We start from the raw sequence: 142,315 nt of genomic DNA, 5'->3' as shown, positions 1-142,315 counted from the left end.
TCTTTATTTAAAAATATATCTTCGGGGCGCCTGGGTGGCTCAGTCGGTTAAGCGTCCGACTTCGGCTCAGGTCACGATCTCACAGTATGTGAGTTCGAGCCCCGCGTCGGGCTCTGTGCTGACTGCTCAGAGCCTGGAGCCTGTTTCAGATTCTGTGTCTCCCTCTCTCTCTGACCCTCCCCCATTCATGCTCTGTCTCTCTCTGTCTCAAAAATAAATAAACGTTAAAAAAAAAATTAAAAAAAATAAAAAAATAAAAAAAATAAAAATATATCTCATTCAGGGGCGTCTAGGTGGCTCAGTTGGTTAAGCGTCCGACTTCAGCTCAGGTCATCTCACAGTTCATGAGTTCAAGTCCCGCATCAGGCTCTGTGCTGACAGCTCAGAGCCTGGAGCCCGCTTGGGATTCTGTGTCTCCCTCTCTCTCTGCCCCTCCCCCGCTTGTGCGCTCACGCTCTCTCAAAAATAAATAAAAGTTAAAAAAATTTAAAAAATGTATATAACTCATTCATTTAAAAATATATATACAGCACCTTGTTTACAGTTTTAAATTTTGTTTTTCATTGACAGGAACATTATTATCCATTTTTCCATAGCACTTTCTTTTTGCTATAAACCAAGTATGTTTAACATGTGAATACTCAAAACACATTGAAGATTCTCTAAATTCTTTAAAAAAAAAAATTCTCCAAATAGTTTTCACAGCATACAGTTAAGCTTAATTTAAAAGTACATCTGTTGCAGTTAAAAAAGCATCCAACCAGCACTTTCCTGACAAAGTCCTACAGTAAGCTATACAGGTTACAACTATGTTCAGTGCACTTTTACTTTGCTTTGGAGTCATTATGAGCTGAATTTGCATACTATTCAAAGTAGTTCCTGGTTCCCCATCTCATTTGTCCCTCCCCGTAGCCCCCTAATTGGGGGTGTGGCATCCAGGAGAGTTCCCATTTCCATTTTAAAGATGTGGAAACCAAGCTAGTTACCTAAGCTAGTTACCATGATGGGCCTCGAATTCAAGACTCTGCATTCTGCTTAACTGTCACTTTGTCCCTTAGGCTATCTAGCAGGGCAAAGTGAACTCTAATTAAAGGATGCAACAGCACGATTGCCAAAACGGCAGCAACAGCCTCTGCCCAGACGTTTACCTCTCATGGTTCTTGGAAGATAACCTGTTAGTTGAACTGTCTGTCCTGTTAAGATAAGTTAGGTGGAGACGGATGAGAACACCCATTTTCAGATAGGTCAGAAAATCTGTTGTTGTGGGGCACATTCACTCCAACACACAGTTCACTCTGGGCTTCTCATGATCCAGTCACTAGGCTTCTTGGCTTATGTACCCTGGCTGGTGCAAAGGAGAACTCCCACACAGTGCTTTACCTCTGTTCCAAGTCCACTCTAAGTACAATTACAGCAAGTGTACAACATGCCAGTGATTCTATTCAAGACCCTCAAAAAAATTTTTTTTAATGCTGGAAGAGCTAAGATACAGAATGATTTCAAAAATCAATACAATTCTTCCCTTAAAAACAACCAGCAACAAAACCCAAAAAACTCTACTCGTTAAAAAATTAAAATGTTCCATTTCCTAAATTAGAGGTAAAGAGACTTAACCTTGGCTCACCTTAGTCCTCAGTTTAACTTCCCTCAATCACCATTCACTTGTGCCATGCCCTGCAGTTAACTCTCTAGATCCAGTTCCCCCCCCCCCCCCCCATTGCTAAAAATGTAACTTCAGGTACTGGGAAACAGGACTTAACCAATTCAAACAGCAGGATGTCAGTGTAGTGGACCAACAGCATTCCGACTGTAATAATTTATTGCAATCATTATTTATCTGGCAGTTAATATAGGGTTATCAATGTGTCTTCTCTGTCTTATTTTACACACATCTCAATTTAACAACTCCATCAGGTACTATTATGCCCATTATTTGGGGAGAACTGGGGCACAAAGGGTAAGTAAATTGCCCAAGTTCACACAGCAGCAAAGGGTCCATAAAAGACTTGAACCAGGGCCTTAACCTTAAGCACTACACCAAAACTGCCCTGCCCTCAACTATAATCCCAAACGTGATCATAAAATTAATGGCATGACCTTGGGCCAGTCATTTCATACCTCTGGGTCTGTTTCCTCCACTATAATACGACCTACCATAATTAAAAGCAGGGGCTTTCCTGCTTTTAATGTCCGGTGAATTTCCGACTGGATTACTCCCCACCCCCAAATAGGTGTGTATGTTAAGACTGAAGTTCTTCAACCATGGCGTGTTCTAGCACATTCTCCATAGTCTTCGGGGTGCTAGGGTTCAGTCTTCGCTTTGCGGCTTTATTTTCCAGTATTGAACCTGTAATGCTAATCCTAAACATTCTCTCTCGTTCTGGTACTACATTTTCCCACTGCTAGGAGTACCGACTAGGCCTGATCCCACCCCAGACCTTTACCGGCTATTCCAACCCACCCCGCGGCTTCCCAGGTAGCCAGGAAAGGCCTTAGAAAGCCCTAGAAATAAAGCCATAGGAAGAAGTTGGCTACCCAGAGGTCAAGGGAGGCTTCAGGGCACCTGCCACGCCTCCCGACCCCGGCAGCGCGGCCTCGGCCTGGCTCCCCAAACCAAACGGCCCCGGTTAGGGCCTCGTCCCTCACGACTAGCGCGTCTGCCGAGGCCTGGGCCCTAGAAACCCAGCCCGACCCCCATGGCCCCGGCCACGCCCGGCCCTTCGGCGCCGCACCGCGCACCCGGGCCCCCCGGGGTCCTCATAGGCCGGAGGACACGCGCAGGCCTCCTGTCTCACCTCGAGTTTTACGGGGACCGCCGGCGGCGCCCGCGCCTCCACCCGCCCGCACACCTGGCCCCGCGCTGCAGTGGAGACAGCGGCAGAGACGGCCCAACCGTCACGTGCCGCAGAACCAAGAGGCCTCGGCTACCGCTGCTGCCGCGCGAGCGAGCCCCACCGCGCAAAGCCCGGCCCTGCGCCCGCCCCTCGCTCCTGAGTAGCTACGGACGGCACCAAGTCCCGCCCCCCCGCGCAAGCTCCAGGGTTCGGTTGGTCGGTGCGGCCATCGCTCTAGGCACCTTCCCATACGCCCCCTAGGGCTATTCTTCGTGGAGTGTGGGGATTGGCTAGGAGTGAGGCAGGAAGTGGCTGTTGGTTGGGTAGGAGAGAAGGGGGAGGAACAGCAGCGGAATAGGGAACCTCGGGCGCGCGCACCCTGGGGCGGGGATGGTCTGGCACGCGTTCCCGCGCCCGGTTGTCCTGGTGCCTTAGTGGGCCAGTTGCCCGATGTTTCATTCCCATGTCTTTGGCTTCTTCCCCGCTGGTGCCTGGACCTAGAACCCAGGATGGGCATCCCGTTCACTTTGCTTAGGGGGCAAATGACAGCCGGCAGAAGCAGTGGGAGATCGGCTGAGCCTTTGGGAAGGGCTAGTTCCCAGAGCCAGCATGTGCGGGGATCAGATGGAACCCCTCACCGGCTTCTTTGGCCCGGCCTGAAGTTGACTGCACAGCTCTGGGTAACCAGGCACCACCGTTCCTGCAGAGTCATCTCTCTGGGCGCAGCAGCCTGCGGCCGCCTCCTTACCCAACACACAGTCCAGAATACTATAATCCAAGGTTATTTCCACTTTCAGTTTGTGATGTTTCCTTAAATAAGATTAAACATAAGGGCACAGAGACTGACGGCAGGATTGAGAGAAAAGGATAGTGCAATGGAAAGATTTCAGACACACCACAATTTTTATAACCCACTTTAATATGTTGAAGAAATGGAAATGGCTAATGGCTTTTCTAGACCTTTTTGGGTCCTGGTCTCTGACTTCCATTTGTTTGGATACCCAAAGGCTGAATCTTAGGATGGAAAAAAATTGGAATCAGTAGATGTATCACCTATCCCAAGAACCAGCATTATTTCCTCTTGCCACTTTTAAGGAGAAGAGAAGGGTCAGAGTTTGGTGTTTGCATAAACTTAATATTCTCCAATTCTTCACCCCCCAAATCTATGTAAGAGAATTTTATAATATAAATTATAATTTGTGCTCTGTCTCTCTCTCAAAAATAAATAAACACTAAAAATTTTTTTCAAAAAAAGGAGTGTGCAGGGAGATGGTTTAGGTTTTAGATCTGGATTTTAGATTTAGTATGATTCCAGGGAGATCTGAAAGACTATGAGGCCAGTTGGGAAACCAATTTTTGCGGTTGATTTAAGAGCAGGATTAGGGAATGGCAGGGTGTGTAGAAACACAAGCATTGAATGTTTGTTTGTTTTAATGTTTATTTATTTATTTTGAGAGAGAGGGGGGGGGGGGGGAGAATCCCAAGCAGGCTCCACGCTTGGGAGACTGACACAGGGCTTGAGCTCAGGAGCTGTGAGATCAGGACCTAAAAATCAAGATTCAGACGCTTAATGCTCTGAGCCACCCAGGCACCCCAAGCATTTAATGTTAATGCTGAAAAATGGCCCAGTGGACTCAGGAGGCTAGGGAAAGAGAAGAATCAAAGCTAACGCTGAAAGTCTGAGCTTGGGTGACTGGAGGTGAACTGTAAAGGCCCTCAGAAGAGGGAATTCAAGCTTGGCTGAGCCTGAGGATCCTGTCTGGGCCCAAGACAGAGCGGGACAGGAGATCCTGCTAAGAGTCCTGATGTGGATTTTTTTTTTTTTTTTTTTTTTTTTTTTTTTTTTTTGCCAAAGCCTAATGTTCTTCAAAGGACGAAGCAAAGGGCAAAACACTGAGGAATGAGATTTTTTTTTTCCAATTTGAAAGCAGTCACTATTGATTAACTGACCAGATTACACAAATCATCACTGTAGACACCTCAGTTCATCCTTCTACTAAGTTTGCCAATCTGGTCCTCCCTGTTGCCAACATCTCCATCTTCTACAAAGTGGGTGGTCTTTCTCTTCATCCCACTCATGAAAAAGATAATTTGAAGGGCCACAAGGAGTTGTTTGCTTCTTTGAAGTGTTTTCCAACAGTATATATAGATCACCCGAATCAGAGTCTGCCAAGCAGATGATGCCATATTTACCAAGAGATGGAGCAATCCAAGTGTTATCTGTCAGGGTAATTTGCTCCTTGTTGATCTTTCCATAACACTTGTGGATCCATTCATTTTCTGACTTAAGGCTCATGTACTTCATATGCCAATATATGGTCCCACAAATGAAAGGTGAAAAGGAAGCTTTTATTTTTATTTTAATTGTTTTAATGTTAATTTATTTTTGACACAGAGAGAGACAGAGACAGAGCCCAAGCCAGGGAGGAGCAGAGAGGGAGCCACAGAATCTGAACCAGGCTCCAGGATCCGAGCTATCAGCAGACCCCAACGTGGGGCTTGAACTCGTGGGGCTTGAACTCGTGGGGCTTGAACTCACCAACCTCGAGATCATGACCTGAGCCAAAGTCAGACGCTTAACTGACTGAGCCATCCAGGCGCCCCAAAAAGGAAGGCTTTAAATAACATATGTATATTAGTTTTCAAAAAAGAATCATATAAATGTGGGTACCTGGCTGGCTCAGTCAGTACAGCGTGTGACGCTTGATCTCGGGGTTGTGAGTTCAAGCCCCACATTGGGTATAGAACTTCTTAAAAAATCACATAAAAGTCTGCTTTTGTGTTTCATTTTTAAAAATAAAATATATGTTTGGGGAGCCTGGGTAGCTCAGTTGGTTGAGCATCAGACTTCGGCCCAGGTCATGATCTCACAGTTCGCGAATTCGAGCCCCGCGTGGGGCTCTGTGCTGACAGCTCAGAGCCTAGAGCCTGCTTCGAATTCTGTGTTTCCCTCTCTCTCTCTGCCCCTCCCCTGCTCATGCATGCTCTGTCTTCTCTCTCTCTCCCAAAAGTAAGCATTAAAAAAAATAGTTTTAAAAATAATAAAAATAAAAATAAATAAAATATATGTTTATGAGGCGCTTGGGTGGCTCAGTCAGTTAAGCGTCCGACTCTTTATTTCAGCTCACGTCATGATCTCATGGTTCCTGAAATCAAGCGCCGCCAGTGGGGCTCTGCACTGACAGTGTGGAACCTGCTTAGGATTCTCTCTCTCCTTCTCCCTCTGCTCCCCACCCAGCTCACAGTCTCTCTCTAAAACTTAAAACAGCTAAAAATAAAAATAAAAAAATATGTTTCAAATGCACCATAAACAAAATTGTTGAAAACTTCTGTCCTTCTGTGCTTCTTATGACTTAACTTGCCTCTCTACCTTACCTGCGAAGCCGCCCTCACCCTTGCTTACCCCCACCTTCCTTTGCCGGAAAGAGAAAGGGGGCACATAGCCAGAAGGAGCACTCTCCATTCCCATCCTGTTCTGTCTTGCTGGTTAGGCTAGTAATGACCATTTCTGTGCACCTACACTAATCTAGCAGTGTCAAATTGAGAGGGAAAAAAAAAGTACATAAATGGAGTGCCTGGCTGACTAAGCCCATAGTGCATGCCACTCTTGATCTGGCAGTCATGAGTTCAAGTCCCACGTTGGGCATAGAGTTTACTTTAAAAAAAAAAAAAGTGGGGTGTCTGGGTGGCTCAGTCCGACTTCAGCTCTGGTCATGATCTTGCAGTTTGAGAGTTCGAGCCCCACATTGAGCTTTGTGCTGACAGCTCAGAGGCTAGAGCCTGCTTCGGATTCTGTGTCTCCCTCTCTCTCCTTCACAAATAAATAAACATTAAAAAAAATGAAAAGAAAAAAAAGTACTGGGGTGCCTGGGTGGCTCAGTTGGTTAAGCCTCTGACTCTCGATTTCTGCTCAGGTCATGATCTCACAGTTTCATGAGTTCGAGCCCTGCATCGGGCTCTGCACTGACAGTGTGGAGCCTGCTTAGGATTCTGTCTCTGCCCACCCCACCCCCCCCCCACCCCCGCCTCTCCCCTGCTTATGCTCTCTCTCTCAAAAGAAATAAATTAAAAATAAATAAAAAATTAAAATTCAACTTTATTGTACAGTTTCGTGATTTTGAGAAATGTACAGAACCATGTAACTACTATCATAGTGGAGATCTAGAACATTTCCATTACCCCAAAATGTTCCTCTGAAGCTTTTTCTTTTCCCCTTACACCAAATGTGGGGTGTCCTCTTCTGACACTAATTGTGATGTCTTTTTCTGACAACACTTCAGTCAATTCAATTCAATTCTGACATCAACTACCCAGAGTTAGTGTCAGACTTCACAGGTTTAAGGGTTCAGTCCCACAAGACTGCCCCCATTTCAGATGCCAGCTGCAAATAGGGTGCCCAGACTGCCACATGTCTGCCTGGTTGGCTACAAATTTAGGGGTTCCCATGATCACTCCTTGCTCAGGTTCAATAATTCACTAGAACAATTCACAGAACTCAGGACAGCATTTTTTTAAGTTGTTTTGTTTTGTTTTGTTTTTGGAATCTCTACACCCAATATGGGGGCTCAAACTCGCGATTCTGAGATCGAGAGTTACCTGCTTTTCCGACTGAGCCAGCCAGGTGTCCCCAGTACTACTACTGGTTTAGTAAAAAGGATTCAACTCAGGCACAGCCAAATGGAGGAGATACAGGGGACAAGGTATGGGGAGATAGAGTGTGTGTGGAGTTTCCATGCTCTCTCTAGGGGAAGCTCCCTCTAGGCATGCCAACCCCCCTGCCCTTGGATGTGTTAACCTAGCCACAAGCACCCTGAACACCATTACTTAAGGTTTTTTATGGAGGTCCCGTAACACAGGCATGATTATTGAAATCATTGACCATCGATGACTGCACTCGATCTCCAGTCCTTCTTCCCTTCCTAGAGGTCCAGAGTGGAGTTGAAAACTCCAACCCTTGGGGCCCCTGGGTGGCTCAGTTGGTTAAGCATCTGACTCTTGATTTTGGGTCAGATCATGATCTCACGTTTAATGGGACCAAGCCCCACATCAGGCTCTGTGCTGACGGTGCAGAGCCTGCTTGGGATAATCTGTCTCCCTCTCTCTCTGCCCCTCGTCTACTTATGCACGCGCTTTCTCACATGCACATGCACTCAAATAAACTTAAAAAAAAAAAATTAAAAAGAAAATTCCCAGCCTCTAATCTCTTGGTTTTGTTCTTCTAGCAACCAGCCTCTAACCTGAAGCTGTCTAGGGGTCCACCAATAATCACCATATTAGCATAACCTCAGGTGTGGTTATGAGGATTATTAAGGGGTTATTATGAATAACAAAAGACACTCCTATCACTCAGGAAGCTCCAAGGGTTTTAGGAGCTCTGTACCAGGAATCCAGAACAAGCACTAATTTTTCACTATACTACCTTTCCCACGTACCTATTCCCAGTCCATCCCTACACCAGCTTCAGGCAAAAGCTGATTTGATTTCAGTTACTATAGATTTGTCTTTTCTAGAGCTTCATATAAATAGAATCATATGGTATATAGTGCTTTGTGTCCGGCTTCTTTCACTCAACAGATTGTCTTGAGATCTTCATGTATACAGTTAACAATTATCACTACTTTGTTCCTTTTAATTGCTGAGTAGTATTCCATTGTATGAGCATGCCACAGTTCATTTATTCACTCACCAAGTAACAGACAGGTGGGCTGTTTCCAATTTGGGGCTAGAGTGTCTAAATGGCTATGGACTCTTTGTACAGATGTATGTTTTAATGTTCTCTTACTAACCTAACATCTTCATTTTTTCTTGGGTTACTACCACAATTCGTACTTTCATCTACCTGTTGCCTCCTGAGAAAGACTGTGAGGTAAAGTTTTGTTGAAATCTTGCACATCAAAAATGTCTTATAGGGGCACCTGGGTGGCTTAGTCAGTTGAGTGTCTGACTTTGGCTCAGGTCATGATCTCATGGCTCATGAGTTTGAGCCCCATGTCAAGCTCTGTGCTGACAGCTCAGAGCCAGGAGCCTGCTTGGGATTCTGTGTCTCCCTCTTTCTCTGCCTCTCCCCCACTCGTGCTCTGTCTCTGTCTCTCAAAAATAAATAAACGTTAAAAAATTTTAAGTCATATAAAAAATAATAAATGAAAAAAGTAAAAATGTCTTTATTCTACCATTACATTATTTTTTTAAACTTGATTGAAGTATAATTCACACACGATAAAGATTATCCAATGTAAATAAATGATTTTTAGTAAATTTATAGAACTATAAAACCATTATCATAATCCAATTTTAGGATATCTCAGCCACCAAAAACTGCCCTTGTGCCTGTTTGCCCAGCCAATCCCAGGTAGCCACTGAACTGCTTTCTCCCTCTATTGATTTCCCTTTTCAAGATATTTCATACAAGTGGAATCACACAACATGTAGTTTTTTTGTATCTGACTTCTTTCTCATAGCATAATGTTTTTGCAGTTCATTTGCCTAGTAGCGTGTATCAGGAATTCATTCCTTTTCGTTGCTGAATAATATTCCATTGCATGGATATACCACCTTTTGTCTCTCCGTCGAACAGTTCATGTGCATTTAGATTTCTTCCAGGTTTGAGCTATAATGAGTAATGCTACCATGAATGTTTGTATATAAGTTTTTATACACACATTTCTTTTTCTCTTGGGTACTACATAGAACTGCTAGCTTAAGTGGTAAATGTATACTGAACTTTTGAAGAAATTGCCAAATTGCTTTCCAAAGTAGCTGTTCTTTTTCACAGTCCCATGTAGGAGGGCTTCAGTTCTTCACATCATTGCCAACATGTGCTATTGTCTGTCTTTTTTATTATAGCCGTTCTCGTGGGTGTGTGGTAGTGTCTCACTGTGGTTTGTTCCAAATCCAGTGAGCCCCCTCTGGCAGTGAAGCTGTTGGATGGTATAGCCTGACCAGTCATGGGCTGCTGCTGAGCTGACAAGTGTGGGGGAATGTGAGCAGCCCCAGGCCAGAGTGCCACAGACTCTTACTGTTCTCACCCAGAGTTCAGTGGCTTTTCATGGATAAATTCTTCTCAATTTCTCATTTGCTTTTGGTCAATTTCCAGAACCCTAACTGGTTTTTTAGATTTCTTTTTTTTCTCCAGTTATTTTAAAAATTTATTTAAATTTTTTATTTAATTTAACTTATTTTTTAAATTTACATCCAAGTTAGTTAGCATATAGTGCAACAATGATTTCTGGAGTAGATTCCTTAATGCCCCTTCCCCATTTAGCCCATCCCCCCTCCCACAATCCTCCAGTGACCCTCTGTTTGTTCTCCATATAAATCTCCTATATTTTGTCCCCTTCCCTGTTTTTATATTATTTTTCCTTCCCTTGTGTTCATCTGTTCTGTGCCTTAAAGTCCTCATATGAGTGTAGTCATATGATATTTGTCTTTCTCTGGCTAATTTCACTTAGCATAATACCCTCCACATAGTTGAAAATGGCAAGATTTCATTCTTTTTGATTGCTGAGTAATACTCCATTGCATATATATACCACATCTTCTTTATCCATTCATCCATCAATGGACATTTGAGCTCTTTCCATACTTTGGCTATTGTTGATAGTGCTGTTATAAACATTGGGGTGCATGTGCCCCTTTGAAACAGCATACCTGTATCCCTTGGATAAATACCTAGTAGTACAATTGCTGGGTTGTAGGGTAGTTCCATTTTTAACTTTTTGAGAAACCGCCATACTGTTTTCCAGAGTGGCTGCACCAGTTTGCATTCCCACCAGCAATACAAAAGAGGTCCTCTCTCTCCGTATCCTAGCCAACATCTATTGTTGCCTGAGTTGTTAATGTGAGTCATTCTGACAGGTGTAAGGTGGTATATCATTGTGGTTTTGATTTGTATTTCCTGGATGATGAGCGATGCTGTGCATTTTTTCATGTGTCAATTGGTCATCTGGATGTCTTCTTTGGAGAAGTGTCTATTCATGTCTTTTGCCCATTTCTTCACTGGATTATTTGTTTTTTGGGTGTTGAGTTTGATAAGTTCTTTATAGATCTTGGATACTAACCCTTTATCTGATATGTCGTTTGCAAGTTTCTTCTCCTATTCCGTCACTTGCCTTTTAGTTTTGCTGATTGTTTCCTTCGCTGTGCAGAAGCTTTTATTTTGAAGAGGTCCCAATAGTTCATTTTTGCTTTTGTTTCCCTTGCCTCTGGAGATGTGTTGAGTAAGAAGTTGCTGCGGCTTAGGTCAAAGAGGTTTTTGCCTGCTGTCTCCTTGAGGATTTTGATAGCTTCCTGTCTTACATTTAGGTCTTTCATTCATTTTGAGTTTGTTTTTGTGTCTGGTGTAAGAAAGTGGTCCAGGTTCATTCTTCTGCCTGTCACTGTCCAGTTTTCCCACCACTTGCTGAAGAGACTGTCTTTATTCCATTGAATATTCTTTCCTGCTTTGTCAAAGATTAGTTGGTCATACGTTTGTGGGTCCATTTCTGGGTTCTTATTCTGTTTTTTTTTTCCCTCCAGTTTCATCACTGTTTGGTGGGGGAGAGAATTTGCTGATCTCCTCACTTCACTGGAATGCCACCCTCATAGACTTTTAGTTGAATATTTTTTCCTCTGTATGTCTTCTCCAGACATTTGTTTATTTCTGTTTGCTTGTGTTGGTCTCTATGTTCTACGTTGCAAGGGACATTTGCCTTGTCTGCACATTGGAATCACTTGGGCATCTTTTCAAATCCCAGTGCCCAACTGCAGCCCCAGAAGATTACATCAGAATCAGATGGCTAGACATCTGAGATTCAAAATAGTTATAAGCCATTGAAAAATAAAAACATCAACAAAATTTTAAAAAGAAAAAATAGAAATTAATAAAGTATAAAGAAAAAAAACCTAGAGGTGCCCAGCTGGCTCAGTTGAAAGAGTATGTGGCTCTTGATCTCAGGGTCATGAGTGCAAGCCATGGGTGTAGAGGTTACTTAAAAATAGATAGACCTTTGGGGCACATGGATGGCTCAGTCGGTTAAGCTCTTGACTTCGGCTCAGGTCATGATCTCAAAGTTCCTGAGTTTGAGCCCTACATCAGGCTCTCTGCTGTCAGCATGGAGCCCACTTCAGATCCTCTGTCTCCTTCTCTCCCTGCTCCTCCCCCCACTCCTGCACGTGTGCTGTCTCTCTTTCAAAAATAAACATTAAAAAATAATGCGCCCGGGTGGCTCAGTAGGTTAAGCATCTGACTCTTGATTTCGGCTCAGGTCATGATCTCATGGTTGGTGAGTGTGAGCCCTGCATTAGGCTCTATGCTGGCAGTGCTGAGACTGGTTGGGATTCTCCCTCTCTCCCTCTCTCTGCCCCTCCCCTGCTCATGCTCTCTTTCTCTCAGAGTAAATAAACTTAAAAAAATTTAAGCTTTTTAAAATAAAATAATAAAATTAATAAATAAACTTTTTTTTTTTTTTGGAGAGCACAAGCGGGGGAGGGGGACAGAGAGGGAGGACAAAGGATCTGAAGCCTCCTCCACACTGACAGGCTGACAGCAGTGAGTCTGATATGGGGCTCAAACCCACGAACTGCGAGATCATGACCTGACACTCAACCAACTCAGCCATCCAGGTGTCCCAATAAATAAACTTTTAAAATAAAAACAACCCCTACTCTCTCCTATGTTTCTTCTTTACTCACACCACTGCCATGCTCACACTTCTGACACTAGATGTGTGGGAGTTTTCCCCATACCACACAATTCTGCGACATTAGCTGGCTGTCCTACAATTTAATTCAATTCTGACACCATCTACCTGGAGATCGCTACTGTCAGATCCCACTGGTTAAGAGCTCAGTCCATGAGACTGACCACACTTCAGATGCCAATCACAAGGAGTAGGTCCCCAGGTTACCCACAATGCCTGTCCAACTTGGCTCCAGATCAGGGGTTCTCATGATCCCCTCCCCTTGGATTTGGTTATTTGCTACAACAGCTCCCAGAACTCAGGGAAACCCTTATTTATGTTTATCAGCTTATTAAAGGATATGATGAAGGATATAGATGAACAGCCAGATGAAAGGATACATTGGCTGAGGTCTAGGAGGGCTCAGAGCAAAGGCATTTCCATCCTATGCCATTGCGGGGGAGTCATCCTTCTGGCACATGGATGAGTTCACCAACCTGAATCCCACATTTTGGGGATTTTTATAGAGGTTTCATCACGTAGGCATGATCCATCATTAACTCCATATCCAGGCCTTCTTCCCTTTCTGGAGAATGGCGATGCAGCTGAAAATTCCAAGCTTCTAATCATGGCTTGGTCTTTCTGGTGACCAGCCTCCACACAGGGGCCCACCAAGAGTCATCTCAGTAGAACAAAAGACATTGCTATTACCAGGAAATTTCAAGGGATTTGGAAGCTCTGTATCAAGAATAAGGGTCAGGGTACCTCCTGGCTCAGAGGTTTAAGCGTCCAACTCTTGATTTCAGCTTAGGTCATGACCCCATAATCCTGGGATCGAGCCCCATGTCAGGCTCCACACTGAGCAGGCAGACTGCTTAAGATTCTCTCTCTCTCCCTCTGCCCCCCTCTGCCCCACTCACATGCATCATGCATGCACACACACTCTCTCTCAAATAAAAAAATGTTCTTAATTAAATAAATTAAAAAAATAAGGGTCAAAGACCAAATATTAGAGCAAAGCATACTTAGTGGTACTCTTATCACTTAGGAAATTAAAAGGGTTTTATTATTTTTTTTAATGTTTATTTATTTGAGAGAGAGAGAGAGAGAGAGAGAGAGAGAGAACATGAGTAGGGTGAGGGCAGAGAGAGAGGAGAGAGAGAGAATCCCAAATAGGCTCTGCAGCTGTCAGTAAGGAGCCCGATGTGGGGCTTGAACTCATGAACTGTGAGATCGTGACCTGAGTCAATGTCGAGTCAGACGCTTAACCCACTGAGCCACCCAAGTGCCCCTAGAAGGTTTTTAGAAGTCCTGTGTCAGGAACTTGGGGGGTGGGGTACAGACAGTATATACATTTTCTATTATTTCATGATACCAACAGAAGAGAAGGAACACCTCTTGCTTATAACAGAATGCTTAGGGCCTACTGACAGATATGAAGTGAGCCCTAGGCTCCATGCTGTCAGCACAGAGCCCGAAGCAGGGCTCAAACTTAGGAACATGACATCATGACCTGAGCTGAGATCAAGTGTTGGACACTCAACCAACTGAGCTACCCAGGCGCCCCCTCAAATTAACATTTAAATAGGACAACAAAAAATGTTTTTTTTTTCTGCTGAAAATAAGCACTATGTGGCCTGTGATCTGGTCCCAATTGCCCTCAAGACATGTTTTAAATAAAGCTCAGCTAGCACATGTTCTGTGCAATGATATGATGCACATTCTCAGTCTACTTTTGACTCTTCAGAAAGACTTTGAAATCTTCCACTCCCCAGTGGAGCTCAGCGTTCCCATGCCTGCCTGCTTGCCTTGCCCACTCCTTAGCCTCCTCCACTCAGGCCTAGATGCAGACTCAGGTTTGGTGGTGCTTCCTGGTTACAATGCAGTTATCTAGAGCAGATAGAACATGCATTAGCATTTTTCCAGTTTTTTTTTATTAAAACAGAAAATTCAAACATTTTTTCATATAGAGGACTTGCAGATTCCAAAGAACATGCGTGATGGGGTGCCTGGGTGGCTCAGTCATTTGTGTCCAACTCTTGGTTTCGGCTCAGGTCTTGATCTCACAGTTTGTGGTTTCAAGCCCCGCATGGGGCTCCGTGCTGACAGCTCAGAGCCTGGAGTCTGCTTCAGATTCTGTGTCTCCTTCTCTCTCTGACCCTCCCCTGCTCTCTCTCTCTCTCTCTTGAAAATAAATCTTGAAAACAAAAACAAAGACCATGGATGAGACTAATTTTAAGGCACAATGGCTTCAGACCAGCATGGGAAAGAGGGCAGGAGTATAGCCACCTTTAAACCACTACCCTGGCCTGCCCTGCATGCTACACCCCACCCCACAGCTGTCACCACCAAGCCCAAGAGGACGAGTGAAGAAACTAAAGAAGAAAAAGCCTGGGGCGCCTGGGTGGCTCAGTCAGTTAAGCGTCCAACTTCAGGTCAGGTCATGATCTCACAGTTTGTGGGGTTGAGCCCTGCGTTGGGCTCTCTGCTGCCAGCACAGAGCATGCTTTGGATCCTCTGTCCTCCCCTCCGTCTGCCCCTCCCCTGCTCACTCACTCCCTCTCAAAAATAAATAAACATTAAAAAAAAAAAAGATGAAAAAGCCCAAGGGAAGGATAAGCCACAGAGCAGATGGGCATTCTTTCCTGCTTAATTTGCTCTTCCATAAAAAGGCACCTTGCAGAATAACCAAATATAACCAAATATACAAATAACCAAAGGGAGCAAATAACCAAATATATAAAAGGGAGCAAATAACCAAATATACAAAAAATGGAGGTGCCAAATAAAGCTTGTGCATTCTTTATAACGGTGTTCTTGTGTTCTGTACCATCTGAATGACTTTTATCAAGTTTTATACAGATGCAGAATTCTTTTTTTGTACGGTATGTTGGCACAGAGAACGCCTCATTGTCTTGGGGAAGGGCAAATGTCACACTAACAGAGTTATCTCAGGAACCAAGTGAAATAGCCACAGGGCTGAAAACAAGAGTTTGTGTCCTTGGTTTTGGGAGTATTCTTCTCAGTTGCCAAGAGAAGGGATTCACTGACATTCACAGCCACTGTGGCATTTGCCTGTGGTGTGAGGAAACAAAAATTCATTTTTTAGGTCCTCTTCTCCATTCCTTTGTGCCCTTAGAATGAACTTTATGTCCTTAAACTCAGACGTGTTGGTACCTAGCACTCCTTTCCTTGGGGGCTCCAGGTCTGGTCTTTTCAGGGATGACATGGGCACTGAGTTCCCTAAAAAAGCCAGGAAGCAATGTTTTTTTTTATTGTGGACCTTAAATTCTGCAGTTTTCATGACATTTCCTCAAAATCAAGGTCTGCTTGTGAAAGGAGTTAACATGTTAATTGTTCCTCATTTACCTAAACTTCTCCCATTTAAATAATCAAGTAAAAATGTCCTTGGGTTTTAGGGTACCTTGGTGGCTCAGTTGGTTGAACATCTGACTCTTGATTTTGGCTCAGGTCATGATCTCATGGTTCCTGAGATGAAGCTCTGAGCTGAGCTATGCGCTGACAGCATGGAGCCTACCTAGATTCTCTCTCCCTCTCTCTGCCCCTGCCCCTCCTCTCTCTGCCCTTCCCCTGTGCACGCGTGTGGGCACACTCTCAAAATAAACATTAAAAACAATAATAAAAATAAAAGGTATCATGGGGCGCCTGGGTGACTCAGTCAGTTAAGCGGCCCACTTTGGCTCAGGTCATGATCTTGCGGCCCATGGTTTTGAGCCCTGCGTCGGGCTCTGTGCTGACAGCTGGGAGCCTGTAGCCTGCTTCAGATTCTGTGTCTCCCTCTCTCTCTGCTCCTCCCCTACTCATGCTCTGTCTCTCTCTCTGAAAGATGAATAAATGTTAAAAAAAAGTATTAAAGCCCATTTGTTTTAGGAAAAACATTACTTAAACCTTTTCAACTTTCAGAAAAATCTACATGTTTCTGAATATGGGCTCAATTTTAAGTTCTACCTTAGTGTGATATTTGTTTCAGAAGTGAGACAATGAATATGTTATTGAGCCACAGGGGGTAAAAACCTCCTGATATTAATGTGTATCAACAGCTATCAAACACGTTCATATTCGGGGCCCCTGGGTGACTCAGTTGGTTAAGCATCAGACTCTTGAACTGTGAGATCAAGCCCTGAGTCGGGGTCTGAGATAACAGTCTGATAGGGATTCTTGGGATCCTCTCTGGGGATTCTCTCTCCCTCTCTCTCTGTCCCTCCCCTGCTCTCTATCAGTCTCTCTCTCAAAATAAATAAATAAACTTAAAGAGAAGACTTCCTTGGGTTTTATAGCTTTCCCTTTTTTGTAAGGAAATAAGGGAAATTGAAAGTTTCTGTATACCATGGCCACCCATGACCTGCATGAAATGCTGAGATTGTTAATGAAAATTAGCCTTAATAATATCGATACAATTTGGAGAGAGATACAGAGAGAATGAATCACTGGCTTGATTAAAATATTCCTGGGCTCTGATTCCATGTCCATCAGACAACCTTCTGAGGGCTGATTTGAGCTCTCAAGTGTCCTCGTGATAGGAAGAGAGAGCTTTGAACAGTGAGCATGAGGGTTTATTTGTGGAAACTGACATTCTAATTCTAAAATTAGGATGGAAATTCAATTATATAGAATTCCAAAGGACCTAGAAAACCAAAGCGATCTTTAAAGAACATTGTTGGAAGATATATACTACCAGATATGAAGACTTACAATAACTAAGCTATAATAATTAAGAAAATACGTTATTGGTACAAGAATAAAGATCAATGGAAGAGAACAGAGAGCCCAGAAACAGACATTTGGACATAGTCACATGATGAACAAGAGATGGGACTGCGACTAGGGAGGAAAGGCTAGTCTTTCTATCATTGGTGCTAGGTCAAATTGACATCTATATGGAAAAAAAATCAATTCTCACCTCACACTGTACACAAAAATTAACTCAAAATGTAGCACAGACCTAAATGTAAAGCCAAAACCACAAAACCTCCAGAAGAAAACAGAGGAGAAAATCTTAGTGACCTTAGGTTTGACAAAGAATTTTTTTTTTTTTTTTGGCAAAGAATTCTTAAATAGGACACAAAAAGAATGAACTACAAGAGAGAAACTTGATAAGCTGGACTTTATAAAATTAAAAACTTTTACTTTGAGGGGCGCCTAGGTGGCTTAGTCGGTTAAGCGTCCGACTTCAGCTCAGGTCATGATCTCATGGTTTGTAAGTTCAAGCCCCATGCTGGGTTCTGTGCTGACAGCTCAGAGCCTGGAGCCTGCTTCAGATTCTGTCTCCCTCTCTCTCTGTGCCTCCCCCACTGCTTGTGCTCTGTCTCGCTCTCTTTCAAAAATAAACATTAAAAAATTTAAAATAAGGGGCGCCTGGGTGGCTCAGTTGGTTGAGCATCCGACTTCGGCTCAGGTCATGATCTCACGGTTCGTGGGTTCGAGCCCTGCGTCGGGCTCTGTGCTGACGCTCAGAGCCTGGAGCCTGTTTCTGATTCTGTGTCTCCCTCTCTCTCTGCCCCTCCCCTGTTCATGTTGTCTTTGTCTCAAGAATAAACAAACATTAAAAAAATTTTTTTAATTAAAATAAATAAACGTCATTTATTGTCAATTATACCTTAATAAAACTGTTCAAGAAGAAACTTTCCCAGGAGGTGACACTACCTGCTTGCTCTCCCCCAGGATGTGAGCTTCTCTGGAGCTGGGTCCAACTCCCTGGAGGGCCATGCAGGAGGCTGAATTAATGGGGAGGCCTGTGGAAGAGGCCCTTGAGGTCAGGAACGCCAAGCTAGGTGATGGCAGTCAACTTGGGCGTGCTTGGCAGGTAATACCTTCCATTTTCCCAACACGTGGTGCTTGTCCTTCAAACAGGCCCAGCTCATCCCTGCCTCCAGCCCCCAATCTTCATGTAGCTGAGATGTTCTCATCATTTAGGTCTTAGCATGGATGTCAAGTACCTTTACTGAACACCATGTCCTCAGGTCATTTTCTGTATTTCTCTATTTTCTTTTCCTTTTTTTTCCCCCATTGTATGCACCACAATTAAATTCATTCATTCTTTCTTTTTTCTTTCTTTCTTTCTTTCTTTCTTTCTTTCTTTCTTTCTTTCTTTCTTTCTTTCTTTTTGGGGGGAGCACAAGTAGGGGAGGGGCAGAGAGAGGGGGACAGAGGATCCGAAGTGGGCTCTGCACTGACAGGCTGACAGCAGCAAGCCTGAAGTGGGGCTCGAACTCACAAACTGTGAGACCATGACCTGAGCTGAAGTCAGACACTTAACCGACTGAGCTACCCAGGTGCCCCTCACAATCAAATTCATTTAGTTATTTAAAAAAAATTTTTTTTAATGTTCATTTATTTCTGAGACAGAGAGAGACAGAGCATGAGTGGCGGAGGGGCAGAGAGAGAGGGAGACACAGAATCTGAAGCAGGCTCCAGGCTCTGAGCTGTCAGCACAGAGCCCAACGCGGGGCTCGAACTCACAGTGAGATCATGACCTGAGCCGAAGTTGGACACTCAACTGACTGAGCCACCCAGGCACCCCTCATTTAGTTATTTTTTTTTTCACATTTAAGTTATCTCTACTCTCAACATGGGGCTCAAACTCATGAGCCCAAGACCAAGAGTTGCATGCTCTATCAGCTGAGCCAGCCAGGCGCCTCTCTTTTCATTTTTACTATTTATCCTCTTCCTCTCTCCTCTATGCTGCTGGGGCCCCAAAGATCCCTTTTACTGGTGATGCACCCACCTCATACATGCGTTAAGTGCTGGCTGACAACTCACAGCTGCCCTGGCCAATACATCATGGGAAATGAAGGGTAGGAGAGAAGGGAGAGGGTGTTAAAAACTTGCTTTCTTGGGGCGCCTGGGTGGCGCAGTCGGTTAAGCGTCCGACTTCAGCCAGGTCACGATCTCGCGGTCCGTGAGTTCGAGCCCCGCGTCAGGCTCTGGGCTGATGGCTCGGAGCCTGGAGCCTGTTTCCGATTCTGTGTCTCCCTCTCTCTCTGCCCCTCCCCCGTTCATGCTCTGTCTCTCTCTGTCCCAAAAATAAATAAAAAACGTTGAAAAAAAAAAAAAACTTGCTTTCTTGTGGTAAGGAGGCCTAACTGTGCAATTTATTCAGTTACCTATGGGATGGGGCTGAAACTAGTTTCCACCTGAGGCCACTCTCCTGCTTACTTTAGTTTGTTGCCCTGCCCTGCCTGTTTCCCCCATCCCTTCTCCTGGAAGCACTTCCCCAATAAATTACTAAGCAAGAATTCTCATCTCAGTCTCTGCTTCCGGGAACCTGACCCATGACACCCAGACACTAGAAACTATCTTGTTTTTGTTTTATTGTTTTAGGGACTTATCTTGTTCGATCAGTCCCTTACATCAAATTCCTATCTCTGGCTCTGCTTCTAAACCTCCCCCCACACACCACCACCACACACACCCCCACTATAGTTTGATAAGCGAACATCTCCTTCACTTCTGTACAACCACGCCTGGAACACAGCAGACAAGAACTGCTGAATATGGGAAGAGCCCAGGGTCTGTTTTATAGCTAGACCGTGTGCACCCCTTCTGTCCCAGGCTGGCCCAACCTGGAGGCATTGTGAGTCATAGCTGGTGGACAGCAGCTTAGTGGTTCAGGGATGGGGCCAGGCCTGGGACAGCAGCTTGGCACCTCCGACACATCCTCCAGGTGAGGCACAACATGCAGTGAGTATTACTGGGAAAGGGCCCTCTGGGAAGACGCAGCCTTAAACATGGGCCTGGCTGCACCTCTCAGGCTCTCTTTGGGCTTTCAGAGAGATGATGCCCTGAGCCAGATCTAGGGGGTAGTACCACCCCTTCAGCCCAGCTGTGTGCGAGAGGAATAAGTGTGTGTTGGATTGATGAAGGCATGATAGAGTTCTATCCCTTTTCACCCTCCTGGAGAGAAGAGGAATTTAAAAGAGAACACATAGCCCTCTTCCCATTTAATAGAGTCAGCACGTATAGGCGCTGGCGGAGACAGAGAATGAAACTTGTCTGTTATCTGGACTTTAGCTTCCTTGAGGATGTAGTCTACTTGGGAGAAAAGTCATGTGTAGTCTGCATAACCTCTATGACTTTGAATCCTAAGCATAGGTCCTAGCCCATGGCACAGGCCCCCAAGATGTCACTGAGCATAATGCACCACTGTCACCTACATACACATCTGGGTTCCTAGCTGGACCAGTAGCATCTTGAGGGCAGGCACAGGCTAAGAACCCCTGCCCAGACCAAGCCTGGCCCAGAGAAGTTTATAAAATAACTGAACGTGGCAATAATGCCTTTGTTTATTTTAGACATCCTACCAAATACTTTCCTGAATCCAGATCTAGCCCTGGCTTTGTCATCCAGCAGTGCCCTCTTATCCACAGAATGAAGTTTATGCCCTGGTCCCCTTTCTAGCTTCCTCTTGTATTCCCAGCCGAGTCCCCTACACAAACCCTACTCCAAACTCTTCCTTACATGGGGAACATGCAAGCTGTGCCTGGCTCTTCACTCTGCCTAGAGGTTCTCCACTGTCCACCCTCAATCCACATGGCAAAGTCCTACTCAACTTTTAAGTACCGGTCTCTATTGTTCCCTTCTCCTGGGACAGCAATCCCTTCCAGCAGCCTGTCCTATGCTCAGAAAGCAAGGGATATGGTCCTCCATCCACATTTTGTCTCCTGGGCCTGACACACAGTGGTCTTTGGAGAAGGTAGTTTCAGGAGATTGCTGTCAGTGCCAGTGTGCAGGGATGGGCTCCTCAGCGACCAGCACCCTAGTGCCAGCCTCAGAGCTAAGCCCTGTTCACCGATCCTCGCGGTTTGACCGGACAGCCTGTCCAAGCAGGCTGCTCACCCGGACTCTTGCTCCCCAGCAGTGCCCCTGGCTCGCCTTCATCATTCTGGACACAGGGCCTCCAGAGGCAAGGGCGCAGCCCTGGTCGCCCACGTCCTTGAGGCTCGGCACTGGGCACCCACGCGCCCCACAAGGTCCACTCGGTCCTCGCCCTGGAGGCCTTCAGGTGTCTTAGCTCAGGCCACATCAGCCGCCTGTGGGAGCAGCTGCAGCAGTTCTGGGCCGACCACTTCTCGCAGCGCTTCTCCCCGCGGCGCCCGCCGCTGCGCCGCATCTCCTCCATGTCCACCTTCTACTTGCTAGACCACCGGACGCGCCAGGCCGAGCTGGGCCTCAGCTACGGCGCGCCGCGCACTCGCCTGAGCGACGAGGCCTTTGTGTTCCGCGGCGGCCAGTGGACCACCGAGGGGCAGCCGCGGCGGTCGCGACCGCCGCTGCCCTCACCCAGCAACTCGGGCTGGAAGACGCAGGTGCAGGGGGTCAACAGCCAATTGTTGCTGGAGGAGAACAACTACCTGAAGCTGCAGCAGGAGCTGCTCATGGGCATGCTGACTGAGACCACAGCGCGCATGCACCTGCTGGAGAAGAAGTTCGATTCCCAGGCCAGCCCGGCGTCTGGGGCGCGCTCCTGGCAGAGGAGGATGCGCAAACGCGAAGGCGCGAACGCGGTGCTCTTGCTCCAGCCGCGCGCTCTGGAGTCGCGGTGACGCAATAAAGCCCGTGCGGCGCACGCGCATTTCGCTCCTCTCTGCCGGCCCCGGCGCCTTCGTAGGCAGCCAAGTGGGGTCGGCTCGGGCTCGCGACCTGCGGGTAGGGACCGTCACTTAGTGCGCGTTAGTGGACGGGTGACTCAGCCGGCAGCCCGTCTCGGGAGGGCGCGATAGGGCGTGGAGGAAGGTGTGTGTGCGGCCCGCTGGGAACGCTGGGTGGGAGCCAGGCTTGCACAGGGCAGTGCTAGGGGAGGGAGGAGTGGAGTGGGCGCGAGGATGGCAAGCAGGGGTGAGCAGTGGCGTTCTTGGCCCAAGGAACGGAGGACGAAGTCGGGGAGACAGTGAAACCTTGGGAGCTCAGCGATGCAGGGTGCGGTGAGGCGGTCAGGCGGAGAGGGTCAGGGACCTCGCTCTTGGCTCCCCTGGCTTAGAGGAGCGGCGCGGGCCAGAGGGTTTCAGCCTGAGTCCGGGGTATGTGTATTTTACGAAGCTTTCTCGAAACTGGGTCTCAGCCTCTCCCAGCTGCTGTGTGGCTTTTGGCTGGTAGCTTCTCCGTTACAGGTCTCCTTTCCTCCTCTGTAGAATAAAGGGTTTGTCTCACCCGGGGTACAAACAAGCACTCTCCAGAGCTAAGCCTGTAACACATTTAGGATTTGCTCCACCCGCGTTGTTTAAAAGTTTTGCATTAGTTGTCAACATTAAAAATTTTTTAAAATATTTATTTAGTTTTGAGAGGGGGGAGAAACAGAGAGAGAGGGAGACACAGAATCCGAAGCAGGCTCCTGGCTGGCTTTCAGCACAGAGGCCGAGGCAGGGCTCCAACCCACCAATGAGATCATGACGTGAGCCAGTCAGTCGCTTAACCGACTGAGCCCCCCAGGTGCCCCTAGTTGCCAACATTTAAGAATTTGGAAATTTCATATTAAAAATCCAGATTTCCTGTGCTCTCAAAGAGACTTGGCCATCCTGGACCTTCATTTTGTCCTACAGCAGTGGCCTTGAGCTGAATCCTGGCTGTTACCTCCTGGTGAGCTTCACTCCTTTCTTCTGGTAGGTGTCTGATTTTGCTCTCCTCCTAGATCCATTTTGGATCAGGGACATGGGGGGGTCTGCTTTCCCCCAACCCCTATACACACAAAGTATAGTAGAAGGTGCTTCAGGGAGTGTGTTGTACTTGTGGGTGATGTAACTGCACAACAAAAGGTGGTGACACCAGTCCTTGCAATCTGTAAACTTTTCCTTGGAATGTAGACAGGGCATTTCAGCAACCACTGAAACCTGAGAGCATGGACCCTTTTCCCTAGAATCAGGTAATACCTGTGAGAGAAGTGAGTGTCCTGCCTCCACCTAACTTTCCTTCAGCAGTAGACTAGGGATTACTAAACAGCTACTTTGATAGATGTTTTTCTGTGGGTTTGTTTTTGTTTTGTTTATTTTAAATGTTTATTTTTGAGAGAACACATGTGCATGAGCAGGGGAGGGGCAGAGAGAGAGAAGGAGACAGAATTCGATGCAGGCTCCCCACTGTGAGCACAGAGCTGGAAGCAGGGCTCTGTCTCATGAACCCTGCCAGATCATGGCCTGAGCCAAAGTCAGATGCCAGACTGAGCTACCCAGGCGCCCGACTTAACAGCTACTTTGTACAAAGATGTGGACTTATTTATTCAATCAGGAAAACAACACAAAACATGTCATTAGACACTAAGTTTAATAACATTTTGAGCAGTGCTTTTTTTTGTATTTTAGTAATTCTGTGTATACATTAATGTAAATTAAATAAAAAATATTTAAAATAGTTATGATGAAATCAATTTTCCTTTTAAAATAATTAAGAAAGGGGTGCCTGGTTGCTCAGTCAGTGAGGTGTCCAACTTTATTCAGCTCAGGTCAGGATCTCATGGTTTGTGGGTTTGAGCCCTGCATCAAGCTCTATGCTGACAGCTCAGAGCCTGGAGCCTGCTTCTGATTCTGTGTCTCCCCCTCTCTCTGCCCCTCCCCTGCTCATGCCCTGTCTCTGTCTCTCAAAAATGAATAAATGTTAAAAAAATTTTTTTAACTAAGAAAGGGGCACCTGGCTGACCTAGTCAGAAGAGTGTGTGCTCTTGATCCAGAGATTTTGAGTTTGAGCCCCATGTTGGGTGTAGAGATTACTTAAATAAAATATTTAAATAAAATAATGAAGAAAAAATATATACAGACAAGGAAATGGAAAGGGAGTCAAAATGATAACACCAGAAAAAAATCAAGCCCAAAATAAGGTGCTAATGGAGAAACTAAGTGAAAGATGCCAGACTCAAAGGGTCAGATATATGATTCTCTTTATATAGTATACCCATAATAGGCAAATCCAGAGAGACAGGAAGCAGATTGGTGGTTACCAAGGGCTGGTGGGGGGGGGGGGGGGAGGGATTTGGGAGGAGGCAGTGACTGCTTAGCAGGCAAAGGGATCCCTTTTAAAGGGACGAAAAATATTTTGGAACTGTTTGGTAATGGTTGTACAGCACTGAATGCTCTAAAAGCCACTGAATTGTACACTTCAGTGAATTTTGTGTTACGTGAATTTTACCACAGTAAAAAAAAAAAATTTTTTTTAAGAAAGTGCTTTACATAAAAACATGAAGTAGGGGTGCTTGGGTGGCTCAGTCCGTTAAGCGTCCAACTTCGGCTCAGGTCATGACCTCACGGTTTGTGGGTTCGAGCCCCCTGTCCGGCTCTGTGCTGACAGCTCGGAGCCTGGAGCCTACTTCGGATTCTGTGTCTCCCTCTCTCTCTCTGCCCCTCACCCACTCACACTCTGTCTCTTTCTCCTTCAAAAATAAACAAACCTTTTTTAAAAATTAAAAAAAAGAAACATGCAGTAAAACGACATGAGTTGTAGGGAAACAGCTAAAATCATAACAATGATCCAGGAATGCCTAAAGTTTAGGGAATATTGCTTTGATCAAAATACTTAACAATAAAGTAGCTGTGCTGGCAGACCAGAGCAGCAGGCAGGCAGGGAGCCCCATGTTTAGGGAGAGGCCATCCAAGTGGAGAAAGGGCCGGAAATAAATGCAGCAGGATGATATTTTGAGATATCTGACTTTGTTCTTCCTGCTATGGAATTTCAGCCCCTGACTGAGGCAGCCAAGTGTATTGCCCCAGGGAAGGATGTGACAAGAGCAGAAAGCTTGAACAAAGGACTCTTTGTGGCTTTCACCTCCTACAGCTCAGAACTCTGGGGATCAGAGCTTTGCAGAAAAATATTTTGGGGCTTGAAGAGGGAGGTCAAAGAGGCCGCAGATTTGTCTACAGCAAGAGGAAAGATGAAGGGAAATGGGAGCAGAGAAGCTGGTAGGTCTCCCATCTTGGAAAGAAAAAATTCCTTATCTTGACCCTACATTACTTTCCAGCTACTGCCCCATTTCTCTGCTTCCCTTTATAATGAAACTCCAAGAAGTTTCCTGTATTCACTGTCCTCAGTTCCTCCCCTCCCTCTTTGCTCTGCTCTGTCAAAGATGTCATCACCCTGCTATGTTGCTTTGTCCTTCGCCCATTGTCCATCCTCACCTTGGCCGATCAGCATTTCAGGCAGTTGAGGCCTCCTCCTCCTTGAAACACTGTCTTCACCTGGCATGGGGGAGGGGGGCACTGCACTCTCCCGATTTGCTTCGTCCCTCACACCGTTCCCTCCTTCTCAGTGTCTGGCTGATTTTACTCTCACTTCCTTCAGGTATCTGCTTAAAATTTTTTTTATGTTTTTATTTTATATTTGAAAGAGAGAGAGAGCAAGCAGGGGAGGGGCAGAGAGATGGAGACAGAATCTGAAGCAGGCTCCAGGCTCCGAGCTGTCAGCATAGATCCCAACATGGGGCTTGAACTCACAGTGAGATCATGACCTGAGCTGAAGTCAGATGCCTAACCGGCTGAGCCACTCAGCCCCTAGGTATCTGCTTAAATGTCATCTTTTCAGTGAAGTTTTCCCTGATGACTCTATTTTTTCATTGTTTTTTTTAGAAGTTTTATATATTTATTTTGAGAGAGAGGGAAAGCGACCAGGGGAGGGCCAGAGAAAGGGGGAAGGAGAGAGAATCCCAATCAGGCTCTGCACCATCAGCGTAGAGCCCAACGTGGGGCTCGATCTTAGGAACCCTCAGATCATGACTTGAGCGAAGTCAAGAGACAGACGCTTAACCTACTGAACCACCCAGGGACCACCCCTCCCCGCCCCCCACCATGTCTCTATTTAAATGAGCATGTGTTCTCCCCAGCTGAAACCAGACCAGCACAACTTACCCTTCTTTCCTGTTTTGTTTTCTAACACCTGTTACCATTTGATAAGCTGTATATTTTCTTGTCCTTCTCCTCCCCCCCACCTCTTACCCCACCACCACTACTAGGACACAAGCTCCATAGAGCTGTTATATTCTCTCCTGTATTTCGGTGTAGAAAAGTATTTAATGACACTTATTAGGACCTCTGAAAATATTCCTAGAATGAACATGAAAGAGCGGACCTAGGCTGGCCAACTCCATTTTGTTCTGTGTCCTCCATCTTGAGTGACTATGTCCCTGACATGGCCCCCTTTCCCGGAAAACCACAGAAAGAAATTCCCATTCAAACCTCAGACCACACCTCCTCCCTTTGAGTAACTTCCAGCTCACCGTTCAAACCTCCCATTCAAACCACGCCTGGCAACCTGCACAACGGGACTCTGACCCTTCCCCAGCCAATCGGCTAAGGCCATGACCATTACCCTGCCAACTGCCCCTAGATCCCTATAAAACCTTTGTGCTTTTGAAACTCGCTCTCTCTCTCCCTGGCATCTCACCGCTGCATTGGTGCAGGTAGGGGATTGAGCTCGAGCTAGCTTGAGTAAAGGCTCTTTGCTTTTGCATCGGACTCGGCTCCCTGGTGATCTTTGGGGATCACGAATTCTGAGCATAACATTTGGGGGCTCATCCGGGATCCCCAAGACTCCCGAGGGACCCCCGACCCAGAGAGCCTGACTGGCCATGGTTAGTGTCTGTTCGTTCCCTGTCTCTTCTCTGTGAGCTCATTTCTGAAATTCTGGTAGTGCCCGGTGCAGTCTAAGTGGACGCACTGGAGGACCTTGGGCCAGGAGTTTTAGAAGACATTCCGATCCTCCCTTCTGGAGGGACGTGGATTCCCCTCAAAGGTCTGAGACGAGGTGGGTCGCTCCCACCGGTCGGTGTGAGACCGTCGTCTAGCTTTCAGTTTTGCTTCCACGGAGTTGGAAGAGTTTCTAGGGGCCCTCTGTTTGTCTGTTTCTGTGTTTCTCTGTTTTGTTCTGTGGACTTACTGGACGGACGTTATGGGACAGACTCAGACTACTCCTCTAAGTATCATGATTGATCACTTTAAGGATGTCAGGGGAAGAGCTAACAACCTCAGTATGGAAGTCCGAAAGGGTCGGTGGCAGGTTTTTTGTTCTAGCGAGTGGTCAGCTTTCAATGTCAGATGGCCGCCAGAGGGAACCTTCAAGCTCCCTACCATCCACTGAGTCGGGTATCATCTCTCGGCCTAAGATGGGCCATCCTGATCAGCTCCCTTACATTATCACTTGGCAGGACCTTGTAGAAGACCCACCCTCTTGGCTTAAGCCCTTCCTAGCCCCACGCCCTCTGGAGCCAAAACCCATTCTCGCTTTGCAGGGGACAGAAAAGAAGGAGAACAAGAAAAGTCTTACCCAGCTTTCAGCACCCCTCTACCCTGTCCTACAAGGGGGGACTGAAGAAGAATTAATTTTTCCTCCCCCATATAACCCCCCTAGGATGCCAGAAGAACACCATCCTCCTCCTCTGGGGGAGACAGATGCTGTTCTGAGAGCAGGAGGCGGAAACGCTCCAGTGGGAAGCCCGCCCTTTACCAGACAAAGGGCTCAGAGGGAGCAATCCATCTCCGCCGCCAACTCCACTATTCTGCCCCTGCGAGCCACCGGACCCCCAGACGCGGAGGGGAATCAGCCCTATCACTATTGGCCTTTCGCCACTAGTGACCTCTACAATTGGAAAGCTCAGAATCCTAAGTTTTCCAAGAAACCGGCAGGGCTTATTGATCTGTTAGACTCCGTTCTTTTTACCCATCAGCCCACATGGGGCGATTGCCAGCAGCTTTTGCAGGTCCTGTTCATGACTGAGGAAAGAGAAAGAATCCTCAATGAGGCCCGAAAACTAGTTCTGGGCGCAGATGGGAATCCCACCACCAACCAGGCTCAGATAGATGCCTCCTTCCCCTTAACTCGGCCCCAGTGGAATTTCAGCACGGCAGAAGGTAAGGAGAGGCTCCGGGTCTACTGCCAGACTCTAATGGGGGGGTCTCCAAATGGCTGCTAGGAAGCCAACCAATTTGGCCAAGGTAGGAAATGTGCAACAGGAAAAAGATGAATCTCCAGCTGCCTTTTTAGAACAGATCATGGAGGCATTCTGTACCTATACCCCCATGGATCCAGAGGCTCCGGAAAGCAAGGCAGCTGTTATCATGGCCTTTGTAAACCAATCGGCCATAGACATTAGGAAAAAATTACAAAAAACAGATAGACTAGGAGAAAAAAAGTCTGCAGGACTTACTGGTGGTAGCCAAAAAGGTATATAATAATCAGGAGCCTCCTGAGGATAAGCAGGCTCGCACCATGGTGGCTGCCAGCAGTAAGCAGACTCGAGACCTGGCCAGAATACTACTAGCTACCACTGCTGACTTCCCCGAGGAACGAGACTGCCGTCTCCGGCAGCTGGCGGACGACTCAAGAGGAGGTAAAGGAACCACCAAGGTGGGTAGGCAGAGGCTGCAGAAAGATCAGTGCGCATACTGCAAGGAGATAGGGCATTGGGTCTGAGATTGTCCGAAAAAGGCCAGCGGGAAGGGAAGCAAGACTGATCGATTAAAAGTCTTACAGCTAGATGAACGGAGTGATTAGGGGAGTCGGGGTTCAGACCCTCTCCCTGAGCCCAGGGTAACTCTTAAAGTGGAGGGGACCCTGGTTGACTTCCTTATCGACACTAGAGCACAACATTCGGTCCTCCACATCCCACAAGGAAAGCTAGCCAGCAAGAAGTCCTGGGTACAAGGGGCAACTGGTATGAGCCAGTATTCATGGACTACCTGAAGAACGGTAGATGTGGGGACGGAACATGTATCCCACTCCTTTATGGTAATACCGGAATGCCCCTACCTGCTGTTAGGACGGGACTTACTGACCAAGATTGGAGCTCAGATAACTTTCAGACAAGGGGGGGCCTCAGGTCACCGATGGCAAGGGCTACCCCATCCAGGTCCTGACCATGAAACTAGAGGATGAATACCACCTCCACAAGGAGGCACTCTCGAGAGAGGATAATATAGACAGATGGCTACAAGAATTCCCCTCGGTTTGGGCAGAGACGGGGGGGATAGGACTAGCTGCTCACAGGATCCCGGTCCTGGTAGAGCTCAAGCCAGGAGAAGGTCCGGTAAGAATCAAACAATACCCCATATCTCAGGAGGCCCAGAAGGGGATCCAGCCACACATCTGGAGACTACGAAGCCTAGGGGGACTAGTTCCTTGCCAATCTGCCTGGAACACCCCCCTACTGCCGGTCAAAAAGCCTCACACAAATGACTATCGACTGGTACAAGACCTCCGGGAAGTAAATAAGAGGGTCACGGACATACACCCAACTGTTCCCAACCCATATACTCTCTTGAGCTCCTTGGCACTCTCCAGGGTCTGTATACTGTATTAGATTTAAAGGACGCCTTCTTCAGTCTGCCGCTGGCACCCCAGAGCCAACCCTTGTTCGCCTTCGAGTGGCATGATCCAGAGGAGGGCTACAGCGGGCAACTCACCTGGACACGGCTGCCTCAGGGGTTTAAAAATTCGCCCACCATCTTCGACGAGGCACTACACGAGGGCCTGGGTGAGTACAGAAAGGAGCACCCTGGCCTCACCCTCCTACAGTACGTAGATGACATCCTGATTGCTGCCGACACAGCCAAGGACCGTGAGCAAGGGACCCAGGACCTGCTGGCTACCCTGGGGGCCTTGGGATACAGGGCAACCACGAAGATGTCTCAGATATGCAGGGAGAGGGTAAGTTACCTGGGATACATCCTGGAGGGCGGACAGCAGCGGTTATCAGATGCCAGAAAAGAAACTGTCCTAAAGATCCCTACTCCCACCTCCCAAAAGGAAGTAAGGTAATTCCTAGGATCTGCCGGCTACTGCCGCCTCCGGGTTCCGGGTTTTGCTGAGATCTCCAGGCCCCTATATGAAGCTACCAAAGAGGGGAAAACATTTAAATGGACTGAAAAAGAAGAAACTGCCTTTAATCAGTTGAAAAAGGCCCTCCTAAGTGCCCCAGCCCTGGGCCTGCCAGACATTACGAAGCCCTTCCATCTCTTTGTAGACGAACACAAGGGAATAGCAAAAGGGGTCCTAACTCAAGCCTTAGGCCCTTGGAACCGCCCGGTGGCTTACCTGTCCAATAAGCTAGACCCAGTGGCTGCTGGCTGGCCACCATGCCTAAGAATTATTGCGGCAACAGCACTCCTAGTCAAGGACGCAGACAAACTGACCCTAGGACAGGAGATCTGGATCACGACCCCACACGCCATTGAAGGGGTACTGAAACAGCCTCCTGATAGATGGATGAGTAACACACTTATGACTTATTATTAGAGCCTCCTACTCAACCCTCCATGAGTGCAGTTCCACCCCAGTGCGGCCCTCAATCCTGCAACCCTGCTGCCCGACCCTGACCTAGATTCTCCACTACATGACTGTGCGGGGATCCTGGAGCAAGTACGTGGATTCCGGACAGATCTGACCGATTGGCCCCTCCCCGATGCCGAGGCTACTTGGTCCACTGATGGCAGCAGCTTTGTGCGGGATGGACACAGATTCACCAATAGGACACCAAAATAGAGCAAGTTATATCTGCCTGCAAGACCTGCCAACTCACCAATGCAAGAGCCACATCAAATAAAAAAGGAACCAGGCTCAGAGGCACCAGACCAGGAGCCCAATGGGAGGCCGACTTCACTGAAGTTAAACCAGGAAAGTATGGTTATAAATATCTTAGAATTTACAGACACCGTCTCTGGCTGGGTGGAGGCATACCCAACCAAGCATGAAATGGCTCAGACGGTAGCTAAGAAGCTACTAAAAGACATCTTACCCACATATGGTTTTCCTGCCATGGTAGGATCAGACAATGCACCAGCTTTTATCTCGCAGGTAATGCAGGCAGTAGCCGAGGCTGTGGGGGCAAACTGGAAATTACATTGTGCTTATAGGCCCCAGAGCTCAGGACAGGTAGAAAGAATGAAAAGAACCCTAAAAGAGACCCTTACCAAATTAACCATGGAGACTGGCGGGGACTGGGTGACTCTCCTACCGTATGCCCTTTACTGGGTTAGGAACACTCCTTACACCCTGGGTTTTACTCCCTATGAAATCATGTTTGGCAGGCCACCCCCTATTATTCCCAACCTTTGAGCTGAACTTCTTGCTGAGTTTAAAGATCAAGAACTTTTTCTTTCCTTGAGAGGGCTCCAGAGGGTGCTCGAGGACATTTGGCCGCACCTCCGTGCCATCTACGAGGCTGGCCCGACGCTGACACCTCATCAGTACAGGCCGGGAGACTGGGTCTACGTCAAGAGGCACCACCGAGAGACCCTCGAGCCGCACTGGAAGGGACCCTACATCGTGGTGCTGACAACCCCCACCGCTCTCAAAGTAGACGGCATCGCGACCTGGGTCCATCACACCCACGTTCGGCCAGCGGACCCCTCCACGATCCGGAAGGACTTTGTCATGCGATGGGCTGTCAATTGGGACCAACACAACCCGCTCAAGCTCAGGTTATAGCACATTCGACCCACCTGATATTGGTAACTCTGTTAGCTCTGCTTGTCACTGCTCATGCTGCCGAGAGTCCCCACGCCCCCCAAAACATCACCTGGCAGATCATAGACACCAGCTCGGGGACAATACTTAATCAGACTTCCCAGAGCCACCCCAGGGATACTTGGTTCCCAGAACTTTGCGTAGACCTCCAAACTCTGCTCCCCTTGTCACCATATGCCCCCGGATTCCATGCGCAGAACCTTTATTTCTATGTCTGCCCCGGCCACTCTCCCTCGAGCTCATGTGGGGACGCGGCTGACTACTTTTGCGCCTCCTGGTCATGTGTCTCGACGGGGCACATCTGGTGGACCCCACCACGCTCCGGAGATCTCATTGTGGTAAAGCGGCCCAGTGGCCCTCGACCGCCATATGCCTGGGGGCGTGGTAATCCCATAGTTATATCCTTTACAAGCCAAGGTAAAAAAACAACAGGATGGGAGAGTGGAAAAACCTGGGGACTCAGGATATATGACTGGGTTAGGCTGGGAGCCAAGGACAAGGGAACGTTATTTACCCTCCGAATGCAAGCGACTCCCCTTGCCCAGCAGTCCCCCACAGGGGTAGGACCCAACCAAGTACTAGTTCCCCGACCTGCCCCCACCCGGACAGCCACTCCCAGAAACACCTAGACCTTGGCCACACAGCCCTCCACATCCCCTGTCCCTACCGGAGCATCACCCGCATCTCCTGCCCCAGGTCACAACTTACTATCTGATACAGACCCCTGTGGAGCACAGTTGTTGGAGCATACCAGGTACTAAACACTTCTAGACCCGACCTGACCAAGTCCTTTTTGCTCTGTCTAGATGTCCGGCCCCCATATTACAAAGGTATTGCCATTAAAGGCAATTATACAACAGCCTCCAACTCTAGTTCCTGCAGATGGCAGCAGGCTACTGCAAGACTAATCCTCCAGGCGGTAACAGGGCAGGGCACTTGCATACGCCACGTGCCCCCTGGGCAGTCACATCTCTGCAATGAAACCCTAACAGTCCCCAGGGAGACAGTGTATCTACTTCCCCCCGAATATGCATGGTGGGCCTGTTCCAGCGGCCTCGCTCCCTGCGTCCACTCCCAAGTCCTTAACTCCTCGAAAGAAGGCTTCTGCATACTCGTGCAGTTGATCCCCAAGCTAGTGTACCATTCGGGGGAAGAAATACTTAACAGGTTAGGCTCTACTAACCCCTGAAGTAAGAGAGAGCCTATTACAACCCTAACTCTGGCTGCGCTCTTGGAACTGGGATTAGCGGGGGCAGGGACCGGAATATCCTCACTCGTCATCCAGGACAAAAACTACGGAACCCTAAGGGCAGCCATTGACTTAGACATAGAATTGAGAAATCAATTTCTCATTTACAGGAATCCCTTACTTCCTTATCAGAAGTAGTACTCCAAAACAGAAGGGGATTAGACTTATTATTCATGCAGCAAGGAGGACTCTGTGCAGCCCTAGGGGAAGAATGTTGCTTCTATGTTGATCACTTGGGGGTCGTAAAAGAATCTATGGCCCTCATAAGGAAAGGGCTGCAAAAACAAAAGTTTAGAGAGAGAACAATCTCAGTCCTGGTACGAGTCTTTGTTCAACTGGTCTCCCTGGTTAGCTACCCTCATCTGGGCCCTTGCCGGACCCCTCACCATCCTGCTCCTACTATTAACCCTCGGACCCTCTATCATCAACAGACTGGTCCAGTTTGTCAGGGACTGCATAGGGGCCGTCCAACTAATGGTCCTCCGTGCTCAGTGCAAGCCCCTAATAACAGAAGAGGACAAAATAGAAATGCAGCCGGTCCCATGATTGGGTCCATAAGCTACATGACAAGGGGGGAATGAAAGAGCAGACCTAGGCCGGCCAACTCCATTTTGTTCTGTGTCCTCCATCTTGAGTAACTACGTCCCTGACATGGCCCCCTTTCCCGGAAAACCACAGAAAGAAATTCCCATTCAAACCTCAGACCACACCTCCTCCCTTTGAGTAACTTCCCGCTCACCCGTTCAAACTTCCCGTTCAAACCACACCTGGCAACCTGCGCAACAGGACTCTGACCCTTCCCCAGCCAATTGGCTAAGACCACAACCATTACCCCACCAACTGCCCCTAGATCCCTATAAAACCTTTGTGCTTTTGAACCTCGCGCTCTCTGGCATCTCACTGCTGCATTGGTACAGGTAGGGGATTGAGCTCGAGCTAGCTCGAATAAAGGCTCTTTGCTTTTGCATCAGACTCGGCTCCCTGGTGATCTTTGGGGATCACGAATTCTGGGCATAACAAAGGTCTACAGGACCAGGCACCTGAATCCCAGGGAGCAGATGGTGTCTGGCCTTTGTCATTGGCCCAGATGTCTGATCCCCTAGGAGGCAGGAAAGATGTGCTAGATGTGTTGGAACTTTTGGTTACATCTTATCAGCCCACCTCTGACTTTAGCCACAGCTATGGTAGACGGCTCCATGTACACTGTCAGTGCCTCGTTTTAAGTGTCTACTGTAGGTTTCTCTGCTTTTCTGCTTTAGGGCTTTCTCCTAAGCCTCAGGACCTCTCTCAACCATAGGCATAGCCTGGGAGTGCAGGTGAGTTAACGCCTTCTGAGGCAACCTTCAACTCATAAGGGACAGAAGCCAAAATACACTTTGTTGAATTTTCCTTCTACCCTGTGTCATTCTCCTCCCTCCCTCTCATTTCCTGGATTCACCTACCATATCAACTGCCCCCAAGTTCTAGACTCAGTCTCTGCTTTCATGGGGATTCAAGCTAAAACAGTAGGAAGTAGCAATGGAAGGGAGACTATAGGGATAGGAATCTAGAACTGGCTCATCTACCATTCAGAATGCCACAGCGACCTCCCACCACTGGGGTGGTGATAACCCCCAATCTGAAGCATAAGACTTTTCCCTTTGGTAGATTGGAATGAGAAGTTGAAGGGAAAGCTTGGCTTATGAAGTAGCTTTGGCCCTTGAAAGATGGGAAGGCAACTGTAATTACAAGGATTATAGGGGTGGCTAGTTTTTCTAAACCTGCTTTAGAAACTTTGGAGAAGGCATGTAAGACTCAAGTTAGCCCACTCGACTGAGGGCATGATATGAAAGCCAGAAAGTCTCCCAAGGCAACGTAAATGCTAACTTGGGGCGCCTGTGTGACTCAGTCGGTTAAGCATCCAATTTCGGCTCAGGTCATGATCTTGTGGTTCGTGAGTTCGAGCCCCATGTCGGGCTCTGTGCTGACAGCTCGGAGCCTGGAGCCTGCTTCGGATTCTGTCTCCCTCTCTCTGCCCCTCCCTGCCTTTGTGTGCTCTCTCTCTCTCTCTCTCTCTCATAAATAAACAAAATTAAGACATACTTACTTTTTCAGCAAAGCGTGCTGAAAACTGGGCCCACAATTTAAGCATAAAGGCAGCAGAGCTGTGGAGCAGACCAGTGGATCCTCAACAATTTTCCTGTGCTAGAGTCAGGGCTTGAAGGGGACGGTGGGGGGGCGGGGGGCGGAGGAAGGTGGGATCCTGAGGCCTGGGCCTGGCATGGGGTTGTTTGGGTGGATATATCTAAGAGTCTTGAGCCTGAGAGCCCTGAGCAGTAGCTGCTTCCTTGCCTTGATATAGAAGAACAGTCTAGTTTGCCTGGAGGCTATGCAAAGATCTCACTTGAGGTGAATGTCTTATGCAATAATGCTGATCACTCTATCACCTCCACTCATTGCCTCCAGACCAACAACTAGAATTGGGTCTCAGCATGGCCTCTGTAGTGAAGCACAGTCCCTACTCTAGGAGGAAATAGCTCAGTCACCCAAAAACTTGCAGGACAGGTCTGACTGCAGGGACTGGGGAAGTATACCCAGGGAGTGGATCTTGAAGGTACCAGACGGGGGTGGGATACAGAATATTGTCGAGCAAGTTGGTTGATACAGGAGCATTTCCCATGACTGAAGACTTAAAGTGCTGCCAAGAACACCCAGAGCTTGTCCTAAGGTGCTTCTGGATGACTCCGGAAGTTTGGACACCGTGGTGGCCTCAGTCAGATGAGGTGGAGATGCCAGCATTGCCTTGGCTGAGTTTTAAAGAAGGGAACCAAAGGCTCAGGGGAGTGGGAATGTTAAAATGGCTTTATTACATAAAACCAGAAGATCCACCATTTGACTGTTCTTTTTTTTTTTTTAATTTTTTTTTCAATGTTTTTTATTTATTTTTGGGACAGAGAGAGACAGAGCATGAACGGGGAAGGGGCAGAGAGAGAGGGAGACACAGAATCGGAAACAGGCTCCAGGCTCCGAGCCATCAGCCCAGAGCCCGACGCGGGGCTCGAACTCACGGACTGCGAGATCGTGACCTGGCTGAAGTCGGACGCTTAACCGACTGCGCCACCCAGGCGCCCCCATTTGACTGTTCTTTAGCAGCTGCCTAGAGGATGCTCCCTCCACTAAGGCAGTAGGGTAGGAGACAGTGAAGGCAGCATTGAGTCATCTAGAAGCTGTTGGTGGCTGTCCCCTCTGGGCCAGAATTGACAGCAGGAGAGGCTGCCACGGAACGGGGCTTCCTAGTGCCATTGGAGATGATGGGATTCTCGAGTGGCATTTAGCTATTCCGATGGTGATATGATACTTAACAGCCAGAGGACAGAAGGGCCTTCTCACCGCACTTTGCAGCAAGACTGGAGTGGCTGCTAGGGGACGTCTTGCTTCTCAGAGCTCTCTGGCAATGCCATGGGTGTTCATGGGGGCAAAATAAATGGGCAGCCAAAGGAGGCAGAGAGTGGGGTGCCTGGGTGGCTCAGTCGGTTAAGCGTCAGACTCTTGACACTCAGGTCATGATCTCACAGTTCCTGGGTTCGAGCTCCATGTTGGGCCCTGTGCTGACAGTGCAGAGCCTGCTTGGGATTCTCTCTCTCCCTCCCTCTCTGCCCCTCTCCTGCTTGTGCTCTCTCTCAAAATAAATAAATAAACATTAAAAAAGAAAAAGGAGGCAGAGAGTGAGCAGTGTAGAAAAGATGAGGGAGCAAGGAGAGACATGCACGCAGAAATCTGACAGTCTTGCAGTTTAAAATGCCTTCGTATTCAGGCGGTATGTAGACACATCCGAGAGGAAGGCAAGGGAGATGGGACAGCTCCAAACTGAAGTTAAGTTTCCACCACTGCTGTCGAGTGGCGGGTTCGACATACAAATTAAGTTATGGGAAAACATTTACAAACTGCATTTCCTGCACCGCTGGAAATGTGGAGTGAGACATGGACTGGCTACAAACACCAACAAGGAAACCAGGCAATATGACACGCTGAGAAATGTGACAGTGACAGATCAAATTCAGACCCCGTGGGCGTGTCTTAGTTCAGGCTGCTGTCGAAATACGGTATTTTGGGTGGCTTTAATTTACACAACAGAAATTTGCTGGAAGTTCAAGGTCAGGATGCCAGCATGGCCAAGGCGGGGGCTGTCTTGCAGAGGCCAGCTTCTCCTTGTATCCGTACATGGCAGAGAGCAGAGCAGGGAAGCAAGCTCTCTGGTGACTCTCATGAGGGCACTAATTCCGTCATGAGGGCTCCATGTCATGATCTTACCGAACCTGCTCACCTCCCTAAGGCCCCACCTCCCGATGCCATCACATTGGGGGTGGGGTTTTGCCACATGAATCATTTTGGGAATGGGGGACACATGGTCCATAACAGGATGCAAATGCTGGAATCCTAAGCAGGCTCAGCAGGGAGCAATGCTGAACCCAGGACCCCTACCTGTAGCCATGGCCCTCTGCACCTGAACCCACCCCACCAGCCCAGGTGATGGATAGAAACTGGGGTGGTAACATCGGTCAGTAAGAATGGTCAGTGGTTTCAGCTGTACCAGAAGAAACAAGAGAAGGGGATGGCTAGGGGTGGTGGTTGTATAACAACGCAAATGTGGTTATACCACTTCACTGTACACCAAAAAATGGTTAGGATGGTCAATGTTTCTGTCTTGTGTATTTTCCCACTTAGTAAAAAGGAGGGAAAAATGGTTAGGGGTGACTGTGCTGAGACTGGGGTCCAGAACAGAATATTGGCCAGAGGAACGTAAGAAGCAGCACAGCTTTGAAGAGAAAAAACAGACCGTGTCTGAAAAGTTGCATCTTTCCAGAAAACAACCTGCAATTCCCAGAGCCAAGCACTTTTGAGAACGTGTTTAAGATGAAAGGGGAGAGGGACAGACGTGACAGCTGAGTGAGCATAGATGGGGGGTCATGTGTCCAGGATGGCCAGGGCATTGGCCTTGGCATTGGCTAGGATGGTGCCTCCTGCCTTCTGTAGGAGACCCAGGTGGCCTGGGTGTTTCCCACAAAACCACCTGCTTGCCCTGTGTCTGTCTGGGAGCTAAGGGGTCACAGCCTCACCCCAGTTTTCTACTTTTCCTGTTTCCATCTGGCTCAGTGCCACACAGTTTCCCCATGAGCACTTTACCCTTGCTCCTGCCTCACCCCTCAGTTCCGACACGGGTGTGTCTCTTCTTTCAGATTCTTGGGGCCACTCCTACCAGGATTGACCCCCTCTCCAGTTCAGTCTGGGAGGCCATCCGTGCTCTGCCTTGCCTGCTGTTGAATCTTGGACGTGTTCAGAATAAGAGCGAGATCACTCAGAAGCCTGTGCCCAAGATGTGCGTCTGCGCACACGTGGGACAGGAATACCACAGCAGCCTGTGGCAGCCAGAGGGGACTGGGCACGGAGCAGAGGCCCAAAGAACTTGCTCGGTTACCGGGAACAGTGCCAACAGGGAGTGAGGAGGCCTCACGTGGGACCCTGGGAAGCAGGAATGGCTCAGGGCTGTGACCAGCACCACTATCCCTGGAGCCACAGAGCAGGAGTCTTGGCCCCTGTACCCTCGGGAGCCACCACCCATCAGCCTGTCTGCTGCTTTCTGTCCCCTCCTAGTATATCGCACCTACAAAAATTTTAGCAATACTGTAATATCATATACTCAGTTTGTTTTCAACTGGTCTGTGCCCTATCTCTGATCAGGCAGAGCTGAATAGAAGTAAAGGGACAGAGGGTCATGGGGACTCTGTGCACTCACCAGTGGGTGGACTGGGTGTAGACCTTAGAGACCCATGTCCTGGGGTTATGCCAGCAGGGTTACAACTCTCCAGGGAAAGTGCAAGACCAGTCAGTGGCTTGGTGTGTGGATGACCATGGACTGAGGCCTGTGTGTGGCCTGAAAACCAACAGCAATGGGACTGTGGAGCAGGGCCCTTCACACCGTGCGCAGGCCTCTGAAGAGACACATCCACCGGTCACAATGTATGGACATTTTTGGGTCCTGATTTTCAAACAAACTAAAACAAACAAAAAACACTCCCCCCACACACACCAAAACTGATAGAGGGGCACCTAGGTGGCTCAGTCAGTTAAGCATCCGACTCTTAATTTCGGCTCAGGTCATAATCTCACAATTTGTGGGTTTGAGCCCCGAGTTGGGCTCTGCACTGACAGTGCGGAGCCTGCTCAGGATTCTCTCTCTGTCTCTCTCTCTCTCTGCCCCTCCCGTTCTCTCTCTCTCTCAAAATAAATAAATTTAAAACCCTAACACAGAAGACAGTTGGGGAAAGATGAAAATAGGCTGCATATTTGATGATATTACAGAATTGTTAAATTTGTGTAGGCATGATATATAGGGGTTATGTTTTGTGTTTTTGAAATCCTTATCTTTCATAGAGACTTACTGAAATACTTACAGATGAAATGATGAGATGTCTGGAATTCATTTCCCAGTAGTCTAGGATGTGGGTTGGGTAAGTGGGTGAGAGTACAAATGAAAAGATTTGGTTATAAACTATTGATTGTAGAAGCTGGGTGATGGGTACCTGAGGGTTTGTCATACTATTATTTCTAATTTTGTGTGGTGGATATTTTCCACAATAAATTGTTTTCAAAAATAAAAAAAAGAGAAGCCTGAATTCCCCCGCCCCCTGTAACCATTTTAAAGAGATTTCATTAGTAATTACGAATCTCCCTTCAAAGAAAATACCAAGCCCAGCTGGCTTCATAGGCAGGCTCCACCAAACTGTTAAGGAACAGATCATTTCGATCATAAAAGAACAAACTCTTCCAGAGAACAGAAAGAGAGAACGTCCCTCAGCTCAAGGCCATTGTAACTGAGAGCAAAGCGAGACAAGGACTGTATGTAAAAGAGAGACACAGGCCATTCTCACCAGGAAAATAGAAGTGGTTAAATTCGCTCCTAAATAAAAAGATAAGTGCAGGGGCACCTGGCTGGCTCAGTCAGAAGAGCATGTAACTCTTTAAAAAAAAATTTTTTTTAACATTTATTCATCTTGAGAGACAGAGTGTGAGCAGGGGAGGGGCAGAGAGAGGGAAACACAGGATCTGAAGCAGGCTCCAGGCTCTGAGCTTTCAGCACAGAGTCTGACACGGGGCTCAAACCCACGGACCGTGAGATCATGACCTGAGCTAAAATTGGACGTCTAACTGTGACTCTTGATCTCGGGGTTGTGAGTTCGAGCCCTATGTTGGGTGCAGAGATTAGTTAAAAATAAAATCATCAATAATACATTGGGGTGCCTGGGTGGCTCAGCTGGCTCAGCCTTTGACTTTGGCTCAGATTATGACCTCACAGTTCATTTGTGGGCTCTGTGCTGACAGCTCAGAGCCTGGAGCCTGCTTCAGATTCTGTGTCTTTCTCGCTCTCTGCCCCTCCTCCACTCACACTCTGTGTCTCTCTCAAAAATAAACATTAAAAAAATTTTTAAATAAATACAAAATAAAAATTTTAAGGATTGTTTATTATCTCCTCCTATATTGTGAACAGTTGACTGCAGATATTCAAAGTATATGCTTTGATGAGTTTTTACGTATCTGTATACCCACAAAACCATCACCACAATCAAGCTAATGAACACATTCATCACCCTCAAAGTTTCCTCATGCCCATTAATCCTTCCGTCCTTCCCCTTCCCCAGGGCACCACTGATCTGCTTTTTATCATTATGGATTACTTTTCATTTATTAGAATTTTCTGCAAATGGAATAATACAGTATGTACTGTTTGAAAGCCTAGTTTCTTTTACTCTACAAAATTGTTTCAAGATTCATCAATGATGTTAGGCACATCGACATTCCTTTTTATTAGTAGTAGTCTCTCATGTGGAAATACCACAATTTATCCATTCCTCCGTTGGTGGAAATTTGGGTTGTTCCCAGTTTGGGGCTATTGTAAGTAAAGCTGCTGTGAACATTTGCATAAAAGCTTTTGTGTGGACATGTGTTTTCATTTCTCTTGGGTATGCTAACTCTGTTTCAATTTTTGAGGAAGCCAGACTATTTTCTAAAGCAGGGACCCCATTTTACATTCCCACTAGCTATGTGTGAGGGTTCCAGTTCCTTTGTATCCTCACCAGTACTTGTAATTTTCTGTTTGTTTGTTTGTTTGTTTGTTTTAAATAGGCTTCATGCCCAACGTGGGCCCCATGGGGCTTGAACTCACGATCCTGAGATCAAGACCTGAGCTGAGCTTAAGAGTTGGACACTTAACCGACTGAGCCACCCAGGCACCCCTGTTTGTTTGTTTTTTAATATACCCATCCTAGTGGAAAAGATCTCAAAAATCACCACCCCCGTGAGGCACCTGCCTGATTCAGTCACTAGAGCATGCAACTATTGATCTTGGGATTGTGAGTTTGACCCCCACATCAGGTGTAGAGATTACTTAAAAATCTTTAAAAAAAAATCAGGCTGTTATAATGAGATTGACGAGAAATCAATCTAACTCTATACTGATTACATTTTTTTAAAGTTTTAAAGTTTATTTATTTATTTTGAGAGGGAGAGACAGTGTGAGCAGGGAAGGGGCAGAGAGGAAGAGAAAGAGAATCCCAAGCAGGCTCTGCACTGTCATCACCGAGCCTGACTTGGGGCTCGAACCCATGAATCACAAGATCATGATCAGAACTGAAATCGACTCAGAAGCTTAACTGACTGAACCACCCAGGCACCCCCTGATTAAGTTTTTTAAAAATTGTGTACACATTTACACATTGCTAAATACAAAAGTATGAAGCAAGATAGGTACCAAGAGGTCTATCCGCACCCCTGTCCCTTCAACCCTCATGTTTCCTCCCCACTAGGTAAATGTTTATATTGATTTATTTCTCCTTCCATTTGAAAATATAAGCATATATATTTGTACTTCCTCCCTTTCTTGGATGTTGTAGCATACTGTAAAATCTGTAAAACCCCCTGCTGTCTTCACTTAGTGACATATCCTTGAGGTCACACCTCAGCAGGACATAAGATACTCATTCTTTTTTATAGCTGTATTATATTCTACTGGGTGAACAGAGCATAATCTATTCCACTATGAATTCAAAGTTTCTTAACTGTTTTTTGTTCTTTTTTTTTAATGTTTATTTATTTTGAGAAAGAGAGAAAGAAAGACAGCACACACCCACATGCTCGTGAGTGGGGGAGAAGCAGAGAGACAGAGATAATCCCAAGCGGACTCTGCACTGTTAGCACAAGCCAGACGCGGGGGCTCAATCTCACAGACTGTGAGATCAGGACCTGAGCCAAAATCCAGAATCAGACACTTAACCGACTGAGCCACCCAGGCATTTCTGCTGTTATTTCTTTCTAAGACTGTGAAATTCACATAACATGAAATTTGCCATCTTAACCAGCTTTAAGTGTACAGTCCAGTGGCATGAAGCACATTCACATTCTTGTGCAACCATCACCACCATCCATCCCCATAACACTTTTCATCTCGCAGAACTAAAATTCTGTACCCACTAAACATCCACTTCCCATTTCACTCCCTCTCCAGCCTCCCGGCAACCACCATTCGACTTTCTGTCTATGATTTTGCCTACTTTAGCTACCTCATATAAAAGGAATCATACAGCACTTGTATTTTTGTGACTGGCTGATTTCACTTAGCATAATATCCTCAAGGTTCATGCACATTGTAGCACATGTCAGAATGTCAGACACATTTTGTTTATCCACTGTCAATGGACATGTGAGTTGCTTCCACCTTTTGGCTGTTGTGAATAGTGTTTGTATGAACGTGGGGGTACAATTATCTCTTTGAGGCCCTGCTTCTAATTCTTTAGCATATATACCCAATGGGATTGCCGGGTCAGATAGGAATTCCATGTCGGATTATTATTTAAAAAATTTAAAAAAATTTTTTTAAATGTTTATTTTTGAGAGACAGAGCATTGGGGCGGGGGGTGGGGGACAGGCAGAGAGAGACACACACACAGAATCCAAAGCAGGCTCCAGCTCCGAGCTGTCAGCATAGAGCCCAACGCGGGGCTCGAACTCACAGACAGTGAGATCATTACCTGAGCTGAAGTCAGACGATTAACTGACTGAGCCACCCAGGTGCCCCTCCATGTCAGATTATTTTAGGAATCACCAAACTGTTTTCCACAGTGGCGGCATCATTTTACATTCTCACCAACAATGCACAAGGGTCCCAATTTCTCAGCATCCTCATCAATGCTTGTTATTTTCTGGGTTTGTTTTGCTTTGTTGTTTTTTAATAGCCATTCTGATGGGTGTGAGGTGGTAGTATCTCATTGTGGTTTTGTGTTTCCTGTCTTCCAATAATACAATTAGTACTGCAATGGAAAATCTTGTGGGACACCTGAGAGGCTCAGTCGGTTAAGCATCCAAGTCTTGATCTCAGCTCAGGTCATGATCTCACAGTTGGTGAGTTTGAGCCCCATGTTGGGCTCTGAGCTGATGGTGCGGAGCCTGCTTGGGATTCTGTCTCTCCTTCTCTCTGCCCCTCAGCTGCTTGTGCTCTCTCTCAAAATAAATAAATAAACTTTTTTTTTAAAAAAAAAAACAAAAATCTTGTGTGTAAGGTGGGATGCTCAATCTTGCTTATAATAACAGAAATACAAAATAAAAATGCACTAAGATGTCATTTCTCACCTGTCAGGTCAGTCAAAAACCCAAAGCTTTGCAACATACTCTGTTGGCAAGGCTGTGGGGAAGCAGGCACTCACTCAGTTGCTGTGGGGAAATGCAAAATGGTACAACTGCTTCAAATCAAGATGTGACAACGTAGCAAAATTGCCTGTGCCTTTACCCTTTAGCCTAGCAACCCCACTTCCCAGAATCTATGTCAGACACACACCGTAGTATATAAATGGCCCTGAGATGAAGAGCTTGGTAATTTCTGTGGGGAACATCCTTAGGATCCCCTTGTTTCTTCTAGGTCTCATTCTCAGGTGGGGTTCTGAGGTCATGGCCACCTCTTGAGCCCTCTCATCTTGAATCCAACCCCTGGCTGGGAGAGCATCCTGGGCAGGCTTTGCACAAGTGCAATTGGACAGAAAGCTCCCTCTGGAGATTCTGGAGGGGCTCAGGAGGCAACGGATAAATCCTTCTTTCCTCCTCAGGAGGATGGTTCTGAGATGAATTTCATAAAGAGGCCTAGAATGTCCTGGGAGACTGAGCAGACGAGACCACCTTGGTAGCCAAGAGTTGTCTTGGCTCTGTCACCTCTCCTGGTCACACTCCTTCCCCTGTCACCTCCTAAAGCCACTCCTGGCAGGCTCTGCTTTGGGGGGAAGCCAGGCCAAAATCAGATACAGAACATACACTCAGATTAATACAAGCTTGTAAGTGTGTCAAACAGTACGTTTAGTATTTAAAGAAGAGGGTTTAAAACGAAAAGCAAAACTCCTTACCCCTCCCCCATGCAATTCCACTGCAGGAACCAGTGATGATTTTACCCAGTTTCTCAATGCCCAAGCAGGAAGAGGACCTCAGGAGGAATCACCTCCCCAGGTCCAGCCCACGCGCCCGCGGTCTCACGCGTTCGGGAGGGGATCTGGCGCCCCCTGCTGGTCATGCGGAGACGGAGCTGGTGGTGCCTCCTGAAAGAGCAGCACCTTCCATGGCGCTGTTGGTGCTCAGGCTTGGGTTGCATGTTCCCATTCCCCCCGCTGCCTTGAGACTCTGGGTGACCCCCCCCCCCCGGGGTGCCTCATCAGCTAGGAGCTCAAATCCTCTTCCCCAACTGCCCCCTGCCCCTGACGTACCCGTCCCACTGTCTTCCTGGGAGTTTGCCACTCCAGTATTCCTTTTGGCCAGGTGTCCTTGGCTCTCTGATAGGTTGGAGTGGTGGAAAGGGCACTGGCTTTGGACGTGACCTGGAGTCCCACTTCTGCTCTGCCCAATTGCTGGGTCTCTGTGCACATCTCTGAGCTTGTTCCTTGGAGAATTGGGACTGCTGAGAGGCCCCAACAACAGAGATGGTGGAGCAACCAGGTGGGGGTCTGACTCTGAAATAGTCCTTGAACCCAGCTGCCTGAACCTGCATGCTTTCCCTCCCTCTTCACCTACCCAAACCCAGGCCCCCAGCTCCTGACTGCCCCTCCCAACAGTGGTTCTTTCTGCTCTGTTGGGAAGTTCCTCCAACTCCCTCCCTCCCACTGAGAGTGACTCTGTCCAGCCCTTGGGCTTGACCACAGGCTTCACTTTATCTTTAATACTAGCCCAGGGCGACAGAGAAGTCTTAACGTTACCCAGACTCCCCCTTGACTCACTAATAACACAACTCTAAAATAATTATTTGTCGGGGGTGCCTGGGCGACTCATTCAGTTAAACGTCTGACTCTTAATTTTTCGGCTCAGGTTATAATCTCACAGTTTGTGGGTTCGAGCTCCATATCGGGCTCTGTGCTGACAGTGGGGAGCCTGCTTGGGATTCTCTCTCTCCCTTCGGTCTGCCCTTCCCCCACTTGTGTGCACACATGCTCTCTCTCAAGATACATACACTTTGGGGCGCCTGGGTGGCTCAGTCGGTTGAGCGTCCGACTTTGGTTCAGGTCATGATCTCACAGTTTGTGAGTTCAAGCCCCACATCGGGCTCTGTGCTGACAGCTCGGAGCCTGGAGACTGTTTCAGATTCTGTGTCTCCCTCTCTCTCTGCCCACTCATGCTCTGTCTCTCTCTGTCTTAAAAATAAATAAAATATTAAAAAAAGATAAATACACTTTAAAAAATAATAAAATAATTATTTGTCAAATTCTAGGACCCAATGACTAGGTCTTATCACTTGACAGAGTCAGCCATGACTGGGCAAAACCCAGAGAAAGGACATGGAAGGTGAGAAGGGAAGGAAGGGCCTTGGTGCAGTGTGGGCATTATGGAGGAGGCCAATCTCTCTGGGGATGTGGCCAGTCCTGACTGAGGACTGTCACCTGACTGAGGTGAATCCTTCAAAGATGAACTGAAACTTATTGGTGCCACCAAACAGGTGCTCCATGTTTACTGCAAGAGGCATTTCCTCTTTGATGTCTGTATATAAATAGGGACACCCCACCTAGAGTGGGTGGTCTCTCCTCTTGTTCATTGAGATTTCTAGTTCCTTTTCCAGGATGATGGGAAAGTTTCATTTCTCCAGCCTCTTGAAGAACGGTTTGGCCATGTGACTTATTTGGTTAAGGAGCTGTTGACAGAACTGTTTGTGTCTCTTCTGGGTGGAAGCCTCTGGGTGCCACAGTGTTGGTTCCGGATGGTAGAGACACCACCAGCCTGAGTCCTTGAGGGAAGCAAGATGGAGTAGAGCCTCCTTGACCTAAGATAGACGTGTCCGTCTGAGCAGTGAGAAACCAACCTTGTCTCCTTAAGCCCCTGAGACTTGGAGTTGCTACTGCAGCATAACCCAGCCCATCCTGACTAATGCATCCTAACTCCTTTCTGAAATAGTACAGGCCACCTAGCAAACAGGCAGGAAGGTGGATTATTCCCTTTGAGACTGTAAGCCCTGTGAATCTAGAATTTATTCTTTATTTTACATTTTTTTAATGTTTCTTTATTTTTGAGAGAGAGACAAAGTGTGAGCAGGGTAGGGGCAGAGAGGGAGGGAGATGCCAAAGCAGGCTCCAGGTTTGGAGCTGTCAGCACAGAGCCTGATGCAGGGCTTGAACTCATGAATCTCAAGATCATGACCTGAGATGAAGTCGGACACTCAACTGACTGAGCCACCCAGGCGCCGCTAGGATTTATTCTTGAACAATGAATGGCAGGTCAAGGTGTCCTCAAGTCGAGGACATTCAGACTGAGCTGACCATGGTGTGAGCTTGTCGGCTCTGACCTGGACACCAAGGTCACAGCTCTTCTGGTAGAGCTGGCCTGTTCATCGTGCTCGTCTGCACTGCAGCCCTGGAGCTGTAGGCTGGAAATGGACTCTCTGGAGCCTTCCGGCCATCCCACACCACTCTGGTGAGAACCTGTCCCTCCCTGTTGGAGTTCTCCCTGACCTGTTAGTCAACCTCCTCCCTATCTTGTTTGTTTTTCTGGTTCATATTCACGAATGGCTGGTCAGGAGTGGTTGCAGCCTTCACTCAACATCACCATCTGTACCAACACATGTGTAAGGGGAGATGGCGGGCACAGTGGGGTAATGTGCACAAACTTCTTCATAGGACTCTGATGGGAAAAAACTAACTTTGTTTTCGACTTGCCAGCGCCCCCTGCTCTGAGCCCTATCCCTGCTAATGGAAAACAGCAAACTTGCTCTGTAATGGTGATGATCTCTCTGGATTTATTTTAGTCTTCCAACTTTCAAATATTCTTCCTTTCCCCCTGTGCAAGCCTGCGTAATCGCTGTTTCCGACTTCATGGCCACAGGCTTTGCTTTATCTTTCATACTAGCCCAGGGCCACAGAGAACACTGACTGTTTGGGTTTCACCTTTGCAGAGGGAGCCCCTCACCCAGGTGTGGGGATCAGTCCTGAACTGGCTAAGCCAACCTCAGCAGAGCCATCACCCTGTGCTTGGTGTCTGGGGCTGAGCACCTGACACAAGTTCTGACCTGCATCACAGGGGTAGATATCTGTCTTGCCTTGTGGCTTGCTGTAAAAAAGAAACAAAGGAAAAGTAATGGAACTTGTTTTTTTAAATTTATTTTTGTACGTTTATTTATTTTTGAGAGACAGGGACAGAATGTGAGTGGGGGAGGGGTAGAGAGAGAGGGAGACACAGAACCCAAAGCAGGCTCCAGGCTCTGAGCTGTCAGCACAGAGCCTGACACGGGGCTCGAACTCATGAGCCTTGAGATCATGACCTGAGCCGAAGTTGGACACTTAACCGACTGAGCCACCCAGGCGCCCCAAGAAATTGAATTTGTTACCCAAATCTTCCCCAAAAGAAAGATCCAAGCCCAGATGGTGTCTCATACAAACACAGAGAATAGAGGAAGGGTGAACACTGGCCACTCAGTTCCTTTTCTGAGGCCAGCACCACCCAGGACAGAAAGCTGGCAAAGAGATTACAGAAGAAAGTTACAGACCAATAGGCCAGGTTAATGTAGACTTAAATATCCTTATCAAATATTAGCAAATCAAACCCAACATTAATGTAAAAAGATAACACATCATGACAGAGTAGGATTTATTCCAGGAATGCAAGGTTGTTTTAACGTTTGAAAATCAGTCAATGCATGCTTCTCTCACTCAGCCTCCCTGCCAGCCCTGCAGATTTTAGAGCTATGAGCCCTTAAGCTCCTTACATATGTTTCAGAATGCGGTACTTTTTGGATTTTAGGAAATTATATGACACCCCCAGCAGGCTCTGAGGCAGCACTTCCTAATCAAATGCATTAGTTAATGGTTCTGCAGAATATAAAAAATATTCTCACCAAGCAAAGTGACTCAAGACTGCAAATAGCCTCATATTAGATCAGTTTAAAGTCTTGCTGCCCAATGGCCTCAAATTTAACAAAGTGAAAACATCTTTCTGGTTTTCAAGACTTTTTGAAGGGGCACCTGGATGGCTCAGTTGGTTGAGCATCCAACTCTTGATTTCGGCTCGGGTCATGATCTCATGGTTTGTGGGTTCCAGCCCTGTGTCAGGCTCCACACTGACAGCCTGGAGCCTGCTTGGGATTCTCTCTTTCCCTCCCTCTCTCTCTGCCCCTCCCCTGCTTGCGCACGCATGCACTCTATCTCTCAAAACGGATGAACTTAAAAAAAAAAACAACAGACTGTGTTATAGTTTGGATATGAACCCCTCTTTAATTGTAGCCAACCCTACTGCTGCTTTAATTTGCATTTCTCTGACTACTTGTGAGGTTGAGCCCTATTCATAAGATTTGAGTCATTTATGTGTCTTGTTTTCTTACTGGTCTGTTAAAAATTGTAGGTACAATTGCATACTAAGGATTTTAACTCTTTGCCTTTCATACTTATTTTTTTATGATTCAACAATTTTATACATTACTCAGAGCTCATAGTGATAAGTATATTCTTTCTAAAATTTTTTTTTTATTTTTAGAGAGCAAGAAATCGAGCAGGGGAGGGGGCAGAGGGAGAGAGAGAGAGAAAGAGAAAAAGAATCCCAAGCAGGCTCCATGCTTAGTGTGGAGCCTGACATGGGGCTTGATCCCATGACCCCGGGATCATGACCTGAGCCAAATGATAAGTATATTCTAATTTGGGGTGCCTGGATGGCTCACTCAGTTAAGCTTCCCACTCTTGACTTCAGCTCAAGTCATGATATCAATGTTTTGAGAGTGGAGCCTGCTTGGGATTCTCTCTTACCCTCTTTCTCTCGGCCCCTCACCTGCTCATGCACATGCTTGCTCTCTCACTCTCTCAAAATAAATAAAATTTTTTAAAAAGTATAATCCCTTTTATCTATTTCTCCCATCCTCCACATTTCTGCCCTCTGATAACCACTATTTTGTTCTCTGTATTTAAGAGTCTTTCTTTTTTGTGTCTTTTTTTTTCTTTGCTTGTTCCTTTGTTCCTTAAATCCTACATATGAGTGAAATCATATGGTATTTGTCTACCTCTGGTTTATTTCACTTAGCATTATGCCCTTCAGGTCCAACCATGTTGTCACAAGTGGCAAGATTTCATTATTTTGTATGGCTGTGTAATATAGTATTCCATTACCTATCTATTTATGTATTTATCTCACTCTTCTTTATCCATTTATCTATCAATGGACACTTGGGTTGCTTTCATATCTTGGCTATTTTAAATAAAGCTACAATAAACATAGAGGTGCATATGTCATATTGAACTAGTGTTTTGTTTTCTTTGGGATAATACCAAGTAGTGGGATTACTGCAACATGTGGCAATTCTATTTTTAATTTTGAAGAAACTCCAAACTGTTTTCCATGGTGGCTGTGCCAATATCCATTTCTACCAACAGTGCATGGGTTTCTTCTTCTCCATATCCTTGCCAGCACGTATTTCTTGTCTTTTTTATTCTGACAGGTGTGAGGTGATAGCTCATTGCGGTTCTGAATTTGCATTTCCCTGATGATGAGTATGGTTGAGTGTCTTTGCATGTGTTTGTTGCCTGTTTGTATGTCTTCTTTAAAAAATGTCTTTTGAGGGCCTCTGGCCATTTTTTAATTGGATGATGATGATGATGATGATGATGATGATTCTGGTGATGGGTTTATAAGTTCTTTATAAATTTTGGATGTTAACTCCTCATTGGATATATCGTTTGCAAGTATATTCTCCCATTTGGTAGGTTGCCTTGTCACTTTGTTGATGGTGTCCCTCACTGTGCAAAAGTTTTGTTTTGTTTAGATTTTACTTTATTTTATTTAAGATTTTATTTTATTTTTATTTATTTTTTAATTAAAAAAAATTTTAACATTTATTTATTTTTGAGAGACAGAGAGAGAGAGAGAGAGAGAGTGTGAGTGGGAGAGGGGCAGAGAGAGAGAGGGAGACACAAAATCCGAAGCAGGCTCCAGGCTCTGAGCTGTCAGCACAGAGCCCAATGCGGGGCTCATACTCACAAACCGTGAGATCTTGACCTGAGCTGAAGTTGGACGCTTAAGCGACTGAGTCACCCCAGCGCCCCTTTATTTTATTTTTTAAGAAGTCTCTACACCCAACATGGGGCTCAAACTCACAACCGTGAGATGAAGAGTTGCATGATCCACTGACTGACCCAGCCAGGTGCCCCTGCAAAAACCTTTTTATTTTGGTGTAGTTGCAATAGTTACATTTTGATTTTGTTTCTCTTACCTGAGGAGACATATCCAGAAAAATATTTCTATGGCCCGTGTCAAAGAAATTATGGCCTGTTTTCTTCTAAGAATGTTATGGTTTCCGGTCTCAATTGCATATTAGGGCTTTTGACTCTTTGTCTTTCACATATTTTATAAATATTTTCTCAGCTTATCATTTGCTTTCTATGTTTTCTTACATCTTTTTCTAGGAAAATTTAAAATTTGTGCGCAGTCAAATATATCTTTTCCTTTTGGCTTTCTGGTTTCCAGGCTTAATACTCAGCAATTTCCACCTCCTTTATGTAAATGTTATTGTTTTCTCTTTTTAAATTTTTTTATTCTGTTTTCTAATACATTGTTTTATATTTAAATATATATTATGGAATTTTTTTAACATTTATTTATTTTTGAGAGACAGAGAGAGATAGAACACAAGCAGGGGAGGAGCAGAGGGAGAGAGGGAGACACAGAATTTGAAGCAGGATCCAGGCTCTGAGCGGTCAGCACAGAGCCCAACGTGGGGCTCGAACTCACGGACTGCGAGATCATGACCTTAGCTAAAGTCAGCTGCTTAACCAACTGCACCACCTAGGCACCCCTGGAAGTTTTTTTTTTTTTTGAGAGAGAGAGAGATGGAGAGAGAGAGAGAGAGAGAGAGAGAGAGAGAGAGAATGTCAAGCAGGCTCCACACTGTTAGCACAGAGCCTGACTCAGGGCTCAATCCCATGAAATGTGAGATCATGACCTGAGCCAATATCAGGAGTCAGACATTCAACTGACTGAGCCACCCAGGGCCCCCCAATTGAACTTTAATTTAAACCAGTTCTAGGAGCACTTGGCTGGCACAGTTGGTAGAGCATGTAACTCTTGATCTCAGGGTTGTGAGTTTGAGCCCCACGTTGGATGCAGAGATTACTTAAAAAAATAAAATCATTGGGGCGCCTGGGTGGCGCAGTCGGTTAAGCGTCCGACTTCAGCCAGGTCACGATCTCGCGGTCCGTGAGTTCGAGCCCCGCGTCAGGCTCTGTGCTGACAGCTCGGAGCCTGGAGCCTGTTTCCGATTCTGTGTCTCCCTCTCTCTCTGCCCCTCCCCTGTTCATGCTCTGTCTCTCTCTGTCCCAAAAATAAATAAAAAAACGTTGAAAAAAAAAAAAAAGAAAAAAAAATAAAATAAAATCATTTAAACCAGTTAGAACTGCATTGTCTACCTAGAACTTTCAAAACAATCTTAAAGAGGAGTGATAACCCCTGTCTTGATCCAGATTTTAGTAGAAACTACTTTGATATATCCATTTAGTTTGATTGATTGATTGATTTAAGTTTCCTTTACAATTTTGGGTTCTGGTAAATAGTCTTTATTACTTTTAAGTATATTTCTTCTATTATTTTAAATTTATGCCCTTATGAGGAAAAGATAGAGAATTATTTCAAATGTCTTTCTTTCTTTCTTCCTTTCTCTCTTTTTCTCTCTCTTTCTTCTCATCAAGTGCCTTTCTGAGTATCCATGGATATAATCACAAGATTTTTCTCCCTGATTTACAAGACAAGGAATTATCCTTTTTGTTTCCTAGAATACACCCTGAATGGCTTTCCTGTTACTGCTATAGCAAACAACCACAAACTTAGTAGCTCAAACCAACACAAATTCATTATATTGTGTTCTAGGAAGAGTGTGCTGGTATTGTATGTGCCCTCCCTGACTTTTCTCTGCACTCTGCTCTGGTTTCCACCCCTTTAATTTGACCTAACCCGCTCTTGCTAAAGGCACTAGTGACTTCCATGTTGCCAAATTCCAGGGCCTCAGTTCCCCTATCTTCTGAGTCCTCTCACTAGAATTTGATGCTGTGGACTGTACCCCCTGTCCCTCCTTCCTCCCTCCCCTTTTCTTTCTTCTCTTTCTTTCTTTCTTTCTTTCTTTCTTTCATGTTTATTTCAGGGGCGCCTTGGTGGCTCAGTTGGTTAAGCGTCCAACTTCAGCTCAGGTCATGATCTCATGGTTTATGAGTTTGAGCCCCGTGTTGGGCTCTGTGCTGACAGCTCAGAGCCTGGAGCCTCTGCTTCGGATTCTGTGTCTCCCTCTCCCTCTGCCCCTCCCCTGCTTGTGTTGTGTCTCTCTCTGTCTCTCTGTCTTGTCTGTCTCTCTCTCTCTTTCAAAAATAAATAAACATTAAAAAATAAATTTAAAAAATTAAATATTTATTTTGAAAGAGAAAGCACAAGTGGGGGAGGGGCAGAGAGAGAGAGAGAGAGAGGGACAGAGGATTTGAAGCTGGCTCTGCCCTGACAGCAGAGAGCCCAATGCAGGGCTCAAACTCATATACTGTGAGATCATGACCTGAGCCAAAGTCAATGCTCAACCAATAGAGCCACCCAGGTGCCCCTTTTTCTTGTTTTTCTTTCTTTGACACAACCTCCCAGTCTATAATTTGTGTGATACCTGATGTTGGAATCCCTAAGTGTCTCTTCTCAAGGGTAAGCCCCTTATTCATCCCTGAGGCTTTAAATATCATCCATATCCAGTGACATTCAGATTTTTATATCCAGCTTAGACTACTCTTGTTGGCTTTAGACTCATAGCACTCTAGCTGCTTGTATGACACCTCCACTTGGATATCTTGGAAGCATCTCAAATTTAATATATTCAAAATGGATCTACTGACACGTCCCCTCCTTTCTGCCTGCCTCCAGCTCTCCCCTCTCCCCATCTCAGCGAATGGTGCCTTTGTCCCTCTGGGACACTGACTTTCCTGTGTCCTTTCCCCTCTTCTCTTTAATCCTTTTCTCATCCAACACTTACTTGTTGATGCCTATTACATGCCAGGCACTCTGTCCCAGTGCTAGCAATATAAGCAACATTGTAGTGTGGGGGAACAGCCAAGAAACAGTAATCACATAAATAAACAAGATGATCACAGGGTGTAGAAAAGGTATGAAAGATTTGAATAGAGGAATTTGATGGACAGAGACCCAGAGAAGGAGCTGGTGATGAGAGCATTTGAGGGACAGTGCTCTGGGTGGAGGAATCCCCATTTGCAAAGGCCTGCGATAGAAAAGAGCAGAAAGGAGGTCAGCATGGCTGGAGCATAAGGAAGGGGGTGAAGAGGCCATGAGAAGAAGATGGGAGGCACACAGGAGTCACATCATGCAGGACCTCATTGAGAGCCATGAAAGATTCAAAGCGGGTGAGTTATATGATCTCACTTGTAGTTGTCAAAGACTGCTCCGGACTGATAATTGGTAAGGGGTTTCTTTTTGTGGGTGATGAAAATGTTCTAAACTTAGAACGTGGTGATAGTGGGGCGCCTGGGTGGCTCAGTCGGTTAAGCATCTGACTCCTGGTTTCGGCTCAGTTCATGATCTCACAGTTTCGTGAGTTTGAGCCCCACCTTGGGTTCTGTACTAACAGTGTGGAGCTTGCTTGGGATTCTCTCTCTCTCTCTCTCTCTCTCTCTCTCTCTCTCTCTCTCTCCCTGCCCTGCCCTCCTCTCTCTCAAATATAAATAAATAAACTTAAAAAAATAAAAAAAAAATAAAAAGAATGTGGTGATGGTGGCAGAACTCAGTGATTACACTGAAATAAAAAACAAAACAACAACAACAAAAAACCTGTCTGGTATGTGAATTATATCTCAGTAAAGCTGTTAGCAGGACAAAAGGAAATCACTCTGGGGTTGAGGGTGACCAGGCAGAGGACAAGAGGATAGCCCAGGAGATCAACCGTTTTCATCAGATGATGGAGGGATGACAGAGCCTGGGCCAGAGCGGTGCCTGCCTGTGGGTACCAGGCAGGATGTGGCGAATGTCAGGTGGGGGACGGGGAGGAAGGAGGGTTCCTTTCTCAAACTATTGGCAGCACAGCAGCAAGAATAATCCTTGAGAGAAAATAAAATGGGTCATTCCACTATGCAGCTTGAGCCTTCAGTGGTTTCCCACTGCCAGTAGAACCATGTCTGGCTTCAGGCCCCCCAGCCTCAAAGCTGGGTTGCTTTGGCCAAATCACTCTGCCCTAACCAGGCCCTCTCATCTGTCAAATCCCAGTGTGAGTGACACTTTCTCAGCAACTTCCTCCAACCTCACATTATGTCAGGGGCTCTTGCTGTCCTGCACAGCACTTGTCAGGATCTGTAGTCATTGGCTGAGTTGCATAATCATTCCTTTTTTGTTCACCTCCCCCACTAAAACTGCAAGCTCTTCCAGGACAGGAATCTTTTCTCCTGTGATTATGCCTCCAGTGCTCAGGCAAGAGCACGGTATATGAAATGTACTGGAACATTGTCTGGGTGGATTGAATGCATGAAATGAATGTATATGTGAGAAGCTAGTAAGCAACGGGTCAAGGAACCTTCAGAAAGGAAAATCACATTACAAAGACTCAAAAATGTAAGGGACAACCCACAGAATGAGAGAGAGTATTTGCAAATCATATACTCGATAAGGGATTAATATCCAGAATATATAAAAAATCCTTAAAACTCAGACAAAACAACAACAATAACAACTACCACCAAATGAAAAATAGAAAAGGAACTTAAACACACATTTCTCCAAAGGAGATATACAAATGGCCCCGAAGCATATAGAAAGATGCTCAACATCTTCAGAGATGTTCATTAGAGAAATGCAAGTGAACACCACGGGGAGACACCACTTCACACTCCTTGACAACTACTGTAAAAAACTAAAACCAAAAACAACTAGGAAATAACTAGTGTTGCTGGAGATGTGGAGAAATTGGAAGCCTTGTGCATTGCTGGTGGTGATGTAAAATATCTCAGTCTCTGTGGAAAACAGTTTGGTGGTCCTTAAAAAAGATAAACATAGAATGACACAGGATCCAGCAATTCCACTCCTGGGTATATACAGATACCCAGATCTGTATGAAACAGATACTTTTACCCCCAACGTTCAAAGCAGCACCATTCACAAGAGCTAAAAGGTGGGACCAACTCAAATGTCCATTAATGGATTAACAGATAAACAAGATGTAGTATATACATATAACAACATTAGTTTGTTTTAGGAAGAAAGGAAATTCTGATAAGGTCTATTCTAATGGATAGACCTTGAAAATATTGTGTTGAGTTAAATAACCATACACAAAAAATATTCTACGATTCCACTTATGTCAGGTACCTAGAATAGGCAAATTTCTAGAGACAGAATAGAGGTCACTGGGGACTGGGGGAGTTAGTGCTTAAATGGTAGTATTTCAGTTTGAGAAGATGAAAATGTTCTGGAGAAAGATAGTCGTGATATTTGCACAACATTGTGAATGTATTTAATCCCATTCAATTGTACACTTAAAAATTGCTAACAGGGTAACTTTTTTGTTAGGTATATTTTACCACAGCAAAAAAATTTTAAACATAAGGAATAACGTTAGCCATCAGTACACTTTGAACACCTGGCTGCAGGATTCAACCACAGTGAGTGACCAGCTAAAGCCTTGGGAGACCAGGGTCAATACCTAAAAAGTTCAAAACCAACGGTTGTCGCATTCCGCCTTGAAGGAGGTGCGCTGAGCCAACCGAAGGGGGCGTGTTAGGATCCCCTTTTCCCAGCCTCGCTCTGCGGCGGACCGCCTCCTTTGGGAAAGCCAGGCTCCTCCCCTGGGACGCTCCGCCTCCGCCTTTGTTTATACTGCTCCAAATATACGAATTCACGGTGGTTGGAATAGTTGAGGAGTCTTCACTAGGTGTGGGAGAGGCGATCTCCTGTAATACAATCGGGATCGCGCAGCTGGAGGGGCAAAGCCAGGCAGCGCGGAGGTGGGGATGCGCTTGGGACCCTAGTCCCCGGCCCTACCCACTGCGCCCGCGTGGCTGTCTGAGTGTCCAGCTCCAAAGTGTGGTCCCTGCCAGCAAGCACGTTCGGGAGGCTGCTGGTGCTGAGATTCCAAGACGATGGGGAGAAACGCGCGTCCTGACGTTCTCAATCTTACCACTAAGAGAATTGTAAAGTTTTGCATCTGCAAATAGTTAAGTGTTGAGCATTAAAACGATGAAAAATACCGAGAAACAAAACAAAACAAGACAATTCACCCACGCTGGCACCATCCAAAGTCCCTATAAACATTTTAGATTATACCTTGTATGTGTGTATATACATACATATACACACACACATTCTATACATGTGTGTAGTTATACATATTTCAGAAAACTGAGCTGTACTATTATTGTTTCATGAATTGCTTTTCACGTAACAAGTATTGTAAACGTCTTTTCAAAAATATACTCCTAAATCACCATTTTTAATCATTGTGGAGTATTCTATTATAGAGATCAGTTTTTCTCAATTTCTTTTTTCATGATTGTCACCCAAAGGAAACTTTTTGGACAGTTTTCCCCCTAATGCCTCCCCACATGAAATGTTAATAGCATAGACATATGGTATATCTTTTTAGGTGGCCATAAAGCATGGTAGTAGCAAAGATTGTATTTGCCTTTCCCCCACTCAAGAACTAATTTTTGACACCCTTAGGAGGTGATATCACTCCAAGTAAGAATGTATGGTAAAGCTATACCCCAATTTATCCAATACAACAATAGACATTTAAAGTTATGTTCTATAATTTCCCCATTTCAGGCTGCAATAAACATTCTTATAATTTTTTATAAAAGTAAGCTCTACGCCCAACAGTGGGCTCAAACTCACCACCCCAACATCAAGAGTCCCATGCTCTACCGACTGAGACAGCCAAAAAAAATATATTGTAAGTTTATTTATTTATTTTGAGAGAGAGAGATGGCGGGGAGGGCAGAGAGAGGGAGACAGAATCCCAAGCAGGCTCCACACTGTCAGCACAGAGCCTAATATGGGCTCGATCCCAGAACAATGACATCATGACCTGAGCTGAAACCAAGAGTTGGATGCTCAACCTACTGAGCCACTCAGGCACACTAAGGGACATATATTTTCAAGACTTTGAATATATATTGCCAATAGTCCTTCAGGCAGACTGTACCAATTTACATCCCAACAGCAGTGCAATGCATATGCATGGCATCTCCCTGCATTCTTTCCCTTTCCAGCTCTATTATTACTCTTTTTTAAAATAGTATTTGTTTGTTTGTTTAGAAAAAGAGAGAGAGAGCGTGTAGGAGGGGCAGAGAGAGAGGAATCTCAAGCAGGCTCCACACTGTCTTCGAGGAGCCGGATGAGGGGCTGGAACTCACGAACTCTGAGATCACCACCTGAGCGGAGATCAGGTGTTGGATGCTTAACTGATTGAGCCACCCAGGTGCCCCATATTATTACTCTTTTTAACAGTCATTACTTTGAAAATTAGTGGTGAAAGATGTTGCATTGTTTTTTACTTTAATTTGTATTTCTTTGGCCACAGTGTTTTAATGTAATGTTAATATAGTTTTACATGGTCCATATACCACTTATTAATTTTGTAATCTGCTCTTTTCCCACATACAATTATATCACACACATTTCTTCACAATATCAACAAATCCATAAAAACATAATTTTAATGGCTGCAATGTGTCATCACAAAAATTAAGTGGAATATACCAGTTTCTATTAAAACTATGATGTCATTAATTTTAAGACACACTATTTATGTACTACTAAAAAAATGCTGCCAAGTAAACTATAACATGCCACTGGTTTTAAAAACACATCCCTATATTAGAGAGGTTAAACTGTGAAAAGATATTATTTTAGAATTGATGAAAGATATAGATGATGAATAAATACATGCTTTATCTCTGTGTGGGAAAGGGCTTTCGAAGCTTAAAGATAAAAGAAAGTATCCATGGCTTTGACTTCATCAAAATTAAAAACTTCCTTATTTCTTTTTTTAAGTTTATTTATTTTTGAGAGAATCCCAAGCAGTCTCCGCACTGTAAATGCACAGCCCACCTAGGGCTCCATCTGATCTGATGAAGTATAAGATCAAGACCTGAACTGAAATCAAGAGTCAGATGCTTAACTGACTGAGCCACCCAGGTGCCCCAAAACTTCCTTATGTCTTATTAAAACTATAACAAGCAAAAGGTAAGTGAACAGAAAGATATTTGGGGCAGCTGTGGCCAAGGGTTAATAGCCTTAAAAAGACCACAAGATCACTGGAGAAAGCAATCAAACTGCCAATTTATGTAAGAGGGAGTTGGCTATAAATGTATAAAATTTATTCTACCTCACTAGTAATCAAACAGGTGCAAATTAGAGATATGGTTTTTCACAGTGTTACATCACCAAAGATTAGTGCAAAGGAAATTTTCAGTGCCAGCAAAACAAGGGATATGAAACCCTCACATACCACAGAGAGGATTTGTCAAATGCTCTAGCCTTTATTAGGGGCCTTCAAAAGACTCAGATCCTTTCATTAAATAATTTTACTTCTAGAAATTTACCCTACAGAAATGATCAAGTCTTTCTGTGATAATGATACATTACATTGATTTTTTTAAAGGATTTTTAAGTACCTCTACACCTTATGTGGGGCTCAAACCCACAATGCCAAGATCAAAAGTTGCATGCTCCACTGACTAAGCCATCCAGGCACCCACATTCTTATTATGGGAGAAAATCACAGGAAACTGTAGGAAAAAAACTAGGAAAAATAAACATCTTAGAAGTGTGGCCATATTGTTAAAAGGTAGAAACATGATTTTTTTAAATGCACTACCAAGGAGATCAGGGGTTTTCCCTCATCTGATCATAAACCAGTGTTCTTTGGTCATTTAATAAGACCTGAACTCTCAAACGCTGTAACCTATTAAGACGACACCTCCGGATGTTAATTATACCTTAATTAAAACAAAAAATTAGAAGAAACCTCTGGGAAGTGTCTTTGCGGTATCCTGGAGAGAGCATCCAAAAGCAAAAAAAACAAAACAAAAAAAAAACCAAAAAAAACCAAAAAAAACCGGGGGCGGCTGGGTGGCTCAGTCGGTTAAGTGTCCGACTTCAGCTCAGGTCATGATCTCACAGTCTGTGAGTTCGAGCCCCGCATCGGGCTCTGTGCTGACAGCTCAGAGCCTGGAGCCTGCTTCAGATTCTGTGTCTCCCTTTCTCTCTGCCCCTCCCCTGCTCATGCTCTCTTTCTATCTCAAAAATAAATAAAACATTTAAAAAAAAATCTCAAAAGAAAAAAAAAAAAATGTTTTCCTTACTTGTGAACCACCCAGAAATGGACCTCCTGTCTGGAAGATTTGGGAGTCCCACGTCTTGGTGACTTCAGCCAAAATGCCATTTCCTCTAGCTCCGTTTTCATTTGAGGGCAGGCAGCATTATTCACCCTGACGGTTCTTTCTGTGTCCCTCTCACTCCTAGCCATGGAATTTTCCTTTACCAACAGCTTGTATTGCTCCCTGTTGAAGATCTGCTCATGCCTTCCCCTTGCACTTGGAGTTAACACCCTTGCCAAGACCTAAATGGCCCGTCAGGATCACCCTACCTCTGGGATCCTATCTTGGATCATCGTCCCCCTTTACTCCATTGATGAATCTTTCTCTAGTTTTCTCAAACCTGTCAAAACTGGATGCGGCTTCCAGATTATTACACTTGGGCAGGAACAAACTTTCACCCAAGGATTTCGCCCAAATCCTTTCATGGTGGCATTCAGAGAGGCCTTCACTAACTGTCCAACACTACCTTATTGCTAACTTGTTTATGGCCTGTGTGCGTAGGTTTGAGGTGGAGAGGACAAGCAGGTAAGTTCCCTGCAGTGCTGGTGGGGACCAGGAACACCACTCATCTTGTGCCATATGCTCACATGGGGTGACCGGCGTCTCCACCGAGGAAAGGGACTTAATAGTACCCACTTATCCTTGGAAGAATTAAGCGGGAACCTGCTCAGGAGAGCCGAGTCCGGCGCTGATGAAGTGCAGTGGGACACGGCTTCCGGCCACCCTTTCTCGTGGCAGCGCCCCGCGGCGTTCAGGGCCTGCCTACTGAGCGCCGCAGGGGGGGGGAGGGAGGGTCGCGTGGGTGCGAGTTCGTTAGGGCAAAAGCCAGGTACGCGACTGAAGCACGCGCAGGAGATCCCGCGCGGGTCCGGGCCTCAGGCCCGACGGTGGCAGGTAAGGGGAGCGGAGGCACATACGCCTTGGACATGCTTCCGGTGTCGCAGCCCCCAGGAGAGGCCCAGGTGGTCATAGGCTGGTTCTAGGGAGAAAACGGGTATAGGCGGCGCCAGGGCGGGGAGCGGCTGTCCCTTCAGGTCAGCCCGGAGCGCGGATAATAGGCTAGAGTAGGGGTAGGAACGTAGCCACCGTACCACATCCCGGATCTCGGGACTGCCTTTCATATAGTTACTACAGGGATGGATTGCCGCCATTCCCCTCCCCCACTTTGGCGGGTAAGGGGACAGAACTGTTTGGAGGAAGACGCATGCGCATGAAACTAAATCATAAACGGCAGAGGCTCGAAGTTCAATAATCGCGGAATGGCGCAGGCGCAAGAAAGCCCGGCGGGTTTATGGAGGTGGGAGGGGGAATGAGCCCAAAACGCGTGCGCACAATCATATGCTGCCTAGAGGGAGGCCCGTTCATGAAATTACGCATGCGTCTGAGCTCTGTGTGACGCAAGGGGGCGGTGCGGGCACCTAGCTGCGCGTGCGCAGAGCTTGTTCAAAGGGCCTTATTTAGGTTGCGCAGGCGCCCGTTGGCCATTTCTTCTCAGCCACGCCGAAGTCGTGTGTTCGGGTAGGTGAGTGTCGCTCTGTGTTTGCTACCCAGCGGCCCCCGAGGATGTCATTTTTTCGAGGACTGCTTATTCCTAGCCCTCGGTAGTGCCTGTGGGGCCCTGGCAAGGTGCGGGCTGCAACTAGAAGCCAGAAGTAATTCGCCGAGTAGCGGCGGGGCCGCCGAGGCCTGCAGGCCGCGTCGACTCTATTGTGTGAGATGTCGGAGGAGGCGGAGCGGAAGCGGCCGCCGCCATTTCCTTGCCTCCACGCTGGCGCTAGGCCAGGGCCCCCTCGGCTTGGGGCACCGGTACTTGGTGCCCACAGCGGCTTCGGGCTCCCGGCCGTTGGCCAAAGAGGTGTTGGTGTTGGAATTGCTGGGTTTCGGGCGTCTGCACGGGCTCGCCTCATACTCGGGCGCCGCGGACCGTCGGGCGCCTCGAGGGCGGAGGGCTGTTGAATTTTAACATTTCCCTGTTCTGACGTTCATCCCTCGCCTTGCAGTCTGTTTGGACGCCAGGACCCACTAAGAGACAATGATGTTGGGCACCGAAGGCGGAGAGGGATTCGTGGTGAAGGTCCGGGGCTTGCCTTGGTCTTGCTCAGCAGACGAAGTGCAGCGTTTTTTTTCTGGTGAGTTTGAAGCGGAGGCGGGAGTTCGGGGCCGGAGCCGGCGGACGGGCAGGCGGGCCGTGAGGCGGTCGGGCCAGGGCGGGGCGGGCCGGGCCTGGGGCGCCCCCTGGCGGGGCGCGGGAGGCAGCCGTTCCCTCTGGGCTGCTCGCGCCCCGCCGGCCGCTGTTACGCAATGGAAATTGCGAAAGCCCCGCCCGCCCTCCGAGTCCTCTTGGGGGGAGTGCGGCCTCTCTGACTGATTTTTTTTTTTTTGTTTGCTTTACCTACGTTTAAGCACTAGTCTTCTACGGCTATCTTTTCGAAAGGATAAATGGGATTTCTCTCTTCATCTTGAGAAAATTGCCCAGTTGCTGGGCAAACAATACTAACATTTTGCAAAACCTTGAAGTGTAACAACTTCCAATTTTGGTATGTTCTTGAAGCAGGGTATTTGACTTCAGAAAGTTAAAATGTCACTTGTTAATTTCAGACAATTTTCCAAATCAAGATTTGGTAATTGTGACGAGTTCTTGCTCATTCTAGTTCTTGATCTGGCTCACTTTACAGTTGAGGACACTGAAGCCCAGGGAAATTTACTTGTTTGTGTAGCTCTTTTCCAGTATGTAGGTTTTCTGAATAATTTCTACTAGAATGTCCTTGTTCTCATTGCTAGTGTGAGTTTAGGCTGATAAAGATATATTTGGAAGAAATTTACAGGTTTTGGAAGGACACTTGTAGTATTGACTTACTGTCTGAATTTAGCCTGGGTAACGGAAAACGACCTGTAAAACGAGAACCAAGTACACTGGAAGCCACCTTGCGGTGAGCAAGACTGAGTTTGGCTTCAGCTGTGCAACTTGGAGCATTTTAGCTTGCTAACATTGATCCCCACTTAGGTGAGTATTGGCCCTGCAAATTTGGATTCACAGGAGAAATTGTAATGTTGCTGCTAGTAAGGTAAAACCACGTGCCCTGGACCAAAACTTGAAACAGTACCCAGAAAATGCCATAAAATCAAAGTCCAGACTTATGAGGGGTTTCAAAGGATGTTCAATGGAGAAGACTTGGAAATCAATTTTGTTAAACTGTTTTGGATTTTGGGTTTTCTTGAGGTAATGGAATGTATCATCTAGGGAGTAAGGAAGTTTGGGAGAAGTTAACGGCTTAAGTTCTAGAAAGCGGCTCTGGGATTTGGTAACATTGCTCATTCTAGGCTTTGCAAAAGCTCTGTTTGTAGTGGAGCATGAATAGGCGTTTCATCTATATCACCCAGAGGTGGTTTTTTTTTTTTTTTTTTTTTGTTTGTTTGTTTGTTTGTTTTTAGTTTTAAATTCTGTATTAACGGTTGTTTTCTTTCCAGACTGCAAAATTCAAAATGGGGCTCAAGGTATTCGTTTCATCTACACCAGAGAAGGCAGACCGAGTGGCGAGGCTTTTGTTGAACTTGAATCAGAAGATGAAGTCAAATTGGCCCTGAAAAAAGACAGAGAAACTATGGGACACAGATATGTTGAAGGTTTGATTTATGTTGCCCTAGTAACAGTAAATAAAAACATTAAACACATAGAGCTCTATCTTACCCCTTCTGAATTTTAGGTATTTGACCGCATGGAAATGGTCATCTAAGGGAGTTTATGGCAGCTCTTCCTAGATTATCTAAAGACCCAGGAAGTCTGAACTTCATTCTCTGACTTTCCAAAATTGACTAATTCTAAGCACCTCTTTCAGTATTCAAGTCAAACAACGTTGAAATGGATTGGGTGTTGAAGCATACTGGTCCAAATAGTCCTGACACGGCCAATGATGGCTTTGTACGGCTTAGAGGACTCCCCTTTGGATGTAGCAAGGAAGAAATTGTTCAGTTCTTCTCAGGTATGTAGTTGTGTTTGTTGCTGAGCAGTGAGTTCTGGCTAGCTTCTGGCAACATGTGATTTAATAGACCTTAAAGTTGAGTAGCTTAGGTATTTAAACAGGTGTGAGTATATACAGGTGAATTAAATGTTTTCTTCTTCCTGGAGACCTTCAAATAATTTAAGCCCATCTTAAAGGTGGAAATTAAGTACTTTGAAAATGCTAACTTTGCCTATATTTAGTATTGTAGTTCAGAGTAGATCTTTGAGGATTGTCCTCAACAGCTTAACTACTTCCTCACAATGCTGTTCAGCAAAGTACTTCAAGTTAAAGGTAAGATCCCTTAACATTAGATTAGTTTGAGTTAGGTTGTTGTGATTTATGGCAAGTGCCTATGTTTTAAGACAAATTGGGTCATGGGCCCAGAAACATCTCTAATGGCCTAACTCTTAGTGGGGAAAAAAAATACGGAAGCAACTGGTTGTTGTAGCCAGGGAATTATGAACTTAATTAAAATCTAATGTAAGAGTAGTTTGAATGTAGTCTCATTGTCTGAAATAAAGAAAGTATTTTGAAACTGTTCTGGGCCTAAAGTATTTGAATGTTTTTATGCTGAAGAGCTGGTAAAATTGCATGTGTAGAAGAATGTTAGATCATATATTTTAAGTACTATTTTAATACTCATGTGATAAGTGGAATTAAGAAATCCTTTCATGGTTCAGTATAGTATGTATGAAAATCTTGACTTAGATATGTATCAAGTCCTAATATTTTGCCAGAATTCTTGAAATCAAGTCTGCTTTGATTGTTTTTGTCTAAATTGGTGAGAATTGAATGCTATCTGTCAACGTTAAATATGAACATAATTTCATATCTTCTAGGAAAGTGCTTTAAGCCCTTTTTGTAAGCTTGGGAATGTATCCACGGAAAGGATTTTTCATAGACGGAATTTCCAGAAGTGAATCATACTACTGTTAGAGCATAAGAGTGCATGATTGTGCTGTGTAGATCAGTTGTTTGTTGAAAAGTTTAGATTGTATGTTTGTCAATTATATGACTTAAGCAATGTTTCAATTTGTATATGAAATGTTTAAATGTGTAATTTTTTTTAAAAGTTGAAGTTCCACTTAGAACATTGAAATATAAATTGAGGTAAAAGGTGTTTTAAGTATAGTAACTGTTGTATTTAATGCTTGAAACTTTATTAAATTCTTGTGTAATTCTCAACATTAATTTGCATAGATTAGAGTGTTAATTGTTGAATTCTTAATGCATCCTGTGTTCAAGTTTTTTTCTTACATACTGTGCCATGGGGTGTGTTAAGAATTGAGTTATACTTTGTAATAATGGAACTTCATATTACAATGCATATGTAAAAAAGTACTTGTTGAAAGCATACCGTTCACCTAAAGTTAAAATTCTGGTTTATTTAAAGCTATAAGAAGAATCATTTCTGGGCTTGTGATGTTAATATTGCCCCCCTACTGGGGTTATTTGTCCTTGGGTTGAAGGGTTGGAAATCGTGCCAAATGGGATAACATTGCCGGTGGACTTCCAGGGGAGGAGTACGGGGGAGGCCTTCGTGCAGTTTGCTTCACAGGAAATAGCTGAAAAGGCTCTAAAGAAACACAAGGAAAGAATAGGGCACAGGTGGGGATGGATGGTTGGTTGGATTTGTCACTTTTCTTATGGTAAACAATTAAATCCATATTCTCTCTGCTTAGAAGAAAAACCTATTTTCTAGTCCCAATTGATGTTTTGCCACAATTTTCAAATTCCCTATATTAAAGTCCCATAAAGCATTCAGATTAAAGTTTAGGTTTTAAAATTGTCCCCAGTTAATTTGGTCTCCCTTACGATACTGTAAGATTCCAAGATTCCTAATTCTAATCAATAGAGTTGAGAGACTATGGCTTTAAAAAATGTTAATGCAAACCTGGCTTTAGCTGTAATAACACCCACCTAGTAAATTAATATTACCATAAGAAAATGTGATACTTTCTGATCTTGTTTTTAAAGTTGAAATGCAACAAACTTTTTCTTGCTGTATAAATATTCTGCATATGTATTAATAAGCATAGCTTTCAAGAAATTGTCACAAAAGGTTTTATTCTCTTTGCTTGTGACTATTTTTCATTGAAGCATGCGCTTACCTATGCTGATTTCTACTAAAAGCATAGGCCTGGGGTATTATTGGCGAAAGAAAATGTGTAGTGTGGGCTAGACTGTTGGTGGAGGCTGGCTTTTTAGCCCACTTGCTATACATGATGCCAATGGATTTAAGACATGAAATGTTGAAAGTTGAGTGGAATTCTTTCCCTCCTAAAACATTTATTTGTAGTACTCCTCTCTACCCCTAAGGTTGGGCTCTCTGCCTCAGAGGAGTGAGTTATACTATATAAATACAATTTACATTAAATCTTACAATTGAGTGAATTTCTGGTCATTGCCTATGCAAATATAAGAAATCTGGCTTTAAATATTAGTCAGTTTCATGGCTATGACTACATTGTTTTCTTGTGTAACTAAATACCTGTATGAAATGAACTAATGTTTTTTCTCCCTTCCCCATCCCTTTCCTTCGTGAACAATGCTTTAGGTATATCGAAATCTTTAAGAGCAGTCGAGCTGAAGTTAGAACTCACTATGATCCACCACGAAAGCTTATGGCCATGCAGCGGCCAGGTCCCTATGACAGACCTGGAGCTGGCAGAGGGTATAACAGCATTGGCAGGGGAGCTGGCTTTGAACGGATGAGACGTGGTGCTTATGGAGGAGGTACGTCAATATGCAGATACCACAAGGTCTGTTGTTTGTGTAACTGTTTTCATTTGATTGATTGTACTTCTTGTCTTCCAGGTTACGGAGGCTATGATGATTATAATGGATATAATGATGGCTATGGATTTGGGTCAGATAGATTTGGAAGAGGTAAGGTAAGAATTGAATTTCTCAACTAAAGGATACTTACACTCTTGTCCATCTAGACCTCAATTATTGTTTTTCAGGAATGTCTGATCACAGATATGGGGATGGTGGCTCTACTTTCCAGAGCACAACAGGACATTGTGTACACATGCGGGGATTACCTTACAGAGCTACTGAGAATGACATTTATAATGTAAGTGTAAGATAAATTTACAGGTTGTCTATTTCAGGAGAGCATTAAAAACTTGGTTCTTAGTCTAAGTGAAACAGTACGCTATAAATTTGTGTTTTCTAACAATAGAGATTTGACTTTATTCTCTGAAATACTTATATTTAGTTCTTTTCACCGCTGAACCCTGTGAGAGTACACATTGAAATTGGTCCTGATGGCAGAGTAACCGGTGAAGCAGACGTCGAGTTTGCAACTCACGAAGATGCTGTGGCAGCTATGTCAAAAGACAAAGCAAATATGCGTAAGTGAGATTTAAGTGTCTTGGCCGGGGGTCTCTACAGATGGTTGAGTGACCAGTGTTTGTGATAGAGAAATAGTAGGGATGTATGAGAAATTCGGTCTGATAATGAGTTAGTTCTTTGGTTTGTGTTTAAAAAATGTGGGTTTAGTGGGATTGGAAGGGGTTTGTGATGAGAACATGGACTTGAATTATAGCCTTAATTGACAGACTTAATTTAGATGAATGTTTAAATCAGAAGGCTGGTTTTTGAAATGTGCATAGTCCAATTGCCTGAGAAGCAGCTAGACTTTTTTTTTTTTTTTTTTTTTTACCAAAAGTATTTGAAGTTCACAGATCTACTTGTTTAAGAACTTAAAAGTGCTTCTCTCTCTTTCTTTCACCAACAAAGACTTTCAAACTTTTTTTTTTCTCATTTCAGAACACAGATATGTAGAACTCTTCTTGAATTCTACAGCAGGAGCAAGCGGTGGTGCTTACGGTAGCCAAATGCTAGGAGGCATGGGTTTGTGTAAATATCACTTTAGTGTCTTTTTTTTAAGCTAACCTTGTATGCCTTTTCTCTCATTTCAGAACACAGATATGTAGAACTCTTCTTGAATTCTACAGCAGGAGCAAGCGGTGGTGCTTATGGTAGCCAAATGATGGGAGGCATGGGCTTGTGTAAATATCGTTAGTTTTTTTAAAAACCAAAACATATCTATATAAGTCGATTATATAAGTTAAGTTAATTTATATTTTAATGAGTTTAGCATAATTAAGTTAGGCAAAGAGTTTTCAATTTGAATTTTGTCTGGCTTATTTAAATCCTTGTGAGTTAATGTAAAAACTGTTTAGATGACTAGTTTTAAGTACTTTTGGGGGAGGGGATGGCAGAAACTAGTTCGGTTGTCTTTATGAAGTATAAGTCTAAAATTACTAAAAAGCACAGGATCAATAAATTCTTGGGCATAGTTGGGCATAATTAGGTGTTCAGTTATACCTGTGTATTGACATAACCTTACTGTATAAATTATGGGGTAAAACCCCACTAAATCCAGTTAAGCAGTATCCTAAGGTCTTCTCAAAATGCCTCTACTTTATGGAATCATGTGCATTTAGTCCTGCTGATGTGCATACTGTTGGCCTTTTGGTTTATAAATGTTTGACTAGTTCATATGATGGATAGAAAGGTAGTTTTGGTCATAGGCAATAGGCAGAAGGAGACAGAGGATTATAGTAATATAAAATCAAAAGACTGGAAAATCATAGATTTAGAATTACAAGCCCGGTACCACCAGGTACCACATTACATATGGCACAGGGTTCTAATGTTCTCTTAACTTAACAGCAAACCAGTCCAGTTATGGTGGCCCAGCCAGTCAGCAGCTGAGTGGTGGTTATGGAGGCGGCTATGGCGGCCAGAGCAGCATGAGTGGATATGGTAAGTGTGTTTTTCTGTATACTTGAGATAAGTTTTAGGCAGGTTTCTTTAGTTGGGGGAATATGCAGGCTTCTTTTTGGTGAAATTGGGGTTAATAAATAATATGCTTTTGATCCAAATGTAACTTGTTCTTTTAATAGCTTAATTTTCAGAACCAATCTTTGGGAGGGGGAGTGTTGTATAAATTATTAGTCATTGCAACTTGGAATAATGTCAAGCCAGAAAACATCTGCCTCCATTTATTAAAAAAATTGTTCATCTTTTTTTTTTTTTTTTTTTTTTTCTGTCTTTTCGTTAGCATTAAATCCATTTTAGATGGAGGGAGAATTTTATAAAGTAGAATGGTGGTTGGGTTCAGGACCGTATTTACTAGTCAGTTTTATCCTAGGATTGCTTTTATTTGATTTTTTTTTTTCAATTGGTCTAAAGAATGGTGATTTTGGTATTATAGTCTTACCCTACAAAATCCTTTTGCAGACCAAGTTTTACAGGAAAACTCCAGTGATTTTCAATCAAACATTGCATAGGTAAATATTTTCTCAAAAAATATAATTTAAATTCCCAATAGCAAATACTGATATGTTGTAATAACACTATTTCTATAGCAGTCAATGGCTCTGACTTAACTCCATGGAGGCTGCCATTTTGGGCACAGTGAGTTGCCTTTAGTCCAACTTTTGTCGTCTCACTTCCTGCCCACCATGAATAGGAAAAGCAAGAGACTGCCCCTGTCCTCCCTATTCATATATGCCATTCGATGGACACATTGTGAATGTTTATGGTAAAATTTTTTTTTTAAAATGCCTTGTTTAGCTTTAAAAACAACATGAAGTAATTTTGCAATTTTTGAAAAACACTAGTTTTCCTTTAAACTTAATTTTCTATGTTGATCCTGAAGCATCCAATTAAATGGTAGCACGAGAGTCTGGCAAGTTGGTACTGCAGAGAAAAGGGGTTAATTGAGACTTGTTTGGAGTCGGGAGTCCCCTTTCCCAAACATGCTTCTCGCCACTTGGACAGCAGCCATTTGTACTCGTATACTTTTTAAACTTTTTCTTGGAATGCTATATTTTATTTGACTGATAATCTGGTAATTCTCCTGACTTGTCATATTGATCTCTTTGCAGGCAGCCAAGGAGCAGTGAACAGCAGCTACTACAGTAGTGGAAGCCGTGCATCTATGGGAGTGAACGGAATGGGAGGGATGTCTAGCATGTCCAGTATGAGTGGTGGATGGGGAATGTAATTGATCCTGATCACTGACTCTTGGTCAACATTTTTTAAAGAAAAAAGTTTAACAGTTTTGCAATACAAGCTTGTGATTTATGCTTACTCTAAGTGGAAATCAAGGATTGTTTTAAAGACTTAAGGTTCAGTATTTTTGAACACAAACTTTCATCTAGGATGTAACAACCGAGTAAACTATAACTGTTAAACAATTTTCAGCTTTTCTCTAGTTATATAGTAGGATGTACTTAAGCAGTAAGTGTATTTAGGTTAAAGCAGTTGAATTATGTTAAATGTTGCTCTTATACCACATTACATTGAACACTGTTTGGATGCATGTTGAAAGACATGCTTTTTTTTTTTGTAAAACTCAATATAGGAGCTGTGTCTACAATTAAAAGTGAAAACATTTGGCATGTTTGTTAATTCTAGTTTCATTTAATAACCTCTAAGGCACGTAAGTTTAAGCTTTTTTTTTTTTTTTTTTTTTTTAAGTTAATGGGGGAAATTTGAGACGCAATACCAATACTTTAGGATTTTGGTCTTGGTGTTTGTATGAAATTCTGAGGCCTTGATTTAAATCTTTCATTGTATTGTGATTTCCTTTTAGGTGTATTGCGCTAAGTGAAACTTGTCAAATAAATCTTCCTTTTAAAAACTGCACTTTGTCTTGTCTATGCTTCAGTGTCATGTGGACTGTTTCTTGGTGCTCTATTCCTGCCCGGGGCGTAGGTGACAGTGGCTCACGTCTTTGGCTGTGGCAGAGAGGCTCGGCAGTTGAGGCTGTCGTGTAGATGTCGTCAGACTTCTTCCCTCCAGTGCAACTGAAGGTAAATCTAGCTTGTGGGGCCCTTGTGGAAGGGCTGTGTGTTTGGCCTGGCTGCGTAGGACCTAACCTGAGCTGCCTCTGACTTGCTAAGCGCTTGCATAAAACATGGAGAGGCCGAAGTGCTCACTGCATGTTCTGCATGTTCGCGGAGGCCTGCAGCAGGCATGGCTAAGAAGGAAGTGCCAGGGGTGGTGGGTGGCTGACCAGGAGCCACCCTTCCCACTCTGAGTTTTTGCTTACATGGGGTACGGGAGGTCTTCTAGAAGGAGCTAGCCCTCTTAAAGGTGTGATTGTCTCAAAATTCCTTTAGTACATGCTTAACACTGCAGACTCCGCTTAAGCCAAATTGAGGATTTGAAGCCACTTGTGTCAGTGCTGAAAATCTCTTTTCATCTTTAGTGAGGTTTGGTTACAATCTTAGGTGTTTCTAAGCATCTGTAGATGGCAGCATTGCACAAATGTGTGCAAAAGGCCCTGCAGATGTATTGTGCTGCATCCCCTCTGTGGAGGATGGTGCTATCCCACATGGTGGAGGGGAACAACTTGCCATCACCTGGGGCACACAAGTGTTGTTGGAATCCTTAGCCTGTCTTCAGGTTTAGAGAAATAATTTGCAGGGGAGGCAGCCTTGAGCTTCTGCTGTGTTCTGGACTTCACACTGCCCCTAGCATCTTGGCTGAGTTATTCAGTGTCTGTGGAACTGACCCCTGTTAATGAGAAGGCTCAAGGAAGATTGCTTGTCTGGCTCTTTAAGTTGTTTTACGTAAGGAATGTCTTTGTTGAGTAAAGGCTCTTTGGAGGTAAAAGGGACGGCGGGAGTTAAGGCTAAGCTAATCCAGAACCATTTGGCTTTTGAAAAGGGAGTATTTAACCCACCATCCTGGTTCTTTGGAACCTTGTATTCCATGGACTTGAACCAAAACCACCTGGGTGCTTGTTAGACCAGAACCTCCAGGTGCTGTTGGGAGGTGGCATTCTAATAGGACACCCTTCTTCCTGGCTAACCTGTGCATTTAAGCTTGAGAAGCATTGCCTTAGACCACTGTCCCTCATTGCCCGGGTCAGGAAGGTCACCCCACCACAGCCTGAGGATTCCAAAGTTCAGGTGCATATTTGACGTGGCGTGGATAGAAAAGTTGTCTCATTGCAACTAAATATTTGGTAACTGGCAAAAGGGTCCTTTGAATAATGCCTCAGTATCTTGCTTGTTGGGTGGAGAGGGGGAACATTCTACTTAGTGGTCAAAACAGGAGTCAGGTATTCTTTTCTGTGTGGGCAGATGAGAGCCCAGAAGTGAGGTGATGACGAGCCCAAGGCTCCCCAGTGAGCTGGAATCCAAATTGGGTGCACTGAAAACTGGGTACTGCTCTGATGCCAGACCAGTGTGGAGTATAGTTCAGGATGTAAGCATTACGGGAACAGCTGAGTGCTGGAGATTTTACTAAAAAGCTGCTCAGATGAAGCGTCCCTCTTGGCAGCTGCTTTCTCTGCCATCGTACTTCCTGATAGGATGTGAGAACCTGCAGCTCCGAAGGAATGTTGCTCTGGAGCTGGGCGTGTGTATCGACCCAACCTTGCAGAGCTGCCCAGGTCCCCCCCCCCCCCCCCCCCCCCCGCAAACTTCCCAACCCCACAGATGTGTTTAAGGGAGCAGCACATATGGAATCTGAGCCAGCCTGTGGGGAACTTTCTGCAGGGTAAGAGCACAGGAAGAAGAGGGAGAGCCAGGGCCTCGAGCAGGGGGCTGGACAGCTAAGCAGGCCAGGGGACTTATGGGGAAAGTGGGGACTGAGCAGCCAGCACAGGGAGTCCCCTGAGGGCTGGAGAAGGCAGAGGCTCTGCAGATGGATGGATGGACAGGTCTGGACAGTATTACAGCACTTCTTTCATTTCAGACCCCTGGCTGGGGGCAGGGGGTGGGGTGAGCATGTGCTGAGCCCAATTTCACAGCTGACTGCACCTGTCCTAGCCCTACTTTTGAAGTTTGTGAATGACTATCTGGCAGGTGCCTCCCACAGGTATCTCCTGCAATCCACTTGCATAAAGGAACAACTTCTGAGCTTTGGTGATGGGCGTGAGGTCACTTCCTCTGTGCCTGTTGGTGGACTTAATGGCCCATGTCGTCCTCAGCTCACTGGACAGGGCACAGCCTGTACCAGAACCCAGCAGGCTTACCTCAAAGGCAGCTGCCCTCCTTGAGGGCCTTTAGTCCTGACATGGGGGCTGCCCTGAGGCCTCCCCAGAGGCTGACCCTGACGTCTGTGACACGGACACGAGTGCCTATGCTTTCTGCACCGGAGTGAAAAATAAATGATTTTATTGCAGGTCCAAAGACATATTAACAAGGGTGTGATGTGGCAAATCTCTGGCTTCTGAAGCAGGGAAGGCACGGTGCGGGGGGGGTTGTGGAACTGGTTGCTCATTATACTAGTACGACTGCCATAAAACCGGACAATTTTTTTGAAAAGTGAAAAATGACAGTAGCAAAATCATGAAGTTACACTGGAGCCAAAGCCAGTGATGTAGCCAAGTGAGAAGGAAGCATCCAGACAGGTTAGCAGATAGGTTAATTCCATACAGTCCGGAAAGGAGAGGCGTGTACCTTCCATTCCGCCATGCTGTGTGCACAGCCGGCCAGGATCGCGTTCCTTCCTGCTTCCCCAAGCCCTTGGGCATCCCCCAAGACCCACAGAGTTTGGCACGGTTGTGAGGCTGCCTTGCCGACGCCCTGTGTGCTTAGGAGCCAGTGGACGAGGAGCAGCGCTGCAGGAGCAGCGTGTGGCAGCTGTCGCACACACGCACGGGCTTGGGGTAGGAGGGCAGTGCTAGCTCGTTGCTGGAACACGTGTTGCAGAAGATGTGGCCGCAGTTACGGCAGTGGTGCTGCGGGACAGAGAGGCCATCATGGTGTGCTGTGCTCCCCCATCCGTACACCCACTCTGTTCTTAGAGCCTTTGGGGAAGGGATCTTAAAACCTAAGGCAGACTTGCAGATGTGTCAGTTTGGAAGGGGTCCTTGCAGACATTTGTTTCTACAGTCCTGTGCCTCTAAGGTCTGCAGAGTGGTGGTGGAGGGGCATGCGCTTGTATGAATCAGGCTCTTTTCCTTCAGAATGTGTTTACTGGAGTTGGGGGCCCAGGTTCAGTCCCTGCAATCCCTGCACCCTGTGGTGGGACCCCAGGTTTCTTTAGCCAGCCAGCCCCTCCTGATGGGTGTCTTACTTTGTGAAGAACTGCCTAAGCCTTGGGCAGAACGCCAAGACCAGGATCCATGTAGAAATCTGTCACTTCTGCCAACAGCCCAACCCCATCAGGCTAGACAATGAACCTCTGCCAGGCCGTTCACAGGTGGGGATGGAGAGGCCCCAGTGTCCAGCAGGCCTTGTGGAAATGCAGGATTTCAACGGTAGCCTCAGGAGGGCTGTTTCTACCTCTGGACCTACTGCAAGGCACTAAGGTTTGGGAGTTGTACTTTTCCACAGAGAGGCCGTTAGCCGGGACCGGTGAGCATGCGCACCTGTGTAGTAGTGGATGGGGTACTGTGGGCTGTAGAGGTTTCCAGTTTTGTTTGGCATCTATATCCTGCCCCTATCATGCCCAACTGGTCACTCAAAGCCCTGTCAACCCTGGACCAAAGGTATAGGACCTTCTGTTCCTGGAGCCTGAGGGCAGGCTGTACACTGGCAGAGGCAGACTTATCAGGGCACTGGCCCTGCCCAGATGCCAGTGAGCTTTTGGTGCCACTTGGGGGCCTGTCCGGAGACTCGCTGCTCACCGGTTCTCTAGAGATTGTTTTTGCCTCACTTTGCCAGATGTTGGTCCTGTTGCTTAAAATGAATTTTCAATGATCTGCTCACCTAGACTAGCTCTGGGCATGAGCTGGGAAACCATCTCCCTGGGCCAGCAGACCAGCAGGTGTGATCACAGTGTGGTGGCCCCTGTGGGACTGGTGGGAGGGGAGCCCCACCTGTGTGAGCCAATGGAGGGCCACCCCACGTACCTTTCTTCGGGAAATGGAGAACTCCTTTTCACACTGCTTACAGTGCGTTGCTTCATCGTCTTTCAGCCAAGTATGGCCCTGGGGGAGGAAAGACCACCACAGAATCCCAGTTTACGGCCTGGCTCCTGATGGACCTCTGGCTGCCCAATGTCAGTGGCCTACCACTTCTCTAATAGCACCTTTTGAGGGACAGCCACTTTACGCTAGATGGGGCCTCCTAGGGCCTCCCTGCCCTGACCACAGCTCACGTGCTGCAGACCGTCTGCCCTCTGGCCCTGGCTTCCCGGCCTGCAGCCAGATCCCCCAGCTTCCCGGGAACCTGAGCCTTCCCCACCCCCTTTCAATAAATGCCCTTCGGCTGAGGTAACAAGAGTCAGGATCTGATGCCTGCAACTGGATCCTGGCTGAGACATTCTCCAGTGTCCCCCTGCTGAACTGGCAGGAGGGAGAGGGGCCAGCCTGGTCAGCCAGACCAGGTCTGTGATGGCAGTCCCTGCTGAGACAGAAGGTAACATGCCATGGGATGGGAGGCCCTTCTCCACATGCTGAGCCCCCCGACCCTCAGAGCGAGGTGGGGAGGCAGGAGTCTCCATTCTGCAGAGGCAGACACCACTCTGAAAGCTGTCTTTCTAAAGGACAACCAGGAGGCATGATTTGTTCAGCTGCAGGGACTGAGCTTTCAAAGGGGCCAAAGACCTGAGAAACTTTTCTGGCTCCTTAGCCTCTGGTGGATGTCACTTTCTTGGTGACAGACTGACCCTAAGAGCTGTAGCACCACGCCCAACAGCTCCTTCCTCGAGTGCTGCTGTCACTGTTGGACATTCCAGCAGTTTTTCAGGGACAGAAAAGCAGCTCACAGCGATCTCCTCTAAGGTGCTGCCCACCTGCAAGGGCGGGGAAGGTGCATGATGTTAAGTCAGGGCTGCCGTGAGCTGCCGTGACAGTTTGCCTCTGCCCTGTGTGTACTAGGGTCTCCATCCAGCAGAGGCCGCAAACTCCTGTCCCAGGTGGGCGGTCCCTTCTCTGAACTGTCCCTGTCCCGACCCTAGTGGGCCAGCCTGGTGCCCGTACCTAGTCACCTGGTCCCCATGTTCCAGCTCTCCGTAGGTGGGTGCATCATCCTGCCCTCCCCAAGGTGGTCCAGAAACACGGCCCAGGTCAGGGCTTGAATGGTCCCCAGAAATAGGGTGGCCTCCGGCCCCTCACTTGCAGGGAGAGGTCTCATGCTCCCTATTCAACAATCCCTGGATCTCTCTGCCACTTTGTGCTTCCTCCATTTGGGCACCTGTGTGGCAGGCCTGGGGTGGAACTATGGCTGACAGCTGAGGAGCCCGGATCCAGACCAGGGTTCTGGGGTGGGCCCGCCACTCAGCAGCACCACCTCTCACCAGGTCACCTGGCTCTGAGCGGCACTTTCTGCTCTGTGAACAAGTGCTAACCGCCACTGAAGCCTCAGCCGCACACGCTCACCTGACTTGTGGCAAAACCCAAGAGCACATGGGGCGTTTGCACTAGCTGACCAACAGCTGCTCTTGGGCAGAGATTCTTATGCTAATAACATCAACAATCCAGTACCTTCAGTGCCTTATTTACTTCTTTGATGTCTTCCATCTTCAGCTTTGACCTTGAAGAAAAAAAGGCAAAAATCATTTAGAAGCAGTGAGAGGCTCTCAACAGCGACTGTCTGGCTTCGGGAGGGAGACAGGGCTTATTGAGAGAGCTGTCCCATAACATGAGTCATTCTGGAACACTCTTTCTACCTTTTCATCATCCCAGAGCCACCTCTTGAGGTTGGCTCACGTCTGCCATGCTCCGAGGTTGAGCCTGTGGACTGAACGTGGCCCAAGAACAGACTGTTGATCCTGCAAGCTTTCAGAAGACTTTGAAATAGTTGCAGCCATTTAAAGATTGAGGATACGGGTGCCTGGGGGGCTCAGTTAAGCGTCCGACTCTTGGTTTTGGCTTGGGTCGCCATCTCACAGCTTTGTGAGTTCGTGCCCCGCATCGGGCTCTGCGCTGCAGTGCAGACTCTCTCTCTCCATCTGCCCCTCCCCAACTTGGGGTGTCTCTTTCTCTCTCAAAATAAATAAACTTAAAAAATAAAAAGATAATGTCCCAGAAATCCAGTTTCCTAGCTTCTCTGGGCAACCATTCCTGCATAAGGCATGTCCTGGAGTGGGGCTGTGTGTGCTCCCCTCAGGAACCAGAATCTGCAGGGCTCTCTGGGCCCTTTTCCTGCTGCCTGCTCCTTTTAGAACAGTCCTGCTCAGAGGACATGTTCATTTGTCCTTGCTCCATTCTTGTTAGGGTAAGAATAATTCCTTAGTTGTCCACATAAACGACTGACTGAACACAGTCTAAACTGGCAGGATTAAACCAGATAAAATGAAACTGTAAGAAGTTGTAATTGTGGGCGGGTGGGGCAGGGGGGATGGTCTGAGCCCTTGAAAGCTGAGATTAGCCTAAACTGTCATTGGATTAACCTAATCCAAGTGTCAAAGTGGCCGGGCTCTGAGACCCGAGCTAGTCTTCTGGGGGAGGATTAGGAAACTGAGCATCAAGTCCTTTAGAAAAAGGCATTCCCTCCTGCCCTGACCAGCTTAGGAACAGGCCTGCAGACTGACAGCACCAGCAGCTGCCTGGGTGGAGAGACCTGGGGACACCAGGTGGAGAGGGCAGCCTGACTGTGCAAGCACTTCCCTGGGAAATAAGCTTGGGAAGGACCCAGACTTTGGCGACATAAAGAAACCAGGCAGCTGTGTCTGGCTGGTGGAGGGATCTGAAGGGAGTCTTCTCTGGTGTCACCTGGTGACATGAAGAAGGAGGGAGGGAAGGAGGGAAGAAGCACAAAGGTTCCCTGGGGAACCCCTGCCCGTGTCACGTGTCCTGACACAGCAACCCCCACGCAGCCCAACTGAGGGACATCCTGTTCGGTGTGCATACTACTTCAGTGTTTCTAGTTTCTTCTCCTGGTCACCCTCATCTCTGGACCTTTTCTGGTCAGGGTTTTATTCAGCATGGAGCCTGAGCCCAGGCTGTGCTGGCCATGACAGCCCTTCTCTCTCTGGTCACCGTGCTTGTGACAGGCACCAGAACAGGACTCTGGTGGGGGTGGCAAGTCAACCTGGAGTCCCTGTGGGAGCCATTCTGCCCTGATGTGAGCCAGATCCCCTCGTGGTGGAAGCAACAGACAGGATACCAGAGGTAGGAAGGAGAGACAGTTCTGATGGCTTTTTCTGCTTCAGACAGTTTGAGTTGGATTTTTGTCCCTCTGAAACCAAGAGTCCTGACTCAGAAGGAGAAAAAGCTCCCCCATGGCTTTGAAAATTCAGTAATAGGGGCACCTGGGTGGCTCAGTCAGTTAAGTGTCCGACTTTGGCTCAGGTCTCACGGTTTGTGGGTTGGAGCCTGGAGCCTGCTTTGAATTCTGTGTCTCTCTCTGCCCCTCCCCTGCTCATGCTCTATCTCTTTCAAGAAATATTAAAAAAGAAAAACAACAATAATTGCACAGGTGAACATATTCTAGTATCGGCTGTGACCTATCAGGCTGTCCAGAGCAACCTGGCAGGACTGGGACCATCGGGAAGGAGAGCTGTCCAGTTACAGGACAAACAGAAGCACCAACATCGGCACTCCTGCAGCAGCAGCCAGCAGAGCAGACAGAAAGACTGGTGGGTGCGAGTATCCAGAAAGGCTGGAGGTGACCGCACTTTGGCTAGGGCAGGCTGGAACCCTCAAACCACAGTATCCACTCTGGTCTGACTGCAGGCCCAGCAAGCAGCCCGCCCCCCACCCATCTGGTTCACCCATCTGGGGTTTCTTAACGCGTTAAACCAGCATTGCGTCCTCGAGGCCTGACCTCCACCTGGCAGGCCTCCTTCCTGGCCCTCCCTTCCACGACAACACAATTTGGTTCAGGGCCCGGTGGGCAGGCTGGTGTGACTCCAGGGGGCGGCGCAGGGGGCAGGTGAGGGGGACTGGGGTCTTACTGGCTGAGGTGCAGCCCCATTTCCTGGAGGGCCTGTTCCTGCTCCTCGCAAACCTTCTGCAACTCTGCCTTCTCGTCCTGGAGCTCCCGCAGCTCCTAAAACGAACCGACCAGATGCCTGATACGCTGACAGTCTTTTTTTTTCTTTCTTTTTTTTTTTTTTTTAAAGGTTTAGCGATCACAGGGGCACCTGGGTGGCTCAGTCGGTTGGGCGTCCGACTTCGGCTCAGGTCATGATCTCGTGGTTCGTGAGTTCGAGCCCCGCATTGGGCTCCATGCTGACAGCTCGGAGCCTGGAGCCTGCTTTGGAAGCTGTGACTCCCCCTCTCTCTGTCCCCTCCCTTGCTCATGCTCTCTGTCTCTCAAAAAATAAATAAACGTTAAAACAAATTAAAAAAAAAAAAAGGCTTAGCGATCACAGCAACAAGAAGGGCAGAATGCTTTTCAAGCGCAAAAAGCAGTTTTGTCGTATGAACCGCACTCCAGACGGAGTTACTTCGTGGGTTACTTCTCACCAGCCTGTTTCTCCAGAATGGGCAACTGCAAGGTGAATGCTACAGGGGTGGCCCTGCGGTGGGGACAGTGACATGGAGCAGGAAACAGCTCCATTCAAACAGTCCTCCTCCCAGGGCAAACAAGGCTCTGCCCATCTGAGTTGCTATTAAAGGACTGTTTAAACACAGAGAATTACCTCCAAAAATACACAGGTGAAACTTCTATAGAACTGTAGGTCACTTGCCCAGGGAAGGCTTGTCTGGATAGTGTTTTTTGGAAAGGGCTGGTTGTGAGTGAGTGAACAAGGCTGATGAAGGTCCAGATTGGGATCTCATTCTCGTGCATGTGGGGAGAGCAGCTCACACAATGACAACCATCGTAACCTGAGAAAAGGGCACCTTGACACAGGCTGGCGAGGGCTAGGACAGAAGACCCAGGACAGTGCGGTTCAGGGCTTAGGCCTAAGTGGTGGGCACTTCCCTCCCAGCCGCCCCAGAGCCTGCTGTCACAGGCACACAGCACAGGGCACCCTGCTGATGTCAGATACATTTTGTTTCTTGTGTGTGTATGTAGGTGCCGGTGGGAGGTGGGGAGGGCAAGCGATTCAAATCTTACACCAAAGTATTTGGGAGTGGAATAAAGGAGGCACGATGCAGAACTTTCTGGGAGTCCTCTTCTGCCCTCCATTTCTTCTCCTCCCTTTTCCAAGCCTGAGAGGCTCATGAGGAACTTCTCCCCTCCCCAGGGGTCCTCCCCACCCCTGGCCTAGTGGGCTCCCCAGCAAGGGGCTCTAGACACTTTTCAACAGAAACCAAAGCGCCTTTGTTGGCTCATTCAGATTGTGCAGCAGGACCCATTACCACATTCAGCACAACGAGATCCGGGTCTGGGAGCTGCCCCAGCCTCAAGGACCCTCTGCCAGGGCAGGTGTGGTGCGGAAGGCATGCCAGTCCCACCAGGAGAGGCTGCAGTAGTCAGGGACACCCCCTAGCAGGCTGCAGCTGCTCCCACCAGCATTGTGGGGACCTCCCACCTTTGCGGGAGATGCCTGGCGATTTTATCATCGGGGAAGACTTGTAGACTGCCTGGGTTCCCTGGGAGATCTAGTTCTGCAACCAGACAGAGATGCCATTCTGGCACCCCAACATCTCTCTCCCTGAAGCTTTCCATAGGATCCAGGCCTCACCTTCACCAGAGGACCGAGGTGGCTCTAGGCAGAGACTGGTTCGGTTGGCTTCCCAGGGGTGGCCCAGGCCCAGAAAGTTCTGGGGAACCAGGATACCTGACCCTAGGCCAAGCCCCTCTGGGGTGGAGGTGTGGCACTTGGAAGATGTTCATGCTTACTGTTTCCTCTCTTGCAAGCCCGCCACCCATTCTCACACAGTAGCTGGTGACGGTCTTAAAATGAAGTGGGCCATGTACCTCCCCCACCCCCTCCATGCCCCCAACAGCTTCTTACCGTGCTCAAGAGAAGATCCAAATCCCTTCGTGCAGCTCTGGGGGCCCGAGATCGGTCTGCCCACCTGAGGCCTCGGCTCCAGTGCTTCCTTCTTCCGCTCGCCACACCTCAGCCTCATGGCCCTTCTTTCTGCTCCTTGACCACGACATACCCTCACACTTCCTGCTATCTGCCTGAGAGGTTCTTAGCTTGGACCTGTGCATAGCCGTCCCTTGCTGTCATTCAGATCCGCCCGTCACTCTTCCCAGACCACCCCTGCCCACGGCAGGGAATGTTCTGTTCACAGCACTCATCCCTGAGTGTCTGGTGTGTGCACCGGCCGCCCAGAGCAGCAGCTCCATGGGCACAGCTCTGGCTCTGTGGTTGCAGTTTCCAGAGACACTGGTAGCTCTTTTTCTCCCAAGGATGGCTGCCTTACCTTTCTTTTTTTTTAGTTTGTTTGTTTGTTTATTTATTTAGAGAGCGAGTGAGTGAGCAGGGGAGGGGCAGAGAAAGGGAAAGAGAGAATCCCAAGCAGGCTCCATGCTGTCAGCACACAGCATGATGTGGGGCTCCAACTCATGAACCGTGAGATCGTGACCTGAGTTGAGATCAAGAGTCCAACACTCAACCAAGCCACCCAGGCACCCCTGCCTTACCTTTTTTAATCCTTCCACTTGCTGTAGCTCTGCTCGGAGCAGAGAGGAAGTGTCTTTCTCCTGCTGTAATTCTCGTTGAAGAGCCTGTCTTTGCTCTTTTTCTGATTTCAGCTCTTTCTCTAGACTTGAACTGTTTTCCCAAAATGAACTGGAGTTAGTCTTAGTGGGAGATTTGCGCGGAAACTGCACAATCTCCAACCCAATTCACCACACAGGGAACGGGGAATTGGAATTAGCATTGTCACATGCGTATCTAAACCCATCACTGGAGCAGGGCTGCCTGCCCCTCCACAGGGGACACCGGGACCCCTCAAGGGGAAGAAGGGCAGGTGCACACTTGACTGCATGTGAGCCGAAAGAAAGCAAAAGGGCCTGGGGACACTTAGGGCTGCACCTGTGGGATCCCCTACTGAGGCAAGACCTGGGGCGTGGGGGGTTGCAACACGAGTTCTGCTTTTTCCAACCCAGAGCCAGCTCCCACTGGAGGACACTGGGGGTGGGGGCAGGAGAAAGCTACTGGACCCCCCCATCCCCTGCTGCTCACCAGCCAAGTGGCCCTGGGACGTTCCTGAACCCCCGAACCAGCTCTCTCATTTGTGAAACACAGACATCTGTCACTCATCACTGGGCTTTACATGCACGCTCAAACCCTCATCCCAGCCTTGTAGGAGATGAGGGTTAAACTTCGAAGAGGCCACGGCCCGCCCCCCTCTGCCCCCCACCGGGCCGCCCGCCTACCACTGCTCATGCAGCTGTGAGAGCTGTTGCTGCAAAGCACACGTCCGGCCGCCCAGCTCCTGCTGCAGCCGGTGGCTCCGCTCCTCAGCCCCCTGCCTGGCCCTTTCAGACTGCCGTAACCTGCACCGAAGCAAGCACATCTGCATAAGGAAAGGAGCCACCCTCGCCACCGAAGGTATCGTGTTTTCCTGTTCTCGTGGCTTGCATTGTAAATATGCACACAGTAAGATTGACTCATGTGTGTGCCCAGTTCCCAGAGTTTTTAGCACACGGATAGACCCATGGAACCACCATGGTGATCAAGAGACAGAGCAGTTCTGTCACCCCTGAAGGCTCCCTTCCCACCCCTGACCCCTGATGGGCTCTGATACCATGACTTTTTCTTTTCCAGAGTGTCCTATAAGTGGAATCATACTTTCTATAAATAACGTTTTAAGCCTGGCTTCTTTCTCTCAGCTTAGTATCGCTGAAATCAAGTTTGTGGATCAGTGGCTCATTCCTTCCTCTGCCTGAGTACTATTTCACTGTACAGGGTACCAGTTTGTTCTTACTTCACTCAATGAAAAACCTCTAACTCACTTCTAGTTTTGACAATAATGAATAGACCTGCTACAAACATTTGTGTATGGGCTTTTGTGCGGACATTAGTTTCCATTTCTCTTGGGCTGATACCCAGGAGTGGGATTGTTGGGTCAGATGGAAGAGTAAGGTTAGCTTTATTTTAAGACACTGTTTCCCAACGTGGCTGTACCATTTGGCATCCCCACCGGTCATGTAGGAGAGTTCTAGTTGCTCTGTAGCCCCGTCAATACTCGGTATTGTCATTAAAAAGATATTTAGCTGTTCTAACAGGTGTGTAGTAGCATCTCACTGTGATTTTAACATGTACTTCCCTGGGGGTGCCTGGGTGGCTCAGTCGGTTGAGTGTCTGCCTTGGCTCAGGTCCTCATCTTGTGGTTTGTGAGTTCGAACCCACATAGGGCTCACTGCTGTTAGCACAAAAGCCCACCTCTGTCCCCCTCTCTCTGCCCCTCCCCTGCTTGCACTCTTTCAAAAATGAATATTTACAACAAAACATAACAAAACATGTACCTCCTTGATGGCTACTGACACTGAACATCTTTTTGTGTGCTTATTTGCCATCCCTATGTCCTCTTTGGCGAAGTGTCCATTCAAGTCTTTTGTCCATTTTTCAACTGGGTTGTCTGTTGAGTTTTGAGAGTTCTTTATATATTCTGGAGACAGAATATATAACTTTGTCAGTTAAGTGATTTGCAAGTTTTCTGCCAATCTCTAGCTGGTCTTTTTATTCTCTCAACCATGTCTTTCATAGCACAAAGGTTTTACCTTTTGATAAAGTCCAACTTATCAAGTTTTTCCTCCCATGAACACCGTGCTTTTCAAAAGTATTACATTTTTTTAAGTTTTTATTTATTTATTTTGACAGAGAGAGAGAGCAAGAGAGAGCAGGCTGAGAGAGAGAATCCCAAGCAGGCTCTGCAGTGCCAGTGCAGGGCCTGGCATGGGACTTGAACTCATGAACCGTGAAATTATGACCTGAGCCGAAATCAAGAGTTGGACACTCAACTGACTGAGCCACCCAGGGGCCCTGGATCCCATGCTTTTATGTCATGTCTAAGATCTCTTTGCCTAATCCAAGATCACAAAGATTTCTCCTAGGTTTTCTTCCAGAGGTTGTAAGTTTTAAGTTTTCCATTTAGACTTATGATCCATTTCCAGCTAATTTTTGTAGAAGACAGGAAGTATACACCAAGGTCCATTTTTTTTGCTTATGCATGTCCGATTGTCCCAGTATCACTTATTGAAAAGATTTTCCTTTCTCCCTTGAACTGCCTTTGCACCTCTGTAAGAAAATCAGTTGCCATATTCATTGGGGTCTGCTTTCAGGCTCTATTCTGACCCATTATAGACTGATGGTTAAGTGTGTCGGTGACAAGGAGCTCACTGTATGGGTCTGACTCCTGAGAAGACAATGTGATACAGTCACCCAGAGATTGATTAAGGGAATACACACTTAAGGCAAGGATGGGAATCCAGCCCCCTTGCTCACCAAGACTACAATTCCAAAGGACTTTCATCCCAAGTTGTCTGAACTTTTGAGAGAGACTCTAAGTTCCCGGGCCTAGGGAATGTCCAGCACCTTCTAGGGAGTATCTGCCACAGGGAGTGATTACCTTTCTTCCATCTGTTTCATGCTGGACATAACCTGGTTGGTTTTTTCTTCAAAAGATGTGATGGCTTCATTCTTCTGCTGTAAACAGCTCTCTGCATTCTGCAAAGGCAAGGAAGAGGGGTCACACTCTGCCTCTCTCTCACTGCTGTGCCCGCTCAGGGTTAAAAGAGGGTTTGATGATTCAATCTGTGCTTTCACAACATTTCTAGGAGCATTTCACTAATTGCTGGTCTTTCCCATAGCACTGGAAGACAAACTGGACTAAGGCTCCCAGCTTTATCCACACAAAGAAAGGCCAAAAAGGAAGTAATAAGCTTTTTGTTTTCCTCTATGAAAGGTCCATGCTCCTTTTTAAAAAAAGAACTTCAGAGTGAGATCTGACAGTGTTGCAGAGCTGTTCCTACATGCCAAGCACACCTACGAGTTCATCGAGCCCTTGTAGGTTCTCGTGGCCGGCTGGTCAGCCCCAGTTCCCTAAGCACAGAGGGAGGCTGGCACAGACGTGCGATACAGCAGATTTACACCCACAACTGTGTGACTTCTGAATCCAGGCATGTACCGGGGGCCCAGGCAGGGGGGGCGGGCAAAAAGCACTGTGTCCCTGTGTGTCCATAACAGACACTTTTAAAATAAAAGGATACGGAAAGGCTGATGACAGAAGGAAGTCCTAATAAGTTCCTAATATAATATACAGACTGTATTCTTGGACCTTAATATAATGCAGTTAGACATTAACAACAAAAGAATGGCTAAAAATGCCTCATATCTTAGAAACTAAACTACATAGCATATTACTAAAAAGCTGTTGAGCTAAAAATGTAAACCAGAGGACTAATTAAGAAATACTGAGAGGTAGGGGCGCCTGGGTGGCTCAGTTGGTTAATTCTCCAACTCTTGATTTTGGCTCAGGTCATTATCTCATAGTTCGTAAGTTTGAGCCCTGCATCAGGCTCTGGGTTGACAGCCTGGAGCCTGCTGAGGATTCTCTTTCTCCCTCTCTCTCTGCCCCTCCCCTACTTGTGCTTTCTCTTTCAAAAATAAATAAACTTAAAAAAAAAAAAAAAGAAATATTTAGAGGTAAAAGCCAGTGAAAACACTATGCAATATTGTATGGTATTGAAGATGCACTGAGTGGAAGACGTATCCTAATTTTACACACCACTAAGCAAGAAAAAACAGCTACTTAGAACATGTGCCATTGACTGTAAGATGCATGTAGGTTTCAGAGAGGGTGAGCTGTGAATAAATGTGCTTCTTAGGTGATATACTTTTGTCAAAATTTGAGGGCCACAGGTAAAGCAGTAGTTGTGTGGGTCATTTTTAACTTCAAATAACATCTTTTTTATTTATTTTTATTTTTTAAAGCAAACTACCCCCAGCATGGGGCTTGAACTCACAACCTTGAGATCAAAAGTCACATGCTCTACTGACTAAGCCAGCCAGCTGCCCCCAAATAAATTTTTTTATGAAATAAAAAAAAAAAAGATAAAACAGATGAGCTAAGCATGCATTTCAGAAGATGAAAATAAATTACAGAGCAAACGCAAAGAAATCAGAAAGAATATAATAAAGGGGTACCTGGGTGACTCAGTCAGTTAAGCATCTGACTCTTGATTTTGGCTCAGGGCATGATCTCATGGTTGTGAGATTGAGCCCCCCAGCGCAGAGCCTGCTTGGGATTCTGTGTCTCTCTGCCCCCTCCCCTGCTCAGGCCCGTTCTTTCTTTCTTTCTTCTTCTTTTTTTAAATGTTTATGTTTGAGAGAGACAGAGCATGAGTGGGGGAGGAGCAGAGAAAGAGAGAGACACAGAATCTGAAGCAGGCTCCAGGCTCTGAACTGTCAGTACAGAGCCTGATGCGGGGCTCGAACTCACAGATCATGATGTGGGCCAAAGTTGTACGCTTAACCGACTGAGCCACCCAGGTGTCCCTGTTTCAAAATAAACTTATAATAAACTTATAATAATGTATAATAAGCTTAACAAACTTATAAAAAAAAGAAAACCTTAAAAAAAAGAATATAATAAAAGGAAAGGTGGAAATCAATGAAACATGGAACAACAGACAATAAAGAATATTAGAAAAAAGGTGGTTCTTTGAAAAGATTATTGCCAATGATCACCAGCAACCACCAGCAGCTAGGGGACAGGGATGCTTACAGTCCTTCTCACAGCCCTTAGAAGAAAGCAACTGTGCTAATACCCAGCCTCAGGCTTCTGGCTTCCTGACAGTGTGGAGTCTGGTTGGGATTCTCTCTCTCCCTCTCTCTGCCCCTCTCCCGCTCCCACTCACTTGCACACGCTTCTCTCTCTCTCAAAATGAATAAATAAACTTAAAAAAAAATGTTATATATGAACCTTATGGTAACCACCAATCAAAAGCCTATAATAGACACACAAAAAACAAAGAGAAAGGAATATAAGCACAACACTATAGGAAGCCATCAACTGCAAGTGAAGAGAGCAAAAGAAGGAATAGAGAATAACTACAGAAACAACCAAAAACAACAAAATGGCAGTAAGTACACACCTGTCAGTGATTATTTATTTATGAGAGAACATATGCATATTTACTTATTTATTTTTGAGGAGAGAGCGAGCCCAAGAAAGGGGCAGAGGTGGGGAGAGAGACACTCTTAAGCAGGCTCCACTGTGAGCCTTGATCCCATGACCCTAAGATCATGACCTGAGCTGAAATCAAGAGTCGGATGCTCAATGGACAGAACCATCCAGGCGCTCCAAGTAATGACTTTAAATTTAAATGGTCTATCTGTTCCAATCAGAAGACATAGGTAGGGTGAGATGAATGGATAAAAAACCAAGACCTGTCTATATGCTGCCTATAAGAGACTCACTTCAGATCTAAAAACATATACAGACCGAAAGTGAAGTGATAGAAAAACATATCGCACACAAATGGAAGCCAAAAAAAAAAAAAAAAAAAAGCTGGGGTAGCAGTACCCATGTGAGACTAAAATAGAATTACATGATGATAAAGAGATCTAACAAGCTGAATCCAGCTTGAGGATATATGTCCAGCAAAAGAATATAAAAATCATAAATATCTATGTACCCAACATGGAAGCACCTAAATACATAAAGCAGCTAACAACAAACATTAAAAAAGAAACTGACAATAATACAATAGTAGGGGACTACTTACATCAATGGATAGATCATCCAGGCAGAAAATCAGTAAGGAAACAGTGGTTTTGAATGACACATTAGAGCTGATGGACTTAACAGATATATACAGAACATTCTATTCCAAGCTAGCAAAATACACATTCTTTTCAAGTGCACATGGGACATTCTCCAGGATTGATCATGATAGGCCACACAAGGAGTCTCAATAAATTTAAGAAGACTGAAATCATATTAAGCTGCTTTTCTGACCACAATAGTATGAAACTTAAAATCAATTATAGAAGAAAAACTGGAAAAAGCACAAACATACAAAAAATACACCAAAAAAACCTGGGGAGGCTAAACAACATGCTACCAAACAACAAATTGGTCAACAAAGAAATCAAAGGAGACATTAAAAAAAAAAAAAAGCACCTGGAGACAAATGAAAATGGAAACACAGTGGTCCAAAATCTTTGGGAGGCAATAGAAGCAGTCCTAAGAAGGAAGTTTATAGTGATACAGGCCTACCTCAAGAAACAAGAAAAATCTCAAAGAAACAATCTAACTTCACACATAAAGCAACTAAAAAAAGAAGAGCAAAACCCAAAGTTAGTACAAGGAAGGAAATAATAAAAATAAGAATGGCTATAAGTGAAATAGAGACTAAAAAACAATAGCAAAGACCAGATGAAACCAAGAGCTGGTTCTTTGAAAAGATAAAATTGATAAACTTTCAGCCAGACTCATCAAGAAAAAGAGGGCTCAAATAAATAAATTCAGGGGCATCTGGGTGGCTCAGTCAGTTAACCGTCCGACTTCGGCTCAGGTCATGATCTTGCAGTTCATGAGTTTGAGCCCACATGAGGCTCTGCATTGACAGAAAGACCCCAGTTGGAATTCTCCCCTTTTCTCTCTCTGCCCTTCCCCTGCTTGCACTCTCTCTCTCAAAATACATAAACTTTATAAATAAATACATACATACATACATACATACATACATACAGAAATGAAAGAGAAAAAGTAACAGCTGACACCACAGGACTGTAAGATACAACTATGAAAAATTATATGCCAACACATTGGACAACCTAAAATAAATGGATAAATTCCTAGAAACTTAACGATCTTCCAAGACTGAATTAGGAAGAAATAAAAATCTGAACAGACCAAGGCACCTGGGTGTCTCAGTTAATTAAGTATCTGACTTTAAAAAAAATTTTTTTTTTTTTAAATTAACATTTATTTATTTTTTGAGAGTCAGAGAGAGACAGAGCATGAGCAGGGGAGGTACAGAGAGAGGGAGACACAGAATCAGAAGCAGGCTCCAGGCTCTGAACTGTCAGCACACAGCCTGATGCAGGGCTCAAACCCATGAATCGTGAGATCATGACCTGAGCCGAAGTCGGTTGCTTAACTGACTGAGCCACCCAGGCGCCCCGACTTTTTTTTTTTTTAATTTATTTTTGAGAGAGAGAGAGAGAGAGAGAGCGAGCTGGGGAGAGGCAGAAACAGAGAGGGAGACACAGAATCTGAAGCAGGCTCCAGGCTCTGAGCTGTCAGCACAGAGCCCGATGTGGGGCTTGAACTCATGAACTGTGATTTCATGACCTGAGCCAAAGTCAGATGCTCAACGATTGAGTCACCCAGGCACCCCAGGCGCCCCTCAAGTATCCGACTCTTGATTTCAGCTCATGTTCTCATGGTTTGTGAGTTTGAGTCCCACGTTAGGCTCTGAGCTGACAGTGCAGAACCTGCTAGGAATTCTCTCTTTCCCTGTTTCTCTGCCCCACCCCACCTCTCAAAATAAATAAACTTAAAAAAAAAAATCTAGGGGTGCCTGGATGGCCCAACTGGTTGAGTGTCTGACTTCGACTCAGGTCATGATCTCACACTCATGGGTTTGAGCCCAGCGATGGGCTCTGCGCTGACAGCTCAGAGCCTAGAGCCTGCTTCAGATTCTGTGTCTCCCTCTCACTCTGCCCCTGCCCCACTCGCACTCTTTTTCTCTCAAAATAAATAAACATAATAATAATAAAAAAATCTGAACAGACCAAGTTCTAGTAATGAAATTGAATTTGTAATAAAAAAAACTCCCAACAAACACAAGTCTAGGACTGGATGGCTTCACAGGTGAATTCTACCAAACATTTACTTAAAAAAGAATTAAGGGGCACCTGGGTGGCTCAGTAAGTTAAGCGTCTGACTTCAGCTCAGGTCATGATCTCACAGTTTGTGAATTCGAGCCCCACATAGAACTCTCTGCTGTTGGCATGGAGCCCACTTGGGATCTTCTGTCCCTGTCTCTTTATGCCCCTCCCCCTTTCATTCTTACTCTCTCTCTCTCAAAATAAATAAACTTTAAAAAACATTTAAAGAGGGGCGCCTGGGTAGCTCAGTCGGTTAAGCGTCCGACTTCAGCTCAGGTCATGATCTCGCGGTCTGTGAGTTTGAGCCCCGCATTGGGCTCTGTGGTGACAGCTCAGAGCCTGGAGCCTGTTTTGGATTCTGTGTCTCCCTCTCTCTCTGACCCTCCCCCGTTCATGCTCTGTCTCTCCCTGTCTCAAAAATAAATAAACGTTAAAATAAAATAAAATAAAATAAAATAAAATAAAATAAAATAAAATAAAATAAAAAATAAAAACATTTAAAGAAGAGTTAATACTCCATCTTCTCAAACTGTTCCAAAAAACAGAAGAGCAAAGAAAACTTCCAAATTCATTCTGTGAGGTCAGCAGTACTTTGATATCAAAACCAGAACACAGGTCCTACCAAGAAAGAAAACTACAGGCTAACATCCCTGATAAACACAGATGCAAAAATTCTCAGCAAAATACTGGCAAACTGAATCCAACAATACGTTAAAAGGATCATTCACACGATCAAGTAGGATTTATTCTAGGATACATAGCTGGTTCAGTATCTGCAGATAAATCAACGTGATACATCACAACAAAATGAAGGATAAAAACCATATGGTCATCTTAATAGATGCAGAAAAAGCATCTGATAAAATACAACATCCGTTCAGCAAAGTACGTTTAGAGGGAACACACTTCAACATAATAAAGGCCATATAATGAGAAACCCACAGCTAACATCAGATGCAATGATGAAACACTGAAAGCTTTTCCCCTAAGGTCAGGAACAAGACAGGATGTCCACTCTCACCACTTTTACTTAACATAGGACTCCAAGTCCTAGCCAAGGCAATCAGACAACTGAAGGAAATAAAAGGCAACCAAGTTGGGAGGGCGCCTGGGTGGCTCAGTCGGTTGAGTGTCTGACTTCGGTTCAGGTTATGATCTTGCAATTTGTGAGTTTGAGCCCCTTGTCAGGCTCTGTGCTGACAGCTTGGAGCCTGGAGCCTGCTAGGGATTCTGTCTCCCTCTCTCTCTGCCCTTCCCCACTCATGCCCTGTCTCTCTCTCTCTCAAAAATAAATAAACATTAAAAAAAAAAAGGCGGGGCGCCTGGGTGGCTCAGTAGGTTAAGTGGCCCACTTTGGCTCAAGTCATGATCTCAAGGTCCATGAGTTCGAGCCCCGCATTGGGCTCTGTGCTGACAGCTCAGAGCCTGGAGCCTGCTTCGGATTCTGTGTCTCCCTTTCTCTCTGCCCCTCCCCTGCTCGCGCGCTGTCTCTCAAAACTGAGTAAACATTTAAAAAAAAAAAAGGCATCCAAGTTGGTAAGAAAGAAGTAAAACTGTCACTATTTGCAACTACATGATATTACATAAAGAAAACCCAAAAGACTAAAAACTTAGAACAGATAAATGAATTCAGTAAAGTTACAGATACAAAGTTAATATACATTTCTGTTCCATTTCTATATACTAATAAAGTAGCCGAAAGAAAAATTAAGAGAACAATCCCATTTATGGGGCAACTGGGTGCCTCAGTTGGTTAAGCATCCGACTTCGACTCAGGTCACAATCTCCCAGCTCGTGGGTTCAAGCCCCGCATCGGGCTCTGTGCTGACAGCTTAGAGCCTGGAGCCTACTTCGAATTCTGTGTCTCCCTCTCTCTGCCCCTCCCCTGCTTGCTCTCTGCCTTTCAAAAAAAAAAAAAAAAAAAAAAAGTAAAGAAAAAAACTTAAAAAAAAAAATCCCATTTACAATTACAGAAAAAATAACAAAATACCTAGTAATAAACTTCACCAAGGAGGTGAAAAGCTGATACTCTGAAGACTGTAAAGCATGGATGAAAGAAACTGAAGATGGCACAAATAGACCATGCTCACAGATTGAAAGAATTAATGTTGTTAAAATATCCATACTACCCAAAGCAATCTATCGATTCAATGCAGTTCCTATCAATATACCAACAGTATTTTTTTTCCTTTACTTCTTTTTTTTAAATTTTTTAAAATTTACATCCAAGTTAGCATATAGTGCAACAATGATTTCAGGAGTAGATTTCTTAGTGCCCCTTACCCATTTAGCCCATCCCAACCCCCCCCCCACAACCCTTTCAGTAACCCTGTTTGTTCTCCATATTTATGAGTCTCTATGTTTTGTCCCCCTCCCTGCTTTTATATTATTTTTGTTTCCCTTCCCACCAATAGTATTTTTCATAGAACTAGAACAAACAATCCTAAAATTTGTATGGAACCACAAAGGACCCCAAATAACCGAAGTGATCTTGACAAAGAACAAAACTGGAAGTACAGAATCCTAGATTTTAAGCTATACTACAAAGCTGTAGTAATCAAAACAGTATGGGCTTTCCTGCACATCTCTGTCTGCAGTTTCAGACGACCGGCCGCTGAAGGAGGGGAGTGGGAAAAGACTGATAGAGCACAGAAATGAGGCAGGCAGAAGAACTGTGTTCAATAAATGAAACCATAGGGGTGCAGGGTTAGCTCAGTCAGTTGGGCATCTGGCTCTTGATTTCGGCTAAGGTCAGTATCTCATGGTCATTGAGTTCAAGCCCCGCGCTGGGCTCCCCACTGAATGTGCAGCCTGCTTAGGACTCTCTCTCCCCTTCTCTGTCTGCCCGCCCCTGATCACATGCATGCGCACCTGTACTCTCTCTTTCAAAATAAAAAAATATAAGAAAATAAGAAATAAAAATAAATGAAACAATAAACTGTGGTCATCAATACACAGATTGAAGGGAAATAACCAGACCAGACATGGTGACTGAGGGAACTGTACTGTCACAAAAACTCGTGTCACCACGAGTCAGGCCTGAAGAGTATCTGTGACTGTTTGACCCTTCATACAATCTCCAGGCCAGCAAACCGAGACCAGTGGGAATGTGGCTTTTAAGCCGTGCAGCCACCAAGAAGGCCACATTCCCCAAGAGCCCACTTCAAATGGGCTATAGAGATGGCGGACTTGTCAGGGACCATGGAGGTTGGCTGACAAGTTCTGTTGACGATTGAGGAAGGGTAGGTGGACATGCTAACAAATGGAGCCCCCAGCACCCTGGGCAGCCTTCCCAGCTCCTGCCCAGAGGTGCAAATGATGGCCACGGCAGGCCAGGGTCTGCCCTGTGGGTCTCTTGTTTCCTTTTGCAATCCTGTTTTGGCTCCACTATTTTATGCTGGGCGGGATGGGTTAATGTGAGAAAGACAGCTGATCTTCTGGTTCAAACACAGGCCTCGAGGGCTCCATGGAGAGTGCTGCTTGTCACCCAGGGGCTGAGGACCAGGAGGATTCTGGGACTGGACAGGACTTCTGGAAGCTCAGTGGGGCAGATGGTGGTAGTGACAGCTATATCTAGTGACCCTAGTGACTCCTATTCTCCCCTTCATCTGGCTCGCAGCTGGGACACGCCAGCCCCAGGCTCCCCTCACAGCCACATCTGGCCCTTGGCTGTGTAAGTGAATGGAATGATGTGTGCAACTTTTCTCTCACTGTTTGGGAGGAGATCCTGGTTCTGGACTTTTGCTTTTCTCTCCCTTCCACTCCCTTCCAGTGGCCTGGACAGCTGGAGCTGCCATTAGCCTGGGTCCCCAAGCGACTGCGGGGGGCAAAACTGCTGGTCTGAAATGATCTCCTCGAAACCATTATGCAACAGAAATACAAACTGCCATAGTTTGAAGCCGCTTTAGGTTAGGGCCTGCTAAATTATGAAGTATGGTTTCCTCTGACGAGCATGAATATTAAGGTTACAGACTGACCCAGACCAGAAGAAAACACAAATTAAAATAAAGAATGTGTCAGGAGAGCGCAACGATTTTCCTCTTTTTCTCCCTGTGCTTTAATTTCCACTGCAGCTATTATTATAATGTTGGTTATGTAATAGTTTTTAAAAAGGCTGGGGGTGCCTGGGTGGCTCTGTAGGTTGAGCATCCAACTCTTGATTTCGGCTCAGGTCATGATCCCACGGTTCATGAGTTTGAGCCCCTCGTCGGGCTTTGTACTGACAGCTCGGAGCCTGGAGCCTGTCAGATTCTGGGTCTCCCTCTCTCTCCGCCCCTTGCCCACTTGTGTGCTCACTCTCTCTCAAAAATAAACATTAGGAAAAAAAAGATTCTCTCTCTCCCTCTGCCGATTGCATACGCTCTCTCTAAAAAATTTAAATAAAATAAATACATAGATAAATAAATAAATGAGACTATGTTTAAAAAAAAAATGGCAGGACAAGATAACATGTGTGTCTGGTCACACCATCTTTGACACAGATTGAGAGCACATCTAAAGAGGAAGTGGGACAGTTCAGGCATTAAAACAGGAAACAGGGGCACCTGGGTGGCTCAGTTGGTTGAGCGTCCGACTTTGGCTCAGGTTATGATCTCACAGTTTGTGAGTTCAAGCCCTGCACTGGGCTCTGTGCTGACAGCTCAGAGCCTGGAGCCTGCTTCAGATTCTGTGTCTCCCTCTCTCTCTCTGCCTCTCCCCCGCTCATGCTCTGTCTCTCTCAAAAATAAAAATATAAACATTAAAAAAAAAATTAAAAAAAAAACCCCAGGAAACAGAACTTCAAAAAAAAGAAAAGAAGGACACAGAATGGTCTTGGGTGCTGCTGTAGCCTCTGAGCAAGGAAGCTTTGCGATTTTTAGATGCTAGCTTTCAAACTCTGGCACAATTGATTCTCTCTGGGCTAGCTCCCCTGAACCACTCTGAAGTGACAGGAGAGGTGTGCAGCCAGCCGCGCAGCTGGAGACTCAGCAAGATTAACTTCATGGCCCAGCTTGAAAAGACGACACTAACTTCTATCGTTCCTTAATCCACTTCTCCATTTCCTGGGGCAGACAGTCATTGAAGAAGACGAAAGACACTAGGGAGACAGTGAAGGGAAGAACGGGCCAAGACAGGGTTCAGTTTTCAGTTCTACTTACTAGCTGTGCCACCCAGCGCACAAGATGCAGCCACTCGGGTCTGCCCTGTAATTTATACTTTCCCCTATGTTATCAACTTTTCTCAGGGACTGCTGGGAGACCCAAATAAAATAAGTGCAGAAATGCGTAACGGGGCCTATGGACGGGGCCTCACGGAGGTGTCCGTCCTCTCTTCTGCGGCAAGAACGGTGTGAGGTCGTAAGGCTGTGCTAGGGACATAGAGTCAGCTCCCACCTGAACTTTGTGAAACATCTGTAAATTGATGGCTTTGACTTCCTCCAGCTGCTGGCGGAGGGCGACTAGGGTGTCCTGCTTCTCGTGGGTGTCCTTTTCGAGCAGCTTCATTGCGATCTCCATCTCCGTCTTCATTCCAATCTGCAGCTCCAGTTCTTTTTCTAGTTCCTTATCAATTAGGAATATCAATTAAGAAGGTGTTATTACAGTAGACACAGGGATGTATTTACCTGAGGGTGTATCTTGGGCAGTGGCAAAAATATAACCCGGAAGTCGGAGTAGGTTAGGGAGATTTAGGAAATTCTGTCCAGAGCATAACTACATTAAGTTTAGCCCTTTTGCTCATTTTGTAAGGAAAACTGGCTCTGGATCCAGTCAACAGAAAGTTGGTAGGTGGCAATGTGAGCCTTGATCCTGGCAACCACATTCTTTAAACCCTAAAATCAGAACGCACAGTCTGAAAGAATGTCTGCCAAGCAATCTGACATTGCAATGTGAGAGTTTTTGGATTTTTGTATGGTTTGCTCCTTTATGGCAATAAAGGTGCAACCATTTTGAACTAGTGCTGTCCTGGGTAACTCAGGAGACATGTTTCCACATCTGCGTAAAGACACAAAGCAGGTCCAAGAGTTGTGTCTACTAAAAAACACTGGTTAGGGCATTTGGTTGGTTCAGTTGGTAGAGTGTGTGACTCTTGATCTCGGGGTCATGAGTTCAAGCCCCACGCTGGGTGTGGAGCATACTTTAAAATTCACGGTTCATGGGATCAAGCCCGGCATCGGGCTCTGCACTGGCAGTATGGAGTCTGCTGGGGATTCTCTCTCTCCCTCTCTCTGCCCCTCCTCCCCTTGTGATGGCTCTCTCTCAAATAAATAAACATTAAAAACAAACCCAAAACACTGGTCACTGGCACAGAGATTAGGTAGAATATAATAAATAGACCAGAGGCTGACTGAGGGAACTGTATTGGCAAAGCAACCTCAAATCTGGTCTCATGGTAATCCTTGAAAAAGGTTTATAAAACTGGAAAAAATACAGAACTTAGGTGTAAGCTAAGTAAGCCCTTAAAAAAACATTTTTTGGAGGGCGCCTGGGTGGCTCAGTTGGTTAAGCGACTGACTTCGGCTCAGGTCATGATCTCACAGTTCCTGAATTTGAGCCCTGCGTCAGGCTCTGGGCAGACAGCTCAGAGCCTGGAGCCTGCTTCGGATTCTGTGTCTCCCTCTCTCTCTGCCCCTCCTCTACTCACACTCTGTCTTTCTCTCAAAAATAAATAAATATTTTAAAAATATTAAAAAAATTTTTTAAAGGGATGATTTTTGATTCTTCATGAATATATTTCTTCAGACTTTAGAAACTTTGCATAAAAAACTCATTTGTTTTTAAAAGCAGATTTAAGCACATGTGTGAAAAGTGACAACAAATAACATGAAGGGCTATTGGGGAATTCCTTCTAAAGACACTTAGCCTATGGGTACCTGGCTAGCTTAGTTAAGCGTCTCAGCTCAGGTCTTGATCTCAGGGTCGTGAGCTCAAGCCCCATGTTGGGCTCTGCACTGGGCATGAATCCTACTTAAAAAAAAAAAAAAAAAAAAAAGACAGTCTTGCACTCACCAAACGGACTTTCTTCTCCTCTTTTAGCTGCTTCCACACATCACTATACATTTCATCCAGACCTTGCCGAGTTTGCTTGTAAGTGTCCAGCTCAACTTTTGTATCTTGTTTTGTTATCTATATCAAACAAGAACACCAAGAGGCATGGTTTGCTTACGGAAGTGAGCTAACTACAAAGTATTTTACAATATACCATAGGGGCACCTGGCTGGCTGAGTCAACTCTTAATCTCAGGGTCAGGAATTCAAGCCCCACATTGGGCATGGAGCCTACTTAAAATAAAAACATTAAAAGAATATGCCACAATTTTTAAAGATGTAGGATAACTTCTATATTTTAAGCACTGTAGAAAAATGCTAAAAGATACTTCAAAATATCTTTGAACCTGAAGGATGACAGCAAGCCAACAGACTTTTGAAAAGTGAGGTTTTGAAAACAATACATATTTAATTTTCTTTAAAACAGAACCGTTGTTCTTAGTGGGAAAGGCCCCCATTCATTCCATCATTCAGCATGGATTTTTATTTATCCAGCATGTTCTTTAGCAGTGGGTGAGTTTCAAGATGAATCAGATATGGTCTCTTTCTGTTCTCAGGTCATTGTGTAGGACAGCTGCAAGCCAGCAATTCTATGACACAGAAAATGGGTTCTCTAATGGAGGGAGGGACAAACAGCTCTGGGAACAGGGGAGGAAGGCCCAAGGCCACGGATGGGGGCCATGGAGGCATCACAGAGGACACGGTACGTGAGCAGAGGTTGAAGAGTAAATGGGAACCTTTGAGTGCAAAGGCCCAGAGGTGAGGAAGCAGTGCGCTTGGAAGCCCGAAGTGGCCCAGGTGGCCTGCAAGTGGTGTGGGAGGGCACAGTGGCACCAAACAAGGCATCTCTGTACGTCCTGAGGCCTGTGTCACTATTAAACAATGAGCATGAGCTCTGCCACGGACACTTGCGCATGGGAGACATGCTGCCCAGCTGTGAGGTCAGTTTCTCACCTCCACGCTCTTTTCACTTCTTTCGCGAATTAACTCATTTTGTTCTCTTAATTGTTGCTGCTCTTCTTGAAGTGAACAAATCCGGTCTGTTGCAGCTGAAAGCTGATAAAGAAAGATTTTTATGTTCCTTAACGTTGAAATTAATCTTACCGTTCAGATTAAAAACTAACATTTGGCACCTTCACAATTGATGATGGACTTCCACGTATTTGGTATTTTATCATTTAATTTCTTTGTTTTGAATAGGGAATACATTCACATAGTTTAAAAAAAAATGAGAGCAAACCACTTAATGGGGTTAAGGATTTAATGTGGGCAAGGATTTATGGACACAAATTATTAGAGGCACTTGAGTGTCCAATATCACAGAAGCTTACTGAAAGACAGTGGGAGCATAAGGCAGAAATATGTAGTTATTAAAATGTTTGCAAAGGCTTTTGATGACTTGAGAACATACTTCAGGTATAATATCAATAGGGGACAAAAGGCAGGTTCTATGGCACGTTCTCACCTCTAATTAAAAAGAAAAAAATCACCTATGTTACAAATGCTTAGGAAACATTGCAGCACATATACACGGATAATAACAGTAGCTGTTACTTAGCAAAGGGATTATGGGCTTTTTTTCCTGATCCTTCATTCTTTTCCAGCCAATAAACAAGGATTATTTTTATCACTAGAGGGAGACTTAAAACATTCTGGGGAAGGAATCACAACAAAATCTGCTGAAGCCAGGCCCTAGAAAGCCATCTTCCTGTCCTCGAATGAGTTACCATAGGTGGGGGCAAAGTGTATACAAGCCTGTTGGGAGGAGGTTCTCTGGAGGCAGGTAGAGGCATTAACATACCCACCAACCTCTCCTTATGCAGCCTCTGAACACAGCCTGGAGAGAGAAGGGCAGGCTGGGGAAGGAGAAAGAAGACGTGAACTGGGCTGTGCTCTTGGCATCACTCACTGAGGGGGCGGGGGCTGAAGCACTGAACACCTCTCTCCTCTTCCTCAACTGCATCTAAGTCCACGTGGACTCAGAACCCACGACTGGGGTTTCTAAACGTTACCGCTGTGCCGAACTAAGAAATCTTAAGTCTCTAGAGGTGCTAGTTAACCATCTGCTAATTCCCACTCTGCTCTCTGAAGCCAGGGAGAGCACACCCTGAGGAGAGGGACTTTTCTATAAAGCATGTTTCCCATTACAGCTGTTGGCCTTTGAAGAAAAAATAACCTAGCTGTTTAGTTTCAAAAGCTAAAATTAGACCTTCCTTCAAAGTATGCCACCTCGCCTGGGAGAACGAAGAGTCAATCTGTTTGTTCTAAAATCAACTAATGTCTCCACATGCCAAGTGTTGTGTGAGGCACATTTATATAACACAAATCTCATTTTTACAACACTGTTAGGTATGAGTTATCATGCGATTTGGAGATGAGGACAGTGAGGCCCAAAGACCTGCCTCCCTAATAAACTAAGGCCCAAAAGCCCACCCACCCAAGGGCAATGTGGGTCCTCCAGTTCTAAGTGTGGTGAAGCTGCTCCTGAGAAGCCCATCTATGAACGCCGCCTTTGAATCTCCTTCTCCTCACACAAATCTGAGCTCCTCTCCTTAAAGCTTTCCAGCACTGGCCCCTTGGGAGAGAGCAGTCAGTGTAAACAGAGGGAGCCTTAAACCGGGCCCTCCGTACAAAGGCATGTTCTGCGTCTCTCGTCTGGCCATAACCTGCCTCCACACTGAGGTGGGGGTCACGCCCTGGCAACCTCTCACAGCCCTCTTCCTCCCCAGTGAGACCTGGTGGGGAGGCCCGAGCAGCCAGGGACCGCTACCTGTGGAAAGCCTCAGAAAGGCTGAGCAACCCCCCTCCTGCTAACAGGAGACAAGATGTGTCCACCAAGGAGACTGCCGGGCAGCGGGCAGCAAGCTTTCTTCCTCGGCCTCAGCCCTCCTTCTTCCTGTCTTTTCATTCTCTCTCTTCCTAGTGAGAAAGCAGAGAAAGACCACACTGTGGGGAGACTGGTTCCAGGCTCCTGAGAGGCCGAAACACAGAAGGGGTGGGCAAGGGTACTTTTACCTCATAACAGAGTCTGCACCTTCTGGGCAGCAGGGAGGCACACTATGTCAGAGGAAGGTGGGGAAAGAGGAAGAGAGAAGCGCATTCACCACAGGAGCTGGGCTTTCCGAAGGAGGCCCAGGGTTCACTGCGAGGTGATAAAACCTAAGTCACTTAGAACTGGCTCATGATCAGCTGCACTGGCTCATGGGAAGCCCCGGACAGGGCCACAGACATTCTGAGGATGCGAAATTCCGAGAACACCGGTCTCACATGCAGCTCAGTCCAAACTTAGCGATTCCCATTCCGACCAGTGAGCAGCTCTGGTCAGATGTACCAACCACACTGTTTCTCTTAACCTTGGGCCATTTTGTCCTAAGAATTTCAGTAAGTTACAAACCTCTTCTTGAAGTTTTGAATTCGTCTTTTCCAAGCCATCTATCTTGTTTTGAAGATCCCCAACTGTGCAGCTAGAGAAAATAACATATTAAGTAATGGTGAATTTTAGGAAGGCTGTTTCCCCAACCTCTGAACAATGAGAATAGATTCCTAGGTTTCCTGTATGAAATGGAGAGGGGTTGAGGGGTCTCCGATTAATTCAGAGATGAGAATTCTGAAGACATACGTATGTGTGCGTGTGTATACGTTTATTGAAAAGGTTTCAATGTCTTTCCCCCAAAATATGCTATCCATTTCTTTAGCCAACTGGAAAGAAAATCATTTTTTCTCCCTAACATGGTAGATGGGAACCAAAATGTACTGGCAGTCATGTATCTAAATAATATCCACAACAAGATAATAGTACTTTGGGGTTGTAGGATCAAAGGGGGATCTTTTTTATACTTTGCCTCATTTTTTCAAATATTCTTTAAGTAATATGTACTATGTTCCCACTGAAAAATATGTAAAACGAATGTAAATCTGATAAATAATAATAACGGCCACAATAATGATATAGTACCTTCCTTTTTGGAAGGTCTCTTCTAAGCACTTTATTTATTTCAAATTATGTGCTTGTTTATTTATTTATTTATTTATTTATTTATTTATTTATTTATTTATTTACTTAATTTTTGAGATAGAGAGAGAACATGCAGGCGAGGGGCAGAGAGAGAGAGGGGCATAGAGGATCCAAAGCGGGCTCTGCGCTGACAGTAGAGAGCCCAGAGCCCGATGTGGGTCTCGAACTCATGAACTGTTAGATCATAACCCAAGCCGGAGGCAAACACTTAACCAACTGAGCCACCCAGGAGCCCCTAATTTTTTTCTAATGTTTATTTATCTTTGAGAGCAGGGGAGGGGCAGAGAAAGGGAGACAGAATTCAAAGCAGGTTCCAGGCTCCACGCTATCAACACAGAGCTGGATCTGGGGCTCAAACCATGAACCGTGACATCATGACCTGAGCCGAAGTTGGACACTTTACCGACTGAACCACCCAGGTGCCCCTTCTAAGCACTTTAAGTGCATCAACTCATGTGACCCTCTCCATAATTCTGGGAGTAAATCTTACCATTACCTATTTCACAGACGAGGAAACCATAACTTTACACTGAAAAACTCACTCAGGTTTCATCCCCGTTTGGAGGGGTGCCAGGATCTGAACCTAGGCAGTCTGGCTCGAGAACCTGTACCTTTTGCCACTAACCTGGTGCCTTTTGCCAGTGGGGGTGCGGGGCAAATAAATAAACCTGGCAAGGTTAATGAACCAAAGTTCAGGCATTAGATACGACAAAAATTAAAACACGGCAAAATGAAAAAAAAAGAACACAAAAGATATAGAGGGAATTACAAGTCTTTAAAGTATGTAATTTTCAGTTCTATTCCAACTGTAACATAGAAAACGTCCCTAAAATTTATGCTTTTCTTAGAAAATATAAATTACCAGGGGCGCCTGGGTGGCTCAGTTGGTTAAGCGTCTGACTTTGGCTCAGGTCATAATCTCCCAGCTTGTGGGTTTGAGCCCCGTGCCGGGCTCTGTGCTGACAGCTTGGAGCCTGGAGCCTGTTTTGGATTCTGTGTCTCCCTCTCTCTCTGCCCCTCCCCTGCTTGTGCTCTATGTCTCTCTCAAAAATAAATAAACATTAAAAAAAATTTAAAAATAAAATATAAATGACCAAAAAAGACACATCCTCAGGAGAAAAAAACACAGATAAACAACTCAGGAAAAAACTGAAAAGCTGACAAAGTCTTGCCTCAGTAAAGGCTTTGAGCTTCACATTTTCTGTTTTCTTTTTTAAAATTGTTTTAAAAAAGTAATCTCTACACCCAGTGTGGTGCTCGAACTCACGACCCTGACATCAAGAGTCGCATCTACTGACTGAGCCAGCCAGGCGCCCCATGCTTCACGCTTTCAAGGAGCAAATAATGCTCATGAACCAGAAGCTCCTCCTGATTCATTCTGTGAAGATGCATAATCCTGACACCGTGCCAGAGGGGGGAAAAAAACTACAGAACAATTAGGTTAGTTCACATATCAAAAATGATGCAGTTACTAAAACTATGATTAAGTAGAGTTTATTCCTGTGACCTGGAAATGGTTCTGTATGAAGAAATCTATTAATAAAAAACCTCCCATCAACAGATTAAGGGATAAAAGTCATGATTTCCTGAATGATAATGAATGTCTGATGAAATCTGACATCTCTTCCTTACAAAACTGGTCAATAAATGAGGGATCTATCAAGGATCTCTCAAAGCAACAGCCAACATCACGCCTCAGGAGAACTTGGAGCACTGTCCCCAGGCACATTCTGTGAAATGTGCCAGCTCCTTTAGCTGTCTCGTTGGCTTTTGGGGCCAGCGGGGCTGTCCCTTGGAGCACTGCTTATGTGCACTGCCCACTCGGAGGGGATTCAGAGATACAGAGAATAACCTGTCTCCCAAACACATTAGACTGTGAATCTCTGCCCATTCTCCACCAATACCGCCATCGGCTAGTGTTTCATGGAACACAGCGGGAGCTTTCCAATTAAAATGAAAAAATCACAGAAAAGATGCCTGCTGTTGCTACTGAATTGCTGTCGGGGTTTAGCCCTTTTCTCCTGTCCCGACACACCAGAGGGATGTGTGCAGATTCCCTGTAGGAACAGTGCTTCCCATGGCAGTCACTTCCAACCAGGTGGCTGAGGGGTGAGGGGTGAAGACTCAAGGCTTAATTTGTTTGCTTTCTACAATGTCTAACTGCATAAAACAAAAACCAAAGAACTCCCAAAGCTCCTTATTGAGAAATCATACTCCTCTGGTCTGTACACACAAGGATGCTATGATACCCCTTTTTCACTTGGTGTGGAAAAAAGGTCAGTTATGGCAACTGAAAAATGTTCCACGGAACAATTATTGGGTACTGACAATTAACTGTGACACTGGAAAAGGGAGTGAGTCCTACCTTAAGTGCCGATTAAGTTCTTCCACGTAATTTTTTTGATCAAGGACATCAGTAATTCTTTCGTGCCTTTTGAAAACAGCATAAAAAAGACAGAAATTCCTTTAATACATGGTTAATACCTTGTAACCATCTCCCAACCTTCCAGGCACCTCGAAGAAGTACCAATGTCATCATGAAACTAAGGCACAGTCAGAGCTTAGTAATAATGTCTGCCTGGTCCTGGTCCCGGAGTGAACAGAGCAAAGCTGGCCAAGGGTGTGGTGGGGATGGTAGCCAGGTCCTTTGGAGATGCAGGAACGTGGGCAGGCTTCCTGTAGACACCCTCCTGCCTTGTCAGGCCAGGCATTTGGGAAGAGGAGAGAAAGCCATCTGGCATATGAGGTGGAAATACTGACAGCCAGATACAAATGGCCCTCCCTCAAGGTGGCAGATCAAACTTGTGATACTCAAGGGAAAGAGAAATGGCTCAAAAAAGGAGACCAGAGGCTTTTCAAAACATAAAGCTGACTAGCCTGGGTAAAAAAAAAGATGTTAATTAAAAAAAAAATTTTTTTTTAAATAAAAAATGTTTATTTATTTTTGAGAGAGACAGAGACAGAATGTGAGTGGGTTAGGGGCAGAAAGAGAGGGAGACACAGAATCTGAGGCAGGCTCCAGGCTCTGAGCTATCAGCACAGAGCCCGACGAAGGGCTCAAACTCACGAGCTGTGAGATTATGACCTGAGCTGAAGTCGGACGCTCAACTGACTGAGCCACCCAGGCGCCCCTTAAAAATTTTTTTAATGTTTTTATTCATTTTTGAGACAGAGAGACAGAGCATGAACGGGGGAGGGGCAGAGAGAGGGAGACACAGGACCCAAAGCAGACTCCAGGCTCTGAGCTGTCAGCACAGAGCTCAATGTGGGGCTCGAACTCATGAACTGTGAGATTATGACCTGAGCCGAAGTCGGATGCTTAACCAACTGAGCCACCCAGGCGCTCCTCTTTAACATTTTAAAGTTAGGCATCCCCCTCCACCCCTGACCCCCAATCTCTTTACATATATATATATATATATACACATATGTACATACAGGGGATCATTCTACACAGGTTCTTGCCACAGGTGCTGGATTTGTTTTTCAGCACATTTTTTTCTTTTACCTATTCTGCCCTTCACATAGCTTTTCAGGTAACCCACGTTAATAGTCTGTTGAGCCTATATGCATATGACCATAGTATCTGTCTGTATTATATACAGATAGATACAGTATGTAATTAAAACATAGAAAATACGTTAGGGATTTCTTGGAGTTGTTTACAAAAATGACATACAGTTGACCCTTGAACAATACATGGGTGGGGGACGCCAACCCCCTGCACCGCTGAAAATGTGCATGCAACTTTTGACTCCCTCAAAACTTAACTACTCATAGTGTACTGTTGAGGGAAGCCTTACCAATTACATAGTCCATTAACATGTATTTTGTATGTTATGTGTATTATATACTATAGCCTTACAATGAAATAAAATAAAATTTCATTAAGAAAATCATAAGGAAGAGAAAATACATTTACAGTACTGTACCATACTTAACCGAAAAATATCTGCGTAAAAGTGGGCTTGTGCAGGTCAAGCCCATGTTGTTCAGGGGATCAACCGTATATACCCTTCTCAGTATCATACTTTTCTCATTCGATAACACCTTGTGGAAATCCCTCTAAGTCTACTATAACCAGTAGGTCAAATTTGTTCCATAATATCTCATAGAATGGAATATTTTGAATGTTCTGTAATTCATTCAATTATCTCCTATTGGTAGATATCAGTTTATTTCTATTTCTTTACATTATGAGTATAATTTTGGGGGGCTCCTGGGTGGCTCAGTTGGTTAAGTGTCTGACTTTTGATTTCGGCTCAGGTCATGATCTCACACAGTTCCTGAGATCAAGCGCTGCTTCAGGTTCTGCGCTGACAACACAGCCTGCTTGGGATTCTCTGTCTCCCTCTCTCTCTGCCTGTCCCCACTTGTGCTCATGCGCACTCTCTCTCTCTCAAAGTAGATAAATAAACCTTAAAAGAAAAAAAAAGAATATTTCTGTTTAAGTTTCAAGTGGGTGAATCCTTATACTCAAGAAGCCTGAGGTATTTGTGGGGTTCCCACTGCCGGATAAGGTGTGCTGCTAGGGCTTGGGGCCTGTGAGAGTCCTTATCAAGAACACATTTGAGAGACAGATAACAGATACGGTAAACTATTCAAGCACAACCCAAAGGTTTACAGTGAGACTCCCTCCCATGCCTGCCTCCTGGCCTCTTCCCTTCACCCACCCAGAACAGCCACTGTTAGTAGGTGTCTACGCACCACTCTAGAAATGGTCCAAGTGTGTGGAAATACAACATATAAATGTGGATGCATATTCTTCAGCGTAACTCAAATGGTAGCATGTTATATACATTGTTCACTTTGTTTTCTACCCCACCCCGAAAGACTCCTTTAAAAGGATGCTCTTGTTAATAATAAGCAGGAAGGAGAGCATAATAAGGAAGGAGAGCATAATAAGCATGGCATGGAGGGACATCCAAGACACACTAGGATCAAGGAATGAGTCCAAGGGCAACTTTTATATACACACACACACACACACACACACGCACATATAGGAGTACCTATAATGGTACCATCCCACTTATATTCAAACAAACCATAAGGCAAATTATACAACCAATAAATATACACCTGCAAGGCATTTAAAAAAAGGTGTGGAAGGAGACATGAGCAGCTTCCTCTGAGGGAGGAGCAGGCACGGGATTGAGCTGGAGATGAGGGGGCAATGTGAATGGGGACATTCCTTTCTACCCTGCAGAGCTTAGCTCCTTGCACAATGAGCACATTCATGTATTACCTCTGTGACTAAAAAATACCTGCTGAAAATGAAAAGGTCGAACAAAGCAAAAACAAACGTAGCATTCTTTCCCAGAATTTCATTAAAATTGTGAAGAACAGCAGCAGGCATGCAGTTACTTACTCTTTGCCGCCATCAAGACCCTGCACATCCTTAAGGTAGAGGGAAAAATCGATCACTCCAACCTGATCGACACAAAACGTACAAGTATTAAATAGGAGAAACTTTTTCTGTTTTCCGTAAACCATACATCTTTAAAATTCAGGGCATTTACCTTCCTGTCTCTTTCCTACACACATTTAGTCGGGCTGACCACCTCTACAAAAATAGTAATCAACTGAACAAACAAACCAAGAGAGAGAGAACCCTGCCAACTTCTAGAAGAAAAACTTATCACAAATCAGGATTTAAGGGAAGATTCTGAAGTTTTACCCTCTCGTCAAGACTAGTTTTGTGTATTTATTCACTAAGCAGGTTGTTGACAAAGATCAGTGAAGTTCTTTGGGTATAGAGCAATTAAAAAAAAAGGGGGGGGAGGGCGCCTGGGTGGCTCAGTTGGTTGAGCATCCAACTTCAGCTCAGGTCATGATCTCACAGTTCATGAGTTCGAGCCCCCCATCAGGCTCTGTGCTGTCAGAGCAGAGTCTGCTTTGGATCCTTTGTCCCTTCCGGCCCCCTCTCTCTGTTCCTCCTCTGCTCATGCTCTCTCTCTTTTTTTTTTTTTAATTTTTTTTTAATGTTTACTTATTTTTGAGAGAGAGAGAGAGAGCGAGCGCGGGGAAGTGGCAAGAGAGAGGGAGACACAGAATCTGAAGCAGGCTCCAGGCTGTCAGCACAGATCCCGACGTGGGGCTTGAACTCACAAACTGTGAGATCATGACCTGAGCTGAAGTCGGACACTCAGCTGACTGAGCCACCCAGGTGCCTCCTGCTCATGTTCTCTTTAAAAAAAAAAAAAAAGAATACACATAAAGAAAAAAAAAGAAAAAAGAGGTCTGGGTGGCTAGACTAAGGTGGTAGGTAACCTTAACTGACATTCTGACCCCCTCCTTCCCTAAATTGTGGTGAAATGGTCCCATCTCATTTTCCAGGGGAAATTCTCTGCTGTTGTGAACGAGGGAGAACCAGAGCCCCTCACATCTGAATGTCAAGGGCTTTGTCCAAAAATAAAGCCCTTGAGAGAGAATGAGAGCCTGGTCTGCCACTGTCTGCTACAGCATGAGTAAGTGAAGCCACTTCTTCTTCTTTTTTTTTTTTTTTAAATGTTTTTTAACTTTATTTTTGAGAGAGAGACAGTGCAAGTGGGGGAGGGCACAGAGAGAGGGAGATGAAAACTGGGAAAATGGGGTCCATCAGTAAAGAAATATTGATCAGTCGTGTAATAGCCATGTCATGGAGCCCCATGCACCCATCACAAAGAATGCAGTGGGTGGATGTATGACATAATGACATGAAGAAAGCTCCAGGAGAAAATGAGAAGTCCCAGAGTGATATATACAGCATTAACCCTTTACAGTAATACCACTTTGTTAAAGCCACAGCCATGTGTGAGAGTTTCTGCAACTTCTCTGTCACACCTCCCACCAACCTACATTCCTGACCCTTGAACCTGGGCAGCCTCAGTGTCTGTCTTGAGTAAAAAGCAGCAGAAATGATTCCGTGACTTCTGCAGCTACATTAATGGAGGCAACATAAGCTTCTTCCTAGCTCTTCCTAGAGGGGCATATAACATTGAAGTTCTGAGCTTCCCCAAAAGAAGTCTGGCTACCCTGAAGCTACCATGCTGGACACCAAATGGAGAGACCACATGAGTACAGGGGTGCCTGAGAAGCCTCTGCGGTTCCTGTCCCAGCTCCCTGAACCTTCTCAGTCCGAAGACAGATAAGCGAGAGAAGAGGCCTTCAGTGATTGCTGCCCCAGCCACCACCAACCTGACCGCACAGAGTTCTTAATCCAGAAGCGCCTGCCTCTCTCTGTCCAGCCAACCGTTGAGATACAGTGATTGCTATTGGTTACCTGGCTGTTGATTCATCATCCAGAAATGGGAGCAAGAAAGGATTTAATATGAAACAAACCCACGTATACATAAATGCATAGAAAAAGTAGAACTGTTTCTAGAGAGATTTTCCCCCTCAATATTTACCACTATCTATGGGGACGAAAGGGATCACGGGAGGGGAGGGGGTGAGTTTGAATTTCATTCTTCACTTGATATGCTTCTGTATGAACTTTTTTTCAGCAAGCATGCATTTCTTTTGTAGTAAAATTAAATAATAATAAATCGGGGGGGTCTGGCTAGCTCAGTCAGTAGAGCATGTGACTCTTGGTCTTGGGGCTGTGAGTTCGAGCCTACATTGGGTGTAGAGATTACTCAAAAATAAAATCTTAAAAAAAAATAATAAAATTTAATTTAAAAAGTACACTTTGGGGCACCAGAGATTCTGTGTCTCCCTCTCTCTGCCCCTTCCCCGCTCATGCTCTGTCTCTCTCTGTCTCTCAAAAATGAATAAATGTTAAAAATTTTTTAAAAAAGTACATTTTCAACTGCAAAAAACCCTCAACAATAGAAAGGAGAGAGGATTAATACTCAAAGTAGACAATAATGGATCAGAAAGCAAATAAAACCCTCCTCCCAAAGCAGAAATAATCAAGAGCAAAAGATCAAATGTAAAAGCTGGTTCTTCGAGTTCAATATAGCAGACAAACCTCCACCAAATATGATCAAGATTTAGCAAGTGCACAACACTGCCAATGAGAAAAGTGAGATTTTAATAAGCTTAAGAGAATACTCTCTTATAACCAATAGACCTGAATGAAATATATGACTTTTGGAAAAATATAAATTACTAAAAAATTGTCCTAAGGGGCACCTGGGTGACTCTTGATTTTGGCTCAGGTCATGGTCTCATGATTGTGAGATCAAGCTTCGTGTCTGGCTCTCACTCAGCGTGGAGCCTGCTTAGTATTCTCTCTCTCTCTCTCTCTCTCTCTCTTTCTCAAAAAAAGAAATGAATAAAAATAAAAATAAAAAAATGTCCTAAGACACAGGAAACCAATACATTGACCAAAAGCTAAATGAAAAAGTGGTCAAACAACTAAGGACCAAAAAACCCATAAAGATGAAGAGATCATCCCAGTAAGCTCTTACAAACCTTCAGAGGAAAAAATCATTCCTGGTCTAATAAACAGTTGCAGGAATACAGAAAAGAACATTATCCAGCTTATTTTATGAGGTTACATTCCGACACCACAAAGTGGCAAAGACAGTACAGTAAAGGAAAACTGAGAACAGTGTCACAAATACAGGGAAACACAAAATTTCCAAATAAACCACAAACATGTTGAATCTAGGAGGACACTAGAAGAGTAACACATGATGACCACTCCTGTAAACCCTGTTTACTTGAGGAATGCAGGGATAATATCACAAAAGGAAACCTATGAATGAATTCAGTTATATTTATGGGTTAAAAGCTAAGACATTTTAAAAGATGGCAAAAAAAGGTATGTGATGGCACTGCATGCTCATTTATAATAAAAATGCAAAATAAATTAGATTGGCACAGTACTTTCTGAACATGAGAAAAAGGATCCCTCAGACATCAGTAGCAAACATTCATGGTGACATATGAGAGGCACTGTGCTAAAGAACCAGGGAAATGCATGGAAGTGTGGGATCATATATCATACACCTGAAACTAATGTAACACTGTACGTTAACAATACTGGAATTTAAAATAAAATTCCAGGGGCGCCTGAGTGGCTCAGTGGGTTGAGTGTCTGACTTCAGCTCAGGTCATGATCTCACGGCTTGTGAGTTGGAGCCCTGTGTCAGGCTCTGGGCTGACAGCTCAGAGCCTGGAGTCTGCTTCAGATTCTGTGTCTCCTTCTGTCTGCCCCTCCGCTGCTTGCACTCTGTCTCTCGCATTGTCTCAAAAATAAATAAACATTAAAAAAAATTTTTTTTAATAAAATTCCACTGTGAGCACAGACCTACATATGGAAATGCTATTTAAGATTTTTAAAAAATATTTTGAGATAGAGCAAGAGCGCACAGTCAGGGGAGGGGCAGAGGGAGAGAGAGAATCCTAAGCAGGCTCCACTTGGTGAGGAGCCCGACTCTGGGCTCAATCTCATGACCTTGAGATCATGACCTGAGCTGAAATCAAGAATCAGAGGTTTCACTGACTGAGCCATCCAGGAGCTCCAATGTTATTTAAAACTAAAAATGAATGAAGCAGGCTACTACTGTCATTTCAGAGGACTCTTTAAAGGTTCCCTCAGATTGTCTCTTAAATAACGGTAACCATAACAGTACAGAATTAAAAATAAAAAAAGAGGGGCGCCTGGGTGGCGCAGTCGGTTGGGCGTCCGACTTCAGCCAGGTCACGATCTCGCGGTCCGTGAGTTCGAGCCCCGCGTCAGGCTCTGGGCTGATGGCTCGGAGCCTGGAGCCTGTTTCTGATTCTGTGTCTCCCTCTCTCTCTGCCCCTCCCCCGTTCATGCTCTGTCTCTCTCTGTCCCAAAAATAAATTAAAAAAATAAAAAAATAAAAAAATAAAATAAAATAAAAAAAGAGGTGCCTGGGTGGCTCAGTTGGTTGGGCATCCAACTTCAGCTCAGGTCATGATCTTGCAGCTCGTGGGTTCGTGCCCTGCGTCGGGTTCTGTGTTGACAGCTCAGACCCTGGAGCCTGCTTTGGATTCTGTGTCTCCCTCTCTTTCTGCCCCTCCCCTGCTCACACTCTGTCTCTCAAAAATGAATAAACGTTAAAAAAGTTAAAAATAAATAAAATAAAAATAGAAAAAGACCAAAACAGGATGCTTTATCATATCTATTATTTGATAAGAGCCACAATTGAGTTTTTATTTTGGAATCTAACAAAGTGATGTTCAAGTTCACATGGCAGAATGGACAGCCTGAACTATATCTGAAAAGGAAATAAACAAAGTAGGCAGGAGGTGAGCGACTAGAATGTAAAACATACTATGTGGCTCTAGTAAATTAAACACTGTGTTACTGGCATAGGAATAGAGAGATCCAGAGACTAGACTTCTGAGTCCAGAAATAAATTTCAGTAGATTTTGGATATTTCACTCATGATAAAGGTGAAATTCCAAATTAGCAGAAAAATATATTTACTACATGACATTGAGAAAACTGGTTTACTATTTGTAAAAGAAACCTAGACTCCCACTTCACACTATGTCAAAACAAATGACAGACGTTATTTAAATGTAAAAAAAAAACCAAACCAGTTTTTAAAAAATTACATTAATTTTTAGATGGGGACAATACCTTAGAAAGTATAAAGAAAAAGTCCATTAAATTTGATGGCACCAGCAGGGGTGCCTGGCTGGTTCAAGTTGTTAAAGCATGCAACTCTTGATCTCAGGGTCATGAATTTGAGCCCCATGTTGGGTGTAGAGATTACTTAAAAATAAAATCTTAAAAAAAAACCAAATAAATTTGAATGCCAAAAAAAAATTATTTTTTTCCTTGCAGAGAACACCAGCTGTAAGAAACCAGCAAAAAATTTATAACAAAAATTCTGACAATTAATATCATTAATCTATAATAAAGGAGTGGGAAAAAATGGAAGACACACAAAAATGGGAAAAGGAATAGGGATGGGGAGTCACAAAAGCTGAACCACCAATGGCATATAAAGCATGCAAAAAATACTTGACCTCCCGAGTCCTCAAAAATATAAATTCGATGGGGTGCATGGCTGGCTCAGTTGGTAGAACATGTGACTCTTGATCTCAGGGTCGTGAGTTCAAGCCCCATGTTGGCCATGAAGCTTACATTTATTTATTTATTTATTTATTTATTGTCTACATATATTTGTTTTTATGTATATTTAATATATTTTTAAGTCTATTTATTTATTGAGAGACAGAGAGACTGCAAGGGACAGAGAGAGAATGGGAGAATCTCAAGCAGGCTCTTTGCTGTCAGTGCAGAGCCTGACGTGGGGGGTTGAACTCACAAAACTGTGAGATCGTAACATGAGCTGAAATCAAGAGTCAGCTGCTTAACTGACTGAGCCACCCCAGTGCCCGTGAGCCTACTTTTAAAAATAAAAACATGTTGGGGCGCCTGGGTGGCTCAGGTCATGATTTCACGGTTCGCAAGTTTCGAGCCCTGTGTCGGGCTCTGTGTTGAAGCTCAGAGCCTGGAGCCTGCTCCAGATTCTGTGTCTCCCTCTCTCTCTCCCCATCCCCTGGCTCATGCTCTGTCTCTCTCTCCCTCTCAAAAATAAATAAACATTACAAAATTTTTTTTTAATAAAAAAATAAAAATAAAAAACATGTTTATAAAAAAATACAAATTTGAGATGAGCTGTTTTTGTCTACCAGATTGAAAAAAGACCAAGAAAGCCCACCATGACATCACAATACTCATGTAGAATGTTTACTGTGACACAGTAGTCCCAAAATTTATCCTAAGGAAATCAATGGACAATAATACAAAGAGGTATGAGGATGTTTACAATACTGTTGTTGTAATATGGAATCAACCTAAGTTAATAAGGTACTGGTTAAATGAATTATGGCACATTCATAAAATGGAATACAGGCATACCTCATTTTATGCTTTATTTGTACTTTGCTTAATTGTACTTTGCTTTATTTTGCTTTGTTGTACTTCGTGGACATTCCTTTTTTACAAATTGAAGGTATGTGGTAACCATGTGTTGGGCAAGTCTATCAGCATCATTTTCCCAACAGCATTTGCTCACCTTGTGTCTGTGGTTCACATTTTGGTAATCATGTATTTCAAACTTTTCCTACATTTGTTATGATGATCTGTGATCAGTGACTATGGCTTGTTGAAAGCTCAGATGATGGTTAGCATTTTTCAGCAATGAAATATTTTAATTTTTAAAAAAATATTTATTTACTTTTGAGAGAGAGAAAGAGAGAGACAGAGCATGAGCAGGGAAGAAGCGGAGAGAGAAGGAGACACAGAATCCGAAGTAGGCTCCAGGCTCTCAGCTGTCAGCACAGAGCCTGACATGGGGCTTGAACCATGAGCCGTGAGATTGTGAGTTGAGCCAAAGTCGGATACTTAACTGACTAGGCACTCAGCAATGAAATATTTTAAAGTACGAACATTAATTTTTATTTAACTTATTTTTGTTATTTATTTACACAGTTTTTTAGGTATGATGTTATCACATCACACACCTGATAGGTTACAGTATAGTGTAAACATAACTTGTATATGTACTGAGAAACCAAAAAACAAAACCAAAACCAAAAAACCCTCCATGACTCGCTTTATTGAGATACTCGCTTTATCACCGAGGTCTGGAACTGAATTCATAGTATCTCTGAGGTGTGCTTGTACTGTGCAGCCATTTAAATAGTTTCTATCTCGGGGCGCCTGGGTGACTCAGTCAATTAAGTGTCCGACTCTTGATTTCAGCTCAGGTCACAATCTCATGGTTCATGGGTTCCAGCCTGGTGTTGGGCTCTGCTCTGTGTCAGTGCGGAGCCTGCTTGGAATTGTCTCTCCCTCCCTCTCTACCCCTACCCCACCCATGCTCTCTCTCTCTCTCTCAAAATAAATAAATTTAAGAAAAAAAAAAAAAAAAGATTTATATCTCAGGGCACCCGGGTGGCTCAGGGTTAAGCATCGGACTCTTGATTTTGGCTCAGGTCATGATCTCACTGTTTGTGAGTTTGAGCCTCATGTGGGGATTTGCACTGTCAATGCAGAGCCTGCTTGGGATTCTGTCTTTCCCTCTCTCTCTGCCCCCTTCCTGCCCACCCTCCTGTGCATGTACGCACTGTCAAAATGAATAAAATAAGCTAAAAGTAAATAAATAAATGGTTTATATCTCTACCGACATTGAGAACTATGTGGGACAATAGTGTGAAATAAACAAAATTACAAAATGGTGTGTCTGGAATAATCATATTTTGGTTGAACAAAAGTCCAAATACCTTTAATAAAAGATATAAACATACACCCCCTATTCTTGTGCTGGAAGGACAGATAACAAAATGTAACACTGTATTACTCTCTGAATATGGGATTATGTGTGAGGTTTTGTTTCTTTTCAAATACTTGTCTGTATTTTTTGAAAAATTTTCAACATGCAAAAACAATAAAACTATTGGGGAAGAAAGGGGGGAGAGGTTATAAGAAAAAAACAAAACAAAAACAAGCTGACCTGGGCATGGAGGGATTAGAGGAAGCTTTAGATTCTTCAGATCCAAACTTGTGGCAGGAAGAAGGCTGGGCATTGGCCCAACCACAGCTACAGATGCCCTGAACAGGGGTGGAGGTCGGGATGGGTCGGGGTGCCTCTCCCCGTCACACATCTATTGTCACTGCCACCAGGAGTGTAGAGCTCAACCCTGGTCACCTGCTCCCATAAGGAAGAAAGCCTCCCAAGGGGGCTGTCTCACCCGTCAGGGCACTCTGATCTGTGCTGCCTGCTTTCATTTGGACCCCATTGTATCATCTCACTTCCCAAATCTCTCGTGACTCTACCTTCCTAGTCCCCATCCAACTTTTGGGACTTTGCTCACTGTTTTTGCTGTCTCCACTGTTGGCCCCTTCTAAAGTTATGACCTGGATGGCTGCTAGATTGCTCTTTCTCAAACCTGGGCCCAATCATTTCAGTACACTGCTTAAAAACCTCCAATGGCTTCCTTTTTTTTTTTTTTTTTTTTTTAGTTTATTTATTTATTTTGAGAAAGAGAGACAGAGACAGAGAATCCCAAGTAGGCTCCACACTGTCAGTGCAGAGCCTGACATGGGACTCGAACCCACGAACTGTGGAGATCGTGACTTGAGCCGAAATCAAGAGTCAAAATGCTTCACTGAGCTACCCAGGCAGCCCTCTGATGGCTTCCCAAGGTTCCAGACACAAAAGACAAACCCTTTCGCAGGACACTGATGGCCTGGAAACTGAGCACAGCCTCTACCTTCATTTCATGTGCCTCCGTGCCTTGGCCCAGACTTCCCCTTCCCCAGGGGGCTTCCCCCTCTGCCCCAGCCTTCCAGTAGACACCCTCTGCCATTTGCCCCTTTCTTCGGCTCAGCCCATGTCCTCAGATCTTATGGAAAATCCCTGGCCCAAAGAAGGCATTCCACCTAGAGCCAAGATTCCTATTTTACCTGAGAATCCAAGTCTTCTCCTTTTAAGCAGAGATTGGCATCGAGAACATTGAGTCCCACCAGCAGACCCACAATCACCATCCCTTCCTCTTCCATCATCAATGCCTCAGGCTCATAGAACTCACTGAAAGAGAATGACACAGCAGGGGGCTTCTTAGGAAGGGATGTTCATCACCCCGTCTCCCTGACCTGCCCCCCTTTTTATCTCCCAGCTGACAGCTGGGCTGCCGGCTTCACCAGAAGCCAGAAACTCCCTGGTGTCCATTTCCTCCTGCCCCCACCTGCTTCAAGTGCTGCTATTTCTTCTCTGGCCTCTCTTCTCTTCCTGTGGTTGAGAACGGGCTCCTCCCACCTCTAGTCTAAGGCTGACTCCTCCATCTGGACCCTGGACCCTGGTCCTTCTCACCTCCTCTTGGCTCCTCTGTTCCTGACCATCACTCTGCCCTTCCTTTCTCTGCTGGCTCCTTTTTCTGCACTGTGAGGAACTATTTCTACACTCATGTTAGCCGGAAGCAGGTTTCCACAGCCCCCCACATCCAAGAATAAAACCCTTCCCTCTTCCCTGTGTCCCACGGAGCAACACTGGATGCTTTTACTTTCTTACCTCCCGAGTCACCTCAGCCATTCATAGTGGGGCCCCATCCCCTGTCTACTACTGCTCCTGGTCACCAGTGATGTGTTAGTTTACCAGCTGTGTGTGTGTGTGAGTGCATGAGAACTTATCATCTTAAGAATTAGTTCGTTAGGTCACAGGGATGAAAGGTCCAGCATAGGGAATACAGTCAATGGTGCTGTGGTAACTCTGCACGGCGACAGAGGGTAACTACACTTGTGGTGAGTACGGCATCATGGTGTAGACTTGTGGAATCACGATGTTGCACACCTGAAACTATGTAATGTGTGTCAACTATAAGTCAATTAAAAAAAAAAAGAATTAGTTCATTAGAACAAAATCTGTACCTCGAAGTTACTCAGTGTGACTTTACTCAAAGTGCAAAGTATGTGAAGTATTTGAAATCGCATTTATCATGTTAAAGATATAATCAATAATAAGCCATGACTTAAAACGTGGAAAATTTTGAGTGGCAGGCCATACTATAAAAGCTATTTTCAACTCAATTAGACAAAAAGATTAACTCTAGAGAGATTCTTCCCTTATAAATGCTCATGTTCTAGAGAAAATTCCTTTTATGAAGATATTTTTGCTTACATACGTTTATATGTACATATTTTATAAATTTATATTTATATATTTATAAATATCAAAAATGAACCAGTCTTGGGCACCTGGTGACTCAGTCGGTTACGCATCTGACTCTTGATTTCAGCTCAGGTCATGATCTCATGGTTTGTGAGATCAAGCCCCATGTTGGGCTCTGTGCTGACAGTGCGGAGCCTCCTTGGGACTCTCTCCCTCTCTCTCTCTGCCCCTCCCCTGCTCTCTCTATCTCAAAATAAATAAACATTAAAAAAAAAAAAATGAACCAGTCATAAATTTCAGAGACAGCCAGTTAGTCATTACTGATGCTAAGAGATATAAAATTTTACAAACTGGATATGGAATCCTAAGATAGGTAATATCTTGAAAAAAGCAGGATTTTATACTTTAAAGTTGTTCACTGCATCTGGTTTTAAAGTCATTTTTTCCCTGTTATCAACAAGTCAAATAAATAACATTTTGTTGAAGCTTAACCGAGTAGGCTGTCAGTTACCTAATTACAGGGATTTTGAAGAATGAGTTTCGAAATGACTTTTCAAAATGAAAAGTAAGTATGACTCTTCATTCAAAAGGACTTTCAGATATCCGTGCTTACAAACTGAAATACTCTTTTAAAACTAAGCCACAGGAAATTTATGATGAATAATAATTCAAATAAAAGCTGTGTATGTTGTATACTCGTTTCAATTTAAAACAATCTGCAGAACTATGTTCTAATTATTTATAGAGCGAAAGACAAGCAAAGATAGGAGGTAAAAAAATACCTTAAGAGATGTTTATTGTCTATAAGCACTTTCAGATAATCTGCCAGTTTCTTTTGCATGAGTGCAAGATAAAGCCATGCTCTGCCTCTTCCCACAGCTGTCCTAGAATTCAGAGAATCAAACTGTTAAGGTGTTAACACCAAAAACCCCTCAAACCCCACTTTAAAGAGATACACATATTCACACATGTACATGCACATCAACATGAACACAGAGAACACTGTAAGAATAGTGGCTTTGGGGGTTGGGTGGAACATACTGCCTGCGAAAGCCCAGAAAACAGCTCTTTGGGTACAGTTTGAATTTTGTATCATGGACATGTACTTTTTGTCTGGTTTTTTTTTTTTTTTGGATGCAAAAAGATGATTTTATTAAAGCATGGGGACAGGACCCATGGGCAGGAAGAACTGCCTATTTTGACAAAAGAGTGAGAAAAAAACACTCTTAATCCTCAAAAATCTGATTTCTGGAACAAATACAATCAGACAAACCTTTGCATATATTCATAAAATTTCACAGGGGGCCAGGAAATACCAGATTAGGTTTGTACGTCAGACATAGGTCATGATGTCATGATGTGTGGGTGTGAGCCCTGCATCGGGCTCTGCGCTGGCAGTATTGAGCCCACTTGGGATTCTCTCTCTCTCTCTCTCTCTCTCTCTCTCTCACTATTGCTCTCTCTCTCTCCCCCGCCTCACTTGCTTTCTCTATCTCAAAATGAATAAAACTTAAAAAAAAAAAAAGAAAAAATTCTGGGTGACAAATCATACTGCAAAAGATATTTTCATTTATTTATTTGTTTGTTTGTTTATTTACTTGGGGGGTGAGGAGCAGAGTGAAGAGACAATCCTAAGCAGGCTCTATACCCAGTGTGGAGCCTGATGCGGGGCTCAGTCTCACAATTGTGAGATCATGACCTGAGGCCGAAATCAACACTCAGATGCTTAAACAACTGAGCCACCTAGGAGCTCTGATATTTTTTCTTTAAAAAAAAAATTTTTTTTTTGAGAGAGAGAGAGGGCAGAGGAGGGGCAGAGAGGAGGAGAGAGAATCCCAAGCAGGCTCCCCACTGTGAGTGCAAAGCCCAATGAGGGGCTCAAACCCACAAACTGTGAGATCATGACCTGAGCTGAAATCAAGAATCAGACGCTTAACAGACTGAGCCACCCAGGCACCCCACCCTGGTATTTTCATTTTAGACGGGGGAACTGAATTTCGGACAGATTCCTCTCAGGATGCAAAAATTCATCCTACAAGTTTCAAACAACCTTAAACAACCCCTTCCCCCCAAAAAAACCCACTAGTCATAACTTCCAAAATAATACCAAAATTTTAGAACTTTCATTACTATTTAATGAAATAGTTAAAAAAAAAGTTCTTTCCCATGCAGCCCCCTGTGAGGCTACTCCCAGAGGCATCAAGGAAAGGGAACTATTGTATATTTCCTCTTTGGCAGACAGGGTAGGATTTTGGTACCTAAGCCTGTTTAGCAGCCAGAGTTAATAGGGGAACAGAGTAGTGGGTTTAGCTGACAGTGAGCTCTTTGTTAGCATAAGGCTTCAAAAATGCCTCCCATGCATAACTGGAAACAGAGGTCTGAGCGTAGGAGGGACTGTTCTACTCCGACCTGAACATGCTGGGACTTGGTCTAGCTGCTTCACTCCCGAGGGAGTGAGCTGGTCGGAAGGGGTGGGCAAACAGGACCACATAAGTATGAAGCAAAGCAGAAGACGAGGGAAGTGCATGACAGATCACCATATACAGATTTGAAGGTTGTCATGTACAAAAGGCTTTCACCTTCTGTGGTACAAGCCCAGAGGACTGAACTAGTGACAGGGACACAGGCTTAAATTTCGTCTTGATAAGAATGCACAGGGTTCTGTAGCAATGGAGGTCAATGGGCTTCAGAAGGTTCCAGAGTCCTGCAGACCTGTGTTCTCTTCCTGGCTCTACTACTCACTTGCCAACAGACCTTGGGCAGGTTACTTAGCTACTCAGTCTTAGTTTCTGTACTTATCAGTGGGGATTCCAACAGCTTTCCCAGAGGCTTGTTGAGAGGGATTAAATGAGATCCTGAAATGTCCTTAGCACAACTCCTGGCACATGGCAGGCCCTTAGTGAATGCTGGTTATTATCATTATCTCAAAATGGAACAGGCTAGGTCCTTGGGAGAAGCATCAGAGGCTGGACAGTCGTGTCCCCCTGTGGGAGACTGCAGGGTGCTCTTTTGTATCGGCCCAGGGATCTCTAGGTCCCTTTCTAGTTCCAAATTTCATGATGATGCCTTGTTTGTATTCTGTCCAGTTTTTTATTTTGAGCCTATGCATGGGGAATCCTGAGGCAAACCCAGACATGGCAAATGATTTGTCAGTCTCACCTTTTCACAAATGTCTCATGTCCCAGAATCGAAAATCTGGCCCGAACTACACTATTCAGAAAGGTGCCCAGATGTATCTGAAGCACGGATTCCCAGGAGTGTAATGATGACTCCTTTTACTCCTGTAACCGCTCCTCAGGTGACAACACCTTTTCTTTTTTAAAGTAATCGCTACACCCAACATGGCACTTGAACTCAAGAGTTGCATGCTCTACTGAGCCAGCCAGGTGCCCCACCACATCTTTTCAAACTACGTGATCTTGTGTGACAAGCAGGAATCTTTCAAACCCCATTTGAAAGATAAGGGAACTGAGGCTCAGGGAGGGGCAAATCTTGCTGAAGATCTTGAGGATTATGAGCATCAGGGCTGGAACTAAAGTTTAAGTTGAGTGTGGCTCATGCTACAATTTGTTCTGAATTAGAAAAAGTTTTATCAGCAAGTAGTTGAGAAATGGGTAAATACAAGGTTTTTTTTTGTTTTTGTTTTTGTTTTTAACATTAAGTCAGTGTAACTGCTTCTCACTCACTTTAATTCTGGCAGATTTCTGACACTGGTGGCTATATCTGATGCTTCTGGACAAAGTTTCTCCACCAGCTCCAAAGGACCAAAGAAAGATTTATTTTGGCCAATAAAACTCTTCTTGACTAAAAGGGAAAACAAAAGGTTATTTATAAGAACAGGTTGCAAAATGTCTTCAGGTGTCCACTGTCTCCCTCCCAAAAGCCAAACAGACAATGCACGACTCTACCACTTAATCCTGATTTAGTCTCAGGGACTCAGATGCCAGGTAACAAACAAGCTCTCCCTTCCTCTGGTGACAGGGTTTCTCTGATATCCCGACTATGTTCTTACTCCAAGTATTTACTGCCCATGAAATAAAACAAGTATCTCATATCTGTATTGCTTGTAGAAAGCCTTCCCCTTTCTCCCTCCTACCTGATGTCAAAATCAATGTTCAAATTATCCCCACCGTCCCTCATCTGACCTGCTGCCAATAATCTTCTAATGGGTCTTCTTGCTCCCAATACGGTCGGCTCCCCACCCTTACAATCTGTTCAAGCACGTGGAAGTTGTTTTAAAAATGTAAGTCAGGTCATGTTTTCCCTTGCTTAAAATCCTCCAGATACAGTTGGAATAAAATCCGACTCCTCACATGACCTATAAAGGTCTACACCATCCAGCCTTCCCCCACCCCCCAATCTATTTCCCTGACCTCATCTCCCCGCACTCTCCCTCTGAGCCCTCTGGTATCTTCCTCAAACCAAGCTTGATCTCACTCAGGACTTCTGCACCTGTCTTTTTTCTCCCTCAGGAATGCTCTTGCCCCAGATCTCTGCACGGCTAACTCTCTTTTGGGTCTCAGCTCATAGTTCCCCAGCAAGGCCTTCCCCTCTCACTCTAGTAGAAACCCATGTTGCTTCCTTGAATTTGTAGCATTTTGTAATTAAGTTTGTTTCTGCCTTTACTGTCTGGTCCTCTAGAACTGTGCTGTCAGAGGTAGTCAGTGGCCACATGTGCTACTGAGCACTTGAAGTGTAGCCAGTGCAAGAGATGTAAAACACAGTGGGTTTTTAAGCCTTAGTATAAAAAAGAATGATGTAAAAATCTCATTAATAAGGCTTTTAAATATTGTGTGTAAAAATCATATTTTGGATATACTGGGGACAAAAAAGTATGTTCTTAAAATTAATTTCACCTGTTTATTTTCACTTTTTTTTTTTTTTTTTTTTTAACGTGACTAGCAGAACAGTAAAAACTGCACATGTAGCTGACCTACCAGACAGTGCTGCTCTAAATGTCACTTATTGAGGGCAGGGACGCTTGTCGGTTTTGTACACTGCTGTTATCCCAAGCACCAAGAACAATGTTTGGCACTGATGAATGCCTGCTGAGCAAACAGCTAGCCCGAATTTCCACGCCCCCAAACGCCCCCCCTCAGGCTCACCTTTCAGCCCGTGTTTGAGGCAGTGCTCCATCACTACAAAGAATTGCTGCAAGGGGGCATGGTCCGCATCCAGGCTGCGGCCCAGGCTCAGGGCAGACTGGAGCAAGACTTTGACGCTGAGTTTCATCATGTGCATCAAGTTGGCACGCTCCTCCATCATCTGGCACTTGGAAGCTGTTGGGGCACAAACAGGGACAGCTTCGTTAGTGGGCTGAGTGTGTTCCCGGGTGAGGACTTTAGATGCAGGGCAATGGATGGAAGATCGTCCAGGCGGGGCCAGGCAATCTGTTCTGAGCACGGACGTGCGGCAGGACGGATAACTGGGTTTCGCAGTCAAACGGCCTCTGATCCCTGGAGGTCATAGATGCACCCGGGCAGCCTAAGCCGCGGGTCAGTTTCCTGAGACCTTTCCCAGGCGGCTCCGCGCGTTGCTAAGGCGACCGTCCTACTAAGACTTGCGGAGATTGGCCTTTCCCACACCCAGTATTCCATTTTTGACCAATGGAAGGGGGCAAACTCCAGGAAGCCCCGCCCCAAGGTAGAAGGCTAGCTGGGGGAAAGCGTTCCGCCCCTGAACACTCCAATTGGACGAGCCCAGCTAGAGGCCACGCCCACGAAGCTCACGGGCGCCATTTTGCATCCTCTGCCTGAGTTCCCCTCGTCTTCAGCCTGTTCAGAAGGCCAACTGAACCGGCTTTTTTGTTCCATGGTGTCAGCCCAAGTGTCTTCGGGGGGGCCCCTGCCCCTGAGTTCCAGACTCAAATTCTCGTTGTTGCCCGTCAACTGTTGCCCACAGCTACTGGACAATTACGTGTTTTACATTCGTAGGTAAAACCGTTAGAATCAAAAGAACTGCTACGTTTCCATTTCAGCTCCATTAACGTCGCTTTGTTTTGAAAATAAAAAAAGGTTTGTCGGCTGTATCAGATATCCATGACAAATGTTTACCAGGTGTCCCCCTAATACCCAGGAACCTGTCATCCTGGAAATTAAAAATGTAGACTCCATGCTATTAACCGAGTCCTGGCAGAAAAAACAGCCCCGCGCGCGTCCCTCCTCACCCACGCCAACATTTAGTCTTAAATATTTGACAACTGGATGGGCGAGGGAGTCGTATTGTTTTAGTTTGCAGCTGTTGATTACCAATGAGGTTAAGTAGCTTTTCATGTTTATCCTCTCCTAGTATTCTGTGAATTGCCTGCTAAATCTTTTACGTTTCTCGCTGAACTGTCTTATTATTGATCTGTATAAATTAATAGTGATATTAATCTTTTATAGCTGTTTTATTTCACGGTCATTAATATGAACATAAAGATAGCTAAAAGAGCACATCATGTATAGCTTAAATTGAAAAGAACTACATAATGAATTATGACCGTGAATTACTTTCAGAGAATCCTATGTATTATATTTATAAATTCGAAAACTTTAATGAACTGGATGATTGGCAAAGGAAATAAAAATTGTAAAACCTCATTAAGAGGAGGGAAGAACCCTGAGTGGAACAATAAACATAGAAGCAATTTGTAAAGATTTACTGCTGAAGAAGGTACCACGCCCAGTTCTGTAAACCACACTGGTCTTCTAATCACAATACGTATCCAGGATTCCTGCGCGGGGCTATGCAAGCCCAGGAGCTTGAAGGAAATCCGTTTCCAGCTCAAGTGTGACAGTTCCACAGGACAACCTGATTTGAAAGAGGGCTTCAAATACCTCCATTCTGATCTTAGTACTTTCTAATTGAAGTTCTTTCCAGCTTATCTGTTACCTCTGGCAGAAGACTGCGTTCAGAAACCACCCCCTCAGGCAATAAGGACTGCCCTGAGCCAGCAAGACCCCACGTGACTGACTCGAAGACCAGGATAGACTTGACCTTTACTGTCCACCTGTCTGTACTCACTGGCCTTTGTCCCACATTTTCCTTATACAAATCTGTATTTTCAGCACTTTGTAAATCGCTTTTGAAAGGCTAGTCCACTGTCTTCCCGGTGTTGGCCTCAAGGAAATAAATTCCTTTCTGCTTCACCACCCCTTGTCTCTCTGCCTTTGGATTTTGTCAGTGGTGAGTGGCCGAACCTGGTGTGTTTTGAAACCCCGGAGGCCAGTGCTCTTGAACCTCTGTGCCCTGGTTACAGATTCACTCCCTATCCCACATCTTCCTTTTTATGCACTGACCTGGGGTCCAGAAAGTCCCACACACCAAATGGAGGTGAAGCCTTCTTTGAAAATTCATCAAATCATCCAAAACATGAAGAGCTTCCAATCTCTCATTGCTTTATTGTACTTAGTTAAGGAAACCTAGTCTTGGGGGAGAGGGAAGGTCTCTAGCTCTCTAATGGGTATCCCAAATTTAGAAAGTTATAAATTTTCCCCTACAAATATATATAATTATTCTCATCCAGTCTCAATACTCCTCCCTAGGATATACCATTAACTTGATGGACATGTGTCATAAATTAAATAGGCCAAAACTGTAGCTCCATGTTTTCAATGAAACTGGATTTGAAGTACACATAAACTATGTCTTTTTGTCAAAAAATGTTGTATTGGCAAAGCTGTAATGAAATAAGCAACACCTAGGTGTCCCCAACTGTTTTGAGTGTTGTGGTCTAAACATGTAACTAAATGAAAGAATTACAAGTATAATTTTCACTTGATAAGTCTTAGTAAAGCCTTAAAAATGTATTTTTATTTTTTAAAATTTATTTATTTTGAGAGAGACAGAGACTGCACAAGTGGGGGAGGGTCAGAGACAGAGGGAAGACTGAGAATCCCAAGCAGGCTCTACGCTGTTGGCGCCAAGCGACTGTCAGGCTCAAACTCACTAAACCATGAGATTATGACCTGAGCCGAACCCAAGAGTTAGCTGCTTAACCAACCCAGGCACCGCAAGCCTTTAAAAAAAAAAAAAGTTTATTTATTTTTGAGAGAGAGTGAGATGGGGATGGGCAGAGAGAGAAGGAGACCGAGGTCTAGGAAGCAGGGTCTGCACTGGCAGTTTGAGCCTGATGCGGGGCTCAGACTCACAAACCATGAGATCATGACCTAAGCTGAAGTGGGATGCTTAACTGACTAAGCCACCCAGGCACCCCTTGGTAAAAACTTTTTTTGGGGAACCTTTTTTTGGTAACTGATCAGTCTCCTTTATTCTATATCATCCTATTAGAGTTTTATTATTTTTACACAGGCACTGTGAAATGCTTAAGATATAGATTACCAAATAAAAAAATTAAAAAGAGATCTCAGTACAGAAAATACATTTAATAAATTAAAGTAAAAACCAAAGATCTGGGGAGATCCAAGCCTTAACCAAAAACGTCTGGAAATACTCAAGGAACTAGTCTTTTGACCCATATTCTCTTGGCTTCCAGTGACCATATTTAATAATAAGCACATCAGCCAAAAAAGGGCAACAAATAGTTTAATGGTTTAAGAGATAAGCAAATGTATACTTATTTTCTGCTGCACCAAGTGCTACTTTCAATAGATCCATTAAAATAAATATGTGAGAAATGTTAATAAAAGTGATGGTTGCTCAATCCAAATTAATGTTTGATATACAGTTTATAGCATTTTATTACTGCTAGTGTTTTAAATCTGTATGAACAAATTCAAGTACTTCAGTAGTTTCTTACACTTTATAGAAAACCTACCACAGTTTCAAATGCTTTTCAGCATAAGTATCTTAAGAAATATTATAAATAATTGTTCGAATGTTAACTAGGTGCTATGGTCCTAAAACAGGCCACTTCCAAAAAGTCTAATAATTATGGATTATCATAGTAAGGAACTTTTTGAGAAACTTCTTCAATATTGCTGAGTTGCATCCTTTGCAAGTCAGGTGATTTTCCTTTGCTTTGAACAAAAAGTAACAAAAAAATAGTTTTTGACAATAGATCAGTGTGATTTGGGGCACACAACTTGGAAGGAATTAAAAAACTTGACAACATTACTATGACAAGATTATTCATTTCTATTTCTTTTTATATGAACCAGGGTTCTCAGGGATCACATCTATAAAAGACCAAAACACAGGAATAAAACTGATGCTGAATCCTATCATATTTTATCAGTAAATCACATATTTTCATCTACAGATACATGCTAATGCAAAAAGCAAGCCAGCTCATTTAGAGAATAACAAGAAATTATATCCTTTTGTCAACTTAGCATTTCTAATTATTTTAATGGTAATTCATTCCAGAAGAAAAATATTTTATACACTTAGAGCTTTAGTCACAAGAAAAGTTTACTGAATTTTAATTCATTTACATTTGTTTCTGAAATGTATGATAGAATGAACAATAACATTTTTAAAAACATATGGAAGTGGATGGGGCACCTGGGTGGCTCAGGTGGTTTACTGCCCGACTCTTGCTTTGGCTCATGTCATGATCTGACCTGAGATTGAGCCACACAGATGGGGCTCTGTCAGTGCAGATTCTCTCTCTCCCTCTCTCTCTCTCTCTCTGCCCCTCCCCTGTTCACACATTCTCTCTAGATAGATAGATAAATAAATAAATAAATTTTAAATAAACAAACATTTAAAAAAATATATATATGGATGGGACACCTGGGTGGCTCAGTCTGTTAAGCATCTGACTTCCAGTTCAGGTCATGATCTCATGGCTTGTGGGTTTGAGCCCCATGTCGGGCTCTGTGCTGACAGCTCAGAGCCTGGATCCTGCTTCAGATTCTGTGTGTGTGTCTCTCTCTCTTTCTCTCTCTGCCCCTCCCCTGTTCGTGCTCTGTCTCTCTCTCTCTCAAAAATAAATAGACGTTAAAAAAAAAAAAAAACCAAAACAAGGTGAAATGGAAATTCAAGTTCAAGGAATAAAGGGACAATGTACAGTTTTCAGGGGTGCCTGGCTGGCTCAGTCACTAGAGCATGCAATGAGAGCAGGGGAAGGGCTGAGAGGAGAGAGGGAGAATCCGAAGCAGGTACCAAGGTCAGTGCACAGAGTCCAATGAGGGGCTTGAACCCACAAAACCATGAGATCATGACCTGAGCCAAAATCAAGAGTCGCTGCTTAACCCACTGAGCCACCCAGGCACAAGAGCAATGCAACTCTTGATCTCAGGGTTGTGAGTTCAAGCCCCACGTTGGGTGTAGAGATTACTTAAAAATAAAAAAAACTTTAAAAAAATGTAAAGTTTTCAAATAACTTATTTATTTTTAAGATGGACAGTAGTGCTTATCAAATCATTTAGACATTTACATACCACTTAAAGAATGATGTAACACTTTTATTTTAAAAAGCCAGTACTTAACAATAAGCCAGAAAACATATTACAAACTTTAAAATTATGATGAAGAATTTTATATGTTAGCTTTAAAAGCTGAAGATTTTTTTGGGGCGGGGCGGTCATGTGAGAAAAACATGTGAAGACTAGTGTTTTAGGTGATATGAGCTGGGCGGCAGCAGCTCCTGTCACCGTTCCTGGGTACATGGCTGGGTCCCATCCATTGTTCTCTTCATTCTTCACCTGTTCCCATTCGTGCTCAAGTCAGAGAGCTAGGCAAAATGTGAAGTGGATCTTTTCTTCCTTTTTAAAATGTTTACTTTTTTTTTTAATTTTTTTTTAACGTTTTATTTTTATTTTTGAGACAGAGAGAGACAGAGCATGAACGGGGGAGGGTCAGAGAGAGCGGGAGACACAGAATCGGAAGCAGGCTCCAGGCTCTGAGGCATCAGCCCAGAGCCCGAAGTGGGGCTCGAACTCACGGACCGCGAGATCGTGACCTGAGCCGAAGTCGGCCGCTTAACCAACTGAGCCACCCAGGCGCCCCTAAAATGTTTATTTTTTATAGAGAGCACGAATGGGGAAGAGGCAGAGAGAGAGGGGGACAGAGGATCTGAAGAAGGCACTGCGCTGACAGCAACGAGCCCAATGTGGGGCTCAAACTCGCGAACTGTGAGAACCTGAGCCACCAGGCACCCCTTTGAGCCATTCCATCTCTCAATTTTAATAGCTTTGTGACTCTAGCCAAGCTGGTCACATCTCTCTAAGCTGCATTAATAATAGTTCAGCACATCAGCACAACACATGGAACATCACAAAGTTCTACACTTCCTGAATTGCCAAATAAATGGTGTGTTCAGGGATCCCGAGCTTGACTCCTGCACAGGGGCCAGGCCTGGAATAGAAAGGAGTGCCGCTCTGGGAATATGAGCTGGAGGGAACCTGTGGCCCAACCTCCAGAGACAGCTGGAGATGTTTTTTTTTTTTTTAATTTTAAAATTTTTTAAAATGTTTATTTATTTTTGAGAGAGACAGAGACAGAATGCGAGTGGGTTAGGGGCAGAGAGAGAGGGAGACACAGAATCCGAAGCAGGCTCCAGGCTCTGAGCTGTCAGCACAGAGCCCGACACAGGGCTCAAACTCACAAGCTGTGAGATCACGACCTGAGCCGAAGTCGGAGGCTCAACTGACTGAGCCACCCAGGCACCACTGGAGATCTGGATTTTTATGTAAAGCCTGCAAATTGACTAAAAAATCTTTTTGTGTGTTTTAATACCTTTATGCTATGCGGCATGAAAAAAAAAGCAACTTCCAGACACAAATGGCTCAAATGGCTGGCAGCTTGTTGTAACTTTTGGTGTAGAGAGCAAGGACTCAGAACGGGGAGTGGGCTGTTTGGGGTTTTTTGTTGTTGGCCTCTAAGTTATAGAGAAGTGAGTAGATGCTTTATAAATTTGAGTTCCGGGTAGCCCTTTGGTATCTTGAAAGATCTTATAATGCAGAGTGATGAGGAAGAAAACTTTGACACTTTCCCAACTGTCAGGAATTTTCACTCAGCATCTCAAGGGCTAACCTGAGTTCAGCAATGTGGAGTAGAAAAAGTTACTGTGCTTCATTCTAGAAGGAGTGGCACCAGTTGTGGAGGGCCATTTTGACACGTGGAAAATAAAATTGCCCATGGAAGAGAACAAAGGCATAATACGTACCACCTGCCCGGTGGCAAATATGTATGTAAATAATTATAAGATTTTGAAAGAGCGCCCTCTTTATTGGGTACCCACATGCAAGCCATTGTGCTGGACACGTTAACTCTTAGGAACATGCATACTTTGTCACCTGTCCATTAGGAGAAGGCATTACTCGAATAAGCAAGATGAAGAACCTGGCGTGTGTCCTGTGGTTTGTGAGAAAACTGCGTGGGAAGATGAAAGCATGCATGACCGCTCACTGAAAGATACAACAGGCCTGGGGACAGTTCCTGTGCAGGAGGACATACTCTATCTACACTGAATGATCTTTTGCACGGTTTGATTTCTTTTTTATCACCTGCACTTATTACTTAAAACAACAAAGAACCGGGGGCACATGGGTGGCTCAGTCGGTTGAGCCTGACTTTGGTTCGGGTCATAATCTCACAGTTCGTGGGTTCAAGGCCTGCATTGGGCTCACTGTTGTCGGCATGGATCCTGCTTTGGATTCTCTGTCCCACTTTCTCTCTGCCCCTCCCCGACTCACACTTTCTCAAAAATAAACATTTTTTTAAATGTTATTTTATTTTTGAGAGAGAGAAAGAGTGCAAGAAGCAGGGGAGGGGCAGAGAGAGAAGGGGACAGAAGATCTAAAGCAGGCTCTGTGCTGACAGCAAAGAGCCCAACATGGGGCTCGAACTCACGGGGACAGTGAGATCATGATCTGAGCCGAAGTTGGGTGCTAAACCGACTAGGCCACAAAAATAACTGCCTCTCAAAAATAAACATTAAAAAAACAACAACAAAGAACTGAAACGAGACAACTACACAATCACTATGGCATTCTGTGCTGACAGGCACCACATGGGATAACACTGTAAAACAAGTATTTGAAGCATTCTGCAATAATCCACATTTGCCTTTAACCTAGATCATCAAAAAAATTTTTCCCTGGCAGGAGTGCCGCTCACATTCAATTTCTGCTCCTTTGCTGTTCCTCTGAAAAAGCTCTGCCCTCACTGCTTGTGGAAACACATCAAAGAAAGAAAAAGAGATGAACGAGGTGGCCCTTGCCTGGTCCTGGCTGAAGTGGTGGCCATGGTTTTGTCTCGACCTGCTTTTCTGAAGCCTCTGCAGAGCCTGCTGCCCAGTGTCCATTTCCTTTTCCCTACCCTCACTCCTGTCCTATCTGATGGCTGCAAATTCTATTACATCTGGGACTGGCCACTCAGTTCCCCACACTGCAGCCCTTGGTAAGCCATGTTCCCAACTGGTGCCAGAGCTAAGTGGCAGTTACTCATTTAATATTTTCTTTAAAGTGGCTATTAAAAAAAAAAATCCATGTATACCATGGCATTTTGCTTATAAAGGCATTGAGGCATTTAAGTGTTGTGACTAAGAGCATGGTTCAAGACTTGGTTCAAGTCCTGGTCTGTCACTTTGAAGTTAAATAGGTCAAGTTACTTCTCTTTTATTCAGTTTCCCTCTTTATAACGGGGACAATCACATGGGGCCAGCTACACAGGTGGAAATATGGAAGTCAATCTCCCCTTCCTGCGGTCCTAAGGGATTGCAATTTCCTGCAGAGATGAAGTCGGTATCTGGTTGGGTGGGCAAGAGGCCCCTCAGTCCTGCCCTGAGATACGGAGGGGACAACCCCAACCCTCCCTGAACCAGCAGTAGTCATGGAGTGGGGTCAGGGAGGGGTAGGAAGAAGCCCCAGGGCAGCCTGAGTGGGCTATGGTGGCTAAGAACCTGTCCCAGGGAGGCTGTGGGACCACACACGAGCCCGGCTCCAAGGCCCCTACATACTTCTTTGTTCCAACGTACTTCACTTAACAAAACACACGAAGATGGTAAGAATTTAAAGTACAGGGCACTTCTGAGTAGCTGGATGACCACAATGATCAAAGTCTGCATTAATGCACACCAGGAAGTCAGTCCTGCTATCACCTAGGGTCTTTATGCAAGTTAAATGAATGAACACAAGTACAGATCTAAGACCTGGCATCTACTAAGCACAATGTAAGTGTTGGCTATTATTGATAACACTACTATGGATTGAAAACAAGTATTTTTCAAATATGCATTTGTTCAACAAGTATTTATTATTATTCTGTGCTACATGCTATTTTAGGCACTGGTACATTTTATTTATCAGTGAACAGCAGACATTTTATTATTTGCTTGCTATGTGATCTCAGATGCCTCCAGAACACCTCATGCCTTGACTTTAGGGACTAACCGCCAATGGCTGGGTATACAATCAAACACTCACAGGTGTGGAGCGCCTGGGTGGCTTAGTCAGTTGAGTGTCGGACTTCAGCTCATGCCATGATCTCATGGTTTGTGAGTTTGAGCCCCGCATCGGGCACACTGCTGCAAACACAGAGCCCTCTTCAGATCCTCTGTCCCCCCCTCTCTCTGCCCTTGCCCTGCTCGAGTGCTGTCTCACTCTCTCTCAAAAATGAACATTAAAAGAACACACACCCAAGGTGTGTGCAAAGGTTGTGAGCTAGTGGGAACTAGATTGTTGAACAGGCTCCCTCATTACCTTCTAGTCCTACTTTCCCTTGCAAGAATCTCAAAAAAAGTCAGTTTTTAAACTTTACTCCTCAATCTTTCTTAACTAGTGAAATTCTCACAATTCAGTATGTTGGTGTCAGTGATGACTTCTACAGCACATTTACCGATAGACAGGAGGGAATCAAGAAACTTCAAAGGCACATCATTAGGATTCTTAGCAGTACCGTCCTTGGTCAACTCTGCCCCACAGCACTTTCTATGAAGATGAAACTGAAGTTTTAATTTTAATTTAACATTTAAACATCACATGTGTGTAGTGGTTACTTTGTTGGTTAGCACGGCTCTAAATACTTGGCTTTATAGGGCTTCCCAAGTCACACCCTTAAATGATATTAATGATATTATGATATAATCATTTAGTATTTTCATTCATCTAACATGCTCAAACTCTACTCCAGATAACAAGGGCTGAAAAGGACTATAACAGGTCACTGGGTGAATCAAAAAATCCCTATTGCACACTCTGGGAAATGTGGTGATTTGTGTCCATCACAAAGCGAGTTGACGACTCGGCTCGAAGGGAACTATCGCCTCCTGACTTCCTCCTGGGAGCTTTGACTCCCGAGTGAGTCGGGATGCGCGGTCACACCCAGAGACGTGAGCCGGGCAGGCTTTTCGAGGTTTACAGCAGACAGCAGAACTGGATTCAGTTCTCAAGTACTTTTAAAATACAGACTACCTTAAACTCGTACATTTTGTTGAAGTCCACCAACGAGAGTAAGGAGGTTGTCTGGGGGAATACAATTAGAAGAGTCTCGTTAGGGGAGTAGCCCAATCTCAGACCGTCCAAATCCGCGTTATCTATTTTGATTTGGCTTGCACGGTATAAAGAAAACAGACGAGCAGTTGGGCGTGCTAACAGGTTGGTTGTGAACAACTCGTCTAACAGGCTAAGTAGGTTCAACTCCCTCGCCAGCCCGGCTCCCACGGCCAGCCACCTGTCCCGCGGGCGCGCGCGGGGCGCACCCCTCGGCAACCTACCTGCGCGCGCCGCGCCGTCCGCGCCTCCGTCCGCGCCTCCCAGTCCCGCGGCCGCGCGCAGCGCGCTCCCGCAGCTTGCCGACAGGTTGCCAGTGGCCTTCCGCGCCAGGGTCAGGATGGGCGCCGACCAGCCCTCCGGCCCCACCCGCGGCTTGGCCGCGCTCCGCAGCTCGCTAGGGCTAGGCAGCTGGCTTCGGTCCACAATCTCGAACTCCTCTCCCGGCTCCGGTCCCGGCGCCTGCTCCGGTTCCCGCCCCACCGGGCAGCCACTTTCCCCGTCGGCCATCTTAGCTGAATCACGTGGCCGCGACGGGCGGAGGACTCCGCGCGGGCGGATGCGCGGGCGGGCACTCTCCAGCCAACTCTGCCTCCTCGGTTTTGGTTGTTTTTTTTTTTTTTTTTCCGTTCGCGAAGTTCTTCTTCCTCTTCACTGCCCCCCCTTTCCCTTCTTTAACCTTAAAACGGCTCAGGAGAGTACAAATCATAACATAGAAGCACCCCTATTCCCACCAGTCGGGAGGACTTGTGTCCAAAAAATTACTCTGGTGTTTTCTCCCCTAACTGGGGTGCCCCCAGCCTGGCTTAGAACACAGCCCCCATGGCTTTGGGTTTCTTTGTGACACTATTTCCTCTTTTTAATTTTCATTTCATGATTTATTTTTTCTACTTCGTCACTTTTCTGCAGCACTCTTTAGAACAAACCCTAGGAGGACGGGTAAGGAAACGGACAGACAAGGCAGGAAATCAGGATTTTTATTTAAAGAGCCCCAAAACTATAAATGACGGGTTGGCAGGACTGGGAATCAGAAGGTCCAGATTCTATTAATTAGTTAAATGGGGGTAATAAGAGAACCTGCCTGATTGTTAAATAAGATTTTGCAGAGGGGAGCACATGGCAGACGTTATCAGTTAATGACCAGTGTTAGCCAACTGTGTGGCTTGGGCAACACATTACCCCCTCGCAGGAAATCACTCCCAGTCTGTTTCTTCACTTGGAAAAGAAGGGCATTTGACTAAATAGGAACATTTCATTAGCATTTGACACTCTTTGCAAAGTGCCACACATGGGCCTTATCAAACTAGGAGAACCCTGTGTTTGGTTCCCAGAGCGTTTAAATCTTAAAAAAAAAAAAAAAAAAAAATGAAGTTGGGGGCCTGGGTGGCACAGTCGATTGAGCAACCGACTTTGGCTTAGGTCATGGTCTCACTGTTCCTGAGTTCCAGCCCTGCATCACTCTCCCTGCTGTCAGTGCAGAGTCTGCTTCTGATCCCCTGTCTCCCTCTCTCTCTGCCCTTCTTCAGCTCATGCTCTCTTAAAAATGAAAAAACATTTAAAAAAAATACGAAGTTGTTGCAGATATTTAGAAATTAAAAGACTTGGCATAGGGGCGCCTGGGTGGCTCAGTGGGTTAAGCGTCTGACTTTGGCTCAGGTCACGATCTCACACTTCATGAGTTCGAGCCCTGCGTCGGGCTCTGTGCTGACAGCTCAGAGCCTGGAGCCTGCTTCACATTCTGTGTCTCCCTCTCTGCCCCTTCTCTGCTCATGCTGTGTCTCTCTCTGTCTCAAAAATACATAAACATTAAAAAAAAAAAAATTAAAAGAAAAAAAAGATTTGGCATAAAAACCTGGATTTTAGCTCTTTTGAAAAGTTGGAAGCTTTGGCAGCTCAGAGTATAGTCCCTGACGTCAATAAGCAATGGCTTGTCCCTTTAGAAACCCATTTTCTCCCAGATGTGTCTGGTCCCTGAAGGCCAGTTGTTTTCTATGGGGAGAGTGGGAATGGTGTTTGAGCTGTCACAGTGATGGAGGGGATGCTTCTAGTCTTTACTGGAGTGAACAGGGGAGTCTGGAATACCAAAGAGGGGACCCAGATCCTTCATGACTTTTCAATACACGTGGACATTCATGTAGGTGATCAGAGCCTGGACCTAATTCCATTTTGCATAAAAACACAAACTCCTTTCAGAAAAATAGTTTTAGCATTTACCAGGCTAGGTTATGCTTCAGTAACAACCCCCAAATCTCAGTGGCTTAATGTACCAGAAGTTTGTTTCTCATCAGGCTCCACTTGGGAACCCAGGCCCTCAGAGGTTGTATCCTTTGTAGCAGAGCTTTTTTTTTTTTTTTTTTTTTTTTTTTTTTTTAAGTTTATTTCTTTGAGAGAGTGAGCACACAGCAGGGGCAGGACAGAGAGAGAGGGAGAGAGAGAATCCCAAGCAGGCTCCACACTGTAAGGCTGATGTGGGGCTCAAACCCATGAACCATGGGAGCATGATCTGAGCCCAAATCAAGAGTCAGATGCTTAACCAACTGAGCCACCCAGGTGCCCCTGGAGTAGGGTTTTGCATCAACACTAAATGCCGCAGACCTGACATGATGAACTTCACTTATATACATTTCCCTCTTTTTTTTTTTTTTTTTTGAGAGACAGGGTGCAAGTGAGTGAGGGACAGAGAGAGGGAGAGAGAGAGAGAGAGAGAGAAGGAGAGAGAGGGAGGGAGAGGGAGAGGTGTGGCTCATGTTCACAAACCATGAGATCACGACCTGAGCCAAAGTCAGATGCTTAACTGACTGAGCCACCCAGGTGCCCCTCTCATATACGTTTTATTGACCAAAGCAAATCACATACCATCTCTAACTTCAAGGGAATTAGAAAGTTAGATCGTACTACTGTCTGGGGAGAGGAGAGCTGGGAATACTGGTGAGAAACATAACTACCATAAATGTACTCGGAGTCTTCCCAGAATGCAGTTAAACCGCTCTGTTCAGAATCCAGGAGCTATTAACCATTTCAGAAAATCACATTGCCTACAGTGATGTTGCTTTTGGTATTAAGACAATACCTGTGCTGTCACAATCATGGGGATTTTAGTACAAGTGTCTGGCTACCTTGTTTCGATAATATGTATTATTGAAGGGGCCTGATGGGCCTGATAGGGTAGGCAATTGAATTTGCATGGAACTATCTCACGTCTAGCAATAGACACTGTAGTTCTAAATTCTTTCAAATTTTACTTTATATGAGGCCAACTTTGGAGAAAACTTGGTGAGAGGGGTCTGCAATTTGGAGCAAACTTGGTGAAGAGGATGTGTATGATTGTTTTAGGTACAAAAAGTAAAATTTAAGAGACACCCTAATGAGTTTGCTATTTTCGATGATTTTCCATATGCTTGAAATGTTCTATAACAATTAAAAAGTTCCTACCCCCAAACATATAGCCCAATCCTCTCTCCCCATGTTCTCCTACTCCCCCACATCCTCCCTGCCATTTTCTCGAACCTTCTCTGGACCTGTTTTTTAATGCCTTGAGTTTCACCTGTCTGCTGCCTCCTTCTGCATGTGATTCTACCCTCCGCCCATTGCCTGCCTCATTTCTTTCTAATCTTCCCAGGGCTTCTTACTATGTTTCTTAGACTCCGTCTCTCACATCTGGCCCTTCTATGCTCAGTGTCCCTACCTGCATGGATTCTCACATAATTTTTGCAGACACACTACAGGACATCTTGAGTCTTGGGGCTTTACTTCCTCTGTTCTATTCTCAACACCTCAACCTTTCTAAGACTTCCTAAGACCCAGCACTGATTCTTTCACCTTCCTGCTTACAGATCTCTCATGGCTTCCCATTAAAAGGAGGCTTTCTCTTATCTGCATGCTGTGGTTGCAGATGGCTCATTTTCTCCTTGATGTGGACTTTATTTATTTTATTCCTTTATTATTTTTTTTAAAGTTTATTTACTTATTTTGAGAGAGAGAGAGAGAGAGAGAGCGGCGGGGAGGAACAGAGAGAGAATCCCAAGCAGGCTCCACACTGTCAGAGCAGAGCCTGACACGGGGCTTGAACTCATGAACCACGAGATCATGAGCTGAGCTGAAACCAAGAGTTGGATGCTTAACTTACTGAGCCACCCAGGTGGCCCAATGTGGACTTTAAATTGAGTTATGCAGCACCTCAGGGTGGGTTTAGTGATTTGCCTCATCCCAAAGCCATGCCCAAAGAGATGGAACCTCATGGCTTCACTGGTATTGTGAGTTGGCCCATCAGCTAAGAGCCTCTTGGGCTGAAGTCATTCTATCTCACGTGTACACGTTTTATACTTTGGTTGGCATTTTGTAATCCTCAGTCTTTGGACATAGTTGGTACCCTGCTGCCAGGAAGGGCCAGTTAAAGCCAAATCACTCCTCTGAATGATGCAATAAGAAGGTTTAAGTTTGCACCTCCTAATCTTTTTGACATCATGACCTGCTCTGCTCTGCTCTAAGGACAGTTGAAGCCTTGTCTACTTCCTAGTGAGGAATACCATGAATACTTTTATTTATTTTATTTAAAAAAATTTTTCTTTTATGTTTATTTATTTCTGAGACAGACAGAGCATGAGAGGGGGAGGGGCAAAGGGAGAGGGAGACCCAGAATCGGAAGCAGGCTCCAGGCTCCGAGCTGTCAGCACAGAGCCTGACGTAGGGCTTGAACTCACAAACTGTGAGATCATGACCTGAGCTGGTCACTCAACCGACTGAACCACCCAGGCGCCCCCCATGAATGCTTTTAAATTTTAGCCAAAGGAGTAACAGACACAACTGAGTAACAAATACCAGTGTTTGGCTCCATCTAGTGGTCTAAGTGGATTTGGGTTTCTAACTATCCAGGATTAGACTATTTCCATCCTTCCATCCATCCTTCCATCCATCCTTCCATCCAATCATCCAATACCCATTCTCCCATGCATATAACCAGCTCAGCCTACAAGACTCTGTATGATCTGACCCTTCAATCTTTCTTACCCCATTTCATATCATTATATGTAGGTTTGTTAAGTCCCACATGATTTCTTTCTGTTTCTTAAACACACCACACTTATTTTTTGCAAATGCTTTCTCCTCTTTGCTTGGAATGATTTTCTCCTAGTTTCAGCCTGATCGACTTTTAATCAACATCTTACATATTCAAGTTCAATTCAACTTTCCAGAGACACCATCCCTAACAGCTGAAAAATACATACCCCTCCCAGCCTCCGGTCCCTCTTTGTCACTTCACTCAGTTTTATTTCCTTGATGGTACTTATCAGTTTCTGACATTTTCCTGTTGGAGTTTTATTTGGTATTGTTGGTTCCCCACACTGGAACGGAGCTCAGAGGGAAACTTGTCCCTCTAGTCCACTGCTGTATTCCCAGGGCTCAGAACTGCACTCGTGTGTTAGTGACTTTATAAATGTTTGTTTATTAATTTTGGGGGGAGGAAGGTGGCAGAAAAGAGAGAGGTAAGGGGGAGCGAGAGAGAGAGAGAGAGAGAGAGCGAATCTCAAGCAGGCTCCGTGCTATTAGTGCAGAGCCCAACATGGGGCTTGAACTCATGAATGTGAGAGCATGACCTGAGCTGAAACCAAGAGTCGGATGCTTAATCGACTGAACCACCTAGATGCTCCAACATGTGTTAGTGATTATAAACAAGAAAAGTTTATTTCATGTTCATACCACACAGCTACTTTGGTTTCCAGAGTTTGTCCCCCTCTTCCCACTGAGAGACTGGGCTGGCAGTGCTTCCATTCTGTGGAACTTCCTTTATCACCCTAACAGAGGGGAGGAGCAGGGGGAATAGTGGCCTATTTCTCCAAAATAAATAAATATTTAAAAATTGAAAAAACATTTAAAAATTTGATAATTCCAACAGCTGGGTCATCATGAAGTTGGTGGGTTAGTTGTCATTTCTTTTGAAAATTGATCAAGGTTGCCTGGTTCTTTGTATATTAAAGAGGCATGAGTCCTGGTCGCTTGGCTAACATGTCACTGACTTCTCAAAGCCTTTGGTGTCTGTCCTGTTTGGGGTCAGATCCACGTATGTGTATGTTGGAGGTGAGCCCAGGAGTTCGTATACAACTTTATAGGATTCTTTTCTTTTTTTAGGCTTATTTATTTTGAGAGAGAAAGAGAGAGAGAGAGCACAAGCAGGGGAGGGGCAGAGAGAAGGAGAGACCCAATTCCAAGCAGGCTCTGTGCGCCATCTATGCAGTGTCGATTTGTGGGGCTTGAACCCACGAACCAGGAGATCATGACCTGGCCAAGATCAAGAGTCAGATGCTTAACCGACTGCACCACCCCGGAGCCCCTGTAGGATTATTATCTAAGTCTCCCTCTCTTCACAATCTCTTCTACACTCACTCCCAGAAATCCCCTTCCCTGTCCTCTGGCTGGAGAACTGGGGCTGTGGTCTTCCCTCTCTGTACACTTTCTGTGAAGAGGTTTGCCTTTGTGGGTAAGTGGTGGGAGGGGAGAGGCAAGTAAGAAAGCAAGGGGCGCCAGCTTCAGGACTGAGCTTACCAGGGGCCAGGGCCCAGGGAGAAACACCAAGCAAGCAAGCAAGCAAGCAACCAACCAACCCACCCGGGGGATAGTCCCCATTCTCTCTGTCTCTTAGGGGTTCTCTGCTTGCTCTGTAGATAAAGGAGGGCTTCTCTGGTAGCATTTTGTTTTCTTCTCTGGGAGCAATTTTTGTTGGTGCCCGGGGTTGCAGTTCTAGGATTTATGTTGCCCTTGAATCCAGACCAGGAGATATGGGGACCAAAAGATCCCAGGCAACTGATCGTCAGTTTCTTCTCCTATGTGTCCACTGCCACTTATTTTTCAGAACCCTCAGAGAGCTGTGACATGGATTGTGTCCAGCGTTTTAGCTGCATTCAGTGGGAGAGACACAGTGGACTGTGTTCGCTCCATCTTACTTGTAACAGAATCTCTTGTCTGTTTCAAAAAATTTTTAAGTTTATTGATTTCTTTGTTTGTTTGTTTGTTTAGAGAGCACAAGCAGGGGAGGGGCAGAGAGAAGGAGAGACAGAATTCCAAGCAGGCTCTGCACCATCAGCACAGAGCCTGGCGTGGGGCTCGAACCCACGAACTTCGAGATCATGACCTGAGCCAAGATCAAGAGTCAGATGCTTAACTGCACCATGCAGGTAGCGTGCCCCCCACCCCCTAAGTGTTTTTAAGAAAATCTAAGAGACATTTGAAGTCACATTTAAATTTTTCCTGGTGGGAAGCTTTGTTTGAATAGACTAGTCTGCCATAACTAGGATCAGGATTTCAGGGTAAGTGTATCAAGTTCTGTAATAAATCCAGTGGGAATTATAGTGGAATTGCATTAAATTTATAGATTAATTTGAGGGAGACCTTAGAGTGTTTCTCTGCTTCTTCAGAGGATCTTTTACGTCCTTTAAAAGAGCATTAAAAGTTTTCTCCATTGTGACCTTGTATATATGGGTTACTCTATAAATAGGTGTTACATTCACATATATATTTGCCATTGTGTGTGGTGTCTTATTTAAATTAGTTTTGTGTTGGGGCACCTGGGTGGCTCAGTTGGTTGAGCATCCAACTTCGACTGAGGTCATGATCTCGCAGTTCGTGGGTTCAAGCCCTGCATTGGGTTCTGTGCTGACAGCTCAGAGCCTGGAGCCTGTTTCAGATTCTGTGTCTCCCTCTTTCTCTGCCCCTCTCCCGCTCGCGCTCTGTCTCTCTCTGTCTCAAAAATAAATAAACATTAAACAATTTTTTAAAATTAGTTTTGTGTTGGTTTATGCAAGTGTGAATGAATGTAATTAATTTGGATATTTTCATAAGAAATACATGATATGCATTTAGATTTCTTACATTTATAGTTGAACAAGTAGGTCTACATACCTAGTTGTTTCAAACATCTGGAAACATTTCAAATAGGTGCATCCATAGGCTGCAACGTAGGATTCCATTTATATGACATTCTGGAAAAGGCAAAACTGTGAGGACAGAGAATAGATAAGGTTGCTAGGGGTGACTGGTGGAGGAAAGGTTTTGCTAAAAAGGAGAACTATGAGGGACAGTCGTGGGGCTAGAGAACTGTTCTGCCTCCTACATATGATGTTGGTTACATGGTCCGATGCATTTAATCGAAACTCACAGAACTGCATGCCAAAAGTAATGCATTATACCTTACTTCATGTAAATTAAAAAAAACAAAACAAAACTAAAAAGGTTTCATGACTGACTCAGTTTAAGAAATACCGAACCTCATGGCATTAAAAATGTTTTCCAATAATGGAATTCAATATCAGTTGTTCCATTAAACTTAAACTTAAAAAATTTTTTTTTAAACTTTTATTCGTTTTGGAGAGACAGAGAAAGACAGCGTGAGTGGGGGAGGGGCAGAAACAGAGAGAGGGAGACACAGAATCCAAAGCAGGCTTCAGGGTCAGCACTGTCGGCACAGAGCCCAACTCGGGGCTTGAATTCATGAACCGTGAAATCACTACCTGAGTTGAACTCGGACACTCAACTGACTGAGCCACCCAGGCACCCCATTAAACTTAAACTTAACGAAGGTGAACTAAAAGTAAAAATTCACTTTGCCAATCCTATTAGCCACATTTCAAGGGCTCACAGCCACAAGGGACCAGTGGATCCTGCATTACATTGTGCACTTTGTGAGAACTTACACTAATAAGAGAAGAGCTAATTCTTGCTTGTAAGTCTGAAAGGATTCACCTGTAAAAAATATCTGTGCCAGAGCCAGGCTTTTTTTTGCTTCTTGTCTAGTCTTCGTGGGAGGGGGTCTTTGACCACCATTTCAATTGGGACAGAATTATTCATCTAGTCAATTATCTGTCCTTCTTGTGCAGTTTTGGTCTTTTAAATTTTGTCTGTGAGTGTATCACTTTTGTCTAAGTTTAAAAATTATTGGTATTTTGTAATTTATGAATATCTGTCATCTTTATGAGTCTTTTCTATTATCTTTTTTTATCTGCAATTATCTTCATTGTCTCCCTTTCTAGTTTCCTTGGATTTGGTCTGTTGTTCTTCTCCCAGTGTTTTGAATTAAATGCTTATTACATTCATTCATTTATTCACTTATTTATCTCTACACCCAACGTGGGGTTTGAACTCCCCCCCCCCCGTGCTCCTATTTCATTTATTTTTAATATTTCTTTTCCAATAAATGCTTTAAGAGATATATATTTTATTTCAAGTACCCTGACTTGCATCCCCAAAATTTTGACATCTCTCTGGTTCAGTTTTAAATATTCCTTAATTTGCTTTCTACTAAGGGTTATTTAGTAATGTATTATTTGCTTTCTAACCTTTCTTAGTTTCTTTCTTTCTTTCCCTCCCTCCTTCCTTGTGAGTGGGGGAAGGGCAGAGTGAGGGAGAGAGAGAATCCCAAGCAGGCTCTGTGCTACCAGTGCAGAGCCTAATGCTGGGCTTGAACTCATGAATGTGAGATCATTACCTGAGCCAAAACCAAGAGTCGGATGCTTAACCGACTGAACCACCTAGGTACCCCAAGCAGGTTATATTTTTATTAGCTTTATCATTTATCAGTATTTATTGTACACTTTGTCTTCTTTTACCTTGAGGTTATTGTTTTGATTTAATTTTAATGTTGATAAGAATATTCTTGAATGATTTAATCAGAAAGGAAATTTATGGTGGACTTTCTGAGGAATACATTGGAAGTGTGATTTTCTCTGGTAAGTATCTTGTTCGTTCTTTCTGGAAGACTGTAAGATTTTCTTTTGATCACTGTAGTTTAAAAATTCCACGGGAAATGTTTATGTTTATGACTTTATTTTATTTTATTTTTAAAATTTTTCTTCTTTTTAATGTTTATTTGCTTTTGAGAGAGAGATAGAGAGAGAGAGTGAGAGGGGAGGGGCAGAGAGAGAGGGAGATACAGAATCTGTATCAGGCTCCAGGCTATGAGCCATCAGCACAGAGCCCGACACGGGGCTCAAACTCAAAGACCGCAAGATCATGACCTGAGCAAAAGTCAGACTCTTAATGCTTAACTGACTGAGCCACCCAGGCTCTCCTATTTACTGTGGGGGCACCTGGCTGGCTTAGTCAGTAGAGTGTGCAACTCTTGATATTGGGGTTTGAGTTCGAGCCCCATGTTGGGTGTAGAGGTTACTTAAAAAAGTAAAATAAAATAAGTGACGTCTACTTGGTACTTAGCTTGACATTTTCAACTGGAAAATTAAAATATTTTTTCAGATAGGAGAAGTTTTCATGTATTGTATCTCGTATCACTATTTTCCTTTTTTTCATTTTGGAGCTACTATTATCCATTGTTTTCCAGGTTGGTTTTTCTTCTCATGAATGATATTTTATTGTGTCTGGAGAGTTATTTGTTTACATATTTATTTGACAAATGTTTGAGGACCTCCTCTGTGCCCCAATGTAGGCATTTAGGGTTTTTCAATGCACAATACAAAGAACCCTACCTTCATGGAACTTACGTTTTAGCGTGAGGAGACATAAAAATAAAGAAGTAGATTTTGTAAATATAGATGAAGGTGATATGTATTAAGGAAGAAAGAGACAAGGAGAGTAGGGTCAGAAGGACTGGAGGCAGTGAGATGGGAAGCTTCTGTAATTTTAAGTA

General features: G+C 45.0%; 5 protein-coding genes across 37 annotated transcripts in view; 3 read left to right on the top strand and 2 right to left on the bottom strand.

The window, feature by feature from the left end:
* The window catches only part of CANX (calnexin), a 34,144-nt gene extending 31,175 nt beyond the window's left edge, over positions 1-2,969 (bottom strand). For 2 of the 3 annotated variants that reach the window (XM_053907612.1, XM_053907611.1), the window contains exon 1: positions 2,796-2,969. The gene's annotated coding sequence lies outside the window, so the exon portion shown is untranslated. The remainder of the gene's footprint in view (positions 1-2,795) is intronic. The other variant, XM_019469675.2, reaches the window with a different exon arrangement.
* Positions 2,970-21,242: 18,273 nt separating this feature from the next.
* On the top strand, positions 21,243-22,053 carry CBY3 (chibby family member 3). Its single transcript, XM_053907682.1, has 2 exons — positions 21,243-21,413; positions 21,481-22,053. Exons 1-2 carry the CDS (start codon positions 21,243-21,245, stop codon positions 22,051-22,053), a joined length of 744 nt encoding a protein of 247 aa, XP_053763657.1.
* Positions 22,054-22,063: 10 nt separating this feature from the next.
* Positions 22,064-34,161, top strand: LOC109278961 (retrovirus-related Pol polyprotein). Of its 25 annotated transcripts, none has more exons than XM_053907601.1 (5): positions 22,064-22,156; positions 22,991-23,083; positions 28,170-28,329; positions 29,535-31,270; positions 31,582-34,161. In XM_053907601.1, exons 4-5 carry the CDS (start codon positions 30,998-31,000, stop codon positions 32,569-32,571), a joined length of 1,263 nt encoding a protein of 420 aa, XP_053763576.1. In that variant the 5' UTR covers positions 22,064-22,156; positions 22,991-23,083; positions 28,170-28,329; positions 29,535-30,997; the 3' UTR covers positions 32,572-34,161. The 25 variants fall into 25 exon arrangements, with proteins under 25 accessions (XP_053763576.1, XP_053763575.1, XP_053763571.1 ...); XM_053907600.1 differs by having other exon boundaries at positions 28,167-28,329; XM_053907596.1 differs by having other exon boundaries at positions 28,146-28,329.
* Positions 34,162-62,070: 27,909 nt separating this feature from the next.
* Positions 62,071-70,728, top strand: HNRNPH1 (heterogeneous nuclear ribonucleoprotein H1). Of its 5 annotated transcripts, XM_019469671.2 has the most exons (13): positions 62,071-62,187; positions 63,527-63,682; positions 63,895-64,038; positions 65,529-65,667; positions 66,617-66,795; positions 66,877-66,948; positions 67,005-67,138; positions 67,283-67,418; positions 67,837-67,896; positions 67,989-68,078; positions 68,746-68,838; positions 69,316-69,365; positions 69,966-70,170. In XM_019469671.2, the coding sequence occupies exons 1-12, from the start codon at positions 62,091-62,093 to the stop codon at positions 69,363-69,365; spliced, it is 1,350 nt and encodes a 449-aa protein (XP_019325216.1). In that variant the 5' UTR covers positions 62,071-62,090; the 3' UTR covers positions 69,966-70,170. The 5 variants fall into 5 exon arrangements, with proteins under 5 accessions (XP_019325216.1, XP_019325213.1, XP_019325217.1 ...); XM_019469668.2 differs by lacking the exon at positions 69,316-69,365 and having other exon boundaries at positions 69,966-70,728; XM_019469672.2 differs by lacking the exon at positions 67,989-68,078 and having other exon boundaries at positions 67,837-67,926.
* Positions 70,729-73,194: 2,466 nt separating this feature from the next.
* RUFY1 (RUN and FYVE domain containing 1) lies at positions 73,195-132,225 on the bottom strand. Of its 3 annotated transcripts, XM_019469665.2 has the most exons (18): positions 131,910-132,224; positions 121,411-121,584; positions 119,992-120,109; positions 117,088-117,189; positions 115,105-115,228; positions 106,090-106,151; positions 103,084-103,149; positions 100,098-100,167; positions 97,658-97,759; positions 96,666-96,782; positions 95,052-95,219; positions 84,407-84,504; positions 82,212-82,331; positions 81,474-81,603; positions 78,883-78,977; positions 76,469-76,517; positions 74,894-74,971; positions 73,195-73,777 (listed from the first exon to the last, which is right to left on the bottom strand). In XM_019469665.2, the coding sequence occupies exons 1-18, from the start codon at positions 132,193-132,195 to the stop codon at positions 73,631-73,633; spliced, it is 2,106 nt and encodes a 701-aa protein (XP_019325210.1). In that variant the 5' UTR covers positions 132,196-132,224; the 3' UTR covers positions 73,195-73,630. The 3 variants fall into 3 exon arrangements, 2 of the variants coding, with proteins under 2 accessions (XP_019325210.1, XP_019325211.1); XM_019469666.2 differs by lacking the exon at positions 117,088-117,189; XR_008423933.1 differs by lacking the exons at positions 73,195-73,777; positions 74,894-74,971; positions 76,469-76,517; positions 78,883-78,977; positions 81,474-81,603 and adding an exon at positions 83,304-83,446 and having other exon boundaries at positions 82,220-82,331; positions 131,910-132,225.
* Positions 132,226-142,315: the final 10,090 nt, after the last annotated feature.

Source organism: Panthera pardus, unplaced genomic scaffold (assembly GCF_024362965.1).
Source record: "Panthera pardus isolate Hobbes unplaced genomic scaffold, ASM2436296v1 HiC_scaffold_2, whole genome shotgun sequence".
Classification (NCBI taxonomy): domain Eukaryota; kingdom Metazoa; phylum Chordata; class Mammalia; order Carnivora; family Felidae; genus Panthera; species Panthera pardus.
The sequence above is the reverse complement of the archived record's forward strand: the minus strand, read 5'-3'. Positions and strand labels throughout refer to the sequence as shown.

What these genes read in the sequence shown, in the direction of transcription:
- HNRNPH1 (XM_019469668.2), top strand. Translation starts at nt 62,091, where the DNA reads ATGATGTTGGGCACCGAAGGCGGAGAGGGATTCGTGGTGAAGGTCCGG. An exon ending in GGGACACAGATATGTTGAAG is followed by an intron (nt 63,683 to 63,894) that starts GTTTGATTTATG and finishes CACCTCTTTCAG; the next exon opens with TATTCAAGTCAAACAACGTT. An exon ending in AATTGTTCAGTTCTTCTCAG is followed by an intron (nt 64,039 to 65,528) that starts GTATGTAGTTGT and finishes CTTGGGTTGAAG; the next exon opens with GGTTGGAAATCGTGCCAAAT.
- LOC109278961 (XM_053907601.1), top strand. Translation starts at nt 30,998, where the DNA reads ATGCAAGAGCCACATCAAATAAAAAAGGAACCAGGCTCAGAGGCACCA. An exon ending in CACCAGCTTTTATCTCGCAG is followed by an intron (nt 31,271 to 31,581) that starts GTAATGCAGGCA and finishes TCTTTCCTTGAG; the next exon opens with AGGGCTCCAGAGGGTGCTCG.
- CBY3 (XM_053907682.1), top strand. Translation starts at nt 21,243, where the DNA reads ATGGGCTCCTCAGCGACCAGCACCCTAGTGCCAGCCTCAGAGCTAAGC. An exon ending in TGGACACAGGGCCTCCAGAG is followed by an intron (nt 21,414 to 21,480) that starts GCAAGGGCGCAG and finishes GCGCCCCACAAG; the next exon opens with GTCCACTCGGTCCTCGCCCT.
- RUFY1 (XM_019469665.2), bottom strand. Translation starts at nt 132,195, where the DNA reads ATGGCCGACGGGGAAAGTGGCTGCCCGGTGGGGCGGGAACCGGAGCAG. An exon ending in GAAGTGAAAAGAGCGTGGAG is followed by an intron (nt 96,783 to 97,657) that starts GTGAGAAACTGA and finishes TGTTTGATATAG; the next exon opens with ATAACAAAACAAGATACAAA. An exon ending in TCTCCATTTCCCGAAGAAAG is followed by an intron (nt 73,778 to 74,893) that starts GTACGTGGGGTG and finishes TCTGTCCCGCAG; the next exon opens with CACCACTGCCGTAACTGCGG.